The following is a 143,857-nucleotide window of genomic DNA, read 5'->3' as shown; positions in this document are numbered from 1 at the left end:
TTTCTTGCTCTTCTTGGCAGTGGAACTTTTGTATCACTTAGAAAACCAAAAGGCAAGAGGAAAAGAAAAAACATGAGGATATACAATTGCACTGGGGAGAAAAACATGATAACATTAAAATCCTAAGGGATCTAAGGACAACTTCCAAAAGCTATCATAATAATTAAATTAATAAGCCAAGGCAGATGCTGATTACCAAATACTGGCCTTTATTGTCAATAGCCATAAAAGAATCTTGTAGTAGCAATGCCAGTGTGAAATAGCTGAAGATCTTCCTGCACTATGACAATGCCCTAGGATTTTGGACGGGAGAGTTTCTACAGAAAATGGAGGACAGAATGCAGCCCCATACATCCCTCTCTGGGAATTAAGGGAATCACATTTATCAAAATGCACTCAGTGATGAAGCTAAGCAACTCCTGTTAGATTTGCTCAAGATTTCCTGTTAGGAACAAAAGGTGTAAGGCAGAATGAAGAATAGCCATGTGGAGGATTCCTAGTTTTGCTCTATTAGGTTATATACGACTATTCATGTAGTCAATTAATTTTCCCCAAAATAACACTCTATCTGAGACTAAGGACTGAAATTTTGTTCTATTATTTCCTATGAGAACTTATATTCCTGAGGCAATTCCTTAAAATCGGGTTTTCTTTTAGTCTTTAGCAAAGTGCTTCCTTTCCAGAGAGACCACCCAGAAGAAAACAGGAAGTTCCATAGTTTCATATTCTTTAAGGAGGAGAATATTGCGTTCCAGCCCCACACTTACCCAGTCACCAAGGAGTTAATGTGTTGAGCAGCTACTTCATGTTCTGCAGATATGTATGCACTGATTAGCAGTGGTTGGAATAAAAGACTACAGCTCAAGGAAGGCGGAGCATTCTCAGAAACAGCAGTCTGTCAAGAAGCTGTCAAGGGAATAGATCCAGAACTCCCAAGAAGAATGAGACAGACTGACTGGGAGCAATTAAGGAAAATAATTTCATTCTCTATAAAGGAGAGAACAGAGCAACTTTCTGAAGCTGTGGAGTCCCTGGAAATTCCCATTAACACAGGATGCAGAAGAGAGTAAAAGACTGCACTTCATAACCTCTTGGAGGATACCAGTAAAACCTCTCACGAGGAGAGTGGAAAGTCTTGCTTGGCATTATCTCCCTATCAGACATGCTAATGATGGCAGCACTGCTTTTATAGCAGTTTTCATCCCAGTGCAAACGATGCAGCTGCTGGCTGCTTGTTTTGGGGGTCAGTCACACATTATTACCTGGCTACTCAGCGTTTCACAGAGCAAAGCTGAATGCACCAATGCCCACTCTCTCCACTCAAACTCTTATCTGACCAGAAGCTCTACCATGCTGCTACAGAAAGCCATTCAAAAGGCAAAAGAGTCCATCCTCAAGCCCATTAGTCCTTTGATTACTGACAGTGTTAATGATTAGCAGTAACTATTGAGGGGTTTAGGACTGAACTGGTGGATTGACTTACAATACCAGCTCCTTTTATGCAGACACTGGAACAACCAAACCTCCGTCCTACCCAAGACCTTTATCACCAAATCTTACCTAATTCCAGCTAGGGAAGCCGAGAATAGTAGTCATTTTGGAGAAAGATACAGGATGCTAGAAATAAACAATATTCCCTTCCCCATCCCTGTATTTGGACTTGACCTTTATTCCATCAGGTTTTGTATCTTATTCAAAAAAACACGTTGTGCATAATCTATTATGAAACTGTTTATCCTAAATAAGCAGAAAAAGAGAGTTTCTTCTCTCTGTCTCTTGCAAAGTTTTGGTCCCAATATAGTCTAGCAGCAATGAGTTTCATAGATTAATTCCACAGTATGAGGAGATGCATTTCCATGGGGCAGCTGGATCCTTTCTATGAATCAGCAGCTCTGAATTGTTTTGTTACAGTGAGCATCATCTCTGTGGTCCTCTCTGCTTCTTTCTTTCTTTCTTCTGTGTGACCTCAGAGGGCATGGGCCTGTTCCTGGCTGGGTATATTCCTGGATTGTCACAGGGTGACAATCACAATACAAAAATAGCCCCCTTGCAAATCTATGTATTGAAACTAATAAATGACCCCGAAGGTACAAGTCTCCTTAAAGATCAGAGACCCAACTGGACCCACATTTCCAGCTGGAATGATGGCGGGTTTACAGATCCATCTATCAGCACTCTCTTTCACAAAACAGGGGTGAATGGGGGGCTGAGTCATGGGAGTGTGAGGCAGAGATATGTGAAGGAGGGCACAACGTGCATGGACTCAAAGGTATGAGTCCCACTGCTGCTGCAAAGGATGTGCCAGCAGGTTGTATTCCATAGATGATGGAACAAGGAGAAAATCATCCTTCATCATTCCTACACTATTCCTTCTTTGGGGAACTTAAGCACATTCCATCTCCTTGATCCTCATAAGGCAAATTAATCTGTTCTATGGCAGTGACTCCCTTGTGGTCCATGGGGCCTGGAAAAAATTAACTCCTTTCATGACCTCAGCACTTTTGTCAAGTCCTCATGTGCCTCTGTGGCTCTCTGAGGATGAGACAGGAACAAAGCTTGTGACTTGCATCCTGTCAGTCCCAGGTATTCTCAAATTCCCCTGATGGCCACATGCCTGGAGAGATCACAAAGATAGCCATGTTCTCCCAGACTAACACTCTCAGCCCCAGAGTGGAAAAGGCAACCAAATCCATGGGCTGACTGTCAGAGGTGTCATGGAATCACACAATGGTTGAGGTGGCAAGGAACCTATGGAGTCAACTAGTCCAACCCTTCTGTTCAAGTAGGGTCACCTAGAGCAGGCTGCCCACGACCCTCAGCCTTGCTCTCACTGGTTTTGGTGGGAAGTACTGGTGCCTAGAGCGCCTTGCAGGACAGATCTCTTGCCTTAGGCATTCATTTTAATGTATTAAAAATATATAGATGAGGAAAGTAAGTGATAATATATCACAGGAAGCAGTGTTGTTTGGAATGGTGTTGGAGGTTGAATTGTTCCCTTTTCTTTCTGTGGAATTTTCTCCCATTGTTATGCTAAGTAATTGTGGCTACACCTTAAAACTACAGATAATGTTCTCTCGTAGGGGGGTGGCTGGAGGGGGAGGGGGGGGAACCGGAAAAGGAAAGGTGGGATGGGGGTCTGGAGCGGGGGACTCTCTCTCGCTTGGCTCGTGAGTGGGAAGACAGCCTGGGCTCCGGTCTGGCATCTCCCCCTGCCATCCCAGCACTGAGATCCACGCTCCCTGCCGTTGGACATCGCTCTGCTGCTCTCCCATCTCACCCTACTATCTCCGGACACCCTGCTGAGCACCACGACCGACACCGTGAGGGGGAGTCACTTTCCCATCCCCTCTCACCCCTGGGCCGCGGCCGCCATCACCCAGCCCTCTTCAACTGCACGGGACCTGCCCTGCCCCCACAGCACCGGTAACAGCACAGGGAGACGCCTGCGGCCAGAAGGGACTGGAGCGGAGCTAGACTGTTCTGTTGCCAATTTTTATACCTGTTGTTGTTATTGTTCTCTGCCTTGTTAGATACCAGTAAAGAACTGTTACCCTTATCCCCAAACCTCCTGCCTGAAGGCTTCTGATTTGGACCTAAAATAATTAACAGGGAGGGGGTTGCATTCCACATCTCAGGAAAGGGGCTCTTGCCTTTCCTTAGCAGATACCTGTCTTTCAAACCAAGACAAATGGGTATGGACTCTGATACAAAAGACCTCATAAAGCAACTATTTCTACATACACACACACACACAAAATGAAAAAAAAAAAAAAAAAAAAAAAAAAAAACAGAAACATTTAAAATATTTCTATTCAGGAGTAATTCATAGGCAGTAAAACTCTGTCTGCAATCCTACATCTGCATAAGTCATCTTCCTATTTATCCATCTTAGTAAACAAGAAACATACAAAATAGCAAACCACCTCCTCCTTTGAAAGAAAATAGATGTTACTATCTCAGCATTGAAGCAAAAAGAAAAGTAACCATCTTTGCAAATTAATTAATTAGTTAATTGGAATTCTTAAATAACCAGTAGAAGCAAATAAGGCTTCTTAGGCCGTAGAACAATTCAGTAAAGAGAAATCCTATTACTGCCTTTGAAAAGCCTTAAAGTGCTTTTTAAGGGAGTGCTATTAAAGTAATAGATGGGAAAGGCAAGGCCTTATAAGGTGGTAGGATTTATCCAAGTTCATTTTACAACCAAGTAGTCGAAAGAGGAATATAAACAAAATTTCTTAATCCTCAGACCACCTCCAGCTTTCGTTAGCCTTTTGTCTATCGCACACACAACTGGAACAGCAGTTGATAACTAATCTGTTTGCTCATGGGCCCTCACATTGTGGTTTTGTGAGAATCCATGTGGAAAAGTGGTCGGATGCAACAACACTTAGCAACACTCAGCCACAAATCACTCTTCCTCATGCAACTAAAGGCAGTAAGATGCAACTCTTGAAAAGCTAGGGCAATTTCATACTAGTCTTAAGTGAAATTACTCCCAGGATTCAGTATTGCTGTTCCTCAGCACTGGTGAGGTGACACATGAAGCCCTGTGTCCAGTTCTGGGCACCTCAATTCAGCAAATACATTGAGATGCTGGAAAGAAATAAGAAAAGGGCAAAGGAGCTGGTGAAGGATCTGAAAGGAAAAAAAAAAAAAAGTAAGTTCTAAGAGGACAAGCTGAAGAAACAGGGTTCATTTAGCCTGGAAAAAAAGAGGTTGAGAGGTAACCTTTACCCCCTCTACAACTCCCTGAAAGGAGACTCTAGTGAGGTAGGGGTTCATCTCTTCTGACACATCTCAAACGAGGGGATGAGAGGAAATTAAGTATTAGGAAAAAAAAAAAAAAAATCACTGAAAGAGTGATTTGGCATTGGAATAAGTTGCCCGGGGAGGTGGTGGGGATACAGTTTAGAGGTGATTATGGTGGTGCTGCCTTCGTGGTTGGACTTGACGATCTTGAAGGTCTCTTCCAACCTTGCGGCTCAGTGATTTCCGCCAGCGGCTCAGAGTTACCTGTGGGGAGTCTCTGCAGAAAACCCGCAGCCAGAGGCGAGGCGGGGGGAGCCAGGATGGCGGCCGGGCCCTCAGCCCGACCCGGAGCCGCCCCGACGGCCGCGCCACGCGCCACAAGATGTCGCCCTCCCCACAGGCGGGGCCGGGCCGAGCCGGGCCGGGGCCGTCACTGCGGCCGAGGCCGGAGACGAGAGGTCGGAGAGCACAGAGTGGAGAGCGGGGAGAGCCGAGAGCGGCGGCGGGCGGCTCTCCGTCATGGCCCGGGAGCCTGCGGCTGACGCGGGAAGGCGCCGCAGGGCCGCGGCTGCCATGTCGCGGAGCAGCTCCAGGGCCGCGGCCGCTTCTCTGCCCCGCAGATCCATGGCCCTATGGAATCATAGCGTCGTTTAGGTTGGAAAAGACCGCTAAGGTCATCAAGTCGAACCGTTAATGAAGTCCACCACTAAAGCATGTCCCCAAGCGTCACATCTACAGAACTCCTAGGGGTGGTGACTCCGCAACTTCCTTGGGCAGCCTGTACAAATGTTTGACAACCTTTTTGGTGAAGAAATGTTTCTTAATATCTAGTCTAAACCTCCACTGGGGCAAATGGAGGCCCTCTCCTCTCATCCTGTTACTTGTTACCTAGGAGAAGGGACCAACCCCCACCTTGCTAGAGCCTCCTTTCAGGTTGTCAATAAAAATACTAACTAAACATGACTGGCCCCAGAACTGAGCCCTGGAGAACACCTCACCACCCCCACAGCCAGATCATTCTGCTCCATTCCTGTCACACAAGTGTCCTTTAGCCCAACTTACTTTGCACTGTGTCTTCCGTGCAGTGGAAAAACTCCCAAATCCAGCAGCCTAAGAGGATATTTCCTAATATTTCCCGTTGCTAGGAGAATGCAGCAGCATCTTATGGTGACTCTAGGTAAAGTTACTATCTCTACTGAATTCCCCATATGGACCAGGCAATCCACCAAAAGTGACTAAATCACAGAAATCACAAAATATTTTTAATTGGAATGCACCCAGAAGGATCACCAAGTCCAACTCATAAGTGAATGGTCCATATAGACATCAAACCTGTGACCTCAACATTGCTGGCACCATGCTCTAACCAACTGAGAATGCAAACATTTCATCCTAAAACAGTATCTTGCAAGGCTCAGCAGCCCCTGCTCGTTTTCAATTGACGCTTGGATGACAGTTGCAAGTCAGGACTAAAAGACCTGACTGGGAAGGCAACAGCTGTTCCACTGGGAGATGTGTCCGCCTCCCACTTACTTGTCAGCTCCCATCTGCTCGAGGGTTACCAGGTTCCCGACTCTGTAGGTGGGATCACCTTATCTAAGCGCTGCCTATTCCACTTCAGGCACAATCAGACAGCACGGCCCAAGCAGTATGAACTGGGGACTGAGCTCAGTCAGTGGATGTTTCTTGAAGCCCTTTAATGGACAACTCCATTAAAGTAACAGCAGTATTATCTTTCCATAGATCCGACTGGGTGGATAAAAGAATGACTATCCTTCTAGGTTGTCACTCTCCAGTGGCTTCCCAAACTGAATGACCCTTTTCAAATGTACTACTAACCTTTCTCTAAAGATGTTTCAATGATCCTGGATGACATCTCCTGTCCCAGCCACATACAACATTTAGATCCAGCCCAGACCACACATACTGGTATTCAGGTTGTCAGACTGAGAGCTTACACACACATGACCATAAGTGTGCAGGAGATGGGAAGAAAGAGGTCACCCACAGCAGCCTCTGAGCAATCCTCAATGATGGCGCGTATGTAAATGACATAGGAGGGTTCAGAGCAGGAATCTGTTCTCATGAAAATATTTGCCCTCTGTGACATGAGGAGCCCTGCTGATGTCAATGAAACAGGAGTGGCAAGCCCTGGTCCTCAGTAAGGAGTCATATTACCCTATTTTTTATACTCACAGGATTATTATTAACATCTGGTAAACAAATTCTTTCTTAATGGTTGACAAGACTTTGACAATTTCCTTTTAGACAGCTGGCTTAGAACAGTAAGACACAGACTCTAGGGTTTAGAGTCACTCTTTTTTTCATAAGTAGCTTCTTGCACACAAGATATAAGCAAAGATTCTGCTTACACATGATTGTGTTCACCAGCAAATCATAACTGCTGAGGGGGAAAGTTTTCTCTAAGGATCTCTTTAAATCCATGAATCCCCCTTCCTTTACGAGACAGGCGCAATGATACTAACTTTGTACGTTCCAATATTTGTTTGATACCTCTGTAAAATAAGGTTTAACAACCCTAAACTCTGTGCAGGAAGTTAAAGAGTTGAGTTACATAGTGATTCAAGGCACAACAACGAGATAATTAAACTTGGCACACAGGAGAATTCTTTCTAATTGACTTCCTGGATCAGATTTTGCTGGCAAACATTGGAAGTGAAGATTAAAAGAGTTTAACAGCTTCCATCTTCAAAAGGTGATTTTTAAGGGGAAAATATCATACTTCATTAAGAATTTCATTGTAGCTGCTGTGAATATGTTCTAAACAAGACATACTTCAATCCTATTTTTGCTTACATTGGTTCTGTAGGTCCAAGTGCATCCTTAGGGGAGCTTATTTTTTGTTACCATGGTGAAAATTATTTTCACTATATGTGATCACCATTGCCCCCTCTGTTTGCTCATAATCTCTTCTACTCCTCCACTTTCCCCTTCCAAATATATAAGCATCAAGATTTTTTCCTTCTTCCTCTCACTCACAGGTAACCAGAAAAAGCATCTCTCAAGCAGCTATGACACCTGTTTATTTACTGATTTGGAGACAAACCATCTCTCTTTGTATTCAAGTATTGAAGACAAATCAAAGACATGCAATAACTAGAAGCTAAACTTTTTTTTTTTAGCCTGCTGAAATGAGGCTTATGTGATCCTTCTGTCTGTTTTCTTCTCCTTTCCCACCCTCCTCCTCCATTCAAATGCTTTTAAACCTCTTGGCCAACTCCAGCTAAATTTGGCAGAGAGGGAGGAAAGTAATATCTTTGCAACCTCACCAAGCCTAATGAGAATCAGAACTGAGCTGAGAAGAGATACCCAAATGATTGTCCTTGTTTTAGGAAAGACTCTAACTCCAGAGTCACCCATTTGGCTGATGGGGTGACCCAGTAGCAAGCACACACCAGCCAGCCTCCACACTGGTTACTGGAGCTTTTCCACTGCCAGTGTCTGCTGCCTGGCCAGCTGGTACTGTGGCACAGGAAAGCAGGTGGGACTCATATGATGAGGGAACAGAAGGTGCTGTGGGGCTGTGCAAGTCACTGCATGAAGCTGTATTTAAAGGGTTGTGTATATAGAGGCATGGGATAAAAATGCATAGGAAACAGCTTTCACTGCATCATCTGCTCCCAGAACAGCTACTCACAGTGACTGATACTACCCACTTGATAATAGCCACCTTCAAATAGCAAAGCAATCCAAATAGGCATGATTCTTCCCCCATGATACATTTTGCTGTTCTACATAAGCAATTTGGATAGGATACATACAAGAAGCCTTCCTGGATAAAGTACTGAACAGAGTATTCCTTATCATTCATAGCCACTGCCTCCAGCCAGCCTATATTATGCCCTTTGCATCCTGGGTGGGAGCCAGGACTGCTAGAGTGATGAATCAGTAACATCCATAAGGAAAATGAAATGGAGGAAGGTCTTATTCAGTAGATTTTGCTTTTGTTAATTGTTGCTGTGTTTCATTTCAGCCCCACATGCTTTCAAATGGCTGGGACTGTGATGCAGCTTCAGTGACTTACATCCTCAACAGAGAGAGGAATCACTCTCCCGGGGCTTATTTCACTATTGCTTCATGGCTCCATTGCTTGGCAGGTTTGTCCATCACACAGATCCTTTTGCAGATCTCACACGTCCCACATCCCACATCCCACATCCCTGTCTTGTCCCAGGTGGTAACCACAATGAGCAAGAAGAAGGACAGCTACAGCATCAGGGGCCAGCAAGATAATCCTGCTAGCAAGACTGCTGCATAGAGAAATGCTGGCTTTGCTCACTTGGTATCATTGTCTCACCCTCAGCAGATACACCATCTAAATGACAGAGCTTGAACTTGGTCTAAAGACAGAGAGGAGCAAGACCAGCCCTCCAACCCTGCCAGCATCTGATGGACAGGCAATCCAAATTAACAAGGGCAATTATTTCTTTGGCCGTGGCACTTAAATCCAGTAGATTTGGTTTGTCGGTCATGAGTCAGCTCTGAAGTAAGCTTGTGCCTTCAAGGTATGGTGTAGATGCTTCAGAGTTGACACCTCATAAGTCTCTCTATATGTATGGAGAGCTTAACATTGCTGTTCCACGGTAGCAATTACACTAGACAGCAGGTTGGGAGGAGAGGTTCACTGGCAACCAGAAAGAAGGAGTCAAAATAAAGTTAATGAGATTTCTTTTTAAGATAACTGATGTGTCCTGTTTAAAATAGATCAAGGCCTCTTAGGTGGAAAGTGACGGAAAAGCAAAATGAAAGCAAACTGAAAAAGCAATGAATAACAACAGAAAAATAAACTAGAAACATATGTAAAACAAAGACAAAGGCAAAACCAACAGGCCTTTCCAAGCCTCACCCTCTAAGCCCCAGGTCCTAGAACCAGGAGATTGCATGTGATCCCGTGTCATTAAAGAAAAGGATTTTCTCCTTCTTGCTATCCTCTCCAAAGAAGACTTCAAAAACCTGACATAAATATGCTTTAAGGAAAAATCCAGACAAGGCACCCAGATTTGGCCAGCAAGCATGAGGTCTTTAAAACCAGATCAATCTCATAATTCTTTGAGATTCGCCCCACAACTTTTAAACAGCAAGGAAGTGTTCAAAATGCTGGTAATACTGCTCTGATTGGATTAATTAATAGTTTGGGCCTTTGAAACGCTAAACAATTATGCTGCTTTCTAGACATAATGAGACTTTTAAAATTTTTTTTAAGTTCTTATAGAAGGTGTTTATGTGCAAACATGTAGCTTTCAGGTCAAATTAAAATCCAGCACCAGAAGGTAAACCACGAGGACTGAGATGTGGACAGGCACACCAAAGCTTGTAAGCTCTGTTTGTAAGCCCAGTGTTTCCCAGTACTTCTGGAGACAGTAGATTTATGTTGCTAACAGACCCAGCTCACACCACAATGACAATGGGACACTATAATGAGATTGGTGGGACACAATAATGATATTGGCAGCTGCCTGCAAGTCTTCTACTGCTAATGTTTTAGAATAGGTCAGACACCACAACCCATATTTAGAGCATGCTTTTCAGAGACATTGGCCACCTGCAATTCCTACAGGGCTGGGCACAGACACCAAGAGAGAGGCTGTAAAGTTCTTATTTCAAATGTTGTATCTCCAGTCAATACACAAAGCTTAGGTAGGGAACATATTGTCAGGAATGCCTTCTGGATTTGTCTTTTTTTTTTCTTTTTTTCAGCCTGTTTCCCACATAGTTTTACTGAGGAACAAGAAAATCAAATGACTTGCATGGAGGTCACAGAGTGAGTCATCAGCTCAGCCCAGTGACGGTCAAATAATGCTTATTTGTAAAACTACAATTTTATAGTGCTCTACTGCATAACTTTAAAAATGAATATATGGGAAAAATACACCCACGTATGACAAATGTACTTATACTCTCTCTGCTTTGGGTGGACGTTCTGTTAGTCACAGGGAAGCATCTGTGTAAAGCTTTTTTGTTGCTGCTTTTTGCTTCTCTAGACATTTCATCAAATGGTCCCTGAGTCAGAAGAAGTGGGTTTTGCTATTAAAGTCTGTGTGGAGGCTGCATTCCAAAGCTGTTGGAGGATTCAAAGTTAAATATTCCTACTTTGGGAAAAAAAAATTAAAAATAAAAACCTAACATCTTTGATTTAAAAACAACAACAGTCCAAACTGAATGTAATGTTTACAAAGACAGCAAAAAACCAATGATCCTTCCTGATAGTTTCTGGGACCAAAACCCAAGAAGAGTTTCATTAAAGCACAAGTTCCTTTAAAATTGTTTTCAATTGTATAGCATATGCGCCTACTGCGTTAAAAAAAAATTGTATTGATTCATATTGAAACTAATTCCAACAGCAACAAAGTATTAGCCAGCAACCTCACACAGCCACTGTGCAATGAACAAAGCTCTTTGGAACAGGAGCCATCTCTGTTCTGTGATTTGTATTTTGTGTGGTGAGGGTGGAAATGCAAGCCTGTAATAATCCGTCTCAAGAAAATATTTGGGGATGAGCATATATGCTATGGGTCTTTTGGACGGCTACTTTGGAACCCTCGTGTATCCTTGCAGATACACATCAAGAAAGTGAGGGAGATCTGTGCAGTGGAAGACGGTGGAATGACCCCATCCTGTTGAAAGTGTTTCCCATATACATATAAAAACAGCAGCTGCACAACACACAGGAGGTGTGTAACACAGGGAGGTCAGACTTCAACTTAAATCTAGGTACACTGCTCACAGTAGCACCCCTGCCTTAGTTCAGGGACGCTGCTGAGCAGTACCTTCAAACCCACAGACCTTCCTGCTCTGGTTTCCCATGAAGGGCAGAAATGACAAGGAAAGTCTGTGCTCTCTATACATAGTATCTGTTATCACCCCTTCCATGTGGCGCCTAAGCCTAGCGGGCTTGGGAAGATTTTTCCCTCCCACCTGAACATGTAGAAAGTGTTTTCTCTTTTGCCTGGTGTGTGCTGATGTGCAGGATGGAGGGGCTGACTTGTTCGAGGACAGAGAGGCCCACAGCAAAGCTGAGCACAAAGATTGAGTGCAGACTTGTCTTCTTACCCCATCCCACTTTGCCCATGTCCAGCAATACCCCAATATCTGTTCATATTAAATGAATGTTCTGGGTGATGGGGGGAGTTTAAGGAATTAATCCAACCTCCCTCGCTCCTGTAACTTTAAATCTTTCTTGCCTTTCTTGACTGACTGCAGAGCTTTGCCTCACTAGCTGATAAGGGTGGAGCTGGAGGAGATAATTCTTTAAAAGTGGGGCTCTGCATAAGGAAAGTTGTTGAGCAAGACTGCACAAGAAAAGAGAACAGTTTTGTTTGAGCTGGTCTGGTCCCAGCTTCACATTGCCACTGTGATCACAATCTAGGGAAAAACAGTGCTAAAGCGACATTGATCACAAAGTCACAGAATCACAGAATATCCTGAGTTGGAAGGGACCCACAAGGTTCATCAAATTTCAGATCCTTGCCCTGCACAGGACAGTCCCAAGAATCACACCCCATGCCTGAGAGAATCATCTAAATGCTTCTTGAACTCAGACAGGGTCAGTGCTGTGACCACTTCCCCAGAGAGCCTGTTAGAAAGCTCAGCCCTTTGGGTGAAGAACCTTTTTCTAATACCCACCCTAAACTTTGCCCAGCTCAGTTTCATACTGTTCCCCGGGGTCTTATCATTGGCATTGTCCCTCTGCTGCCCATCACAAGAAATTTGTAGATTGCAATGAGATTTCCTTTCAGACTCCTCCAGACCAAGTGACCTCAGCCACTTCTCATATGGAAGCCTCATATGGCTTCCCCTCCAGACCCTTCACTATTTTGAAGTAGCCCTCCTTTGGACACTCTTTCTTATATTGCAATGCCCAAAACTGTACCCAGGACTCGAGGTGAGGCTGCCCCAGTGCAGAGCAGAGCAGGACAATCCCCTCCCTTGCCTGGCTGGCAATGCTGTGCCTGATGCCCTCCCAGGACACAGGTTGCCCTCCTGGCTGCCAGGGCACTGCTGACTCATGTTCAACTTGCCATCGACCAGGATCCCAAGGTCTCTTTCCATGGCACTGCTCTCCAGCCTCTCATTCCCCAGTCTATAAACACAACATCCCAGGTGCAGAATTTGGCACTTTCCCTTGTTAAACTTCCTATGGTTGGTGATTGCCCAGTCCTCTCATTTGTTGAGGTCTCTCTGCAGCATCTCCCTGCCTCGGAGCTCCTCCCAGTTGTGTATTGTCTGTGAACTTGCTCAGTGTCCCTCCCAGTCCTGCATGCAAGTCATTTATGGAGACATTAAAGAGCACAGGGCCAAGAATGCAGCCCTGCAGAACCCCAGTAATGATAGGTCCCCAGTCTGAAGTCACCCCGTTCACTGTAACCCTTTGTGCCCCACCCGTGAGCTCACCCATCACAGGATGTGTTTATCCAGCTGGCAGATGGACATTTTGTCCAGAAGGACCCTATGAGAGACAGTATCAAAAGCTTTACTGAAATCCAAAATTGTAACATCAACTGGCTTCCCTTGATCAGCTGAGTGGAAATCAGGTTTGATCAGCAGGACTTCAGGCTGTGCTGGCTGTGACTAGTGACTGTCTTGTCCTTCAGGTGCTTTTCAATACCTCCCTCAAGAATCTTCTCCATAATTTACCAGTCACTGAAGTGAGTCTGACAGGCTTGCAATTTCCAGGGTCATCTTAATTTCACTTTTTGAAAATTGGGACAACATTAGCCAGCTCCCAGTCAACCAGGACCTCTCCAGCCTGGTTCATCTCATCTCCAATCACCAGACCACCAAGGCAATTATAGCTCACATCCAAGAAAAACTAAGAAGATGAATGAATAAAAATGTTGAAATATTAGATCATCATCAGAACAATGAAAACCCCAAACAGATACAAACAATGTTATTGACTTTTTTCTTTTTTTCTTTTTTTTCAGCTTCAAGCTGAAAACATGTTTGGGCCAGAATTCTTCGGAATCATGCTTCTGAATGTGCCTATAGTTAGGAGATAAAAAAGAGGCGTTAAAGCTGTTAGGAGATGTGATCATCACAATGAGGGACTGGTTGCAGCCTGCAGGAACCTGAAAAGAAACTGGTGAGTGCAGGAGTTAGAAGGCATTGCTATGACAACAAAGCAAACCACCCCTAAAGAGAATAGAAAATATGTACAGCCATGCCAAGATCATAAGCAAAGAAAAGTATATTCTAAGAGGAGGCAAATGAAACATTGACTTGGAAAACCAAATTATGCCTTTAGCATGATTTCTTCTTTATGCATGGCACCTCTTCAGGAAAAGCATGCTTTTAGCAGAAGGAAAGAAATTTTCGTTAAAGCACTTTTTTCCTAGTCCTTATGCTTTGAGGAGGTTAGCAGAGAGATCTGTTCTTTATGTTTACACTCTCACATTTTGGTTATCTATTGTTGTTTAAGTTATCCATAAGGAAGTCTCTATGCTTTTTCCTACCAACACTTACTGTACTTTTGAATAAATTTAATGCTAACTTTCTTACTTTTCCCTCCTAATAAAATTAATCACATTTACCAGAAGACGCTTTTTAATTCACATTCAAAGCTCAGGATACTCCATGGAGGGTTAAACCTAGAAATTCCTCTAGCATTCTGGCAGAGAAGGTTTCCATGTTCTTCTACAGCTGCACATAAGTCATTAGCAAGAGCGGTCCAAGCAGTTTTCTGGACCATACCTAGCAGAAAGCTCCCTGGTGACACTGATGCTTGATGACAGTCAGCTCTTGAAATCAGAACCAGCATGGATGTTGACAAAATCGTCCACACTTTGTGTGCTCAGCCAGAAGGGGAAAAATCCTCTGTTTCCCAAAGTGAAGGAGCAAATAAGCAAGCCAGAGGAATTCACTATAGCAAGAGCCTGCTGAAGAGGTGATGAGCAGCATCCAGGGTTTGTGGCAGGGAGCAGAGCTGGGCAGCTTTATGCACAGGATTCTTCTGCAGAGGGAATGTCCTACACTGAGGAATTGAACAGATACTGCTTGAAACAGAGCAGTATCAGGCGCTACCTGGACAATCTTATCATGACTTTTCAGACTTACCTTCTAATTTGGCTCTGGAGTGATAGGACAGAGGGTGTCTTATATATAGGCTCAAGTGAGCTCTCTGTCTCTACAAGAGCCTCATGATGCAGCCCCCTGCCCCCGCTCCTGAGCAGTTCTGCACCACTTTCTGGCATAAATACTTTCCTGCTTCAGCCTCAGAGACTTCATTCCCTAGTCAGAGCCTGAAACACAGAGCCCTACTGTTAAAAACATGTTCTGCACCCCGTAATACATCTAGAACATCAGCAAACCAACACATGAAAATGTTGTCCTGGGCTAGAAGGTATCTTGTACTAACAACAACAACAACAAAATAAGTGAAACTGTCCTCACTTGTACTGCTTCTGGGGAGGGGCGTGGGCTGAATCCCCTAACAGAGATATGGCCTGTGCCATTAAAGGGAATTTCAGCCTACAGCAACGCCACCAACGTACCCAGACATGCTAAACTGTCAGAAACACTCATCTGTCAGCACAGCTCTGTCTATACCAGCACCTTGCCAGCAGTGGGGGAGTTAATTTCTTTCCACACCCTAGAATTACACTGGCAAACTCTGTAGGTCACACTAAGCCACAGAGTGCAGGCCACATGTACATATACTTTATTTGCCTTCATTTGATCCTGTGCATTAAGGGCAGCTGGGCTTCCTCTCATTCCCACTAAATAATAATTACAACCATTGTTCCCAGTGGGCAAAGAGACCCTGTTCACACATATCCAGAAAGACAAGACATTTAATTAACACCTTGCTGGGATAGAGAGCTTTTGTTCAGATTAGTTATTACATATCTTGCAGCCTGAAAAAAGTGCTTCATACATTCATTTCAACTCGCTTCCTCCCTGCCTTAGAACTTACTCCTTGCTTCTTCCTAGGTCATTGTACATGCATGTGTACAGCAGCAGTACTTAGTAAGCTGAGGGCAACAGCTTCATCCCAGTATCCAGAGCAGGGAGTCCTGAATTGCCATGTGCATCCCATGTTCTGCACATTAGCAGCATTGCTGTGGCTGTTGCTGCTGCCACCAAACCCATTTGCAAAAAAATGGCAAAGCTTTCTGCCAAAGACACAAAGCAGAGGACGGGTCTCCTGCCTTGAGGCTTGGGCTACAGGAAGAAAGTGAGCTTAAATGCAATGGATGGGCTTAAATAACAGTTCATTGCTCTCCTCTTCCTCCTTCCTCCTGTTTATTTTCCTTATTCCATTTCCATTCTCACTCAACATCCCATTTTCACTCTGCATTCTTCCCATCCCTTGTACTAGACTCCACTCTCTTCTGACCAGTGTGGTCCAGAAATCTCCTTTTTGTGAGTGTGTGGATTTAGTATTTTCTTTTTCCCTTTAGGTTTCATTTTTATCAAGCCCTTGGTTCGGTGCTTTCAAGTGAAGGATCCCAAACGGGCTGAAGACTTGTACAAAGCGGGGAGCAAAATAGTCACAATTTAGAGCAGAAAGGGGATGCACAGAGCAAGAGCGGATATGCTCCCCTCTTCTAAGAGCAACCTGCCATTAGATCAGCTCAAGCTCTCTTCCATAACTTTGCCATTTGTTTTACAAACACAGGGATTTGGGTGCAGTGCTGTGAGGAGCTAGGGAAGTCTGAACTACAACATTTTGTCAGTAATAACGTTGCATAGGTACAATTACAGCAGCAAAGAATCCCTTCATTTTGGGGCCAAAATTGCATAGCTAAAAGCCAGAGCAGGGTCTGTCTTTATGCCATGAGCTTCTTAGGAACAGAGCAGGAGCTGAAGAGCAGAAGCTGCATTAAGGAACCAGAGCAAGAGCAGAAGCAAACAAATGTGTCACAATCAATACAGGTTTAGGCCACTGAGTGTCGAAGGAGCAGTTGTGGCTACTGCCTTACAGCAATAGGTTCCAGCAGCAGAGTAACCAACACCCAACCCACAGATATTTGCATGTAGCCAGCATTTCATCATTTCATTTCAAGCTCGGTCCAGCTGGTACCACCTGATTTGGCAAGGTCTTTGCAAGCCCAAGGTGATGTTTTGTCCAATGACAACTTTAACTATAAATACCCAAAGCACCATACCAGTACAACCTGAGTGAGAAGGAGCACTTAGATCACCTTAAAGACACCTAAATACCAAGTTCCTTTGAGGGTGCCAGTGTCTGCTGCCTGTCATCAACATGAAGCTAGAGGTCAGCTCTGTATCAGAGCACTCTGAAATCAGTTGGATTAACTTAAAACCCCTTTGTCAGCTCCATAAACTAACATGGTGTGCAGCTGAGTTGGTAGCATATAATATTTTCACTGCCTCAACACAGATAAAGCAGCACTGCTTCTTTGAGGAGAAAAGGTCTAAAAGAGACCATTTCACATCTGTGTTTTGTAAATGGAAAGTGCAGCCACATTCACACAAGCCTGGCAAACTAAAATCTCCTGTAGCACACAGTTCAATCTTCTCAGCCTCTAAATCTAATGGCATCTAGTTGCCTTGGGGTTTCAGCCCTTCCAATTAACTAATGAGTTTTATCTCCCACTGATGCAACTGAAAGGTGATTCTGTGATCACACAAAACATTAATTGCTCTTTTTTTCCCCATGCCCTAATTTAAATAACATCCAGTCCCACCCTACCAAAGAACCAGTGTAAGGAGCTTTACAGAGGTCTGTACTTAGCACAAGGAGATTGCAGCAGACAGGTAAGCAATCAGGCAAAATAAGCAGCAAGTTCTTCTAATACAAAGGCCACGCAAAGTTATTGCTCATTTTATGTGGCAACTGCAGCCTCTAGAGAGGCTAAAATATCACTACAGGAGTCAGGCACTGCCAGGGGAAGGACGGAGAGTACTGAAGATGCACTCTATAGTTCCCCCATTTCACGAGGAGATCCAGGGCAGCAGCTAAAGGAGTGCTATTTTGGATCCTTCTGTAGCAGCCAGTAAAGAAAGTTCAGCAGTGCCCAATGGGACAGACAGAGGCAGAAAGAATTTGTCCCGACTGCTCTGGACACTCCTTTCCTACTTTCTGAGGAAAGCATGGGAGGGCCCTTATCTGCTCTTGGCTGCTAATGGCTGGAAATAACAGTGGCTTTACTGCCTTAGGCATTTTCCTCTAGGGTCTCATCTGCTCCCTTGAGTAGGGACAGTGATGCACTTCCCTAGGCTCTGGGTTCATTCCATGGACAAAAAGTTATCTACTGTCCCAGTTAACTCAAAAGAACAGCTCTGGGAAGTGTAGCTTAACCCTGGAAAAGGCCCTCCTGTGAGGAGACAGGGAAAATAAAATTAAAGGCAAAAGCAGCAGCAAAGCTGGACCACAACATCTGATTGAAATCTCAGGTTTTACTCACAGTTTACTGAAACTTTCCCCCACTTCCAAATTTTCTCATGACAGAATGAACTGCTCTATCAACAAGTTTAAAAGGAAATTATTAATTTACCCCTCCCATCCAAACTGATTAGCAAGACTTCCATATCTTCAGGACATGTGTAATGAAAGAGCTTCCTGTGATTATAGCCAGGCACACCGAGAGGACCCTGGTGTTGGCATTCACACCCCTGGATCAAAAGCCGTGAGGAACACACAGAGTATCTGTGCTCATCAGAGACATCAGCAACTTCTTAGTATGGTGAATGGTAACCCCTGTAGTCTTTGACCTTGTAGACATTAGTAATCTGGACTAAAATACAATTTTAAAAATCCGTGTTTCACACCACATGATGCACTAGACTAATGGGAAAATGCTGGATTCCCTCATGCAGACCAGAGCAAGGGGAGCAATGCCAGCTTGGTCTTCCTTTACAAAATGTGAGGCACAGCTTGCTGGGAGAAACACAAGAGGAATCAGAAGCTTCTATCTCTCAAAAAGACAAAATGCTGCCAGCAATTAATGGATGATATCTTGCTTTCTTGCACAACAAGCCTCACTCCCAGTGAGACGGGAATTCAGCGTGAGCTGGAATCTGCAATTTCTGACAGCTCCTTCTCTTGTGGTGGCATGGTTCCCAGTTGCTGATCTTAGCATGTGCCAGGCAAAAATCTGTCCTCATGCTATCTTTGGCCTCCATGCTATCAAATGCTGACCTTGATTCAGACCTGCTCTGGTCTGAGTTAAGTGGCATCACTGCCAGACAGCAGGGCTTCTCTGCATTAATGTACTCCCTGTCGCTAACAAGAATGGGAAAACCAGGCTGGAGATCCAAGCAGGGACATGATGGTCATGATGGTCACCCTTCTCTGTTCTGTCCTTCAGATCAGATGTTGAGCCAAAGCCTCTTCTCCAGCTGCTTTTCAAGGTAGAAAATAGAAGCTGTCGCTGTCATAGTCAAAATAATAAAAAACAAAGCTCAGCCTTAACATGCAGGCCAACATCTCCCTTCCCCTGGAGGAAAATGGTTTCTGTGTTAAACTTTACAACTAAACCCGAAACCCAGAGATGTTTGTTTTAGGTTTTGTTACAAAGCTAGAACACAGGCCAAGTTTGGGAAAAAGAAAAAAATTCCGGGCAAAGTTTCAAGCATATCAAGACCGATCTATGGTTTTGAGTGAAAACCCTACTCAATTCACTACTTTCACAGAGGTTTGATCTGAAACCAGGCACAATCTGACAGCTTCAAGCTGACTTTTGCCTCAAGTTACAGTGAAAATCAAATGCAGCACATCTTCCCAAGTATCCAAGCCCATAGGGTCCTTATAAGAAGGAATAACTCCCAATCACCAATGCTCTAGAGATCACATAATTGCACAGCAGTACCTAGAGACTGGTGTCACTCCAGTCTCACATGAACAATGGATCTGTTATCAAAACAATACTGGAATATATGGTGAGGGCTTTTAGTATAAAATGTGTTATACAGTTCAAATTCTAGTTGGTAATTTTTAATTTCTTGGAGTTTTTCTCCCTCCATTTCCTTTAATTGTTTGTTTTGATTTTAATCTCTCTGCTGCTCTGGTACAGTTGGCTTTTTATCAGATTGCAGACCAAAATTCTGGTGGTCTGATGGTAAATTGTGGCAGTAATTGAGAACACTATTGTGGCACTAATAGTAATTCACAATGTTACTAAACTGTAAGGTGCGTGCCTTACTATGTGCACATACTGCATTATCTCTGAGCTTTCTCTTCTTCTGCCTAGCACTAATACTTGTGGATTTGTCAGACCTGCCTTCAAAATATTAAACAAAAATGGCCATTTGTAAAAAGTGGTGGCAGCTGTGCCATTTTTAGATGGACAGCACAGGAGTCAGCATTTCACAGAGGCAGAAGGAAGGCTGAAGTAAATAATAAACAACCAAATCCATTACTTAATGATCCTGTGCTTGGTTTCTACCATTACTCCACCTCATTAAATGTAACTTCTTGCCTATCTATTCCTGCACTCCATTTTCCAAGTCCGACTTAACACCTTGTAGATCCAGACAGTGAGGGTTCAGGCCTCCCTGAGTCTGAGGATATGCTCCAGACATGGGAACATTCACAACTGACAGCTCTAAGTCAGCACATCAGTGTTAGGGCCGTGCAGTCCGTGCCTTACACAGATAGATGTACATGTGTGCTTGAGTACAACTGGGAGTATACTTTCATGGGATTAGCCACTGGGAACACTAAGTGCATGCTTAAGTTTTTGTGGGACTGGAAGGCCTATCTATTAACAAAAGAAACAGATACATAAATACTACTTTGCACATATCTAGTCCCCCATCCTAATTCTTTGTATTTTAATCAGATTAAATTTTGGAGAAACATATCATTTCATGACAAAAACACCATAAGGAACAAACTTTTGTACAGGGTATCAAAGAACCATCTTGAGACATGGCTCCAGTTGAGTTGGCATGGAAACTCAATGGAAGCATCCTAGCCATGAATCCTCCCCAAGCTGGCAGGAAGCCACAGAGAAGTTTGCTTGCTGGAGCCAGGCTCCTGGAAATGTGCTACTCTCTGTAGTGGTTTCAACAACAAAAAAACAACAAAAAATATGGCAGCAAGTATGATGGGCTTAGCATATGAGTCGTTCTCCATGCTGCCTGCTTGTTTTGCTTCAATAGATGCAGGCAAATTGTTTCATAGCCCCCCCTTTTTCCCAGGTCCCTGCTGAGCTCGGCTTTGCCTCCCAAGCAGCCTTTTCCCAGCGGGAGGACAGGGGTGGAGCTGCACATCCTCCTCCAGCTGCAGCTGTGCTGCTCCAGTCACTCCCACCACCAGGCCCTACAGATCCCTTGACCTGCTCTCTTCAAAATCTGCTCTTTAAGCCACTTGTCCATTTTCACCTTACTGTGACAAGGAACTGGAGAGAGGCTGTGGTCAGCAAAATCCGCCTGCATCATCACAGGCACGTCTCCCGCTGGCCAGGGGAGCCAGATGCTTCGGCTTCCTTCTCTGGGACACCTTGAGCCATGACAGCCACCTCTAGGCAGTCTTCTGGCTGGTCCTCCAGCCAGTGGATTTTGCCTGCAATTCTTCACCTCTACATGGACTTTGTAGGGGGTTAAACTGAGTTAGTGAACACTCCAGCACTGCCAAGAAATCTGAGTAACCCCAGCCCTCGCCAGCCATAAGGCAGTCTGTGTTGCTAGTCCTTTATGTATGCTTCCCGAATTTACCAGTGTGTGTGATCTTTTCAAGTGCAAATCACCTGAGATGACTAAGGTTAGGAATGAGTTTCTAGATTTTAATAAAAACGGCCAGCTTGTGCACGGAGCTGCCAAGGAGCCGACCAAATTCCTCCCTAATATAACCCCAATGAAAGGAAGGTTATTCCAGCAGGGGTAATTCTTACTTCCTCATGCTAGGCACATGCCATTTCTTAAAACAAGTTTTCTATTTACATTTTAAGTATCCTCCTCAGAAGACAAGTGAGTCAGGCAGCCATGCTGTCTACTGTAAAGACTGACTGAAAAAATGAAAAAAGAAAAGTAGTCCAGCTGAAGCACAGCTGGACAACTTTTCTTGTTCTTATTATTTTATGCCCTTCAGGATATAAAGAAAGTCTGTGCTCCATTGTTCCAGTGACAGAATAAGGCCTGCTCAGACCCCACCACTTCATTACAAAGCATCTCATGACAGAGCAAACACAGAAGGCCACAGCTGGCCAGCTCTGGGAAAATCAGAAAAAGGGGGTTCTAACTTAAAATTACTTGAATTCAGAATGTCTGTCCCCTGCTAGTCAAAGCAGACAGCGTTATTTCTTGGTTGGGAAGGAAATGCCTGTCACCTAAGCTGCCAGTTAGCCTACATCTGGTTTTAAAGAGCTACTGCCTCCACAGTGGCTGTTACAGCTGGAAAGAGAAGGTCTAGGACTTGACTGTCCACTGGACATCATAGTGCAGTGCAGTACCCCTGGACCAACTCGCACCTGCCCCTGCCTCACAGTGCCAACAAGTCAGACAAACACTTGCCCTGCAAAACACATTCTGCTTCAGTCAGTTGCTTGGGCTGTTTCCCTCATGCCTATCAGCATCGCCTCTCTTATCTGGAGTGAGCACAAGGCATTTTTGCTCCTCCATACACCCTGAGCCTGCTTGGAGAGCAAGCAAGCCCACATCTAGAGAGTAGAGGGGTAGCAGCTCCAAAAGCACCTCCCTATCTCCACAGCCCTAACAGGGCAAACCTATCGAAGGAGAGAGCCCTGCAGATCCCCCATAGGGGATGGGGTGCACAAGAATAAAACTAGCCCCCAACATCCCTGGCATGACCTGACACATCTGCCTCTCTAGGGCTTGCCCAGCAAACTGAGAAAACCTGGAATGCAAGGCTTGTGACAGTGATCTGGCTAATGGAAAATCAGCCCTCCAGTAGCACAGCTACTTAAAACTGAGCACCATAAAGCTGCACACATCCATCCCCTGTTGCCTCAACTCTTTCCTCCCTGCTGTTTCTTCAGTAGCTTAGCTGGGAAATTAGAGAGCGCTGCTCATGCTTTTGCCTTCAGCCATACACTGGCCTCTGCCCCAGGTACTGTTGTGAGCCTTGTCCTGTTCCCTGAAATGTCCCATTGCTCAGGTTATACATCTCTCTTTCGTTGTTTCTGCAGAAGCAATTCCTTCAGCAGGAATCAAATAAGGCAAAAAAAAAAAAAACCAACCAAAACTAAAATATCTTGGGGGAAAAAAGCACAAAAAACCCAAACCATGCAATTTTGGAGTTTCCAAAATGAATGAAACATGGCAAACATGTTCAACTGTATCCAAAACTTTATGGAGGAAGTACATACATATCTACATTTCTTGAAAGAAATTGTTTTGAAAATGCCACAGCATTCTATTTCACTGCCTCTTAAACACAGCCCTCTGATTAGCTATTTTGAAGTGGCATTTTCCACTCAAGAGACATGAAATAAAAGGAAGTGTGAGAAACGAGAGAGGCAACTAACCTCAAAACAAAATGTTATATTCAAAATGCAATTTGGGCTGACCCAAACTAAAACATTGTGGTTTTTTCCCATTTCCCCCAAGCAAAAACAAGTTTTTAAAAATTTTTAGAAAGGAAAAATTACCATTTCTCTTGCTTTGACTTAATCTAGTTCTTTTACTGTCCATTTTCCAGCTCAGCCCCTGAACTGAGGCAGCTATTATTTCTCCAGGTCTTTCAGAGATTTTATTCTCTGCTTTGTGCCTTCTTGACACACAGTGTATGGACAGACATGGAGCGAGCAACAAATCTTTGCTCCTTTGGGCCAAACTGAGCCCTCAAGTACCCCATTTTACTCCATTCTTAACTTGTACAGAAGAAGTGAGTCAGTATTATCCAGGCCAGCTGATTTCAGAATTTCAAGAGCTTCTAAAATGCTCAATGCAGATTCTGTCTTTGCATGAGTGTGTGAAGCAGGCAGAGTAAGGGTAATCTGTTCATATTTAATCTTTCTACCTCTGTCACATTTACAGTGTAGCTTTGGTGAGTTGATTTGCTCCCATGGCTCAGTTTACCTAGCTCCAGAGCAGAAATGAGCTTTATCAGCACATGCCTCCTGATGGATGAACTCTCCTGAAAACATCACGTTAATCACTGCAATGGTGTGCAGCGAAGTTTCTTTCCCTCTACTTCATCATCAACAGAACTCCAAAAGGATTTAATGGTCTAAACCTGCCTCACCATGTGTCTCTTTTGTGATGTTACTCTGCTTGCAAGGGCAGCCAAGCTTTGAGAAAAACAGCTTCTCCCCTCCCCGCCTTTCCCCCTTTAATTTTTTTCTTTTTTTTCACCTTCCTCCGTGGGTTTCTGGCAGTTCCTTACAGCCCCACAACAGACAGCTGTTCTCACTGTACCTCTGTGTGTGTGTCTGACTTTTCCCCCCCAGGAGATTTGTCTACAAGATAAGCACCAGCTTGCGGAAATCCTGGTGTCACCGACCTTATGGCAGCTTTTCATAGTGGGGATCCCAGTGACATTTTGTCCTTCTGGAAGTCTTGCTGACAGACACATCCATGTATTTTGAAAATCTGAAGTAAAGATTTGGGTGCTTTACACCATCTCCACAAACACTGGGGGCTTCACCACTGCTCTGTGGTTTTGCTGTGGCCAAGCTTACTTCCATTTTCACATAGTGGAGGGGAAAGTGGTGTCTGGGTTTTGACCAGGGAATCCTGGACTGAGATTCTGTGTGATGTACCCTAAAGACACTGAACACACAAGAATGATCCCTCTGTGTGAAATTGGCAGGGAACTTATTCCTTGAGATCTGGGAGAGCAGGGATATAACTGAAGTTACACAGCTCTTAGTTGAGTGATGACTCTGAAGAGAGGAAGGAGTAGTGAAGGGAGGACCGGTTGGGGAGGGTGGTGAGGTGGGTGAGGCACAAGTCTCCTGCATGGGAGACTCCTGTCTTCTTGATGTGGAAGATCAGATCACTGCAGATGAAGAAGGACTTGCTGGGGGAAAAATTATATCCAGAAAAAAAAAAAAAGGGACAAAACAGTATCCAAAAGATGCTTGTTAGGACCTCAGAATGGGCCTGGGCCTTGGACATCTGGTTGTCCTGAGTTAGAATGAAGTGGGGTGCAAGAGTCCCTGTGGTTTTAGAGGAGTTCATGGGCATCTAAGAGCAGACAGTCACATTTCAGCCTTTCCAAATGAGCCACCTTAGTGCCTGGAATTGCAGCCTTCTCCTCAACATCACAGTAAAACTTCCCAAGACTCACTCCTAAATATTGATAACAAAGACACACAAATACACATAAGACAAAGCCAGCCTCTCTTTTTCCTCCATATGAGACAAAGATTTTCCAATTCCACTCCAACTGAACGGGTATACACGTGCATTTGTTTTCCTAGTTTAGAAAAGCAAAAAGTATTTCTTTGGATTTGTTTCAAAAATCACTATGCTGTGACATTTTTCAGCAAAATGTTTCAATTAGAGTTTTATTGTTCTTTCTTTACTTTTTTTTTCCAAGTAAGATGGATTTAGTATCTTGTTCCACAGACTCAGCAAAAGAGTAAATCAGAATTTCTAGGAAACTGGGAAGTCTCAAGTGAAAATACCTGAGTACAAAGCAAAGATGTAAGACTGGGGACATGGAAGTAAATACATTTCCTTTGGGAGGAGAAGCTCCTGTATTCATGGCTTCCAGTTCAAACAGAAATGTCTTCCCTCAGCAATTTTGCATTGCTTGTAACCTGGGAGAGATAGCGCAACTTAAAGAGGGAAATCCCTAGAAGTCAATGACAACATTAAGGAATTCCAGAGACCCTCCTACAGGAAACAAAAGTAAAAAAAATAAAAAGGAAAGAGGCCAACAACACCTTTCAGTTAAAAACTCTCTATAAGCCATTGCTTTACAGACAAAAATGGCAAGGGAGACAGTGTCTTCTGGTGGCATATATTCCCATATAGCTTGTGAGCTTGGCTAGGGCATTTGTGTCAAGCCCAGTAACTCTACAGGAGACTGAATAACATTTACTGCAATGTCTAGACACAGGAGAGCCTTGTGCCTCCCAAGTTAGCCCAGGATACTCTCCAACCATGGCACTCTAGGAGAGGGATTGCCAATACCTGATACTTGAAAGAGAGTGTAAAAAAAATCTTTCCCTTGAACAGTTACAAGTAAAACTGACATTAAATAGAGGCAGGAAGGGAAATCTCACTCAGGCTGAAGTTTGGGAGTTCCCTCTGTATAACCACGGGCTAATGAAGCTGATGCTTCTCTGATGCTGCTGTTTGGTTCCCGGGAGCCATGGATGTGGAGAAAGAATTTGGCATTAAACCCATGAACCCTGAAAGGAGGTCTCTGGTTCTGCAGGGGTGCACAGCCTGTGGGAAGGTTTCCATAGCTGCAGGAAGTGAAGTTAAAGACCAGCTGCTAGTCTCACCATGGTATATATGTCCAAAATAAAGGTGCGATACCATCATATCAGAGAGGAAATTTTTTTCTCCAATAACTTAATTAGGAGAAAGACATCTAGAGCTAATCAAATAATTTTTATGCAAGGCATGACCAGCCCTTCTCAGCCTGCAAGCCCACTAAGCAAAATTTGCATGTCATTGGGGAGTCACCAGATCCTGATCCCTGAGCCTGAATAACATGTGGAGGAGGAGCTGGGAGGCAGAAAGTGAGAACTGCCTACCCCTGAGTTCTGCATCTTCCTGGGTCACGCTGGGTGTTGGACTTACAGGGGTTCCTGCACAGGCTCACATCCACCAGGGCAGTCAGCCACCCCCAATCCAGCACTGGGCTTAATTTTCACAGCCACACACATTGTCATACATCTCTAATTCAGTGGGAATTAGAGACTTTAAGATCCGACTTCCATGATTCAGAGGCTTACAATTTTGCGGGATGTGGATGCACTTCCCTCACGTGGGACATGTGAAAGGCCAAGGCTTGCTCATCTTCAAAATTACACGCAGTGTTTGGATGTCTTTCATGTCGCAGTGCAATTTCCAGGATGAATGCATGTGCTGCACCCCTTTATGGTAAGTGTGTTTTAATTTAGGCCTCTGTGATGTAAGACCCTGAAAAGTGCATTTAAAATTGAAAAGGCAGCTGGTTCTCAACACTAAAGGCACAAAGACGATACCACAAAACATCTTCTGAAGGGTGTGCCTTCTTCAAACACACCTTCATTAGAAAGATTAAAATTCAGAAGAGAGACGGCACATGTCTTAGAGTCATCATTAAAAAAACAAAACCAAAAAAGTCAGTGGAAGCATTATAACTACAGATCTAAGTTTAGTTCTGTATCCAAGTTGCACGTTGGCACAAGTGCAAAGGAAAGGGCTCTTGTTTAGGCAGCATGTATTTGTAGGTGAAAACACTACTTTAAAGGGTGAAAACGTGTTTCATCTCTAGAGAGTTATTTTTGAACTTGGAAATCAGGGCATAAAGGATTTTCCTAGGGTGGAAATGCACTTTTACTCAGGCCACACAAGGCATATGACTGCAACCATGTTCTATTTGATGGGACATTTTCACAGCAGGAATTCATTGTAATCCATGATGATATAAACTATAAAAAAAATAATCAGCAGTGTGCTATTTAGGCTTGAAGCATTTAACTTTGCTCCAAAATTCTTCTAAGTTTGGAGTAATTCTGGTATGTCTCACAGATATGTTAGAATTTATTTCTGTCCTTTCCAACAGTAATGAGGAATGGAGGGTCTCAGGTGATTTATGTACCACTCACATCCAAGCAACTAGATACATACAAAAAAGCACAGGGAATTAAACTCGAGTGGATGTTGTCTTCCCGTCTTAAACGACTCCCAGATGCTCCTGTTTTCAAGTCTTCTTCCAGACATCCTGGTATCTCCTTGGGCTATAGTTCTTTCTGCTGTAATGGAAGACTCTCCTCCACCCCTACAAATGACTGTGAAGGATACAAATTAAAAGTAGCATATAAGATCAGATATGGTTACACAGATACTCTAAATCAAAAGTCACAATATATAATTTATTGTATTTTTTTTTCAAGATCTCATGTTTCTCAGTGATTATCTTCACCCCAATACTTGAAAAATCAATATAAGAAAATACTGTATAATGAAGCACCATTGTTAAAAGGTCAAAGCCCCTTTTGGGGTAGTTGTGTGCAGCAAAGTTCCTGCAGAGTTTCTGCAGTTTCCTGCAATAGGAGACGTTATGATCAAAGAAAGCTCTGCCTGTGATTTTGGTAACAGCTAAATGGTAGTGGCACAAAGTCCTTACCACTGCCTCCATTCTTTAGAAGGCAGAGGGCAACAGGCTCTGGTGACCTTTCTCAAAAGGTGCCGTGCTGACCCTGTTACTAGGGTAGGTCCATCTACAGAGGGGATATAATTGATCTTGCCACAGGAAGGTAGAAATCATCTCTGCTTTCTGCCCTCTCAGAATTTTAAAGAAGACAGCCATCCCCGTTTCTTTCAAGAAAATAAAGACTTGTCCCACTTTGCCTGCAAGCCAGAGAGGGCCCAAAATTTAGACTGCCATCTCACAATATTTTGACCAAGTCTTGTGGGAGAGCTTTCACGTTTGTAACTTTCTTAGAAAAACATCAAAAAGAAGACTCAAATCTCTTTAGAGCTGAGCAGGAACCAATTTATAGGAAGTATTTCAATGCCACAGCTATCAAGAGCGTTTTGTGCAGCAATAAACTAAATACTGGTAGTGTGGCAAAGTTTTTGGCACAAGGAGAAGCAATTATGTGCAAGGTATTGCATACAGACCATGTGGTTATAGAGTTCCTTCACTCCTCTATGAGTTTTGGACTACAATTCCTATTGTATAGATGTAGCAGATCAGGTGAGAGAGAAGAAGCAGAATGCAAAAAATAAAGGAAGAGTCCAAACTCTGTGATATGTTTGAAGATAAAAGTGATGGTATTAAAAAAATACCATCATTCACCAAAATGCCATCTTCATAAGCTCTCTAGCTCTCTGTTAGTTTGTTGTTGTTATCGTTTTTTTTTTAATGGTGACAAAATGCAGACATTCATGTCCACATTGAACACATGGCCCTGAAGATATGCATGATTCCAGCATACATGTGAATTCTCCAGCATGTGAAATCAGGAGACAGGAATTTACCATAAGTCACGGAAGGTCCATAATGGCTATTTAAAATAAAATATATCTTCTGGATCGTCTGATCCTGCTGCCACTGCCTTCAGTGGGGCTGAATCAGGCAGTTATCATCAGTGCTATGTAACTCCTTTTCAAACCATCCCTCCAGCCATATTTTGTAAGGCTGCAGTCAAATAATTATAATGTGTAAAAGTACCTGCAGGAGGGGGATGAAATTCTCTTCCTAAATGTAGCTTACAGCACATTCATTTAAGTGTAAATGCTGGGGTTTGTAAACTTGAAGAGAAAAACAGAATCAAAGGCAAATGTTTACCTGCCATGGATATGGAGGTTTCCTTCATAGTCTCTTCAACTTAATTCAAGTACTCCTGCTTAGGGAAGTGAAGCTTATTTTTCAGAATGTTGAACATTTGCTATTTTCTAAATAATAATTCTTGGTCACACTAAACCTTAAATTAACCCCCACTCCTACCTGCTTGCAATTTTAGCATGATGGCATTAACTGCAGAAGGAACAAAAAAAGCCCTTCAGCTGCCATTTCACACACCCCATATCTTGGATTGCTTTTCCTTTCAGCTTTTAAGGTCAGAACGGGCATCAGCAATAACCAGCCCTTTTTTTTTTCTCTAAGAGACTGGAGAGTCTGTTGTCTTAAACAAGGGAGTTCTGTGAGCAGGATCAAGCTTGTGTTTTTGGTCTTATAGGTGTGAAGTTCTCATAACTGGGCTTGCATTTCTGGGCTTTGTTAAGCCTGGCAGAAAACACTGCTAGGGATGCAGCTAGCAGTGGGCATCTGGAAGGCCTTGCATCCAGTCCGTGCAAATAGCAGCTTCTGTTAACAATCACACACAGAGCAGAGCTGTGATTCTTCATTCCCTTCTAGATGGAGCTGGCATCTATACTGGAGTATATGTACAGTCCCCAAAGGTTTTTGTGTGGAGTGCTTATTTTTTAAAATTATAATTACTTTTCTCCTTAGAACTGGGCAGGGAAGCATGATATGTGTGTGATCACCAGAACGTAAAAGGAGCATAGGATTATTTTTCATGGGAATCCTTGGGAACATCTTGGAGGGTGGCTGTCTAAGGAGGCATTCTCTGCAGGACCATTAAACTCTCCTCCCAGCTTCTTCATCATGTGCTGCAACTTATCCCAAAGCTATTCAGTGTTGCATGGGGTTACTCATGAGCCTTCTTTAGCTTTAACTCTGCACCTCTGAGTCCTTCCAGGACACTCATAAGCCATGTGCTATATTTGCCTAGCTGGAGTTGTTATGAGGATGTTGACACAAGGGAAAATATCTGCCTGTAGAAGAGGGTGGACTGGCACTCTTTGAAATTATATATGGCCAAGCATCTGCAAAGGACTCAGTGGGTCAGTGTCACTGAGCAGCCCTGAAGCCAAGGGCTGAGTAAATGAGGATACAAGCAGGGTACATACAACTCGTTTCCCGTGTACCATACACCATGAAACATCTGACCCAGCCATGTCAGCATTTCCATATTTCAAATGCTTAATTTAACTCCAGAAGCCTTTCCTGACTGATACCTGTGGGGGGTTTCTCCCACAGCCAGGTCTAGACTGGGTAAACCTGCAATTATAACTACTCAGACACTGAATAGGACCCTGTACTCACAGCAAGACACCGGGTGTGAAAAGGAGGTCAAGCCACAAAAACTGGTTTTGCCAAAGTAGTCAGTCAATTGTTCATCATGTCACCTGCTGAGGCTGATCAAAGAGCTTTGCAATAAAGGGGATGTGGGTATTCAGAGGGAATGGTCTCACAATAGCTGTGAGAGAAGGGGAGGAACACCCAAGCAAAGTTTGGCTATCAGAAAGCAGCTTTCTGAAATACACTTAAAGGTTCAAACCAAATTCAAATAACCCCCAAGGAGGGGAGGAAAAGGTGTGCACAACTTCAGTGTTTTTCCAATGTTTCTCCATCCACTTTTGTGCTCCCTGAAGTAAAACCAGATTATTTGACATCTGTTTGTTCAGTTCCCATGAGGCCCTGGAAACAACTGTATCAAAAATACAGAAACCTCTCAAGGGTGGAAAGGCATCTCAAGAGAAGAGCAGCCCTTCCCTCATGCCAAAAGTAGCCTGGCTTTAGGACTAATCCTGAGGTTGCAGTGACACTTGTAAAGTTCCTGCACACTTATTTTTCAATTTGATGGGCCAGGGCATGCTGAGTTGGGAATGCTCAGGAGCAAAGCACTGCTGCAGAACTGGCAGCAGTAAGTGAAGGTTTTGCAGCAGTTTTTCCTTCCAAGCATTCATCATGAAAAGGTATGCAAAAAAGTTCAAGAAGCAGCTGTGCACTCATCTCTTGTGGAGTCCATGCTAGGGACTTGATTCTAGTGGCATTCCCAAAACATCATCCTGCACCACTATGTGTGAAGGAATCACCCCCACCAACACTGCTGTCTCACTAAACCTGCTAATGCCATCCTCTCACCAGGGTGGAATTTGGGGGTGGGAAGGCTGAAGTGTTGAAATCAAGATTAGAGCATTTTCCTGCTATCTGCACCACAAAGACAATGTGTCATGTGCTTGTGAGACTACAATTTAGGTTTGTTATCATCCCTTTATATCAAAAGGAAGTTATGCACACAAAGGAAACACCAAACCACCATGTCAGGGGGGCTATAAATCACTTACTGCTGAATATTAAGAGGGCAACAGAGTGCCCAGTAGGAATGCAAGGGTTTTGAAAATACTGCTTTTCCTTGCCATCTCCCCGTTTCAATAAACTTTGCTTTTATTTTGGGAGAGGATGAAGGAGAGGAACACAGCTACGAATGACACCAGATTTGTCCCATAGGCATGACTCATGCCTGACTGCATGCACTTGTCAATGCCTTCCCAGCCATCAGCACATTTGTTGCTCTTGCCCAAGCTGATCCAATGGTGTCCAGAAAAGCCATACAGGCAACAGCACAGAGATTGCCTCGATGTCGCCACTTGCTATCCTAGTAAAATGCAGGTTTACAAAAACCAAAAAATGGAGAAGTGGGATAGTCAGCTCATCTGGCAGCTCATGCTTGCCTGCTCTGGTCTTAGCAGCCTTCAAAAGGACATCCTGGGAAGACTGCAAGGAGCTCGCCACATCCTCTTCCTTGTCACGTACCCAAAAGGATCCTGACAATTCTCCAAACCACATGCTAAATCCTACTCCTGCTGAAAAAAACCTCTGTATTTCCAAACTGTGACCTCCCAAAAAGTGTTAGCCCTGACTTTACTCTGACTGCAAATGTTGTAGATTGTTTCTGCAGCTCTTAAATTCTGAGCAATTATGATGGGGAAAAATACAGATGTAATATTTGCTTTTAAAATATGATTGCTGCTCAAAAGAATTATTGGGGATGAGGGAAATTGTCTGGAGGATGGCATGTCAGGACTGCTGACTTCCACTCCTCACTCATTCAAAGTGACCAAGTGAGTCAGTGGAAAAATCATTGAATTCAGCACAGCCAACAGGGTACCAACATTTATATGTAGGTTCCTAAATCAACAGCATGGAAGATTTCAGCTCAAGGGCTGAAAGGTTTTACAAGGGAGAGTAAGTGAAGGCAGGAGGCTATGTTGCAAGCCTGCACTAAATGCCATCCTAAACTCTGACACTTCAAATTCCAGTAGTTCTCACCCTAAATAAGTGCTAGCTAAAGGTATAACAGCATTCAGGGAAGTTTATTCCAATCCAGGCAGAAACAAGGTTCTCTGCAACAGCTAAAGTATTATTCTGCAAAATAAATGTTTCTTTTGAATATAGAACACGGGACAGTCATAGCATGCAAATCGTTAGTATGCAGGAGCTGCTGCCTTGAAGCTCTGCCACCAAAGGCTAATTAATTCTAGGTACCTTAACAATCGCATCACAGGGAAGCGCTATTCTGTGTCTGAGCAGAAGCTCTGTATACAAACAACACAATGCACAAACAGAAATCACACCTCTGAGAGAGAGCCTTTTCATTCACAAAAGTCAGTCAGCTCAATCACGCTACTTACGAGAACCAGCACAGTAACCTGAATATTAGAAAAATAAAATTCAATACTTCGGTGAAAGTAATAGTCAGAGGGTTGTGCAGTGAGTGAGAGAAATCATTAAGCGAATAAATCACTTAGCAGCTTTCAAGTTGGCAGGACAGTGAAAGCAGAGATCAAATAAGAGATCTTGCAAATCCACAGGAAATGACTCAAGAAGCTAGATCAAGTAAGACTTCAGCTTCCAAACCTCAGACACATTTGCTTCTCACCATCGGGGTAAATATATGCACACACAACATAAGCACATAAAAATACATCCAGATCACACAGACAAGCTCTCAAGTATTAATCAGACAGTGATTAATACCCAGTCCTCCTCAGAGGTATAACCATTATAATGGCCTTTTAATTACATGATTGTGCCCTGGGTTTTTCACATGGCTATAACTCTCCCCGCATTCTGCTTCTGTAGTAACCAACTGCTAAATGCCACGCTCCCCACTTCAGGCACATCAATGTTCCTGCTAATCATAGAAATTTTTGGCATGAAAGATTTTGAGGATGTTAGAGGTCTGTGCAATCTCAGCATCCTTTGAGGAAAAACAAAGACATAGGATGGGTGGAAATGTGTCAAATCATTACATCTGGTCTTTTATTGTACAGCAGCTGAAGATGTTCCTGCAATTTCCTTACCCCCAACCGCTTACTCCTGCCCTGACACTTCCTTTTGCAGCCAGCTCAGCTTTGCCAAGATGTTTATCATGCCATTCTGCAAGCTGGATCCTTGAATAACTTTCCAAAATAAAGAGGTATTGGGGGGGTACTATCCGCTGGCACCATTTAGCAGATCTAGCCGTGTCACTCCTCAGCAGGGGATGCATTAGCACAGCCGAGGGAGTGACAAACTGCTTTGAAAAGGAATGGGTGGGAAGGGGGTGGGGGGATAGGCAGCATTGCCACCCAAAAAGAGCACCCACAGTCTGCCAAAGGGAGGGCAGCAGGCTTGCACTCTCACACATTATCTGGTGTTATGGCCAAACCTCTAGCAGTGACAGGAGCATGACTGTAATATTGTGCCACAAAGCTGAAGATTCTGGTACTGCCTCCGAAGGACATGCTGCTTCTCCCTGAGGAGAAGACCTCAAATCTTTCATCAGCTCTTGCCTCCATCTCACTACTAGCAGTCCACAAATTTCTCTCCGTTTCCACTTCTGTTCCTGAAAAGAAAATTTACAGCACTTAAAAACTGAAACCCAGTAGAGCAGAAACACAATTTCCACATCAAAATCGGAAGGCCCCTTCAAGACTAAATCCCATAGACTAGACTTGAAAGTTAAATCAGTATGTGACTCCCTTAGGAACGGCAGCCATATCAAGACTGAATATCCCAATACAGTGAGAGCAGACGTAGCACATCTCTCTGCCTGCAGTGGGAAAAGGATGCTGCAGTGGAGGGGCCTGCAAAAGCTGGAGGGCAAGATGATGTCCTTATTTGGTACAGACACATTTTTTCTCCCAGGATTGCCCGATCACAGACAACCTGATGGAGGAAGCAAAACCAAAACTCATGGCTAGTTACTCAATTTCATTACACTATCTTTTAAATAGTCAGCTCCTGTTACCCCTCCTCTGTGGACAAAGCAAGTCCTGAGGGCAGATGTCATGCTGTAGGTATGAACACAACACAAGTTGGTAGAGTGTTTACAGTTCACCACGGCAAAAAACATTTGAACTGACCTACGAGAAAAGCTATCAGCAATGTTACCAGCAATGTTGCCAGCATGCACCCCACACTAATTCTGAATGTGGTGCCAAGGAGCGATTTGAGCTCTCCTAGAGGGCAAGGTGAGGTGGGAAGGACACAAGAGTGGTGAGAAAACAGCACCTGAACCTCGGGACATGCTGCTGTGGGGGCAACATTGGCTCCCTGGGCTTCTACCGACCAGCTGCCAGACCACTCACTGGGCGCACGGCATCACAGTACGGAAACGCTTCCTATGGGTCTCATCGGCCACGATGAGAAGCTGCACCGAGCCAGGCTGCCCTGGGCTGAACAGAACCAGGCTGAGCCAGGCTGGGCTGAACCTAGCCAGGCTGGCAGAACTCAGATTGAGGTGAGCCAAGATGTCCAGAGACGGGCAATAAAGTTGCTGAAGGGTCTGGAGCACAAGTCTCATGAGGAGTGGCTGAGGAAGCCGAGGTTTAGCCTGAGAAAAGGAGGCTCAGGGTGTGACTATCACTCTCTACGACTACCTGAAAGAAGCGTATGGCCAGGTTTGGGGTTGGCCTTTTCTCCAACTCAGCCAGTGACAGGACAAGAGGACACATTCTCAACGCCGCACCAGGAGAGGTTAAGTTTGGACCTTAGGCGGAATTTCTTCAAAGAAGGGGTGGTTTGACATTGGAATAGGCTGCCCAGGGAGGTGGTGGAGTCACCGTCCCTGGAAGTGGTGAAGGGAAGACCGGATGTGGAACTCAGTGCCACGGTCTGACTGACACGGTGTTTGGTCACAGGTTGGACTCGATGATCTCAGAGGTCTTTTCCAACCTAATCGATTCTGTGATTTTTTCAGCGCGGCCTGGCAGGACTGAGCCAGGTATTGCTGGATCCGGCTGCGCAGGGATAATTGGGGACGGGTGAGGATGAACAGCAGAAGCTGCAGCCGGGCGGGCCCCGCCGCTCCGGCCCGGCCGAGAGCAGCGTCGGGCGGGGCGCGGGGGCTGCGGCGCGGGGGGCGGCGCCAGCGGGCGGAGGCGAACGCGGCGGGACCGCACCCCGGGCGCTGCGCTGCGCCGCGGGGGCTCGGGGGGCCGGGCCGGGGCGGCGCCACTGCCGGCCGCGTCTCCTCCTTCCCAGCCGCCGCTGCTGCGACTCTCTCCCTTCTCCCTTCCCTCCTACCGCCCGAGTCCGGCATTGCCCTGCCCGCTCCCGGCGGCCGCGGCAGCGCCGCCGCTTCCTGCCGGGGCTCCCCGCTCCCTCCCTCCCTCCCTCCCTGCCCGCTCCGCCGCCCCCCCCGCGGCGCCCCGCCATGGCGTGATTGCGGCCATGGGGCTGGCCCGGCGCCGCCGCCTGCCCCCGGGCGCTGCGCTGCTCCTCCGGGCCCGGACCCCGCGCCGCCGCCGCCGCCGCCGCGCCCCGCCGCGCCTTCGCGGCGCGCTGACCGCCGCCTCTCCTCCTCCGCCCCCGGCCGCCGCCGCCCGGCGACGAGCGCGGCCGTAGTCCCCCCTTCTCCTCCCCCGCCGCCGCCCGCGCTCCCGCGCCGTCGGGCCCGGCGCGGCCTCCCTCGCCATGTGAAGCTCGGGAAGATGCGGAGGCGCAGCCCGGCCGCCCGCGGCGAGGGATGAGCCTAGACGGGGAGAAGATGACCGAGGAAGCCTACCCTGACGAGTGAGCGGGGCCGGGGGCGACGGGCGGATGGGGAGCACGGAACAGGGGACAGTCTTTGTTGCCCCGGCGAGAACCGGTGCGGGTCGCTCATCCCCATACCCCGTGCACGGAGGGACGGACGGACCGGCCGCGGGCGGACAGAGGGACGCGGACACGCGCGTTCGTGTGCGCGCCGCCCGCCCGAGCATCCGCCATTTCGTGCTCCCCCCGGGCCGCGCTCATTTGCATACGGGCCTTTCATTCATAAAAACCCCCGGAAGGGCGGTGCGGCCCTGCCGGGGTGCGGGGCCCCGGGGCACCGCAGGGAGGGGGCGCAGCCCCACGCCGCCGCCGCCGCTCTCCGCCCCGGCCGAGGGGCTCGGGGCGCCTGGCGGGGGCGGTCGGAGGCGGAAGGGAGGGGGAAGCGGTGCGCGCCCCCACCCCGCAGCCCCGGGCCTTGGGGGGGGCTGGGAAGCGGAGCCCGGGGGGGACACACGACGTCGTGGATCCCCGCCCCGGCCGCCGCCGTTTTGTGAATAGGAGAGCGGCCGCCGCCGCCGTCACATGACGCTGCATTCATAAACCCGGTCACCGGCGGCCTCCCCATTCACCGTCACCCCCCGCCGCCCACTCCCGCTCCGCAGCCCTCCCGCCGCCTCCCCGCTGATAAACCCCCCGAGAGGCCGCACCGAGGCTTTCAAAATGCCCGACGGTGCCCTTTTCCCTGTTTTAATGCTTTCTTCACAAAAATAAAACCTAAAGGTACTGCAGCGGAATGGCAGGAAGGGTTCTTTCACGCCGTGCTGGCCCAAGGGCTGTTCCTGGCTATCTCCTTCGGGGTTTTGACAGTCAAGAGGAATGACTCACTGGCGTGCAGGACTGGGCTGGTGCCAAGCGCCATAGGATGTACAGTACTTTAAAACGACTCTTTGCAGGGCTTATAAAACAGCGTCAAAATTGTGCAACTTTTTGGCTCGGTTTTGAGGTCCGAAAAAAATCATAATTGGTGGCATGTGCCACGCTTATACCTTCGTCGTGGTAAACTTATTTTAGGGCGATTTACTGGAAAAATATGAGTGGTGAAGCAAATGGCTTCTGGCCCTAATGTGAATGTTGAGAGGAATTGTTGTTTTGGCAGCTCTTAATGAAGAGACTATAAATACGCGTTTATATGTAGCTTCTAAAATCGTGGTTATTTTGAAGTTGGTAAGGTTCTTGCAACAAAAAAAGGAAAAAACAAACAGACAAACAAAAAACACAAAAAAACCCACCCCAAAAAGTAGTTACATGCAGATTGCCATGACCTAACAGGTTGGAAAAACTTGACCAACTCATTTCCAATAAAAACCTGATTCTTCATTTGTTTGGGGTTTTTTTTAAACTTTGTAAATTGGACAAGAGGAAGAGAAGTGGGTCCCTGTCTCTGAGTTTGAGAACACAGGGCCAAATCTAACCCAATTCAGTGGACAAAAATCTGGCGCTCACTAGCCTTCATCTGGAGACGAGATATTGCTCCAAAAGTGTTTTTCTGCAGGGCTCAGTGGAGAGGTGAGTGTTGGTGTAAAACACCAAGCACTTGGCTCTGATGGTTAGCTGGGCTGTTTTTCCCCTAACTGTAGGCTGCATTGCGATTTGGAGTGAATTCTTCCATATGCTGCTGCACTGCCATGCTGACAGAGGTTTCAGCTAGTGGTTTTTATGTGTGTGGAAGCTCTCCTGGGGTCACCTGTTGAGCCAGCAACACTGCTTTGGTCCCATGGAGGTGGGGAGTGACCACAGTGAGCTGGTACCAAACCCATTCCGGGGCCACTGATTTGTTGACTTTCAGGGTCAGTGATGCCTCGTGGTCCTTACCTCAGTGCACATCCCAAATGGTTCTCCTGGACGCCGTGGTTGGCCTCTTGTCAGAGTTTAGTGCGGGCCTTGGCTTTGTAGGGCACATCAAGGTGTTTTAGGTGTAAGCCATGGTTTTCTCTGTAAGCTGCTCTCTTCCAGCCTTACATTGAGTGATAGCGTTGCTGAAGTCGGTGACTCATGGGTTGTTTTTTCATTTCGGTGGTGGGTGAAGTGATTTGATTTTTTTTTTCTCCAATATATATGGTGTTAAAAGAAATAAGGACAGTCTTTCCTGATAAGTTTTCTCAAGCTGTCAGAACAATGGTAGTATAGCGCGCTATTTGCCCTAGATATCTGGCTTTAATTTGCATAGCTATTCTTGTTTCACTGAGTGCACTGTGAGCAAATGTTAACAGCCAGATTACAAAAAAAAGGACCACTGTCAGGATGCCTTTTAAAATAACCCACTTCAAGTAAATAACAAGGGTTCCCCCCCGCCTTTTTTGGCCTTTTTTTAGTAGTTTCTTGAGAACAACTCAATTAGACTTTGAGTTTTGAGGTAATTTATAAAACCGTGAAGGGAAACAAACGGCTTAGGATGCTGGAAACTCATCGGTCCCTTCAGAACTGCACCATTTCGGATCGATACTTAGAGGTCAGTTTGTCATTGCTGAGCGAGCACCTCTTTCTGCATCTCGGCCTTTATTTCTGCGTCCCCACTTGCCCCTCGCTCAGCCCGCGCTGCCTCGCACGTTGAAGGGCGGGCACAGAATGGGGATGCCAGGTAATAAATCAGAGGTTCGAAGCTGCGGTGCTGGACCTAAGCGGTGGGGGGATTTCGGGCAGCGCTGCACCCAGAAGATGGGCAGCCGTGGGAGACCCTCTCCGAAGCCATCCTGGATGGGCTGCCCGTGGCTTTCCTGTCTGTGAGGAGGAGAATGGAGCTGAACCCTTAAAGTGATTCGGTTATGCCCAGAGGCTGCCTCCTGCTCGTTCCGATGCATGGTTCCAAGAAAGTCACAGGAAGTAATTAAATGGAAAAGGTCAGAGAACGAGGAAGTGTTGGTCCGCAGCCTTTCGCTGCTTGGGACGGAGCCGCGATGCCCTGGGCCGGCTGTGTCCCGGGAGTGTCCCCGCCGCTCTAACGCACGCCTGATTTCTTCCAGTGAGCTGGGAGCACTCCTGCCAAGTGTTCGCAAGTGGGACTGGTCCCCTGGAGGTTTTTAACGAGCTGGGTTAAGTGGCATATATATAGGGTTGCTGTGGTGGTGTCCAGGACGGCAAAATGTATAATATAATACACTCATGTATTTTTCCAGTCTAAGGAAAAAATATTGTACTTGCTGTTTCTTTTACCAGTCCCAAAAATCTCACTGTCCTCCACCTCTGAGCAGACACCAGTGATGTTTGCTCTGAATACTGAGTCTGTCAGTATTGCAGTTTGCCCTTTGTGCTGAAAAAAAATTATTTTCTCTCAGTTTTCACTACGTTTTTGCCCCATTCTGATGACTTTTCTGTAGGTATCAAAGGCAGCTCATTCAGCTAAATTATTTTGCTGCAAGTTTCAGCCGGGGAGGAAGGCATGGGACACACTGTGTGTTATGACATTATCGCTTGTAAATAGGACAGGAAATGAAGGATTGCCAAAATATAACTGTTTATTTCTTGGCCTGAAAACATGCCTGTTTAAAATATGACCTGTAAGTAGCCGCTTTGTTCAGTCTCTGGGAGAAGTTGTTGTTTACAAGGGAATAATAGATCTGTCTCATGAAGAAAAGGGGAAAGAATGAAGGGATTTGCCCTTTCTACTCTTTCTACTTCTGTTTTGGAAATGGCTTGAAAAGAAGTTGTAGGTGGAAGATGTATGGAGAGGGTGCAGACAACTGGAAGGAAAACATATGGGAAGAGGGTTGCTGCAAGCAGAAGAGAGCTGGATATTTAATTTCTCAGCACATTAGACCATGTTATGGCCCCATGCAGCCCGTGGATAACCCAGATGCAGCACTAAAAAGGGGAAACCAAACCAACCTGCCTTTGGGCAAGAAAGTGAGGTTTTTTGGTGCAGCTCCCGTTCTTGAGGCATGCAGTGGGATGATGTTTGAGTGCGGCGCAAATGCTGCACCAGCAATGGAACCATCTTTGACCTGCTTTTGCAGCCGGTTTTTTATCTCACTGAGGCACACCCTGGAGCGTGGGTTAAAAGGTAGGTTTTATCTACCTGTTTAATTAAATCCTGAGGCTGCAAACAAAAGTGCCTTGTGTGGCAAGGCTCGCTCTTAACATGGGCTTGTTTTGCTGTTAGCCGGGTTTAAACCACAAAATTGTTTCCTGTCGGCCACCAAATTGCAGGGAGATGATGGTAGTTGTCCTCCTTCTTTGGACTGGGCTGGAAAATAGGAGCTCAGGAATGACACACAACTTAACCATTGGTTTCAGTCCCTCATTTTTCTTTCTTACACGCTCTGGCATGCTTGAGGAATGGATAAATTCAATTTCCTTCCCTCCAGCAGAATGGACATAGGAACTGCTCCCTACAACAAATTCACTGAAAAATGTGGCTGTTTTGTTTTTCCTTTTTTTTTCCCCTTTTTAACAGCATAAGGTGATCTTTCTTCAGAGCAAGAGCTGTGCAGGGGTGGAGAGGGCACAGAGATCAGTGAAACTAAAAGTACAACTCTGGAGACTGTGTTTTTTATATAGGCCCTGTTTGCTAAGTGGAGCATTTGATTTTTTGGGGACTTAGGCTTCTAAAGCAGTATAGAATTTAAAAAAGAAGTAAAAATAGAAAAGGTCAGTTGACTAAAAAAGGCACAGATAGACTGTGGAGTTGATTGACAGGAGATAGGAATTGCAGCAGGTCCCCATTTCTCTAGACTACCAAAAGGAAGCAAGAAGCTGTTGTCACGTAAATCTCAGAGAGGTCTGCTCCAAGCCTGGCAGCAAGCAGAGCAGGGCAGCATCTCCCAGCATCTTGCTTGCACTGGCCATTTCTTTCCACTTTGGCTGTGGTAAACTCAGCTGATAGTTTCTAATGATTTTTTTTTTCTTTTTCTTTTTTTAAAATTTCTTTTCTTACCTATTGGTTTTCTGCCAAGATCTTTTGAGTTTTCCTTCCTTCCCGTTTCTCTACCCACGTCCACCCCCTTTCCTTGTCAAACTTTCTTTAATCATTTATTTTTCTGGTACTTGCTCAGTGCTGTAAACCTGACCCTCTCAAGCTGCTAAGAAGTGCAGCTGGGCTGTGCTGGCCACCTTCTCTCTGCTTCTGACCCTCACCTTGGGTTTTTGCATCAGCTTTTGGGAGCAAAGGCTGGGTTTGCCCATGTGGTTTCTCAGGATTTGGTTCCTTGCAAGGCAAGGAAAACCATCTACTGGCTCCCACTGGAGGCCATGGGGCTGCAGGATGGAGCTGGGATGAGGGGCAAGCCCTGCTGATGCAGCAAGAATAGGAAAGCAATGCACTTCTACCCACCAGCACAGCAGTTCTGGGAGGTTATTACCATCAGTCTTGGTACCCACAAATGCTCCCAACCTCTTTTTTTCTGCTCCAGCTTGATGTCAGGCAAGTGTTGCATGGGCTGGTGGACATACCTCAAAGTCCAGGAGGATGTCTTTGCTCCATCTCATTTTCTGTCTCCATTTTGTTTTCTCTGCACTCTCGAGGATATTCTTTTGCTTCTTGCTTGTTTTATTTCTGTTCCTCCATGTGTCACGCTTGTCTGGAAGCAGGACTTCTACGACTCATGCTGCAGCCAAACCCTCGTGGCAGTATTTTCTCCTGACATCGGGGGAAGGTGATCCCTATAACATTCACCCAGTGTAGTCAGCGGAATAAAACACTGTCTACCCCATGCAGTAGAAGCTTCATCTTAGAGTGTTTTATCAAAAGCACTGTTACAAAGTCTGCTTTCAAGGCTGTTGGGAACCTTTCTACTAACAGCCAGCAAGTTCTACCTATTGCAGTGGGTCTAAAGTGAGTTTTAACCCAAATTACTCTTTTTGTCTCTAGCCTGCTTGTTCTTACAGTCTTTTAATAACTTTATTCTTTGACTTTCTTTGCTTGCGACTTGCTCTTCAAGGACTGTGTTTTGGGAATTTGTTGTATTTCCCCCCTCCACTTTGTTCTCAATTCCTAGGTGTAATCAGAGGAGAGATCTTGAGTCTTTCAGCTGAGTGCTGCTGATAGCCATTCCAGTTAGGAAGGACACTTCTTACTGGCAGGTGTGGGGAGGAGGGTTTATGGGACTTTCTAGCAAGATAAGTTGATTTCCTCATTTGTAATGTTTCCAAAAGTGAGATTGCAGTTGCCCAGAGTGCCTGGACTTCGACAGCAGTGTCTGGCAAGGAGAAGAGCATTCCATGACCTGAAGACTGCAGTGGTGAAGCTTTTTCCTTGCTAGCTAGAGCTTTTTGTCCAAGGTACTACAGAAATGACGAAAAATGCCTGCCAGAATTAGTGTCTTCAGGGAACTACTTGAAGGATAAATGGGCTTCCAGAAGTAACCAGACTTGTTACCTGTGTATATCTCTCCCTAGGAACAAAAGTGTTTGTCTCTTGTTGCGAGTAACCACTTCCCCCTCTTCTTTAATAGCTGGTCGCTGTTCCACCTCTGCTGCTGCTCTTTGCCAGACTCGCGCTGATGGCACTGGGAGATGTGTTGTAAAACCTGATAGCGTCTTTTGATCCTGTGTATGGGAAACACATCTTCCAGCTTGTAGGGACCTGCACTCCGTGCAAGGACAGGAGTGTGTTCTGCACATACACTCAAGTCCAGAGGAGGTCTGGAAACACTTAGGTTGTTGGGTTTTTTAACTGCGTTATACATACATCCTGTTTGAATAGTCACACTACTTCTTTTCTTGCTAACTAGAAATGGCCGGTTCCCTTCTGTACGTTAAAATACAGAACATCGCTTACCTGTTTGAGTAGTTGAGAGCAAGATTAGTTTTCATTGCAAGACTTGAAATACACTGAAGGCATTCGTACAGCAGTCAGAGTTTCAAAACACTGTGGGAAATCACAAAGCTTCTTGCCTAAACACTCGAGCCTGGTGCGGCACCACAGTTCGCCTACCACCTCCTTGCTGGTCCTCCCCTCACCTGCAGAAAAACATTTCTGAAATGATGTGGTTTCATAGGAATTAAGTCCATGTTTAGGATTAGTTGATGCCATTAGCTGCAATTGGTATTTGAGCTAAAGCACACCCGTGTAATTTACCTTTTTTGTGTGACCATTTATGCTTTTTACTTATTTATTAATTCCCATACTGGTGGTGGAAAGCATTTTTCTGGGGGACATACATGAGGTGAAAGGAGAGTCTCCTTACTATCTGGTTTTCTCCATTTAAATATTGGCAGCACTTCTTTTTCTGCAGCTGTAATGACTCCTAACCCATAGCACCTTGAGCAGGTCCCTGTTTCGAGGGGGATGCTGCCCAAAAAGATACCCATCATGTTCACCCCCTTCACTAAAAGCAGAGAGCTCATCTTACTTCCACTCACTGCATTTCTTCACTGACATGTCCCAACAATCCCACCTGGACTTCCAAGTGCTTGGAAGGTATGCTGGCTGTTTACCTGGTTTTACAAGTGGAAAGGTATGCCCCGGTGCTGAGAGAAGGTTGCTAACTAATGCTTCAAGTTGCAGCACAGAGGGAAGCATGTGCTTTTCCTCAAGTTGGAACACAATGAGGTGAGGGGAGGGTGAATAGTTGGGATCATGCCTTGGTAGCAGTTGACATTCTGAGCAGCTTGTCACCACATCCATCTTGGTAAAACCTTGAGGGCTGTGAAGAGGAAAAGTATCCAGGTTCTAATACAGGAGAGCTATTTCTTTTGTTTTCCAGTGATCCAAGGGATGCCATAAGAGAACTGCTGGAAGGCATCAGTAGAACTGGCGAATACAAGTCAGCCACTGCTGCAGGGATCTGGCTCTGGGGTTGCAATTATTTACAAACTGTCTTGTTCTTAAAAATGATGTAGAGATTTGAAAGTATTACCTGGGCTAATTTAAAGTATGCTTGGAGGTATATAGATGTGTAGCTTAGTTTTTGTTCAGTTGCTTACTTTTGTTTCATTTGTGTGATTACTGTGACACTTGGATCTTTACTCATCTCCATCATTCTTCTGTACTACGTGGGTGAGGAATTGAGGTCAGAAGTCCAGTGGTTCAGTGGGGTGATGAATGCCTAATTTTGCCTTAGATGCTCCATGCAGTGGGTCTTGATGATGTTGACAAGCTGGGAAATTCACCCTTCTCTGCTGGCACTTGACTGTGAAAGAGCTGCATGGGAGAGCATGTTGCTGAAGGTGGGGGCCAGACCTAGACCTGCCTTCTCCAATTTTCTGCACAATTTCAACAATGCAGCCACCTTACATGATCACATTTCCTAAAAATCAAGGTGTCTGATTCCTTACTGCTGATTTCTTTTTAAAGTTTTCATTTTCATTTTTGAAGTTGTATTAAAAGCACTGCTTGCCTTGGTGGCAATGGAGGGCCAGGATACAGACACATCTCTTAGATCTCAGTGTAAATCTCTGTATTTCAGGAGTTTGTTGTGCTCCATGTATTTAAAGTGCGTGTGTGTTTATAAATTATGGAAAAGCCACTGATACTTCAGTGGTGGGCTTTTTTAATTTTAAATACTGGTGAAATTACAGCAAAAACTTTATCACTACAGATTTATAATACTGCCAACGTAATTCATCCTTGACTGAAACTTGGCATGGGAGGTGTTAAGTTGGTTGCAGCCCGTCATTGCTTTACATGTTGTTACTGTATGTATGCAGTTTGGTGGCTGTAAAGATTAAAAGCATTAGGAAATGGTATAGAGTTTTATAAAATAGTAATTCCTATACTTGCATTACTTGAATGACCTTGCATTTTTAAAAAAGGCACTTGGTGTTTAGTTGAACTAGAAAGAGTGCAGAGCTTGTTTTGTGTGTTTAAAAGCAGGAATAAAAGGCTGCAGTACAAATAAGCCATTAGAGCTGCTCAAGGGAAAAATTTCCTTCTTTCTTTTCTGTGCAAGTATTTGGCATTTTGTTATAGTAATACTTCATGAGTGTATTGAATGGCTGGAAAACTACTAAGTGGTGCTGGAGATGAGCTTCTGCTTGGTATTTGAAGGAAGTGAAATGCAGAGTTAACCAGATTGGTTAAAAAAAAAAAAGAAATTATAAAATAAAGAGGTATTGATAGGAGAGGGGCAGGCTAGTGTGGGGGAGGGAACTGGAGGCACACAGAGAGCACGATCTCACAAATGCAGTCAGGAAGTTCTAGAAATACCCTTTTATAAACATTGCATCCTACAGGAAGAACCTTAAAGTCCAAATAAACCTTTTCCCCTTGTGCCTATGTATACATAAACTCCACTGATTTGGAAGATGTTATCAGGTCAGTGATGTGCTTTTTTACAGTAGTGCCTTTTTACTAGTTCCTAAAACAAGTTATATGATAAATACCAACTTTTTTTTTTTTTTTAGTCAGGTTTGTTTGTGCTTTTATCAGTTACTAAAGTTTTTGTCTCCCTCACTCTGTCTGTCTCACTCTCCCTCACTCTAGGTCTGTCTGTCTGGATAAGTGACTGTTTTTCGTTAGTGTCCTTAAAAACAGAGTTGTGCGGATGGGCAGAGTCAGGATGAAGGTGAGGGATTTTATCTGTTTGACTTCATGTGTACATGGGGGAGGATGATCTTTCTCCACCTCAAAGTTACAATTATATGAATGTGGTACGTGTAGAAATGCTTAGCAGACAGCAGATAAAGGGGAGACAGAAATAGGCTTATTTTGATGCCTTGGATTGAATGCCAAAAGAGTTCGTGCATCCTGGGATTGCCATGGCCATCTTGCATGACGCTGGGCTGGATGATGTTAAAATGTGTGCTCGCCTTAATATGATGTTTTTACCCAACTTCTCTCCTGTGCTTGCACATTAGAAATCTTGCTTCTCTCCCAGGCTTTTTACTGTGTCCTAGGAATAACTGTGCCCAGGGGCCAGGATCTAGCCAGGGTTTCCCAGTTTTTGGGTGTGGAGATAGCAATTGGTGTGCCAGTGACCTCAGCTGTGCTCATCTTCCCTCAGTGAGCAGTTGAGGAGCTCTTTAAAATCACAGCCTATGAATGAAAAAAATTACAGCTTAACAAAGGCTGCCACCAGCCATTCATTTGGTTTGGTTCTGCATGCGTGCCTTTAAACAAGAGTCCTGAAATAAACTTCCAGTGCATGCAGAACACCCCCTCTTCATTCAAAATCCCCATAATCAGAAAAACAGTTGCTCCCCAGAGTTAGTAGCCACATGGACTGTTTTAGAAATGGTGGTCCTGAAGATCCATGAATTGAAACACAAGAAGCCTCCATTTGATGCAGTTTTATCTTGGTTTGGCTATGGAGCACTGAAATTCTGCAGTGCTTAGTGCTTCTACGTCCGTGTACTCTGTATTTTCTAGTTCAGGAACTGTAGACTAGATTAATCGGTTGATAGAATTTGGTGTTCCATCTAAAAGTCATTAAATAATACAGCTCGCAGCTTTGTTGCTGGTGGGGTGTTTTGGTGTTGTTTTTTTTTCTCCTTCCCTTTACTATATCCCTAAGGAAGCGTGGGCTGCCTTTATCAGAGTATTGGTGGAATAGCTTCCCCAACCTTTCATAAGGTCAAATAAAAAAATAAACAGCCCTTCTTATGGGAAGGAAGGGATGGAGAAAGAAGAGTGTTTGTGTACACTTTCCCATTCATGTTTTAAAGAGAAAATATATAAACTTCTGAAGTCAGTGCTGCGTATCTCGTGCCATTACAGGAGTTGAGAGTTGCAAGCCTAATTTGCTTGCTCAGCGCTGACTTAAACAAAACCAAAGGGGAATAGCAGTGAGCAGGAGAGGACTTTGCTGCTTTGGGTTTGCCTCTGTTGGCCAAATGCACTTCACGTTCTGCAGTGATGGAAGCAATAAAATCACAGAGTGATTTTGCTAATCGATTCTCTTTGAATTGTGAATGTAACTAAAATTTCTATGTTGATTTGGGGTTGGGTGATACGGAGGACAAAATACATTCTTTTTTCCAGCACTTAAGTATTGAGATTTTAAAAGGCATACCTTTTGTGCAGATTTCATATAAAGAAAAAGGAAAGGCAGTTAAATATTATTAGACTGTTTCCCTCTTTGGCTTGCTCTCTGCTGCAGGAATGGGAGGAATAATTTCTCATAAGACCGTTTACCAGGTTTTGTGGCTCTACATGAGTCTGGTACCCTCCTGAACATAGTCAACTGCAAGTAGTGCTTGCTTCTACATATTTTAAGAAGGAAAAAATTGGTCTGATTTCTGTTCTTGGGGTATGAATGGCAGAGGTGGGTCTGAAAATGAGCATCCCTGGTTGGACATTATTCAGATCATCGTTCACCTTGGCTATACCTGCTTACAGTGTGGGTGTTTAAAACAGCCATGTGCTGCTTTTGTCCATTATAAAGAAAACCCTGTCCTGTAGGAAGCCAGGGCTGGAAAACCCAACTGCTTTGCAAGAGGCATCTGGATCTGTTGTCTCTGACCAGTTATCTATGGAACAGTTAGACACAGTATATAACATAAGCTATTTATTGTGAATAATGCTGTGAAGAACTCAGTGATGGGCTCCAAGGAGCTAGCTGAAAGCTGCTGCTGCTGGTTGCAGAGAACAGTCTTGCATTTGGAAGAGGTTGTCTCTTGAAATGGTGAACATTAACTGTTCTTCAGTTGAGAACCAAGCATCAAAGGCAGATCCTTTACATCCTCTCTCATCTTTATATGAAAGTGACTCTCCAAATCTTAGCATGCATTAAAAAATACTTGGTAGGTAACTACTAATGTTACTTCTGAATGTGGTTACCACTAGATTTATTTTACAGTGGATATTGCAGTAAACATCCCTGTGTGTAATGAGAGCAGTGGGGAGAGGAGGCAAGAATAGAATGGCAGAGAAATTAATCTTAATTGGTGATGGGTCAACAGAAAAAATACGAATTTTTTTGTACTAATTAATTTCAGCTCATGGTTTTATTAACTGCCATGATGTGAATTTTGGCCAGTTGGGTCACCCTTTGCTAGAGGGGACACAAAGAGGCGGTGACTATTTTTTTTTAGATCAGTAGAAGCAAATCTTCTTTATGTCTGCAGATGATGTCTTCCAGTGTTGGACAATGAGAATCTTCCTTAGCTTATCATTGAGGGGTGTGGTCCTTACCAGATACAGAGCACCTAGCTATTTCTTTACCTGTTAAGCCTTATCCTGTTTTACGTTCTGGATTCTGCACTTTTTTAAGCTCTCATTTCCTTAGGTGGATGAAATAAATGTTGAGCTCCTTTCTTCTACTTCCGTGTGTGACTTTTGTCAGCAAGAAACTTCTACCACTTCCTGAACTTCTGAGTGAAGCCAGCTCCTCAGAACAGAAAAGGGAAACTCCTTGAGAGCACTCTCCAGCATCAAAATGCCCCACATAAAAGCACGTTTGTACGTTTTGTTACGAAGGAATTCCTGGCCATACCCGGCCCTAAGTAAATAGCCAGGGAGAGGCAGCTGAAGCATGATGGATGGTGGTGGTTGGAGAGCAGGGACGTGAGGCGTGGAAGTCTGCAGTGCAAAGCAAACAAGAAAGGAGACTGCTGTATTTTACAGAAATGGTGTTGGGTTAGGACAAACCTGTCTGATGCCTAAACCTCTCCTCAAGATCTCATGCAGCAAGTACAGAAAATGCAGAAAAGCTTGTTGATTTTTTTTTTTTAACCCATAGATAAATTTTCCTGTTATGTCATGCATTTCAAGACATTTAAAAATTATAAGTATTGATCGATGAAAGAAATAACCCCTCTGGGATATTTTGCTGATTTGATGTTTTGCTTCAAATTCTGGGCAGCAGAAAACTTAGAAAGTTTATAATCTTTTTCTCAGAGATGTATTGTATAAGGTCCAGGGCAGTTCTACCTGTAAATTGACAAAATTGTCCTTAGAGCTCCCGAAGTTAGTGAGATGTCAGAAAACCAAGGAGGGTTTTTCTTGGATGGCTTCAATGGGATTGTCCTTAGTTGAGCGCCTGTTTCAGGCATTTCTTGCTGTATAATTCATGAAGTGGATTTAGAAACTCCCTTGACACCTAAAGGGAAATCTTCGAATCCCAGGAAAAAACATACAACTGGATGTCTTGGTTTGAAAGACAGGTATGGTCTAAGGAAAGGCAAGAGCCCCCTTCCTGAGATGCGGAATGCAACCCCCTCCCTTTTAATTATTTTAGGTCCAAATCAGAAGCCTTCAGGAAGGAGATGTGGGGATAAGGGTAACAGTTCTTTACTGATATCTAATAAGGCAGAAAAAAACCAACAACAGCTATAAAAATTGACAACAGAACAGAACAGTCTAGCTCCGCTCCAGTCCCTTCTGGCCGCAGGCCGTCTCCCTGCGCTCAGTTACCGGTGCTGTGGGGGCAGGGCAGGTCCCGCGCAGTTGAAGAGGGCTGGGTGATGGCGGCTGCGGCCCAGGGGTGAGCGGGATGGGAAAGTGACTCCCCCTCACGGTGTCGGTCGTGGTGCTCAGCAGGGTGTCCGGAGATAGTAGGGTGAGATGGGAGAGCAGCAGAGCGATGTCCAACGGCAGGGAGCGTGGATCTCAGTGCTGGGATGACAGGGGAGATGACAGATCGGAGCCCGGACTGTCCTTCCACTCCACGAGCCAAGCGAGAGAGAGTCCCCCGCTGGAAGGTGCTGCGTTACAGGGAATGTGAATGAGTTTCGTCAGTTAATTGAATGAAGAAAAGTTGAAAGGTTTGTGTGCTTGTTTACAGCTTATATATGTTCTTGCTATTTTATATGTAACTTACTCTGAAAAGTAGACCTTAAACAGGGGGGAAAGAAATACATAAAAGGCTAAAATCCAGTCCCTGTATATTAATTTTATTTTGGAAAATTTTAAATACAGAAACTTCTTTTGCAGCACTGTGGTTTTGTCATTCATGAGCTAATTAAGATGTTAAATATATTAGCCTCTTCTGTGCTTAAAAAAGATACTTGCTTCTGTATGTGATAACTTCCCCTTTGCAGGATAAGCCTAAGTTTTGTCGAGAGTGCCTTGCTGGCATCTCCAAGACTCGTGCAGGCTGTCCCCCAACTTTGCATAGCACAGCACTCTTTGCTTTTGTTGTCCATGGTTATACCTCTAAGTTTTGTGAGTGCTTTTTGACACTCAGCACTCCTCTGCCTTATGGATCATATTAATATACAAGTCAGTTCATGTCATGGAGCAGAGTTGTGGCAGAGTGGATTTTTGTTAATTTTGTTTGTTTCTTTAGCTAGGCAGTGTGCTGACTCTGTTCTTCCTTTTGGCTAAAATTAAACCTCCCCACCCCATGCTTCTCTCCCACCCTTGGACTTCTATTACATGAGGCATGAGAGACATGTAGAACAGACCATAGGTTGGCATGAAGTTTCAATTACCTATTAAGTTTTTTTAGCTAGGGATATGATCTAATTAAGCTTGAAGAGCATGCTTGCCCCAGGTGAATAGAAAGCCTGCCCGAACAAACGTTGTGGCACCATGCAAAAATTACTCCCTATCAAAGGAAAAGCTTAATTTTATCCCTACAAATCTAAATGGGATGTAGCATCTTCAGCAGCCCATGGGTGCAGGTTAAAATTGATAAAAACAGCTGTTTGGAGACAGTGTAAGCACCTCTGGGCTCACCAAAGCCCTCTGTGCCCATTCCACAGCAGCATTTCAGGAAAGCAAGTGAGGAGCCTCTTGGAGCTTTCAATGCCACATGCTTGGTAGAGGAAGTCCCAGGCGCTATCCAGGAGTGGGATTTTTGAAATAGAGCCTGTACCATCCTCCATACTGGCAATAGCTGGTCATTATAGGTATGATGGGTATCTGGAGTCCCTGGCACCAGAGCTCAGCCTTCCCCATCACTACCTTGGTTGGCAAGAGAGTCCAGAGTCTGTGCCGTGCAGATTTTTGAAGTGGCTTGAATTTCATTGTTGTTGTGAATTTATTTCTCGAGTCATTGGCATGCCCAGTACTTATGGACCTCAAACACTGGTTGATTAATGGATAAGGCAAAAAATGCCCCAAGCAGCCAGGACTGTGCAAAGTGAAGAAGCCATGAGATGTCCCAGGACAAAAGTCCAATGCTTTCAGCATCATCTGGCTTACAACTGTCCTGGACACTGTGCCCTATCACCAGAGCTCCCAGAGCTCAGAAATTGGATGAGGCACCTACCATTTTGTTGGGCTTTGCTGTTACTTTATACTATTTTTATATGCTTTGAAGAAAAGGACTTGAAGAGCCAGTCAGTGACTTCTGAAAATATCTCTTGAGTATTGAAAGACGATGGAGCAGCACACTGCTGTATTTTGCTAGTTGGCTCTCTACTGATGATCTGCCTCAATGGCAGGAGTCAAAGTTCAGTACTTTTGTGGAAGCATTGCACAGGGTTTTTTGTTGGCTCATTCCTTCGTCTGAAGCAAAGAAGGGCTGAAGTCAGGATATCTGGGTGTCATTTCAGAGTTGAGATGACTTTTCTGGGTGACACATCAGGGTGGAAAGCACAGGAAGCCTTGGTAAGCACTGTATATGGGTGCAGCTGCTTACCACTGCCTCAAGTATTTAATTAGCCAGAAAGCATGAACTTCAACAGTGTTTCTGACAGTGATTTCCTAGAAGCTGGTGTTCATGGGCTCCGTCTGTTGTTGTTGTCATTATTATTCTAGTTTCTGCTTGTAACTGATGTGAGTTGTTTAATTACCAATACCAGTACTTAACAGGAGGAGTTACAAGGTGGTGTAGAACATTTGGTCCCATAAAACCCTGGTACACAAGCATACGTAGGGCAGATAAACCCAGAAGGTAGCAAAGGTAAAAACTGATCTATTGAAATTGCAGTAGTTCAGCAGGATTTGAATGTAAGTAATCATGTGCAAAGGAAATGTGAATTGGAAAAAGGCGGACGGGTACCCACTGATGACCATACTGTTACAGTCACTGTTCTTAATACAAAAGCAGAAGGCATGTGGCTTGATGTAACGTGTGTCAGACAAATAACAACTGCTTAATATTTGATCCGGTATAGAGAAAGTTACATATTTGTGTGCAATAACCATACAAATACCATCTGCATCATTATTGCAGTTGTGATAGAGGTCAAATCCAAGTGGAAAGCAGGGGGCTGATGGTATTGCACTTGCATTTTCTTAATGTAGGTCATTTTCCCCCTGATAGTTAACTAACATCCACTAACTTGGAAATTTAATTTTATTTTCCTAAACAGTGAGTGCCCTATTCAAAGGGATGACTTTCAGTGGACAAAAATAATTCAGTTATAAATGGTACTGAAGAGTGAAGTGATTAGGACATATTAGGAGCATAAATATTTAAACCTTTTTTTCAGGTTAAGTTAAACTTCTTTTCTGCATTGATGGCTTTCTGTGCTCTGGGAATTCTGCAGACAGATTTGAATTCTGCTGTTGGGTTGGCATTGAGTACATGTGCATGGCATTGGTTGCAGTTGGAATTATCTAAATTACTTGCAGGCTTTTGCAAAAAGGCGGAGAAGTTGATTCAAAAAGATCCTGAGTGAAAACAATTTGATGTGGGGGTCCCTGTCTTCCACTCTTTCCGCCTCCTTTAACAGCAGAAGACCCCTGGACAGTGCTGTGCCTCAGCGTGACTCACTTAAGGAAGATGAGTTATGTATAACAGGAGTCTGAGGGCTCCTTGTGATGCTGTCATGAGTGAACTCTAGATGTTTCTGAGAGAAGCAAAGTTTGGTGTCTCCGAAGTGATGAGTTCTGTTCAAACGTTGGTGACTTGTGATGGTCTGAAAACAGCTGTTCCACCAGGTTGCTGCAGAAGTGGTGGTTGTCCCCAGCACATGCCAGCTGCATCCTTGTCGTTCACAGCAGTGATGGTTTTATTTTCATTTGAGCAAAAACTTAAGGCAAGAAAGTCCAGAACAACTTTTCTGTTTGTGGCCAAACCCTTCATTTCCAACAAGTACTACCTTAATATTGTTACAGTAAATATACCAAGATACATATCTGGAGGGAACGCCTAGTCCTATGTCTGTGGGGGAAATGCAACGTGAAAATAACTTGATTTATTGGTGTCAACTACAGAGTATTGTCCATGCATCAATTCATAATGGTTTTAGATGAGGTGAAAACTGAACAACTATGTTGGTTAGAGAAACAGCAGATCTGTAATGTGCAGAATGGTCTCCCCATCTGACAGCTCTGGGGACCTGGTTGAGGAAACTCGCTGCAACTGCTTTTGTATAGAGAATAGTATGAGCTGTAGATGGAGGCTTTGCTGGTATCTTAAGCTTCAGAAAAACAAATATTCCCTCAAAATAACATAAAAAAATAAACTTCCACTTCTTCCTGTTTTTATAGTTTGCTTGTTGCCTCAGTGTCATGGTTTTGTCTCCAGTACTGTAGATTGTTAATCTTCAGAGGATCAGGACCTTCATAGAAGTATTTCTTGTACATGTTTATCTGTCTTTTTAACAAATTAGTATCTACTTGTTCTCCTCTGAATTTTCCTGCAAATAATAAGAAACTCTCCTCTCAGTAATAAGGCTTTTTGCTAGAAAAAATATCTAGATGAATCATTGCCAAGGGTTAAAGTACCTTTTTTATTACTTCGTTGATGGCATCCTTTAGGACATCTGCAAGTAGCACCAAATTCTAGAGGTCACTGTCCTTGTGTTAGTTTTGGCAAAGCATTGTTTCAGCTAAACTTCATTTACTTAGTTGTGAATGCATCTGGAGGGCTCCTGTCTGAGTGTTAGCTGGAATTCCAGTAGAGAGATGCTGCTACGTCCTAGGCTTTCTCTTGTGACAGCCACAGACTTCCACCTAATCCTTTAGCAAGGTGAGCATTGGCCATTAGTCGACAGAAAAGTGCCTGTTTTCCACATCCAGATGTTGCATTGCCCTGTTATAATGGGATGGAAGCAATCTTTTCAGCTGCTACACTACTAACTTTTGTTTCTTATAGCTAATCTCAACACAGTTTGCGAGTATATGCATTAAATGTGGGAATATATTCCTCCTAAAACGTGTGTCTGTGCGCACCCATGTGTGTTGGAAGGGGACTTAACTCCCAAGTCCTCGCTGGATTCATTGCAGCCCAAGCACATCTGGGCAGGGTGAAGACAGGAGGAATGTGATTTCTCCCCCCTCATAATTGATGGTATGCATCATCCATGCATTTCCAAGGGAGAGCACTGGATTTGGATGAGTAACTGACCTTCCTGCTCAGCTATTTCGAAAGGAGCTGTCATCATCTGACTCTGTCACCGAATCTGCTGGAGCTGGGCCTGTAAGTCAGAGCTGATTCTGACACTGCCTCGGGTCTCCGTGGTAGAATGCACTGGGTGGTGTTGATATCCACAGCATCTTCTCAGCATTGGCCTGGTGGTTCCCAGGGCTGTCCCTGTGCTGGAGGCAGCACAGGTTGGGCAACAGCCTCCTCATGGTGCTAGCTTAATAAAAAGGCATCCCTGGACAAAGGATCAGCTTGTGGGCCTTTGCCCACCTTGCAGATTAATGTTGGAAATATCCCTTTATCACACTCAGAGAGACGTGGGGGAGTTTCCTTTGTTTTGGGTTTGGGGTTTTTTTCAGACAGCTTGTCAACTTGTGATTTCCCATTGCGGTGCAAACTGTTTAGCAAAGTCTGTACTCATCTTGCTGTTTTCTCTGAATATTAATTTCTAGTGGAAAAGAAGGCCTTGCAGCGCAGTCCTGACACATTGTTCTTCTGCTGCTATCTTGTCTGGGAGCCAAAACATCCCAGTGGAGTCCTGGGCATAGGGTTGCCCTCCCTTTGCACAAGTACAGCACAGACCCATCTTCAGACCAAGGCTCTTCCTTGCTATAATTTCTCTTGCTCCAAGATACTAGTGGGCAAAGTGGCAGAGACAGATAAGTCCTCAAGTCAGACTTGAAGCTGGATGAAGCTGCCTTAAGGAGAAAAACCCACGTTTGTAGGTGGAGCATAAAAGGCTAAGCATGCACCTTTTGTCTTTGGAATTAAAACCCTAGTTAAATCTGAGTTTAAGGGAGATGAAAAAAAAAATGAAGCCATTTTGGATTGAGATAAACACTTGCGGTTTCATTATCATCTGCTGAACATGCGTAGAGTGGTTGTTACACAGCTTGAGACAGAGAAAAACCAGTGTGAAGTTAAGAAAAAAATCAGAGTATATCTTCTTCCTCCCTTGTAGATACTTTAATAATTTATTGGAAATGGACAGTATATGGCATAGATGGGGCTTTGTCCAAACATAAAAGGTAGATGCTTTCTTCCCACAGATCTTCTGCAAGGAGATAATGCTGCTTCTCTTTGGGGTTCATTTTTTGATGCTTTTAAACATGCTGTGGCCATTTAAATTAATAGACTTGCATAAGCTGTTAGGATTTTTTTGGTCTGATGTTGTGGTATTCCCTAATGAATCCAGATTTGAGATGGCAGCTCCCAGCTAATAGTGAGTATACCAAAAACCTTGATGGGTCCAGTACAGGATGAGAAGTTGCTTCACTGTATTTGCTGCTAAAAGGAAAGACCGTGGAAGTCTTTGATCTCCTTCATATATATCAGGGGATTCCAGCTGTCCATATACTGAACCTTTTTGGAAGGAATTGGTGTGAGAGCATGAGCATGCAGCATTGTTGAACAGCTCATCCTTACCTGCCAGAATGAGACAATAGGATGACCCCAAGATGATTCCCCTGATTGATTTCTCTGCTGCATGCAAGCAAAATCCCTCTTGCCAGGGACACATTCAGCGGGCACTTGGCACCACCCTATCTTTCAGCATTTAAAAAATTCTGCCTGTTAAAGCAGAGCACAGGAAATACAAGTCATTAAATGCATGTGACAGTGTTTTGACCCGGCAAAGGACAGTGGTAGGGAGAGAGGCACAGGCATGCAACTGCCAGCATCTTGAGGAAACGCTTGTTTGTTTGTCGTTTTTCCAAAGCACTGGCTGTGCAAGGGAAGCGACAGCAGAGATGTAAACAGGAAAGCTGGCTGCAGGGAGAACGAAGTAGGGGTTAGGAGATGCACACAGTTGGCCAGAGGAAACCAAAGGTACTGGTGAGACATCTCTGCCTGCTATAGGACTTAAATAATAAAATCAGTAAGCTAAGAAAAAGAATCATAGAGCCATAAAATGGTTTGGGTTGAAAGCACCTTAGAATTCATCTTGCTCCAAAGCCCCTGCCATGGGCAGGGGACATGTCCCACAAGACCAGGTTGTTCAAAGCCCCATCCAACCTGACCTTGAACACTTCATCAGTGAGGCATCCACAGCTTCTCTGGGCAACCTGTGCCAGTGCCTCACCACCCTCTGAAAAAAGAATTTATTTTTAATATTTAACCTAAACCTGCTTTCTTCTTATAGCCATTCCTTCTTGTCCTACCACTGCATGTCCTTATGAAAATAGTTAATGCTGGATGTCCTGATCCAAGGCAGGCCTGGTGACACTTGGCGTACCCTTTACAGGAGGGGAAGCTTGTCTTGTTTTTTCTGTCCTCCGAAGGAGGCAGAATGTGAGGATCACTGTCATAAATGAGCAGTAAAATAATTCCCACATTACTAAAAATGAAAGTCGGATCATAAGTGTTAACCATCTGCCTTTAAGTCTATAAAATAGCAGCTTGTTCCCAAGAGTATTAAAACAAAGAGCTGAACAAGGTACATTTTAAGGGCAAGATAATGTTTTACTAACACTGACAGAGCAGCAGAGCTATCCTGAAAACTTCAGCTGGTTAGTTCAAGTCAGTCCCTGGCAAAACAGAGAACTGGCTGACAGGAAGCACAGTCAGCATCCAATTGGAGAGTATGAAGCTGGAACTGGTCGGCATGGTTTTATGGAGTTTTCACTGATTTTAGGAATGTAAGTGGATAAAGGTTATCCTGGTGTCTGCCTCTCGATCTGCAGGTGGTTTCACCATGGAATATTGAGCTGTGGTGTGGGGCTTTCCAGCATATAGTGCCAGCCCTCAGAGGGCAGGGAAGGTGATTTGAAATCTAGAGGGAAGAAACTGGAGAGCACACAAAATGATATCTCTGGTTTAGGATGTGCATAATTAGTCTGAGAGTACTTACACAGTAAAAAAAATTATGCTAAAAAAAGAGAAAGCAAAGATGCAGTGGTTAAAAGACTCATACTTAAGTACCTCTACTTTGAGCTAAGTATTAAAGTGGAAAATAAAAAGGGAGGAGCAAGGCCTTGGTTTTTCAGTAGCTTGTTTTTTAAACCAGTTTCCTATCAAGAAAATGAAAGTTTACAGTGTGCCCTGTGATGACTGAGGCCATGTCACACAAATAAGACAAAGTACAGGGTTAGATTTCCTGGAGTATATTACAGCTGTATGTCCAGGTATCAATTAGGAGCCATGGAGGAAGGGTTTAATTAGAAGAAAAGCACATGAGGCTTTTCCAGTGTAGAGGAGCTCAGTGCATGTCATTTGTGTAACCTCTTTTCTGGTCACGTATGTTTATTTGGAGTCAAGTAAGACGCTCTTGGCGCTTTCCTTTGATCTGTCTGCAGGAAAATGAAATCCATATGGCCTCCACCCAGATCCTGGCTGGAAATACCCATCTATGCTGGGGTCATTATTTGTTGTCATACATATGTAGAAAGGTCCATTCTAGGGAAAACATAGTAATGATATGTAGGGAGGAGCATTTTGGTGCTCCCGAAATGTTCAGCAGCGTAAAGCATATCATAAAATCTCTGAAGTCCTTCCGAGGAATCTACTTTCGTGCTCTTTTTCCTATTTTGCCATACTTCCTGCTCTTTCCTACGACACAGCTTAATGAACCTGGTATTCAAGAAAGCTTTGTGGACAGGGGACAGCATAAGTGCAATGAGTGTCTCAAGTGCTGGACATAAAACTACACTGACCGTGTCTATGAAGTCTTTTGTTAAGACTTGTTTGTTTGGAGGGCGTTTGATTGACTGGGGTTTTTTTGTTTGTTGTATTTTGAGTTTTGTTATTTTTTTTAATTTAAACAAAAATGGAGAAAAATTGCTTCCTTTACCTCCTACAAGGCACAGCAAGCTGTGTTTAGGCAATAATTGCTGTGGTTAATCTTGAATGCTACACTTCAGGTAGGTTGCCTGGTGTTCCCAGAGGGTGAGGCATAACAAGTTTCAGTATTCCCAGAATGGGCCTGGATCTGCAGATACACAGACACCTCACACTGGAATTGCATCCTGAGACATCTTTGTGCTCGGTTCACAGCTGCCAGACCCTGGTCCCGGGTGCTCTGTTAATGTTTTGCTGCAGAAGTTCAGCCCGTTGACATGACTGCTGTTAACAAGGTGACTGAATTTCATTCTCCTCAACACAAGTACTCCAGCAGCTGCAATGAAAATGGGCTCCTCTTGCTCCAGCCACTGTCTCAGCTCTTTGAGCTATGCTTGCAGTTGGCTGGCAGGCAGGAAAAGGCTGATCCACCACCTTGTTGGTTCTCTAGGTGCAGTATTTACTTTGGGTTTCTAACAGCAGAACCCTGTAGCAGCATGAATTTTGCTGGGAAATGGGGAAAATGTTCATATGTTGGCACAGTCACTCACCAGTCCACGCTAGGAATTGCAAGGAAACTTTGGAGGATATTTCACTGTAGCACCAAGCTAGTAGAGTTGAGTGTGCAATCTGTTGGACTGGGCAGTATTTAAGGGGAAAAATAATAATTATTTTAATAATAATTTTTTTAAAGGGCAGTGGCATTGCCAGTCTAGGAGCTGAGGTTTGTTAGCTTAGCCTTAAGGTTAAAGAACATGTGAAAAAGTGAGAACCCAGCCAGTGAGTAATTCAGTTGATGCTGATCCAGTGACTTGATATATGCTTCCCTTTAGAGAAAACCCTTTGGACCAGGGCTTGAAGCCAGCTGAATGAGTTGGTGGTTCTTCTTGACTGATGCAACTGCTTCTGGTGTAGACAAAAGGCAAGGGCATTATTTCCATTGCTATGGATTGAGCATGCTGTAACATTTTAACAGAGAGTATTTTTAGTCTTTCATTTTCACATGCAGTGTTTGTCCCCACCTGCTCGTGACTCTGGGCAGAGCAGCAGCTTTACAGAGATTACCCAGGTAATGGCTCAACCCAGCCCCATGAGCTGAGAGCTGCCCTGCAGCAGCTGTGAGATTGTGGTACCTGTACAGTACAGTGTGATGGCTTTTCTATGTAATTTATCATGCTGGACCTGTTTGTTGATGTTGCTTATCTGTAAGAACCTTCTGATGGTCCCAAGTTTCTCTGTGTGCTGAACCTTGAGTTTTTAGGAACCAGTGGCAGGATGGTCTGCAGACCAGTAGGAAGGCAAGAAAACAGGAAAGCTGTGGGAAGATGTAACTACTAAAGATGTTGTTCCAAAAACACGATTACAACACAGCTTATTCAAGGATAGTTTTGTCTTGCACAGAGAGACTAATTTCATCTTCCCCCATCCCTTGGGGGAAAAGCTTTAGAAACTGGACTTGCAGCAAAAAGTGCCAGGCAGCTTTCTTGAATTTTTCTGGTTGACATTGGGTTGGACTTGTGTGCTGAATTCTTGCTGGAGACAGATGAGGATTGAGCTGATGGGTGCTGCATTAAGCATTGGAAGGTAAAACCGGTGTTGCCACAGAGCTTGAAGAGGTAAATGAGGTGGCAGATTCTGGCACATCTGGATAGGATGAGATGTGGACTGGGGATATGCTAAATTTAAAATCTGAAATCGAAAAAAAATTCCCATGTATTATTTTTAATACTTGCGTAGCATGATACTCTGACTAATGATCTAATCCATTGGTTGCAAATGCACTTCTACCAACGCAGACTATCCTTTGGCCATTAAACTAAAGATCTTTTTATGTTGTATATTGAAATTCAGTAAATGCAGCTGTTTGTTGATACCACTGTAACAAACTTCGCATGCTTCCTGTTGTCTTCATCATGGCTTTGGACTGTAGCTTGATTCCATTGTCATTACAAATCCAGCCAAGCTGCAAATAGGTGCCTGCAGCTGCACCTGCACGTGTGCTTGCTGCGTGCTGGAGAGAAGCAGTGAACAAATGTCAGTATGTCATAGAATCAAAATGGTTTGGATGGGAAAGGACCTTTAAAGGCCATCTAGTCCAGCCCCTTCTCATGTCCCAACATCCTCCATGCAGCCTGATGTCTGCTCACTGAAGCTAGGTTCAAGCCTCGTTGGTCCTTAGCTCAGTATTTCCATGGTCCAAGCATGGAGTTTTCAGGAGCACCTGTGATTTTAGGTTATCTGTGTCTCTAAAGTGGGGATGCAGCTTTCCTCTGAAGGATGCTTGCAGGCAGTATCACCTCAGTCACCATTCTCCGCCTCGGGGAAAAAAGGATTTTTGTCCCAAATCAGGATCAAAACCTTTTGGATTTAAGGCAGACAGAAGCAGCTGAGCCTGGAAATGTTAGCTTTCTTCTCCCCTCCTGCCTAATCATCAGCATAGATTAGTCCAGAAACTGGGCAGGTATTTTTAGAAGCTGCTTTCAGTTTTTATTCTTGTTATGGGTGCTGAGATGTTTCTGCTTTAATGAAGAGGGCGTTAGGGATCATCTTAGAACTTGTGGCTAAGCGGGTTGTGAACGTTTCTGAGCATCAAGGAAGTGTTTGAGACACAGTGTCCAAAACCAGGCTCGTGTGCAGGGATGTCACTGTTGGCACTTGAGTTACATGGGCTGCCAGCAAGGATGGGGTATACGAGGATCTATAGCTGATACTTAGAGATACCAACTCTTTGCCCGCTGGAAGTATTTAAAACCCCATTAAAAATTGTGATGGAGGCAGACACATTGGAAGACTGAGTGCTTCCTCCAAGCCTTCCGAGTTGTTTGAACCCTTGGTCCCAGCGCTGCGTTGGCAGCATTTGGGAATAAAGTGCTGACGGACTATCAGAGGAATGGCACCTGCATTCATCTTTGGACCTGTTTGCAGCCCTGGGTGTATGGGTGACGCGCCTGCTGGGCTGGGGCAGCTTCTCCGCAGCACGTTTGCCCGGTCAGCTGCTGCTAAACACCCTCATCATGAGTTTATGGCAGTTGTATCGTCATTATTTTTTCCCAGCCTATAACCGGGGTGGGGAAACAAGGATCTTTGGTCGATGTTCTCTTCCGAGCCAGGAGGATATTGCGAATGAGTAATGGTCCGGCTGGGGCTGTAATGTGCAGAATACCTCTGGGATGAGTCACGCCGCACAATGAAGCACATCCCTCAAGGAGACTGAATCACGCATGGGGGGAAGCCGCCTGCCCGCCCGCCCGGCAGCAGCCAGCTGGGACACGGGGCAGCCAGCACAGACAGGGAGGCTGCTCGTAGCAATGGTGCTAAAACGGAGCAGTAAAGGTTTAAAATGCAGAGGAAATGGCATCCCCCAGCAGGTAAGCGTGCTCTGGCTGCGTATAATTCTATATTTTTTACTCTTGGGGGTTTTTTTCCATCTGCTGTCCCTCATCTGCCCCCACAGCCCTTCTGAATGTTGTCTAAATCAGCATATAATTTATCAGTGAATATGTATGAATTTTTCTGTGAAACACAGCCTTTCATTTATGGTTACATATCAATTTTTTATTCTCAGAACTAATGGTTTAACATTCACCCTTTCTTTAAATACCAGAAGGAAAAAGAGATGCTGCCTGGGAAGGTGCTTCCCTTGATGTCCCTCTCCATGGACATCTGATGGAGTAGGGGATTTATAAAAAAAGACTGAAGGTAAAAACAATGCTCATGCTGGTTTTGATATAGCCAAGAATGTCTTCTTTTGTTTTTCGTGTTTATTTATCTGGCAAAAGATAAAAACCCTTTAGATTTAGACTGCAGTTACCCTGCTTAGTCCCTCACCCCACCTCTGATACAGACCCAGCTGGAACTGAGTCACAGAATTTATTTTTTTTTTTTTTAATACTTGCAAAATATTAGCTATTCTTCGTAGTTATAACATACATGTCGTTGAGGATGTTTATAAAGGAATAAGTGTAGTTGTAGTCTCCACTACAAATGAAGGATCAAAATAAATGAGAGTGGGGGAAAATTCAGTTTCCTTTGGGTGAGCAGTTTTTTTTTTCCTTTGTAAACTTTGAATTTACAGGAATAGTCTGTATATGTTTGTCTGCAGACATAATCATTTTTATAGAATGCAGTTTCTGTGGTTGTCAGTTGGGGTTTTTTTTGCTAAGTATTGCTGTTCATTAGCTAACATAGGATAGCAGTAATGGAGTGCTTATGATCAGTTTATGTTAGGAAAAAAATAGGGTAGAACTTAGTTATGATTTTTTTTTGGGGTGGGGAATCAATTCAGGATGCAGATCTTATGAATCTACCTGTTTGGCTGTCTAAACTTTTATGTGATTTTTGCTTCTCTTACACGTGGTATAAAACAAATACCATCTGTCATGCAACAATTTATTACTCATTACTGTAAATGATAGTGCTAATTAGCTTCCTTGTAATCTGTTAATATTTTGTACTCTTGCACGAAAATAGAAGGACTAGAGGCTGCAATTCTTGCCTGTACTGCATAAGGTGCAGGATAATTTATTCAAATATATTATGCTGTCCCTTTTAACTTTTCGAGACGTCCCACCATGTGCACCTGTAACCTATAATTACGCATTTATTGCAAAATTGATCCATTCAGCAAATTTGAGGGAAAGTCTTTTTTAGGAGATGAATGGTTGCTCATTAAAAGTTTTGTCATTGGTATATATGTCCCAATGATGTCATGGCTGCCTTTTAGGAAAAAAAAAACCAAATATTGTGTAGGGTATTTTTGTAAGATTTGCTGTGGCTTTTTACTATTACAGAGTATCAACAATGTTACATAAATGCTTCATTACAGACACAAGTCATAAATTAATCTGCCCGAATGCTGTTAAAACGTCATTTTAATTCAATATTGTGTAATAAGCTAATTTCTGGGGAGAGACCTTAAATTCCACGTGCTTGAGCTACATCAGTGGATCTTTGCTTGCCTATCAGCATGCTCGTAAGCCAGCTTTTTTCCCTAAAAAGCTGCTTCCAGTTCACTTGAGGTTTTGCCGACGTGTACAGCACTTTGTGGGGATCACTGGGCAAGTCTGGTACAGGAAAGGATGTTATGCTGGCAAAAAAAAGTATTTAGTCCTTGCAGAACTACGTAATATGTATATTTTTGGATACATATAAATATGTTATGTATGTATGTGTTTCAGGAATTAATTTTCATGTGCTTCCCGGAACTATCTGAACTACTTACGAGATTATGAAATCCCATTTGAGCCAGTTAGGATAAAGCTGTTTCTCGTAAACTCAATAAAATCAGCCTTAAATGCTGAAGAAAGGTTTTGGTGAAAGGGTTCCTTTGTTCCTCACTGCCTCGGCATTTAAGGGAGATGTGGAGGCGGGCGGCTGGGTTGTTGCAGGTGTCTTGGTTTTTTGAGAAGTCCTTTTGGGGGAAAAAAACCCAACAAACCAAACAAAACTGCTATTAAGTTTTTCATGTGGAGGATTTTTAGATGCGCTGCAGCGCTGGAAGCAAACCCAGGCTTGTGAGCACTGGCTATGGAGACCTGACCCCTCTTCATTTTGCCTTTGGGGCTGCCCTAGGCTCTACCAGCATCTCTCTAGCAAGGAATGTGGAGACTGAATTGTTTGTATTTGCTCTGACTGTGTGGTAACTAAAATTTCCCAGGTGCCCTTTTATTCTGGTGGTATTTGATTTGAAAAAAACACAGGTTGCATACTAGTTATACATGAATTGGATTACAGGTATAGTGGTTCTTTGTTCCTGGTGTAATGCAGAGGTGAGGGCAAGGAAAACTTCTGGGAAGTTTTCCATGGTTTTCTTCAGATTCCATTCTAACATTTGATCTGGCCAGAGAGACACAGATGTCTTCTTTTCTTGGTGATACTTAACGAAAAAGTTTCAAACCTGCTGGAAATCTAAATGGTATGGAAATATCAACTTAGTTTGCTATAGCTGCATACACTCAGAAGTTTTCTTTCAAACAGGTTGGTAAGTTAGGATTTGAAGAAGAAAATGCTGGTTATAATCTGCAGCTATGTCACCCTTGCAAGTAGGTTCACAAACTGACCATCAGATCAAGGAAGTGGGACTCCAAAAACAGCAGCTTTTAGTGTCTTCCACCAAAATGTCCCTGCTTTCTGGCTGTGGGATGAACTGCAGAGAGCCTCACAATACAACTTGAAGCAATCACCTGGGTGGAATGTGATAGCCTTAACTCCAGCTCTTGGAGCTGCTGAAGCAGGGAAAACACCTGGCAGTGTGAAATACATCCAGGTCAGCCAGACACAGGTTATGCCCCAGTAATCGTAAAGTTATATTTGTATGGATCCAAATAGTTTAAATTGTGTTTATGTGCCTGGTTCAGCTGAACAGCCTGACCTCTGCTGCTGTTGCATTAGCAGCCTCCTGCTGTCCTTTCAGCTCTTCCCTGAAACCTGTGATCTGGGAATGTCGATGCATGGATTAAAAGACAGAAGTCCATAATGTTGAAACTCATTATATGCGAGTCCCATTTTTTATGAGACCTGGATCTCTCCTGGCATTGTAAGGTGTGGAGTTAGGAAGGGAGGAAGATACCTAAGTGCCTCATGGCAACAATGGTGTGGAAGTTTATAAGCTTGTATCTTGGTTAAGTAGCTTGGCTAGAGGGAAGAATATTACTGAGTTATGGAAGGTGTCTGGGAAGTGTTTTAGATGCTAAATGTGACTCAAAAAAACGTTGTAAATATGGTAGGTTGGACTACTTTTTCTCCCCTTGGGATTTTTAGACATCTGAGATGGTATTTGCAGTTGCTGCTTTGGAAGCAAAATGGGTAAGAAGAGCAGCTGGTGGAAGGGAGTTGTCTGCTTTGACCCACCCTCCTTTTACAAAGACAGTGGTGAAATTTACAGCTTAACTAAAGAGTGAATTGTTTGGTGTTCAGTCCTGGATGCAGGATTGCAGCCATAAGCTGTCACCAGCCATACAAAGGGTTCCTGGCTTTGTCCTCCGTTAGCGTTGCTGGCGGTGATGTGGTTTATGTCTGAGAGCACAGGATGATGGCAGCCCCATGTGTGCATGGTGGGGGACAGCACTTTTATCAGCCTCAAATGTTACCTGTCTCTTAGACACACAAATGCTTTGTCAGTCAGACTATAGATACCAAAACCAGGGTTCAGTGATGACAGAGGTAATATTCAATCACTTGTTTAGGAAGATTCTGTGTCCTCCAGAAGAGCAATTATACATGCACACACTGTTTTGTTTTTATAGATATATATGCATACCCACGAGCTATAAGTTTTAAAGAGTTCTCTTTTCCTTCCAGTAAAAACAACACATGCTTTTCAGCGCTACCTTTACTCCCCAAGTTCATTCTGTTTTTTTTTTTTTACTCAGGGTGGGGCAGGCAGACAACCTGGAACATGCTGGCTGGCTGCCATGCACCTGGGTAATCCCTTCAGCTACTTTCTTCCCAAGTTTTTAAGGCTGTTGAAGACAAATATGTAGGGTTAAGATAGCATTTAAGAGCATAATTAAGAATAGTTTGCATGAAATGCATAGCATATAGGCCATAAACCCAACAATTAGAGCAGTCCTAAAAGTTTCAAGGATCCAATAAAACATGGGGAACTAAGGCTACTGTGGGGTTTTCTCTAATTGTTTCATTTTTAGCTATCAATTCCTCATTAACTGTAATGGACCAAATATTTCATGTACCTCATTATGCATTTCTTGTGAAAAAGTCAGTTTGTAGTTACCATGATAAAAATGCAGATGTTCTGCTACTCCGGTTTACCAAGGTTTCATCAGTGGCACACACATGAGATTTGCAGATTGTTTCTTTGCTCCTCAGAACTTGGAACAAGCCAGAGCCTTGATGCAGTCGTGTAAAATTAAATAGCAAAGAAAATAAACAGCTTTTACACTAAGGAAGCAAGATCCATATATGGAACTCAAATATTTGAGTACCTCCCAAGTATTTATCAACACTGGCATGAGGGAAAGAAGCTTTGCCTATTCTAGGCTTGTAGATGGAAACAGCAGGCAAGATTTAGACATAGAAGACTGGAGGAAGCTGTATGTAGCCTTGAAAATTGAACATTCAGCTTCTGAGTCCTGATCCAGTGATTAAACCAAGATGTCAAGCCCTCAGAACCCTTAACTACCTCCTTTCCTTTTACCTTTTTTTTCTTTTTTTTCCAAGTCCCTTGGCACAGGTTGTGCTTTGGGAAACGTGCCTGTGGGTGGAGCAGAGTGGGAGTGGGGAAGGGGCTCTGCAGGGAGCCCAGCGTCACTGGTGACTTTTGATCGTGCAGGAAAGCATGCCAGGAGATTATGTTAATGGAGCCAGAGGTCTGCCTGCCCTACCAAAGGTGAATCCTTCTCCTGGACAATGCTCTTGCTTAACAGGGGAACAGAGGTCGTCTTGCAGGGGTAGGGGGATGGAAACTAGATTTTCTGGCTTAATATATTTAAGGAGGTTCGTCTTCAGGATGGGAAGAACACCGTTTAAATGGTGTTCTCTTGGCATGTGGTGGCAGAGTTTGTAAGATCCATAGGTCATGGGTAGATGTGGCTATGAAGAGGAAAACCCTGTGGCTCTGTGCCCCACCAGATTGTCATTATAATGGGCTGGGATAGTCATGGTACCTAAATTTAATGTATAGGTTTCCAGTAATTCTCAAATGTAATTACAAGCCTAGAGAATTCACTGATAGGTAATGGAAATGTGTAAATAACTGTCAGGAAGCACAAAGTACTGGGTAGCTGCTTCTTGCTTAATTTTTCTTCAAGTGAACAATTTATGCACCAAAGTAACTGAAGGCAACATTACTTTTGGGACAGCCAGAGGCTCCAGCTGCTGCCATAAAAGTGAATGGTAAATCCTGCAGGAAGCAGGATTGCCACTGGCAGTTTTCAAGCATGGAAGGAAAAGCAGCAGTTTCTGTGGATGACTTTTGTGGGAGGATAGGAGGAAGGTCATATTGAGCGGCTCTGACTTCAGAAAAGAGCTAAAAATAAGTCCAGAAAGGATCCTCAGGGAATAGTAGAAAGATATAGAAATGTATAGTTGGCTTTCTTTTTTCTTCATCTGCTGATTGCTAATCCTTATAGACCGACCATACGGGAAAGGTACAGAGAAAAAAAAACAAAAACTGTCTTGGATAGAATCAGCTCAATTTTTGCACAGTAGGAAATTAGCTGAAGTATTTTGCTTATTTCTGAGTATCAGGAAGTCAGGAGATTAAAGTTGCCACTGTAAAATCTAGAAATGGCTTTTCATTAAAAAATAAAAAGGTAACTGGATCCATTTATAGATACACTTGCCCCAGGAAGGTGCTTTAAGGACTCAAGCGAACTTATTCTTAAAAACATCATTTCTCAGTTCTGTGACTGCCTTGTGTGTGTCAGCTGTGGCCGTGTATCAGATTGGAAAGCTTTTTATCAGCCAGTGCAAAGTACTCAGGGCAGCAGGGGATGAACTTCTAGCATCTGTGCACTGCCGTCATTGTGTAGGTCCAGTGAGAAAGTTGGCATATCCATAGAATAAAGGCTGTGAAGAGAAAATTGCAGCATGTGTTTTGTGAGATCTGTGTAGCTGCAGAAGAGATAAGCTGGTCCCAGAAGATACTCACTGCTTCCCTCGGTTTGTCCTCAAACTGCCTTCAGATAGGGTGTGGGAGGCTGCTTGCCTAGATGTTAAATCTGGTTGTGTTAGAGAAAGAGAAGCTTGGAATTTAAGGGTTAGCATCTGAACTGCTGCAAAAATAGTCTGAAAGTGAGACAGTTTTACCTGGTGCAGGATGAAGAAAGCTACTATTGCTTGTCATGCTGTACAGGATGCTGGGAAAACATCTGGATACAGGGAGGAATTTCTTTCCATAAAGGATGGTACCTGTCATTTTGAAAGGCTGCCTCTTGGAGCCCTCTATGTGTTGGTCTTCCTTTCTCCTGAATTATACCTGGTGGCCTGGAGATGGATAGTCCCTGGGCACTTTGCTTTGCACGTCCCTTTTTCTCGCCCCTGTTGATACTCCCAGGTTTGAGTGCCCTGCAGCAGCTTCGTGGGCACCTTTGGGTGCCTCAGCAGCTCTGCAGCCGACAGCGCAGTGGTTTTACGTGGCTGCCATCCAAGCACTCCATGGTGACCTCCCTGCGAGGGCGTCACAGCCATCGGCACTGTCCTCCAGCATCCCTGTGTTAATCCATGTCCAGCGCCTGATGGGCGGCACCAGTGCAGCATCAGCACGAGGCCAGAGAAGCTAATTTGGTGTTTCCAGCAGTTTGTGCTGGCGACAGCCTGTTGTAGTTTGCAGTCTGTTGCATGTTCTATGAAAGGTGTGTGGCTTTTGCTTGTGTTCTCTAGGGGCTTTTTTGCTTCCAGATGACCCTGAGGTCCCCAGTAGATGATGGAGCAACTGCTTTGTGGAAAGGATACAGGAGGAGGCCTGGAGTCTCCCACTGTGGGAGCTCTTCTGAATCTTTGTGGTGGGCATCTGGATTATCCCCAGACCTTAGGTGCTTCCCGAATAGTTTCTTGTGAGGTTAGGATGCTCTGCCTTTCAAAGCCCTGTGAAATGCTGGTGAAACTGTTTTAGGGACGTGGTATGGTCCTGATGACCTGAGCTGAGCTGATTCCCATCTCCTTTCATCTGAGATACTAGCTGGAGCCACATCTGTACAGTTTTCCCATGATGTGGAGGAATGTGAGTGTCATCTTCCAAAGTCCACTTCACAAATTTGATCACAGAAACCTTGAAACACTTTGTTCTTGGGTTATTTGAGCTCTGTGTGTTCTTCCAGCACTTCGGAGACCTGATGCCCCAATGTGGGAGTTGGCCTTGGGGGTGGGGCCTGGGTTACCCCACTCTCTTGGTCCCTGTCCCTAGCCACAGGAGGCAAAGATTGTCAGAGACCACAGGTTGTTTGATGTGTGTGTTGACATCTAGAAACCTGGCAGGCTCATTCCTAGAGGTTTGGTGGGTCTCTTCTTCTGTGGTGGCTGGAGTGTTCCAGGCCATCCATGACAGAGGTGGACTTCCATCTCGGGCAGAAACTCTCCGTTGGGGTCAGCACAGCACTGTCTAAATATCACCCTCAAGAAGAACTGATGCAATGCGACTGTGATGCTCACAAAAGGTTCTGTTTTTGTTTTGTTGCCATTGCAGTGACAGCTATATTGTGCGAGTCAAAGCTGTGGTTATGACCCGAGATGACTCCAGTGGGGGATGGTTGCCACAAGAAGGAGGCGGTCTCAGTAGAGTTGGCGTCTGCAGGGTCACATACCCGGAGGGCAATGGAAGAAGTGGATTTCTAATCCATGGTGAAAGGCAGAAAGACAAACTGGTAATAGACCTTAATTCAACTTCTGTCTGTTATTATAATGAGAATTACCCAAAATCTATTGCTATTGTATTCTTGTGCAAGTTTTTTGGTGGTTTTTTTTTTAATATATAAAAAAGAGGCATGTGCAGATAATACCAGATTGGACAAAACAAACCTAATCCTCGTCTAGAATTGCCATCTTTTGCTACCTAGGCTGGCATGATGCCACCTGGAAGGAGCAGGTAAATTTTTGACATCCACGTGCACAGATCCCCTTTGAATTAAAGAGGGCCTGTGGTTTTTTCTTTTTTCTTAGACCTAGTGCGGGGGGGTAAGTGACAAGTGAATTGAAGTGTAAAGAGCCCATGAAGCCAGTCACATTGCACTGAGTAATGCAGTGCAAGCCTTTTAAAAGGGCTATGAATTATTTATGCTGCATACTGTTCAAGGTTTCAACAAGCTGAGTGAGAATATGAAGACAAGTTGTCTCTTATGAATTGACACACTCACTTTTTCCTGGTAGCTGTTTATCATCTAAAAAGGAGCTCTCTTCCATCCCTGCACAAATCAAATTAATAAAGCCTTTTCCTGATTTCCAGGGGCCACTTGAAGTGTTATAGTTTGTTATCTTGTTTTTATGTATTTGATTCTTCTGAAATGCACTCCTGTGAAGATATGTCAAGATACTTCCTCCACATGCTCAAAAATGCATTATTTGAGTCAGAAATAATCTTGCTTTCAAAAAGACTGGTGTTTTAAAGCTGTTTCAATTATGGCTTTTCTTTTGCAATGCTGTTTTGCTTAGGATTCTTTTTTTGACATTATTTGGGAGCCGTGGTTATGTTTTTGAGGGGTGGAGTAAGACATGGCGAGCAGTTCTTGTTGTCCCTGAACATCACCCTAAAGATGAGTTTTGGCACATCAGAACTTGAGATGAGTGGCTGGGGGTGAAGAATTTAAAAGCCAATGAGGGGAGTGTTGCAGCACTTCCTAAATCTGCTGCTGGTGGATAAAATTTCTGTTGAGCAGAATTATTGAGGGAAGAGGTTCTCCTTCCTCCTGAGCCCCCTGCATGCTTAACCTATGCCACACTGAGTCCAAAACATGCTCTTGGGGTAGGGTACCAGTGCCTACTCAAAGCACAAGCAAAAGATGAATGTGTAATGGTTTTGAGAACAATTACAGTGTCTGGTGTTTATTAGTCATAATTTGGTAGGGAAGGATGTTCCCCTATGCGAGACATTACTTGGCTTGCTTTTTGGGTCCAGCCTGAGATGGTGCTGGCTGTATCCTTGGGTTGGGAAAAGTGACTTTGCTCCTCTTTTGGGGCTCACGCCCTCCCAGGTGGTGCTGGAGTGCTTTGTGAAGAAGGACCTGGTATACACGAAGGCAAACCCCACCTTCCACCACTGGAAAGTTGACAACAGAAAGTTTGGGCTTACTTTTCAAAGCCCTGCTGATGCTCGAGCCTTCGACAGAGGAGTGAGGAAAGCCATCGAGGACCTCATTGAAGGTAGTGTGGGGATGGACAGAGACACTTCCACCGTTGGAAGAGTGGGCAGGGGGTTTGAGTCAGGGAGCTGGGAAGAAGAGGGGTGTGTCTAAAATAATTTCTTGGGCTTGGACGTTTCTTGTGCATGTGTGCAGCTGTGGCCCTTATCCTACAATGAGCAAGCCCCAGCTTTTAAGAATCAAGTTTTCTTGTTCCTTAGAGGAGATGAAGTATTTCAGTCAAGTCAGTCCTGTCTGTCCAGACTTTTCCCCGTTATTTATCATCAAGTTTGTTGTTACTGCTTTTTTTGATTTGGGTTTCACACTAGTGGTGGCAACTCAAACAGCCCAGGCTCTTTATTTGCAGTCAAATCTCATCTTATTTAGTCTTTGTTAAATCACAGGATTTAATTCCTGCCTGGAGTTGAATAAAACTTCAGTTTGTTTTTGGTTTTATTTTGCAGTAATTAATTTTGTCTGCATCCTCTTAGTTGAATGGTAGCTCTTGGAGACTTCGTTGTGTTTTGGGGTGTTGTTTTTTTAGTTCTGTAAAAAATGCGTTTGAATTGTCTGTGCTTTGAAGTTGTCATAAATTTTTCCTTTTCACATTTCATTGCAATCAGGCAATCACAATACAGCTATAATTCAATTGTACTTTATTATAATGAAATTTGATTCTTTGTGCATTTTTTCTTGATTTTTTTTAACCATACTACTTCATGTAGGGACTTAGTCCAAAGCCTTTTGCCTTCTCTTCCAGTGTGACCAGGATATTTTTATATACAGATGGTATATAAACCCTACTGAGGATGCTCAGATGTATGTACAGATGTGTATTCTTTTTGAGGACATTAGCTCCTAAGACCAGCCTAATGTTCTGGATGGCCTGTCCTTGCTTTAACATGAACATGGTAGATACTGGGAGAGAATTAATCTCCCAGGACTCCTTGCTGGTAAATACCTCATCAGTTAGAGGAAGGATGTTCTCAATTAATTTGCTTTTTTCTGTGCCGTTAACATTGAGAAGGTACAGGTAGACTTTCTTCTTTCCTCTTCTTGTTAAAACTGTGAAGCATTTTGGGTCATAGAAGTGATGTTTTGTGTAAGTGGCATGGGATTGTGCAAAGTTTCAAGGAGATAATAACTCAGCTGTATTGAGTAGTATTTTGGAGATGGCAATACTTGGCAACTCCTGTTTTGCTTTTGATCCATTTTACAGTGGAGATACTTAAAATCAAGTTCTACTGTATCTCAGATACTTCAAAATCAGCAAATCTATATTTATTCCATTAACAATACAGGCTGATCCTCATGAATGTGTTCCTCATTAACTTCCAAATAAGGCTTTCTGAACGAAAAACAATAACTTGCTCATGCACACACAGCATCGGGCAGCAGATTTCATTTATCATTCATTTTTTGTTCGCATACTTGATCAAATTCAGCAGGTAATATTAAACTCAACTAAGTGTGCATTCAGAAGTTCACTTCATTAAATCACTTCTTTATTGTGGATATTTAACTAGTAGTTCATTCCCTGTAGAAACAGAAGTTTGGGGCACAGGTACAACAACCCTATGCAGCTCTATAGAGCTTCAGCTTTTTTTAATTTTTAAATCTAATGTAGCAAATGGCACAAATGTTTCCACATTACTCAATGTTTTAAGTGGGCTTTCACACTTAGCTCTGCACATCTTCGTGATGATGCAACTGAGAGCAGCCAGGGCTGGTGCCAATAGCATTATATAAAACATGTTATTTTAACAAATTTCCAGAATAAAAGTGGTACAAGCCGTTCTACTGTGTTGGTCAGGGATGTGATGTGGCCATAATTCAGTCTAGCAGTGGGCTTCCATCAAAAAAATAAGACTTTTGACTTGAGGGTTCTCTCCCCAAACAAATCCTCTTGCTGCACCCACCCTCTTTGGCATCCTCAGGGTAGATGAAGCCAGCCAGGAAGGGGATCTGGGTTCTTGATTGGGTACAGGGAGAGAAGTCACGCATGTTTAGGTACAGCATAAATTTGGTGTCAAGCCCAGCAATGGTGAGTGCCCCCTTCCCTGAGGCCATTATGTGGCCCTCGAGCAGCTCTGCAGAAACACCTGTGGGGTGAGGAAAGTTTTTTGATACGCTTCCCTACTTTTCCAAAAGATTGCCTCTACTGTACCTAGTGAAAATTGCACCCCAGTATTTTTCTCATCTGTGGTTTTACACATATCAGCTCCTTTCAAATACTTAGTTTACGTGGGGTATGGTGATTCTCTGAGAAGTTGGTGATAACAGAGAAGACCTTTAGAGTATACAGCAACTTCAAAAATTAAAAGGAAAAAACCCAATCTAACTCTTCATTGTCAAAGTGAGATTCATTTTATTTTAAATTAAAGGTTATTTCCCCCTCAGATTTAGGGAGTATGTGAACACAAATTCATATGTGATTTCTTGACAGCTGAGAATCAGTCTGGAGCGCTGATTAATACATAGCTTTACCATTCTTCAGAAAATTAGTCTTCTGTAATTGGAAATGGTAACTGCTGTTTTTATCATTGTCAATTAGCATTGGCTGCCACACAGTTGCATTTCAAGAAATACTTTTTCAGATTTTACCTCTTCAACCCAGCTATCAGCAGATGGGTTGTTCTTCCTTAACTTGAGCCCCTCTTTCACACATCTGCAACGTACAACCTGAGAGAATCCAAATGTTTAACACCTCAAAAAAATAAAAAAAAATGTTTCATGGAAATGTCATGTGTTTAAAAAGTTGTTGGTTTGGTTTTTTCTAGGATCTACGACTTCCTCGTCCACCCTTCACAACGAGGCTGAGGTCGGCGATGATGACGTCTTCACTGTAAGTACATGTCACCCAAGGTCCTTCTCTTTTATGTTCAGGTTTACATGGTCAGATTAAAAAGGGTTTTCTTTTTATACCTCAGGATTGGCGTTCAGCCACCGTGTTTGGACACTGGGTGTGTTTTATTTGATGGAAGTATATCCTCTACAGAATGTGAGGCCTCCTGTTGGAAAAGCATGTCAGAGCAGGTGATGTCAGGGCCTAGAAGTGAAGAAATAATTGCCCTTGAATTTCTTTTGGCTTAGACTGAGGTGGTGCACACACCTACTAATACTTCTCTCTGTCCCTGAGAAGCTTGCTGCAAACGCAGGTAGTTAGTAATGGGACTGCTACTCAGGTACATGCTCAGGGAAGTAAGGTTTTGAATCACAGATGTAAACAAGCAAACTTTAAAGGTGTTTCACCTGTACATGGAGCATAGAAAGTCCAGACGGGTGATCTGCAGGTGGAGGAAGGCACAGGAGTGTGGCATCTGTCTAAGCAGCAGTGACTTAAACAGGAGTGGGCTGTTGGAGGTTGATTTGTGGTGTTGTCTAAAATGTATTACGGAGTTTTGCTGAAACTAAAGCTACTAACTTCAATGGGGAACTTTAAAAGTAAAAAAAAAAAAGCTTGTCAGGTGAAAATGTGACTGATAAGGGCTATTTCATGGGCTGGAAATAAGTTGTTCATCTTGTATACTTTTTTTTTAGTTTACATATGCCCTCCTTGTCCCATGGGGCCAGGATGGCAGGAAGGGGGAAGGTGGGGTATCCTCAGTGCAGCAACAGCAAACCCAAAATTGTCTTTGGGATACTTGCTTGGATTTTTAGGGTGAAGGAGGAAAAAAGCAGTACAAGCATCAAGCTGCTTGAAAATGAGTCTCAGGAAGCATCCAAAGCTAAAAAGTGTTTCTTGAGAGTGATGCTTTGCCAGCATGGGACCGCATCAGGTTCCCTGCTGAGTTTTGACCGGATCTTCCCAACAGAGGGCATGTTATCTGCATCTGTCCTTCTGTCACACTCAGGGAGACAAACAACAGCAGGCAGGGTTAAAAGGTGATTTCCTGCGCTCTGCAGCAAAACTGTCATTAGCAGCTGCTTCCCAACTACCTGCCAGAAGTGATTTATAGGCAATGGAACGAGACAGAAGGGGGGGAGGCACCAGTGGAGCCAGAGCTTTTTACCAGTACATGCTGCTTTGTTCCCAAATTCGCTGGACTCTTCTAGGGGTGGACAGTCACTCTTGACGTATGTGTGGCTCTTCTGTGCTCATCACAAAGCAGATGACTGTCAAAATGTGCCTTGGATGGGTGTGTACCAGCTCTCACTGGGTTAGATACTGGAGTACTCAATGTTTAGGCAGTCATGAGTGGCCGGTAGAAACAGGAGAGTATATTTTTGCTAAAATCCTACTGGCTAATGTTTAGGCACCTGGGAGAGCTCCTGAATTTCTCCACAAGCCCAGTCTTGTGGCTGAGTGTTGATTTTTAAACTGGAAGAATGATTTTTACAAGGAGGAAAATCTTGTTGCCTTTAAGTAGGTGTTGTTTTACATTGAAAAAGTTGGATGAATCCTGCTCCAGCTGCAACAAAATCACTCAAACTCCTGTGTTCAAAATGAAGAGCCAGAACTGCAGGAGATTTTTCCCACCTACTTGATCCTGGGGAGGTGACAGGTGACTCCCTGCTATGCAGACATTTATGGGTAGGATGCCTGACTGAGAAGGAGGAGCAAAGTACTCAATAGCATTAGCAAGGAGAAAAACCTCAGCGGTGTTGGCATCTTGTTGGGCCCTGGGGGAATGAGTTGTGTCCTGCCTGGCAGTGCTCTGCAGGGTTTCATGATCTCCAGACTGCAGGAGGGACCTCACTGGTGATGGGACCTTGGATGATGCTGTTTGTCGAGATGGCGCACCAGAGCGGATGTGTTGTCATACTCCAAAAATAAGGCTTTGGGGACGTCTCCTTCCTCAATATGTCTTTGTTTTTCTGGGATGAAGTCTTTCCTTTTCCTGCAGTCCTTAGGCTCTTCAAAGCTCTCGACTTCCTATTTATCTGGCAGGTTATGGTGAAGTATGAAGACTGCATAAGCCAGAAATAACATACTGAAGCATAGAGCAGTTTAAAACTGGAAGAAATTGATAGGGCTGTGAAATGTTTTATTTTTACCCTTCTGTTCCGTTCTTTCTTTGCACATATTTTTGACTTGTGTATGTTAGTCCATTTGGTCATCCTTCCACACAAAACTTCTTTGCAGCTTTCTGTGAACTCTTATCCAGCCTCAGCAGTGGATTTTTTGGGTTTGGTTGGGTTTTTTTCTCTGTTTTAAAGAGAAAGTACATTTGTTCTTTTTTATTTCCTAAGGTAGTTATTAAAATCTTCACAGTCCTCCCCCTCTCCCACACATGCATGAATAAACTTAACTGTGTGCGGCAGAATTTTCAAAAGCATCTGCATGATTGAGTCATTTAATCAGTCATTTACCCTCTCTGAAAATCTCAGCCATTGCTGCTGCACTGCTGCCTCAAATATTTGGCCCGAGGTCCTGCTCCTCTTGAAGATGTTTCAATCTGTTCAAGCACAGCAGTCCAAAACTTCACATTTCTGAGGTTGCTTAGTGACCAGCCACCCCGACTTCATCATGCACAGATGTTTGCACCAACATAATGCTCCCAGCTTTAGAACAACCCCCCTTCATTACATACAAGTCCTGACCCCAATACAGCTGTTGGCTATTGATTGACAAGGCTTCTATAAAGCCCCCAGTCCTGTTAGCTCCAGTATGGCTCCGTGGGATGTGCATAGTTTTATGTGTGAGACTGGTGCATCATCCATTCTGTTCATTCCTCAGCCAGCTTGCAGTCCTTCCAGGCATCCAGCAGGTTACTTCCATGGGGAAGGCAAGGTTTGCCCCAGAGGTAGAGCTCTCCTGCAGGCTATGACCTTGCATGGCTTAGTGGAGGATCATTTTCTTGTATCAGAAGGTGGGCTTTTTTTGGGTTTGGAATTATCTGCAGCTGTTGCTGAGGGAGCATTCACTTGGTGTCAGTAGTCTTGTTTCCTCCCATGACTGTAACTTGCAGAGCCGAGATGATAACTTGGGCAGCAATATCCTGCCCCATCTCTATGGCAAAGGCTTCCCATCCATCTTCCTGAAGCATGGGTTCTATCTTTAAAAACACGACTTTGCCAAGTAATACGTTTCTTGTGGCTTAGACCTACAGTAAACAACCTGTTCTGAAATTCATATCTGACAGGGCAAGAAACAACAGTATATAGAACTAAATATCACAATCTCGAGTTGAAAAATACTTATTTCTAAAATGAAATCTCCGTTTCAGAGTTTTAACAATACGTAGTTGTGTTTTCTGAGTTTCAGACCCTCTGAAGAGCCCATAAATGTTTTCCATATGTTAGCAAATAAATTTCTTCTGTCTTGTACATTATAAATCGTCCTCTCAAGAGATGCAGTCTGAGTAAGACTGGCCATCCGTTCTGTCTCCATTGGGGGAAACTGTCGCCGCAGCACGCTGATGTTCTGTTTGTCTTCATCCATCCAGCCTGCATCTTCAGCCTTATTTAATTAATATTCATTTCAGAAGTAGGGTTTAATACAGATTGAATGTATTCTGTAGTTCCTCAGCCATGGAATTTGCCATATAATTGAATTCTTGTGTAATTCTTTTTTCCCTAATCTACACTTCTACTTTCAGTTACAGATAATAATCCCACATGACCACGAAGTGAAAATTGTGAATTGATTCCAAGGAAAAAAGGTCAATGTCTTCCAGAGTCTGCCGAGTGACTGAAATGGCCTCTTTTAGCATCCCATCTGAAAATGCAGAGGTGTTTGTTATGAAACCTTATGTCCAGTTCAGCTGAAACACTCATGTGTTTTTTCAGATAAATCTACAGCCTTGTGCCTGCTTTAGTGCTAAAGAAAAGACACCCACTGACAGGAGGAGCAGCAGCTCTCATGTTTGTTCTGGTTTGTGACTCTAAAAATGACTGCAGTCTCCTTTTGCTTTAAGGGAGATGTAAGGGAGAACACAGCAAAACTCAACCTTATTATGTTTGATATGCATGTTAAAATCACATGTATTTTATATAATCTTTTTTTCTTTTTTAAATCCTGGTTTTTGTTCAATACAAGACCTGCAGAGTTTGGCTGATCGAGCAGGCATGATCTAGAGGTGCAGAGTTGCATTTCAAGGTGCACATACTCAATCCATTGCTCTCTTGTTGACTCCTCGCTATAAAAGCTTACTTGTCTTGATTTCCCAACTGCAAGATGGGGGAAATACTCTCCTGCTTCACTAAGGTGATATGGACAGATCTTACTTCTTCCAACAGAAGTCTTCAGGCTCATGTTTTCACTATCAAGTCGTGTGTTTGGAGCAATTCTGTGCCTCTTGTGCCTTTTTCTTCTCAGAACGTGGATTCCTGTGCTTGGAGATGTTGGAGTTAGGAAGTTTGTTATGTGCCTTGGACACTGCTGACAGTCATTTCAGAGACAGACACAATTACCTCTTCTCCACCAGAACGGTGCATATTGGGGTAGATGTTTGCATTGCAGTCCAATTTGCATCTCTTCTGCTTTCCTAATTAAAAGAACAGATTTATCCCTGCTGCTTTTCCTTGAAACCTTTGTCTACTTTCATCTCCCAGCTGGGCCTCAAGCATGTTACAGCCTCACCATGAAAATTTATAAGATAATATTAGTAGATAAGCACTAAATCTAATTTTTCTTGCAGTCTTGGTCGTTTCATATTCAGATGGTTCTTTTAAAGAACAACTGTGGCTTTTTTTTCTTTAAAGTAGACAGTAGAAACCCAGTCCAAATACTTTGGAATATATTCATAAGTTCTGTGGGATGCTGGAGCATCTCTCATCCCAGCCCTCTATGGAGAATGATGTCACTTAGAGTAGAACAACACTGAGTTGCAAGATGTGTTTCAGTCAGAAGTTGTGCTCAGAGACTGAGGAGCCACAAGAGCTCGCATTTTCCGTTTTCTTAACGCTGTCCTCGAGTAGGAGAAGGGGAAAATGCATTTTGGGGGTGCAGAGCTCTCTGTGGGAATGATGGGGTTGTCACCTCGAGTGAATCCACCTTGTTTGCTCTGTGAGGCTGAGCAGACTGACAAGGGGATTGTTACAGTGACAGGCTGACCATACTTCTGTTCTTCTTCCTGCCCGGCAGCCAGCTGTGCTCTGTGTGAACAGCCAAAGGGTTCATTGCTGCTAGCCACATCCTCTGATGTCTGCATTTTGGGCTTGCACTGTAAACCACAGCTATTCTAATTCAGATTTTAAAGGGAAAAAAAAGTACTTGCCAAGAAGAGATTCACACACAGAAAAACCAGCAGGCTCAAATCCTTCCCTCAAAAACCTGAAAATGTCCTGAGTATCCACCAGTTTTAAGGCTAGCTGCTTTTTATCTGTTTGGGTTTTTTTTCCTGCCTTCGGGTTAACTTTGCCCACACAAATTCACATCACTCAGTGGGAATGGATACCAATGCTGAAAGAGATTTTTCAGTAGGGAAGGTCAAATGGAAAGTTTTTTTCTCTGGCTGTCAGTTTTATTTTCTAGTGTTGTATTTCTCCATTTCTTTCAGGATCTCTTGTTTCTTTCAAATGGCGCTAGAAATTAACCCATTTATTTTCTTGCTCTTTCTGCCAATACGAGCAGACTGTACTCCCTGATAATTTAATACTATTGTCACTGAAACAGTGGTATCATCTGGAAAGGCAGCTGCTCTTTTCCTTAAGTCCTTCAAAAATGTAGGGGCAATTACTGTGTACTTCAGCCTGTAGATTGTCCTTGCTTACTCTTACTCATAACCTGTCATTTGGACAGAAGGATATATAAAAATTACTGTGGTGTAGAGGTACACAGAACATAAACTGTTTATTCTTGTGTCTGTAACAGATTCATAAAATGTAAGTGAAGAGCTCAGGGGAGCAGATAGGAGGAAGTTTGCTTCCTTTAAAAGAAAGGAGGGGGAGTAAGGGTCTTGCGTGATTTATGTATTGCTTTATTATATTTATCATTAAGGTTTTTTTCCTTCTGTGTCACTCTGATAGGTAAAGCATGTTTTTCTTACTGCAGATCAGGAATTGGCATTTTAACACAATCCCCAAATGGACTGAATTTCAGTTGCTTTGGTGCTGTTTCACTCTAAGTGAATTACAAATAAGAACAAATTATTAAACAAAGTATCTACTTTGCTATCAGATATTCTAAAGCACGCTGCTGTGTAGTTTTTATGGAGCTAATTATAGCAGTGACTGGGATGTGTTGAGCTACTTTGCTGAGGGTAAGCAATTTCTCTTGTCACAATTCTTCCTCTCAAGACCATTTTCTGTAGTGTATTTTTTGGCTCTGTACCATTCCCATATACCAACACAGTTGATTGTGCAATGGGATTGGGATATGTCCTGCAGGAAGCAGAAATTTGATCTTTTGCTGTGGTGGAAGTTTCCTTATAGCTGCATATCGCCAGAACTTGTGCTGTAATTAGTGCACCAGTTAAGTATTCCGTTTTGTTCAGTTTGCCCCAGCAGTACAAAAGAGATTCCCTTCTCTCCTAATTCTCTCCTTCTCTCCTTCTCAACACCCATTTTTGCCCTTTCCTTGTGCTCGAATGATGATAGTGTCATTTTTCAGTGTACCAGCTCTTTACATTTTGTACTCTATTGTTATGTATAATCAGACTTGAATTAATTTAAGTCCTCTTCAGATGACTGAAGGCCTTGTTTTCTTGCAGGATGAGCCTTTAAGATAAAAAGGGTCATCAGCAGACCTGCCTGTAGGATTCCTTTTACAAAGGTGACTTGACTGGTGCCTCTCTAGCTGTAGCTTCTAGCTGGTGAATTTGTGATCAGAGTGTGTTGTAGCACCATTTCACACTTGCAATCAACGAGCTACATGATTGTCTTCTGAAAAATTAATTTGACTGTGTAGTAATGTACTTAAACTATATGATGAGTTAAAGTGTGAAGCTGTTTATGAGCGTGTTCCCTTTTAATTCATCTGGAACTGAATGCTGTAGTGCATTTGTGTATTAAAGGCACAAATGTGTCAGAAATAAAATACAACCAAGAGTAAATTGCCCTTTCTTAACATACAGTGAAACACAGGGGGAGAGGATTATTTTTTTTAACTTTTTTTTTCACTTTTGCTTTCATTCAGCCATGGTTTCCAGGGCATTTCTTGGGTATTGTGTAAGGGGGACCTGATTTGAGTCAAGATGCCTGTGAAAAGCAAGTTATTTTCCAGCCAGCTCGGTTCCCCCACCTTGCTTTTGCAGCACAGTTGTGCCAAGAGTGAAGTTGATGTGGGGGAGCAGGATTTATTTCAGCACCTATATGAAACCACAGCTGAGGGATGCAACTTGACTGATGCATCTTAGGCCTCAGCAGAGCAGAGACTGGCTCCTCCACCCCCCTTTTCCTAGCACAGCTGACTCTGCGCTGAGCCAAACCAGGGAAGCGAACCAAAAACTAGCCCTATAAAAGAAAGCAAATACTTTTCCGGTGGTTTAGCTCCTGGAGCCAGCCTGCTGTAGGGCTGGAAAAGCAGAAGTGCTGGCTCAAGGGAAACTCTAGCTAATGTGCTGAGCAGGAGGCAAAAAACCTCTGCCACCCCACCAATGTTCATGGTGCCACCTGAAATTCATTGCATACCCCTGGCCCCGGATACATCGCCTTCTGCAAGACCTCTGCTGTGCTGGTGATACAAGTAAGGTGGTTCTTGCCCTTGTGTCTGGTTTAGGATTTATGGCAATTTCTTCCTTCATGTTTCTACTGTGAAGTACATCCTTCAGTTGAGACAAGAAGGAGATGCCAGGATAGCTGAGACAGTGTTGATGGGGGTGTGTTATGGCCAAATGTATGTTTTTACCTTGAAAATACATGGTTGACATGACTGCAGCTTTCCAGTAAATTCCCTCTTTAATCTGGGCTATGCAGTCAGCCTTTGAAGTCGTATAGGCCTTTCTTTCGGCTTTAGGGTGCTTGAAAATCTGACAAAGGCAGAAAATGGCCTTTTCCACTACTTGCATATCCAACCTGAGGAAGTGGCTTTCAGCAGACAGCTGTATTTGTAAGCTGCAGTCTCGCTGGCTGCTGTGTTGGAACAAAACACCTTGTCCCAGGGCACTCGCTGGAGGCAACAGAGACAGCTGGATTTGGGGTGTCTTGGCTGGCCCCTGGCACTGCCTTTGCAGGTGACAGGCAGAGCAGATCCAGCACGGGGTGTAAACTCTGTTGGAAGGAGGCAGTCTTGGCCGGGGGCAGAACGATGATTGACAACTTCCTGTAGTGCAGCAGAAAGGATCAGGGAACGGCTGCCTGGCACATAACCCGGCAGTGCCGGTGGGACCGCAGGGACGCAGGTCTGGAGTGAGCCGGCAAAGCTTGGCCTTGGCCTCTGCACAACTGAGAGAGGGAAAACCATTTGGCTCCTGGTGCTGAGCTGGAGCATCCATCTGGGCAGTGATGGGAAGGGAGCTGAGTGGGAACTATGGGGCAAATTAGTGTGTTGCTCTCCTCTTCGTGAAGGAGCCTGTAATTCCCACCTGCTGTGTAAACACTGGCAAATCTGATTTGAATCTGACCTCTTGTGTAACAGGTAGAAAAGAAGAACCCAAAATAAACAGCTGCCTGGAGTGAGTCCTTGAATTTTGGATCCTCTCAAATGATTGGAGCTGGGGGGGGTTGTTTGTTTGTTTACTTGGGCTCTCTTTTTTTGGAGAATTTGGAAAAGAAAAGGAGTAGTTTGGTAAAGCTTAGCAATGAAACATGCTTTTATATGAGGCTTCAAGATTTTTCTTTACGTTGACAGATTCCCCCTCCCACCCCTAGAAAGAAAAAAGAAAGCAAGAAGGAGCAAAAGAAAATCCATAAAGAAACCCTACAACTTTCTGACTGAGAAAACGTTGTAAGGTGGTGTCCCCTCTGACCCTGGTATGTGTTTGGTAGTAACTAAGGATGAACAACAGAATACAAGAGTATGGGGAGCTCAGAGTGGACCTCTGCCCAGTACAGAAATGTATTATAAAGAACTGCATCTACTAAATAGGCCTGTTTCCTTCCCTCACCTGTCTAATGTGTTTTGTTAAGGGTCTGCTTGCCCTCTATGTTGTAAATACTTTATGAAAATTAAATCAGAAGTGATTATAGGAAGCATTTCATATGTCTCTGGCTCCTTCTGCAAAAGGAGAAGGAAAGACAGAAGTAAATAAGTATCATTGCATTTTTAAGCAGAGCCTGACATATTTGCAGTTCATATGAAGAGGGTATTTTAAAAGTTTGCATCAGCACTTGGATTCTATTTTGGTGATAAATTCCAGCTAAAATATCATCGATGTTCATAACTGTGTGAATAAATGACCCGTAACTGACTTCCTAAAATATCATGTCAGTCTGCTGTGGGAAGTTTGCATTTATCTTAGTTTTTTCTCCCTCTGTTTATAACCTATTGTATTATATAGGAGGAGCACTGCTGAATTTAGTGTACATAACAAAGACATTAATGATGGATTAGGTGCATCAGTTCTTTTAGCTTGGCTAATTTCATTTTCTTTAGTGTTTTTTTTCCCCCCTTAATATTATTTCCTTCCCCCCTCCTTGAAAGTTTCTGTATAGAAAAGCTGAGATTCATGGTGAGTTTTGTGGAGCCATCTGTTCCCAGCTGTGCTCAGCTGTCCAGTGTTTCACACCCCCTTATGAACTTTCTCCCTTTATTTCCTACCATCCTTACCCATCTTGGAAAAGGAATGCTTTTTTGGCGGTGTTGGATGTGCTAAGTTCCCTGTCAGCACCTGAAAATTAGGAGCTCCCTTCCAGCCTCGCCTATCTGTGCTCTCTCTACCTCCATGCCACCACATGGATGGTCAGCTGAGGTCAGGGATCTGATGCAAAAGTGATTTTGGACTGCATTCCTGTGGTCCTGCACCCACACAGGCCCACAGAGCAGGTGATGGGACTCGGGGAGGGAGGAGAAGCAATGGCCATCACCTCCCCTCAGCAGTTCAGGCCATGGTGGCCATTCTTTTGCCTTAGCAGAGGACAGCTGTTGTAACGTGGATAATATTGTTAGAGAAGGAGGCTCTGCTAATCTTTGCAGAGCTGTGCAAGCACAAATGTTGGATGCTGGAGCATCCAACAATGCTGTAGTCCACAGTAGGATGTCATTTTCAAGGTATAAACAGATTAACAGAGCCTCTGAAAAAGGGAAAGGCCAGCCTCTATCCCTAGATGGTTTTAAGCAATTGGTTAGTTTAAACAGTTCCCAGGTTTAAGTAAAAAGATCCTGTTGAAGCAATGTAGCTTGTCTCAGCATGAATAAATCCAATCAGGCCACAGCACGGAGGAGTTGCAGGAATGAAGAAGCAAGTGTGGGAGTCCTGGTAAGGAGAGGCTCTCCACATGGGTGACGACACAAGCGCTTTGTGGGTAGACAGAGCCACCCTGCTCTCACCAGTGTACTGTGAGATTGCTGATTGCTGTTCTGCCTGGGGGAGCAGTCCCAGAAGCTGGGATTGTGATTTGGGGTTTTTTTCCCCCTTAAAACATTCCGGTTTTCCCTTACAAGTACCTGATGCAAAGATTTTCCATCGAAGCAGTGCTCTAGCCCAGTGGTGCTGTAAGGGGGGAGGGGAATCCTGGGAAGGAAATGCTGAATACACCTGCTCAGGGCCTCTGGTCCAGGTCTGAGTCCGAGCAAAATGGGGTGCTGACTTACTTCAGCCCTCCTCCACATCTGTGGACCATGTAGAGCTGCCCAAGGATGCCAGTCGGGTTTAGCATGAGTTTAATGGAGATCATCTTGTGCGCTGAATTCTTGTAAATGTTCCTCAAGTTTTGCTGACTTCAGCCAGCACAGCCATCAGCATCTTTCTGACACAGAAAGCTATAACCACAAAAACTTAAAATAAGGAAAGGCAGTGGTAAAAAAATAGCTAGCCTTCTGCACTTTATACTGGTATTTGTAGAAAACAGTCCAAACATTTGAGAGTATTGAACAAGTCTGAATCCATGGTTATTGTAATGGTTGTGTGCAGCCAGTTCGTCTCTGAACTGAACTGGAATATGATCTAACATGAAGCTTTTCCTTCAGACTTTCAGCAGAGTAGAACTACATTCAGCACCAGCCTTCCCCAGTGGATGAGAGTGGCAAGTTGTTTCAAAAATGTGCGGAAGCAATTTTCTGCAATACAGTTTTTTATCTTGTCTTCAGTGATGGGAAACAAACAGAAATTTGACAAAAGCATTTTCTTCCATGGCTTTGTCTTGCCATGACAAATTAAAAGCTTGTGCTTAGGAGACAGGCGTCTAAAATCTTGAAAGATTTTTCACACTGAATGTTTTTCTTAATACTTGGATAATTTAAGCTCTCTTTGAAATGGGCTGTCTTGAGTATACTGGGCACACTTACAGGTTGATGGAAAATGTTCCCTTTTCTAAATTTCTTGAATAGAGAGAAAAAGGTGTTTTGAGACAAAATTAAGGATTTGTGCTGTTCAGCTATCTGTGAAACTCAGAAGTGCTGTATCTCTTTAGGCTTTAAAAATAAAAGAAAAAGCTGGAGGAGAACGGAAGGACTTGTTCTGGTCTGGCAAGATTAAGCTGAGGGAGTTCTGGGAGACTATATTTTATCTTAATTTCTTTGGAAAGGTGGAAGTTTCTCTGCCTTGCATCCGAAATAACTCTCATACTTCTCTTCGTTAAGTTCCTAAACAGCGGCTCAGTAGATAAAGGCCCAGGCCAGCGCAGAGCTCGGTATCACTCACTTGCTGCACTGTTTTGCTGGCTTTATCATTCTTCCTTTCCGTACTGATAGCACAGCTGTGCCTCCCCATATTCCACTGAAAGGAAAGGGTCAAGTGAAAATGTGCCAGGGATCCCAAGGGGGATTGCACCTGGGCAGAGCACACCAAGGGCTCTGGCAAAGGGCCGGTGGGGGGCCCATTGCAGAGGTCTCAGCCAGAGGTGGTTGGGCTGTGGCACGAGAGGATGCAGCTCTCTGGCTGTCACTTTTCCATGCTCATCTTCAGCCCGAGCAGAGCTGGGTTTCTTGTCCTGGGAATGGTGGGGATGCCTTCTCAAAAGACAAAGGTGGTGCTGGGCTCTTCTTCAACATGTTCAGGCTTCCGCAGGTAAGCCCAGGAATTGCTGCAAGGAGCTTTGGCTGTTGTAGAAGGATGCTTTCAGTAAAGATGAGACCATGAGCCCTTCCAAGTTTTGCTTTTCCGTTCTGCATGTCAAGAGGCCCCCTTAGATCTGGATGTTGTGGCGTATGGGCTTACATGGCACTGGGAGATGGGAGAAGTGGAGCAAGGCAGTAGAGAGCGGGTTGGTTTGTGCTTTGCAAAGCCCAGGCTGGAATGGGGTTTTGATTCCTTCAGGACTATTATTTGCAAAGCTAATTGTTCAACATCATGATACACCTGTTCCCCCCTGCTTCATGCAACCATTAACATTCTAGAGAGGAAAAAAATACCTTGTCTTGCTTGACCCACAATTATTTTTGACAGCAAACTTGCAAATCCTTTAGCTGGCAGAGAGCACTTAAAAGCAGAAGTTTTAAGTGACAGAACTCTATAATTTCACTCTGACAACCAATTTCTGACAAGCTGACACAGATTGTATTGCTTCATAATTCTGAGGGGAATCTTTCTTCTTTTTTGTAGTCAGCCTTGCATGTTGCATGACACAGAGTGGACCTATTCAGTGAAGCCATTAGAGGCAAGGTGATGAGTCCAGTTCAGAAACAGGAGAAGGCTTCTTTTTCTCATATATTTTTCACAGATACTAAACTGTGCTTATTGCTTAGGTATCTGATTAGCCTTCTTGTGTAACAAATCCATTTCAATGAGAAATAAACTGCAGTAAATGATTAACATAATCTTCTTTACTAATGACTGAGGTTTTTTAATTTAATGAGTCACTTCTGAAAGTCCGAGGGGGAAACAAGGACATGCTTTTCTCTTTTTTAAATTACCACAGTGCCATCATTTGCCTGTAGAAGCCTGGTGTTTCTTTAAGCAGCCATACCACACATGTAGTACACGTGCTTGCTCAGATACATCCAGCTCGCTTGCAACAGGAAACGTGTTGCACAGGTTTTATAAAATTACTCTTATGGTCGTGATTAATAATTTCGTTATCCAAGCAGTGAAACCACAAGAGTTTGTGACCGCTATAGCAGTCACAAGGTTCTGGTACAAGCAACACAAATGTCTCGTAATTGAGCATTTGAGGGCATGTTGAAACAGAGTTTGTTATCAGGCTGTTCCAAGAACCTTAGTTTTGGGTTCTTTTCTCAGGCATGTTTTCAGTAGTTTCCCCTCAAAGCCAAATGCTGGAGATGGATTGATTTTAACAGGTTTGAGAAGATGATGTTTCGCTGAGAGACCAGTGGCTCAGTGGTCTGATCTGATAGCCTGGATCTGAAGGCCATCTGTAAGTGTGTTGTACTTGGAAGACTTACAGCAAACATCTCATGTCTCCACCCTTCACCACCCTCCCCAAAATTTTCCCTGCTATACTGATGGTAGATAATCCCAGCTAAGTCCCAGTCTTCTTGTGGGGGACCAAAGTTGTTCCCTGCTTCCCTCACTGACAAAGTCTTGCCATCATTTGTTCTTAGTTGCACTTGGCTGAAGATGAGTGTGCCTTTTCTTTGAGAATATGCCTTATTTTCACTAGTCACCAAGTCCAGGTTCAGTCCCAGCGGGGGGGCATTGAGAGAACAGTACACTTTCAGAGGCCTGAGGCATCATCATGCCTCTATTCCTTGGTCACTTACTTTCTTCTGAGGGTTTCCCTGTGGCTTCTTGAACCGAATTTTAGCTGTGGCCACCATCAGAAGTACCTCCTTCTGCCTGAACCTTGTTTGAGCCTATTCAATGAGTGCCTTTTGATCTTCCTTTCTGAAGGATAACAGAAGAATAATCCCTTCCTGATCACATTCCTATGGGATTCACAATTCAATAGACTTCCCATCTTCTTGGTCCCTTCCATGATCTCTTGCTCAGGCTGGAGAGACCCAGGCTATTTAGTTAGCTGTTGTTGAGAAGCCATCCTGTGTCCTCTGTGGTCCTGGCCATGGCTCTGTGAGGTTGCCATAGTGGAAATACCATTATTGGGCCAGGGTGGAAGAGGCCCAGCACCACAGGCAGCTTTGGAGCAGCACAGCAGATACATGCAGTGCCTTGGCAGTTGTCTTTGTTGCTGCTGGGTTTTTTTAACCTGTTGCTGAGCCACCAAGTGGACACTTGTCACAGAGCTGCCTATTTTAATCACAAGACCTCTTTCCTGAACAGCAGTAACTTGCTCAGGGCATCATTCTGTGTGTCAGATCACTGTGTTTGTGTCATGTTGCTCTTTAGGTTTGGGATTTTTTAACATCCAGCAAGCTAAAAGTCTCTCAGCATTATGAGTTTCTTAAGCAAGTTTTCAGGGTCAGCATTGATTTTGACTCTCATGAATAAAAAGTTTCATCTGGCAACTGTGTTATCATCTTGTTCATCTCTCTCCTCACATCCTTGATAAGTCACCACAGGTGAGGAGCTTGTGGGGTTCATTAGTGACATTCAGCTTGGGAGGCAGGAATTTTCTACCTCTTTTGTTTTCTTCCGTCCTCAGAGCACACATTCATGTTGAAGGGTGTTGAGAGCACCCTTTCCCTATGTCAATTTGAAACAGTGAGGGACCTTGGTGGAAAGTACCAGTGCTCATCCCAACTGATGGTCAGCAAGGTAACTCTGCAGATGCTGCATTTGTCACCCAGCTACTGCCTTTAGTGTCACCAACCAGGAGTCAGCATGAACTTCTTTATGGACAAGTGAGCAGGGACCCAGTCTTGGATAGCTTGATTTCCCCTTTCTGGGTGCTTACAGTAAGTATTTGTGTTGGCAAACTGCCCGTCTAATCTGAAGACATTGAATGTGGAAATACAGCAATTTTTAATGAGGTGAAAGCAGAGAGCAGCACCACAGCCTCTGGTATGCTGCAAATAGGTTTTGTAGCCATGTCAACATGTGTGGAGGAGAGGCTCAGTTGCCCTAACAGGTCTAAAGGGAGAAGAAGATTTGGAGAAAAGCAAAGGTAGATAAAATCAGGCAAGATAAAAATCACTACAAACTCTTTTCCAGTTGCCTATTGCAGAAATGCTGCCTTCTCAGAGAGGCAGCAGATAGCACAGTGCTTGGAGAGCTGGTTATAGCTCCCAGCTGCCCTGCTGAGATTATCGAGGAGTTATATCCAGTTTGGGTGGGATTTTTATTTTCATCCAGGACAGGGAGGCAGTTGCAGGACAGTATGTGCAATGACCTCCCACTGGGTTGTTTCCCCGGGCTGCATTGTTTGGACCATGAACGCCCATGAGGCTTTTGGAGCGTATCCACAAAAGGCTTGTCCCAGCAGGGCTCAGCTGTGGATCCACTGAAGGTGAAGGGTCCTGCTGGCTGCCATGGTATCATTTCAAGGCCCTGCCTCTTTTTTGCTTCATGTCAGTCAAAGTTTAGCTTTGAGAGCAAGCTGGGGCTGCCCAGGCCATGGGTTGTGTTGTGTGGCTTTCTGAGAAGCTTAAATCACAGCTTCTTGGTGTGCACCACGTAGAGCTCTGCAGGAAAGGTACTTGTGTGAGTACCGACATGGCTGTTGTAACTAAATCCTGACTCTTCTCAGGGTTTTCAAACGGGTTTTAAGCGTAATGTTACTGCAAAACATTTCTAGAAACTACTCTTTTTTTTTTTTTTTTTTTTTTAGTGTCCCCAAAATGTGCTAGATATTGTAGGGTCTGAAGTTAAGTGTACAAGAATTAGCTTTGAAGGATTTAAACCCCAGATTTGAAATGCCTTTGTCTAATAAGTTATGAAGACTGGGCTGATGAAACCTCTTTGTAAAAGAGCCTGAATATTGGTGCAGGTCCACTTTAGAGGCGTTGTTAACTACCTTAAGAGTTGATCTGTTTCTATGTATTTGTTTAAAAAAAAAAAACAAAGTAAAACACACATATTAGAAGTCTGTTCTTAATGGCAGTCAGTGATTCAAAACTCATTCTGCTTGTTGTACCTCTCAGATAACCCAGCCTTACATCACACTACAAACAACTGTGTATTTGCTTTCAACAAAATAAGTTGGTAGTTCAGTGCTTTTAAAGTGCTGTAAGAGTTAAAGAGAGCCAACATGTATTTTTGTGTTGTAATGCTTCAAGGTGTTCTCACCTTTGGACTGAGTCTTTCAGAGTGTTGTTTTCAGAATAAACAAATATTCACAATGAGGGTTCTTGTATTCTTGAAGCAAGAAATGCATCTGGTGTGATTCATTGGAAAATAGTATTTAGAGAGTGCATTCTTGACAAGGAGAGAAGGTTTTTCAGGTAAAACCAGTCTTCTGCTACTACTGATATGATTCTTCTCTGCTCTTGAAGTTGTGTCTCAGCTGCCTGCAGTGGCAATCAGGAGCCTTCTCCATGAACTTGCAGCTGCAGCACATCTTTTTAGTTTTGGGGGGGTGGGGTGGAGATTTCTTCTGTTTCAGGTACCAATGTTTCAGGCACGTGCAGTGCTACAGCTCTTCTGTTTGTTGTGCATGGAGGCTCTCTTTTTCCTGCTCTTGGTTTGCTGGTGCATTTAACAACTGTCCATTCATATTCATGGTAATGTGAAAAAGCCCAAAACTTATAAATAGAATTAATGGGCAAAATTCTGAATATTGTATGGCAACTGTTTTAACCAAGGAAGGGCTATAGAGAGATGATGGCTGACATTATTATCTCAGCGTATCTTTCTGCAGGAAGAGAAATGTGAATGTTAAGAAGCAGTAGGTATTGGCAACAGCATGTTACTGTGTGATTCTTCACCCTTTTGTGACCATTAAAAGTTAGTTACATTAGTTACGTAATGATGTAACTAATTAACCTAAAGAAAGTGCACACAGGGAACCAGGAATGTATGAAAATATAAATAGCATTCATTGCACATTAATTATGAGTGGCAAAAAAGTGCCAAAACAAGAAAAAAAATCCTGACGTTTTTAAAGGAAAGCTGATCATTCATGTGGTGGGTGATGAACTGGAATTCAGTGAGTGTTTGGAGAATGTTTAAAGGTTAACAAAATCGCCAGTATTTTTGTAGCCTGGGTAACTGGTGGGGTACAGCCTGGGCACACAGATGCTCTGTCTGAGCCCTCAGGACCTACAGGATTGTGTCGCTTGCTGAGGTTTGACTTTGCTCTTCAGAGGTAGCTCCTGGTGAGTACTCACTGTCCTGCCATGCCCAGGATAACAAATAACATGCCAAGTGAATACAAGTGGTGTTGGTGAATATGTCACGGGCAGGCTATAGCATATTTTTTTTCCATGTGTGTGGTGACAGCTTTTATGGTCTGGCAACAAATCTCCCTCTTTCAAGTATTTCAAGTATGAAGTGAAACTTCATGAAGCCTCCAGCAGTCAAGTGTTTCCAATATTGCAGGTGTGCGAGAAGTCAATGAGTGGCAAAACATCTCTTAATGCCCTGTGCGGTAAAAGCTGAATATATGACGATTTTTTCCCCCCTTTTCCATTTAAAACAGAATGCTACAGATAGCTCGTCCAACTCCTCTCAGAAAAGGGAACAGCCTGTGCGAACCATGGCTTCTCCTACATCCTGCGAACATCAAAGAATTTGCACTCGTGGACACCTTCACGATCATTACAGCTCTGACCACTACCGTCTAGAACAAGTAAGGTTTCTTCCCAGTGTTGCTGCCTCTGTGTCTGCAAGAGTTTGCTGGTGTTTGGTTTTCCTCCACATGCCTGAGAGACAGCTCCCTCCTTCTGCTCTCCCCATTTCCTTCTCAATTAGCTTTAAATGGCTTCCTGTTATTAAAAAAAGGGGGGCAGAGGGGGGATAACACTATGGTTCAACATGTTATATTGTACCACGTGCACGCAGGCCAGTGTAGGACTGTGACAGTTGTACTTCCTTTTGAGCCAAAGGTTGAAAGTCTTTTTTGATGGATCATGGTGAAGGGCATATAAAGCATGAAAGATACAGTTGTTAAATATTGACTCTTCAGGAGGCAAGGAGACAGTGATTACCAGTATTTATCTTTTCTCTCTCTTCATCTCCTTCCTACTTCCACAGTCAGTAGTACCACGATCTTACCGGCACGTCAGCTTTCCAGACGATGATGAGGAGATAGTGCGCATCAATCCTCGGGAAAAGATTTGGATGACTGGATATGAGGATTATCGCCATGCCCCAGCACGAGGAAAGAACTTTGATCCTGATGACATGGACTCCTACGTACGTTTTGCCAAAAGCGAGGCCTCAAAACACGAATACACTTATCCTTACGTAGACAACTCAGACTTTGACCTGGGTGAAGATACCAAGGGTGCTGTGATAAAGACTCAACCTGTCAAATTCAAGCCCAGGAGGAAGGAAGATGGTGAGAGGTCACGTTGTGTGTACTGCAGGGACATGTTCAACCACGAGGAGAACAAGCGGGGTCAATGCCAGGATGCTCCAGACCGTGTCAAGACTTGCATTCATCGAGTGAGCTGTATGTGGTGCGCAGACACTATGCTCTATCACTGTATGTCCGACCCAGAAGGAGACTATACAGATCCTTGCTCGTGCGACACCAGTGATGAAATGTTTTGCCTCCGGTGGATGGCCCTTATCGCCTTGTCTTTCATTGCTCCATGTATGTGCTGTTACTTGCCGCTTCGGGCTTGTTACCACTGTGGGGTCATGTGCAGGTGCTGTGGTGGAAAACACAAAGCTGCTGGATGACTACAGATGGATTCAAAGTGTTAGGTTTTTTCTGTAGTTCAAGGAACAAGTTGGTTATGGAGCACTGAGGTCACTCGCTTTAATGCAGCCACTGTGCCCGACAGCATCCGGAAACCACCAGTTTGGATCACTTCACATTGGGTCGTCTGGGGCTCACACTGCATTGATTTGCTCATCAACTGTTCTAACTAACTAACCTACAGCATAGACTTTTGTATTATTAATCTGTAATCAAAACAGACTGTCTTGTACATGTTTTTGTTTTTTTTTTTTCATTTAAGATGAGTTTGAGAGAAGAACTGCTTTAAATGGTGGTGGATTGTAGAACATCTCCAGGTTGTGTCTGTCTTGCCTCTGCTTGTGTGGTACCATCAGCGTGTTAGCAAGCTTTGGCATTTCTAGAAATGGGACGGTGTAGTGAATGAGATCTCACTTGGAAGATATTTTAACTTACCGTCAAGCTATTGTGTGTGTATAGAAGGTGTGCTAGTAACAAACTTGTACCACAACACGTTATTTCTGTCACTGGTTTTCTCTGGGTTTTTTGTTCTGTTTTCCAAAGCTAAAATAGCCATGTAAGCTGCAGTTTCTCTTCTAGGGTCCATCGTCATTTCCTTCAGCAAATATCTTAAATTATTTCTCTGTTCGTAAAGCTCTGTGAACAAAAAGTAAGGCTCAGTTACCATAGTCACATAACCATTGAGAATCCTTACCTGTAATCATTTCAGACCACTACTTGAAAGGGAAACTTAAATTTTAGGCTTTTCTCTTTTCCCTAAATAACATTGGAAAAATGTGTTTTCAGAGCTCTGCCCGAAAAGAAAGGGAGCTTCTTCATTAGCCAGCAACGTAGAGATCTGTGAATAAAACACTAAGATTCCAGATGAGGAAAATTGTTGATATGCAAAGAATTACTAACAATGCAATGTCAAAAGCACTATTACGGCAATTCTGGGGAAATGCTGCATTAAGTGGTGGATTATATGGAAAAACACATGTGTTTGTTTTCTGTATACATGAGCATGAGAACATTTGCGTCCACTGTAGTAACGACATTTAGCAATCTAAGTAGGTATTTAAAAATCCAAAGCCAGGATGTTAACTACCATTTCCAGTCTGTGACCTGCAGTCCCAATCCACCAGATATTCCCACATGTCTCAGCGTGTTGCTGTGAGCCTGCGTGTGGGATGGAGCATGTGAGTCTTTGCAGGAGCCAGACTGAGGCATCTGCCTGGCTTCCTCCCTCCCCAGTTCACCACCCAGGTTTATCAAGTGGATGCATAAGGTGCATACAGCAGGATAATATTCCTTTAAATTTTTTTTTTATTATTTTTTTTAATGTCATGTTGTCTTGTGTACAAGGCTTGTAATTAGCTTGGAAAAAGAGTATTTTTCTAATATATTACAAGGAATAGCCAAATAATTTTTATTAAAAAATAAAAAAAAAAGATTTAGCGCAGTGAGCTCTAACTAGCATAGTACAATCGGAATACTTTGAGGCAGCTAGGGATTGGCTTGTCAAAGCTGGCACTGCTGTTCCTGCCATAATTTCTTTCTGCAGTAAATTGCCAGTGGGCGCATGTCCTTTCCCTCCCTCTATTGCACATTGACATCAGTCTTAAAAGAGAGGATTTTTTTTTAAGAATTAATTTGCCAAATAAATGTAAAAGGAACACTTGCCATTCTTTCTTAGTGGAATGCCCCAACGGTTCCTCTGAGAGTTAATCACAGCTTTTTAGTCAACCATGAATTAAGTATGCAATGTGCTTATTATACACTATAGAGTCGGGTAGGTTTAATTCATAGCAGTTACTGGGGATTTTTTCGGTTGGAGAAAAAAAATTGAATGATAGTGGAAAAGGGACGGAGTGTTACACTCTGGGTGATGTGTCTGGGTTTGCTGAATGAAATACAAATATTTTGTGCCTAATAGCAGTTGACAAATCTTTCAATGGTGTCTAGTAAACATCAAGCCAGCCTCGTAAAAAAATAATTAATGAAACAACCTTTTCCTTTTATTTCTGTTCTCAAAAGTTGTTTCATGTAAACAAATATCTGTAAGATCTTCTCTCTTTAAAGCACAACACTACAAAAAGATCTTACAGTTTTGTGTCCAGTCTTGAAGTGCCCCTATTTATTTAAGTAAAGTAGACATACTCCAAGCCTTTCTGTATGTCTGAAAATAAAAGTTACTAAAAAAAAGTCCCTCTTTTTTTTTTCTTTTCCTCTTCCTTCCTCCCTCTTCTCTTGGGTTTTTGTAATACTTGTAGATTTTGCTGCGTACGTTATTTGGTTCATGATGGCAGTGGTGTAAGGGCACAAGGATAGAAATGGGTGGTTTTTTGTAAATATTTCTCCTTAATTTCCACACTGCTGCTGAACAGTGTGTAGCATTCTCCCAGTCAGCTTTGCAATACTGACATCAATCATTTGAGAGAAATTATTCAGATTTTATTTTTGTATCTGTGGTAACAAAAACATTAACCAATTTTTTTCCTGTTGTGGAAAGGTTTTGGGTTTTTGTTTGGTTTTATTTTTTCCAAGCTATTGCTCACGTTAACAAATTAAAGTGCCTGAAGCCTCATCATTATGTATCTATATACTAAAAGTTAAAACCCTGTTGTATTGATTTTTATAAGCCTTTTTACCTCTGTGTAAAAAAAAATATATATACCAAGTGTATGATGTACATTTTAGTTCTTAACTTCTTTTTTTATTGTTTCTAATATGTATGATCAGTGTAGCTATTGCTTTAAAATGTACCATGTAAATACAAATACATCATATCAAAATGATGCTGTTTACTGTCAAAATTATGCTGTTTGTTGTTGTTGAAGTGGCTGGGGAGTGAGAGGGAAACAGAATGGGGGCATCTTCAGAGCTCAGGGTTTCTAAGGAAAATAACTGCTTTATTATACAATTTTGGGTGGCAAAAGCTGCTGAGCCTTGAGCACAGGCCATTCTCGTCCAGATGCAGCAGGGGAGGATGAGGACGGGTGGGGTTTTTTTTGATGTTTTTCAGATATTTGGCAGGAGGCCGTGGCCTGGTGGTGCTGGGCCGTAGTAGGCCCTGGCAGCCATGGCAGCAGCCAAGGCTCCCTCTTGCTCTCCCTACTTTTCTCCCCTGAGGCCCCACAGGGCTTTGGGCTGAGTTAGAGACACTTTGGGCCTATTGTTATTTTACTTTGTTTCATCTCAGCAACACTCCGAGAAGAAGAGGGGAGCAGGGGAAGGCCGCAGATGTGGCTGCCAAGCCAGGGCCGTCCCAGTTGCCAGGAGGGCACATGGAGCGGGTTTGCAGCCACTGGCAAGGACAGATGCCTGAGGTGCCTGGCACTGCCACCCCTGCTTGGAGACATGTAGCATGGAAAGAGGATAACCCAGTTTAAATGGATACCAGGCTGCCACCAATCAACGGGGAAAACCAGGGAGAAACCAGTGAGTGTTTCTGAATTTTTATAATTATTTCCAACAGCTTCGTCGGGCTAGCACCGACCCCATCTGCAGAGCCCAGGTTTATTTTTCCATAGGTAAGTGATAACCAAGCGGTTTCTCCTTTTTTATGTGCTGCTGGTTGTTCTGCTGCTGAACAAAAAAGCTGCCTCAAGCAGAATGTAAGAGAGGAGGCAAAGAACACACTTCTTAGTCATTTATATTTGTTTACATATTTCTACAAACATGATATGCTCATATAAACAAAGATTTCTGTGTACATTTATTGTACAACTAATGGTATGTATATGTTACATGTTTTTAAACTTGCAGCCCTCATGAGAAATGCTCACTGTGAGTCAGGTGCTGTGTTCAGGGCTTGCACACAAAATAATTCAGTTTATGTTGGTGTTTGGCTCCATTGCAGCAAAGCTGCAAAGTGTTGCTCACAGTCCATCACGCTCTCTTAACTAAAAGGGACAGGAGCTCCAACCCTATTCCCTGGACCTTTGGATTTAGCTCATCCCACAAAATGCCTGGCTAAACCGTGTTTCTTGCAGCCTGCAGTGTCCTCTTGCTTTCATCCATGAATCAAAGGTGTTGCTTATGCCTGGAGATTTCTAAACTGAACCAGAAAACATTAAATTTGGGCACTGAATCTGTGGAAAATGCAAGTGTAATCAAGATAGGAGGCACCACGAACGTCAGCCAACTTTCTGCAGCACAATTTACTCCTGTTGTCCGTCTGTCCTCTTGGTAGGATGCAGTCACAGACTGAGATGGGAGAGGACACAGATACTGTAAGCTTGCGACCATATGAAACTATATGTTGGATATTTTACGTTTTAAAAAAAAAAAAACATAGTAAAAACCACTAGTAAATGTAATACAAAATACATTGTAGAAAAATGTCTTCACGCAGGCTGAGTTTTAGGGTCTGACAAATGCAGCTTGGCATTTTCTAGCAGGGACTTGACACCAAATGTGCAGCTACCATTGCCTGGGTCAGAGAGGCTCTCCAGGCATCTCTTTTCCCTACTTAAACAGCAGCTGTGCTGACCCAGTTCACACCCAGGCTTCTCAGTGGGGAGGCATCCTTGGTTTCAGACAAACACAGTTCCACCTGTGTGAATTGTTCTCCTCATAACCTGCGAAACTAAAGAGTCAAAGGATAAGAAGGGGATTTTTTTGACTGCTCCCTCAGGAAGCCTACAAATGCTTCTAAGAAGCCTCTCCTCATAGAAGCAGCATCAGGCCAGAGGTGCAGAGTGAGTGGAGGGCAACTGCAAGGGATAACCAGTGTGGGTCCCTCCAGCTCTGTTCTTCTCTAAGGGACCAAAGTAAGGAGCATTTCTCAGGAATGCAGCTGCCTGGCATTGCCTTCAGGGGCAGGATGCGTGAGGGGAGTTCACCTGGCTTCCTTTAATCACTGGGTAGGAAGTTTTTCTCACTCTGCTTGGAGAGCTTGTAATTTAAATGGGCAAAACAGACTTGCCCCTGTTGTGAAAACAAGTCCAAGAGTTTGAATGACTTCCATATAGCCATATGGGGGTTTTGTGACACAGTCTGGCCTGCAGTATTCTGAGCACAAGTCACCACCATCTCCATCCAAAGGTCATTTCTCCTATCATCCTGGAGATTTATCGGGAAGTTTGAGCTTTGTCAGGAGCCTCGCTGCATGGAGCAAAAACCAAGCTGCCAGCAAGGGGTGTGTAAATCTCCTTTCTCTGCTAATTCCACTTTAAAATGCAAATTTGAAGTAGCTGTCACAATGCCCGGAAATGAGGTATCATTGCATGTGTTCTCAGTACTTATTACTGACAGAACTTGTCTTCCTGCAATAAAAGAAATGCAGTCTTTTTCTGTGAGAGGAACAAGGAGATGCTTTCCTTTCTTCAGCACATGATGTTAGGTGAGTTAACATCCTCCTAACACCTTGTCTTTTTGCAGGATATATTTAGGCAATTAAATTCCTTAGAATCTTGATGACATACGTGGAAATAAATAGAAAAATGTTTGGCTCCCACCCAGAGACAAGATATTTAAATGGTGGAAAGTATGTGTGTATTTTTGGGGTCATATACTTAGATCCCCACAAATATTTTTATTTGCTTTTCTGCGGTAATGCACAACCCTCCCATGCCATTCATCTCATTCCCTCATTCCCCACTTGTAAATTCATTTAGAAAGAGTTGACAGACTTTGGTTTGGCTTCTGTTGGATTCCAAGCCTGCTGCCTAACATCATGTGAGACGGGATCTCACGGCTGTGTTCTGAGTGGTTGAAAGGAGAAAGGCTTTGAGAACTGTAACACCCCATCTCTCTGCATGAGCCATCACAGCTCAGTGCTCCGAGGTGGCAAGGAAAGTACAGAGTGATTTTCAGACTTAATGTAATTCATGTAATCACCTAAGGAGTCGCTGATGTTTTGAGTAAGTATCATTGCCTCGGGGTGTGAGAATTAATGCATACTTTGGGATGGATAAGACATTGCCAAGTCATACACAGCCTTAAAGTTAATTGGTATCTAGATTACTCAATTATTATTAGTTATATAGAAAATGTCACATGAACTGACACTCCTTTTTTTGCATTTTTTGAGCTTATGTCACAGTGAGCTACTGAATTGGCCAACATCTGTTTTAAGGCAACTGGCAGGACTACTATCAGGCTTAACTGCTTTGAGCAAGCACTCTGCTGATTTTAGCACTCTTAATTTCCCAACTTCAGTGTTGTGCCAGTGTTATCTTATTAACTGATAGAGCTCTTGATGTGACATTTCAGTCGTAAAAAAGAACAGAGATAGGGAACTTGTCAATACAGTGAGACCCTTGAAGTATTAAGTCGGATATGTTTCCAAATGTACCCTATCTTCAAATCTGAGATTTCCAGTATGCAGATTACATTTAGCTCTGACCTATTATTCAGAAACTAAAAGCTCAGATACTTCTAAAATTTGAAGCATTATCATCCTTTGCCCCAGAGAGTAATTTCCGACTTTAAAAGCCCAATTCCAGAATAACTGAACGCAAGTGATTTCACTTTAAAAGTGCTTACTCTTTACAACTTCCTGACAACAATGATAAAAGCCAGGTTACAAAGTATAACTTTGAACCACATTTTGCCAAAGTGCTGGCCACAACTTAGAGCAGAGAGTTATTTTGGTGTGGGCAGCCAAAAGAAGCAGTACTCTGCTGGTTTTGTTCAGGAGTCTGAACACTGCAAAATTCAAATCCCAATAAATCTGTTTCAGAAAACTCTGAACAGCTAAAACAAAAAAAGGAAATGGAAGTTAGGACTGAATGCAGATGCAGGAAATATGGTTCATCCCAGATATGAAATGTAAGAAGAAATACAATCTTCTTTTTTTTTTTTTCTTTTCTTTTGAGTGATACCTAAAAAAGCTCCCATTGTCACAGTAATATATAGGTACGGGGCCTGATGTTCAAGCTGAAATGTCCCCAGTAATTTCCATGTATTCCTGCCAGGAAGGGCAGATGGTCTGTGCCTCCAAGAGGAGCATTCAGACCAACACCATGGCTCAGGCTGTCAAATTGCAAGTGTGTATATTGATATATATATATATATATATGTATATATACACATATCCTTTTGGAACAGAAATCTGGTATTACCAACATGATCTAAAGGCCTAAGTGATAGCTACCCTTCAAATAACTAAATAAACAAGTAAAACTCCAGCTGTATGGCTGACCCTGGTGGCTTGGCAGCAATGAATAGGGTTTTCTCTGCAGTAACCCCAAGTCTTGGGGTGGCTGCAGGATTTCTCTTTTGGCTTAGTGAATAGTTCTCCGTGAACAACCTCATCTAGAGCAAAACCCCCAGAACCTTATTAAGTGGTTGAGCCATCCACAGAAATGAGAAGGCTTCCAAATGGCAAGCAAAATAGCAATAGGATGAAGCAGAGATGCATTCTGCTCAGAGGAGTTTTCTGCTTTGCTGTGGCTGGATGGTCAGTGACGCTGTTTCTCAGGGGCCATTGACTGGGCTCTGGGGAAAGCATGGGCATTTTGGCAAGCAGGAAAGCCTGTGCATTCATTCATCTGTCTGAAATTGAGGGGTTTGTGGCAAGCCATTTGGCCAGAGCAAGGCAGCCTTTGCAACAGTGCCAGTTCCACAGTTTAAGTGCAGTTTCTGTACAAGGCTGAGATATATTCGTACTTCCACATGTGGCCAGAAATGCCACAAGCCTGGAGAAGGCTGCAGGGTAGGCGGAGTCCTCACACTTACCCCTGTCTTTGCAGGGAGATCTTTGCAGAGATTTGAGGGGCTGCAATGTGCCAGAGAGATAGCAAAAATACCACATACATTTAATTTCAAAACTCTAGTAGCCATCACCAATGCAATGCTATTTGCTGCATTTGTGCTTCTCTAGGCTTTGAATAAATGGACTCCTTCCAGCAACAGGTAGGAGACAACTGGACACAGTTCTCCAGTTCCCTGAAGTAAAATACTAATTCCACTTAAGTCAGTGGTGAAAGACCCATATACTAAAGTGAAGTGAGGATTTCTCTCCTGGTATTTGAAGGATTTGGATGCCAGTATCTTAAGGTTTAGCACCCAAAGCACCTCCTCGACTGGCAGCTCTCTAAGGTGAACTTGCCATGCTCTTCTTGGTCAACCACAAGGGGACTGAGGGGAGGCTTCATTGCAGTTCCAACTTCCCCTGGAGGGGAAAAGGAGGGGGTAGGCACTGATCTCTTCTCCCTGGTGGCCAGTGACAGGACCCAGAGGGAATGGCCTGAAGCTGTGTCAGGGAAGGTTTAGGTTGGAAACCTAAGAAAAGTTTCTTCATACAGAGGGTGGTTTGGCACGGGAACAGGCTCCTGAGGAAAGTGATCATAGCACCAAGACAGAGAGTGCAAGAAGCATTTGGACAGCACTCTAAGGCACATGGTGTGATTGTTGGGGTGTTCTGTACAGGAGTTGGACGTTGGTGATCCCTGTGGGTCCCTTCCAGCTGAGGATATTCCATCATTCTCCTTCCCCCAGTCCTCCTCAGAGACTGAGTACAATAACAGACTACATCCATAAAAGGGGATTTCTTATATTAATTACACAGTGCACCAGCTCCCCAATTCTGTCTTCAAAAGACTGTTTGAAATGGGAGCCACTTTCTGCACCTGCAAACGAACAAGTATCTTAGTGACAGCTGAGGGTTTTGTGGGACCCTAGGATCACTGATTTTAAACTGAGCACCTTAACTTGTCACCCGTTTTTTTCCTGTGTCCAATTACATTTCATTTACTTGGACCTTCACAAAAGAAATATAGGTAGGTGGAGCAAACAGTTTTGGCTTAAAAGGTGACAAATTGGCAGGGAGGTTCCCTCAGCCACCTTTCACTCATTTTTGGCAGCTTGCAGGGTTTCCAGCTGGCAGCAATTATTTCTGATATTGGGTTGAAATTCCAATCAAATGGTTTTTTAAAAGGCTGAAAGGATGCCTATGTACTAACATTCATGACCAAAAGGTCCTGCAACAAAGAAGCACCTCTGAAAGGACTGTTTTCAAACCCACTCACATACATAACATTTTAAGAGCTGTCACCATCAGAACACTTTTTATGGCCAGTTCCTGAAGGAAGTGGTTGTAAAGATGTGGCATGAAGAGCAGCAAATCCAGGTGCTGAGCAGAGAGCTTTTGAACTTAGAGCAAATGCGTAATACTTTTTTCTAACCAGAACAACTGCTGTTTGTGACCATCTGAACTTTGAGCTACAAGAAAATGCCTTTGGAGTTCATCAGGCTGATATCCTGTCTCTAACCACAGCCTGTACCAGATACTTCAAAGGGAAAGAATACAAGAAACTCTGTATTGGAATCATCTTCTAGCACAGGAAATTTCTTCCCAACATCAGACACTTTGTCATTGATTTATCCCCTCAAACAGGAAAGTTTATGTGCCTCCAAAAAAAAAATTCAGTTGAATGTAGCAGTGATGTGAGTTTATTCATTAACCCTAACAAATTTTCATTTGAAATATATTTGATTTCTCTAAAATAACAACTCTTCTACCATTTTCTCTGGTGGTTTTCCTAGTGCTGAAATGACAATTTGAGGATTTTTTTTCAGCCACCTTTTTTATACAGCTTGCTCTTGAAATATGATGTTCAGGACCTGCAGCCCTATGGCAGCTGTTTTGCAAATTACAGTTACTCCAAATCCTTCTTCTGGCAAGACATTTAATCTTCTTTTATGGATCCTACAACCATCATTTCCTTATTGTTGGGATGATACTGTGTTCTTATTGTTGTACAGTTTCTCTGGAGCCTCCTCTAGGTCAAAGACCCAAAATAGATTGAGGGTATGAGGCAGGTAGTGAAAACACAGCAATTTATTAGTTTGCTTGTTTGTCAGATTGCTGACATTGAGCTGGATTTATAATATTTGTTTTCTAGAACTCAGATAAAGCACAGCTGCTTTGGAAAGTATCTAAGTTCTAGTAAGTATCTGTGAATGTAAACTAGGATGAACAGGGTGTCTGACAGGAAGGTATAAAGTCTGTATTTAGGCTCAATGGGCTTTGCTCTGAGAGGTGTTGAATGTACTTTTTTTCTGAAATCCATGAGCTTGGTAGGTGTAAAGCATTGGCCCTACTGAGGTCAATGGCAAACTTCCCACTGACTTTAGTAAAGTATAATTACCCCCAAAATACAGCATTAGGACACTAATTATTGGCAGCGATTTTTCTAAGAGCCTGGCTAATGCACAGAAAAACACCAGAATGCCTCTGTGGATTTTATTTCTTTGTGCAAAGGTCTATGCATTTTCCCAAAACCTATAATGAAATACAGGAAAATTCTGCAGCCTAAGTTGCCATCACAATCCATTTAAGGGTCATTTATTCGATCTTAGTACAAACAACACAAATACCTGCTTTGCTTAATACAAGGCCCGGCCAGTTGAGCAGTTCAGCCAAGTAGTAGAAACTTGGTGGTTCTGCTGCAGAAACTCACTGGTTGATGTTTGGCTCCTAATGTGAGACTTCTAATTTGGTTGTTCAGTGAATTTTAATAGCTTCAACATGAAGTACAGATGAGCAGCATCTCCGGAAACCAGGCCACAGATCACTGAAAATAGTAGGTACAGGGCTCTCTCTAAGATGTGGGTCCTAAGAGTCTGCACCTCGTTGAATTTAATTACAGCTTGGAGTAAAAAGACACACACAAATTCATCTTTGGCTTGGTTTCTTGCAGATTTGTATTTGCACCATTAATCTTCTGCTTGTCCTGTCCATTGCTCCAGTAATGCTTCTTGAGCCATATGTCCAGGGAAAACCAAACTGAGGTCTTGAAGACATTCATTTCCTACAGGCTTCATAAAAATAGGCAGCTGGGTAAAACAGAGAGCTCTTAGTACTCTGGTTGAGTTCATCCCTGATTAGACACTGGGCAAACAGTGTGGGAAAAGCCTTGTTTAAAGTGCCTTACCTGTGGATAAACAGCTGGCAGTCATGCCCTACTGGACACTAAACAGCCACCCCACAAGAGCAGCTTTGCTTTCACACCATACCTCTCACTTAAACAGCCAGTTATGCTCAGACACTTTAGAAACCAAGCCCTGTTCATTTCATCGCTTGTGGAATACTTGTTTTAACATATACCAGTAATATCTAGGAGGGAAGTGACATATTTTCCTAATCAGAGCAAAGAAATGTGTCAAGTAATGCCCTGGGTTTTTTCAGTCTAACTCTAGCTGCTAGAGGGTCTGCTTCACAATTTGTTAATTCAGCTGCGAGTGTTGGCTGAATCTTTAGAGGACTGTAGGTGGACGATTTGTTGTTGTTGTCAAATTGAAGTCTGCTTTCACATTTTCTACCGCTTTCTTGTGCATCAATATGAGTGTTTTTTCGGCTATGAAGCTAAATTACTGTAGCTGGAAAGTCACTAATTCTAAGAGATTTCTGTGGGCTTCAGGCTTCATGATGAGAGAGATTCCTCTGCTCCAAAAGGCTCAAAATGTCCAGGTCTTGCTAATAATAACAACCCAAAAGGGAATAGTCCAGCTGACTGTATGTAGGCCAGACTTAATCAATTAACACACTAAGATAATGACAGACCAGCCTATGAAGCCTTCTAAATATAAACGTGTGTGAAGAAGGCCACTGGCTACAGGATGACTTCACAAGTTAAATAGCACAGAATTGCCAGTATTTAGATCTGGGATTTCCAGAAGGCCATACAGAGACAGAGAGCAACAGCGACTTCTGAAGAAATGTGCACCTTTCCATGCTATATCTCTACTGAAACCATGGCTCAGGGGATACTGAGATCATAAATTTATTTCCACTGCCATCCTTAATGGCTGGTGGTTGCAAACTGATACCTGTTGGAGTTGTTCAGCCAATGGGGTTGTTCCCACGTACATCGTTGCACAGCACACAGAAACTTTGCTTGCCTTGAAAGTTTCAGTCGTATGCGCAGCGGTATTGCTCGAGCTCCTGTGAGCTGAAGTTTGCATAACAGCTCTTAAAAATGTGGGCCTCAAAATGTCAAAGGAAGCCCCCTTTCATGTAAAAGATGAAAGCCACATTGTCTTGGCTGAATTCCAGCATCTATCCTTGTGTGTTTGAGCGGATGATGGAGGATTTCTGGTGGTGGCTTCTGAACCAAGTGCCCTTTTACAGACAATAAAGCTGAGTCAATTTGCTTTGATTTTGCTGTGGGCTAATTTGGGTACAAAGGGGTTACAGCAAACTCTTAATTGGTGGCTGCTTGAATGTGTATGCGAGCCTCTAGTTCACCCATGTGTACAAGGAGGGCAAAAGAGGGGTGCCTTCCTTTTGGACCCTTTTGTCTAATCTGGTTTGATTGTAAGATCTTCCAGGCAGAGATTGTTACCACATGGTAGCACATTGTCTCCTGTGCTGGGGACCCTGATTCCAGTGGTAAATAACAGTCCTTACAACAGCAGTTACTCTTACATGAATAAAATATTACCAGAGGAGTGGTCTGAGTCATCTATCAAATAACCCTCAGCTCCACCCGTGTACAGCTCCTCCATATGAATCCTGAGGTTAATTAAAAGAATCTAAAGAACAGTAGGGTTAGACTGATTTTGGCTGAGCACCAAAGATTGATGTAACCTCACAAGCTCCCCATGCTGTTCCTCTAGCCTTGGGGTTTTGCGTCGTTGCTGGCTAGTTCCCAAAAGACCAGGGCTAGGTTTCTAGCTGCTCTGTGGAGGCTATGCCAAACTACAGGTTTAAATATTCATTACATTCTTCACATGCCAAATCATCTAAGTTGGAAAGCAAGGGTCTAAGATTTTGCAAAGCTGCTCTTGCACAAAAAGACCATTAAAAATTCATCGTGACAGAGAAAAAAACAACAACATTGCCAGTAGTAGGGAACTTTCTGTTGACTTGGCTAATGCTGTGTGGAGCTAACCCACATTAATCCACTTAAATGGAAGGGTGAGCCTGATCCAGTAAAAGCAGTAAATCCTCTTTAGGGCTGACCAGACTCCAGTTGCACTATAGGAGAACCAAGCTGAATGCCAAACAGTTGGCAGGAGGTAACTGGATGGGGCCTGAATTTCCAATGCACCAGGTAATTTAACCCACAGCATCCCCTTTCCCTTATATGCACAAACCAGTTGTGGGTAGGACCACATCCCAAAGTTCTTGGCACTGGAGGTGGAATGATAGACTGCAGAATGGGGAAACTCCCTGCCAATACAGAACTGGAAAGATTGAAGTAGCTCTCTGTCCTCACAGGGAACGGGTACCTGACATGCCTGTGTTGGAAGAGCTGTCCCAGGCAGCTCAAGCAAAAGGGGTGAAATACAGGGAGTAAAGGTGGACAGAGAAACACCTGACGTGGAGCTGGTGGGGCTCTGCTTTGCCTTGGAGGCAGCTTGCAGATGTTAAGAGAGAATGGTCAGCTGCTGCTGCCTTGCTATGGGTGAGAGACTAAGTGGGTTGCTGTTAAACTCCACAGAATTGCATCTGAAGCTGGACTGGCTTGGGAGCAAGTGGATCTTGCCTGGGAAGTGGCTGTTACTATCAGAGAGCAATTTTCTCAAGGCTGACCTTAGACATGGAACTAAACCCAGACTGGGTGAATATCTCCGTTTCCTTATTCCTCTGAGAAACTGGGCCTGAATTTAAAAGGCTGTTTAACACTTTGAAGCCACCCACAGTTCTGTCTTTGCCTCCCACGCTAGCTCCAAGGAACTGACTCATTCCCACCGTATTTTCAGCTGTGCATAGATCCTGCTCACAGCTCGGGAAGTTCCCCATTCAGCCAAGCAAATCAAGTGCACATTGTGACTTGAGTTAGCTGAGCTTGAAAGGTTTTGTAACACCGACTCACAGCCGACAGTATCTGAAGACATCTGGCCTGCCTTTTAAAGTCGAGTAGGAGCCGTATTCTTGAGTTAGCTGCATAATTTATGCCTTATCTGCTGTTCTCTATTCATGATGCTTCCTTATGTTAAATAGCTGTTTGTGAAAATAAGTGTCACTGTCATCTGCTGTTAAATGAAAAGGGGTCTGGTCACAGGCGGGTATTCACCTCTCCTCTCCCCTTCCAAGTGGCAAACTCGTTTCTCTCACCATGGGGTCACTGCTTTGGGTTTTTCAGAACTTTCAAGGGTGTGAATGATACATACAGCTCTGGATGGCTTGTGACTCAGAAAAGCTTTTCTGCAAGGGGAGAAGTAGGGTTGTCCCTCTGTCTCTTGCCAATCTGGTGAGCTGAAATGTTCTTTCCAGTTTGGACTAAAGTCCTGACATCCCTGGATATCTAGCTCACTTATTCTTTCACTGCTGAGGAGAATAACTCACTTCTTGCTGACATCATGCGGTCCTCCCGCTATGCCAATCCACTGTGAGTCTTTAAAGCTTCATGCTATGCCTGAACAATTACACCCACATTTGGACTGGGAAACAGAGACAAATGAAGGCAGTTAGAAGAAGGACGTGGGAGCCTCCCCTTCTATTTTCCTGTTCTTCACACTGGGCTCATTACTGCCGTCTTTCCTCCTGCCTAGTAGTAAATTTCCAGCAAATGTATTGAGGTCACCACTCCCTGCTCCTCTGTAGAAAATAACTCTGGTCTATTTAGGCTCTGGACCACTTCTGCATGCCATTGCACCACAGCACAGTCATTACAGATAAACATTTGCAGGTTTGTAAGCACAGTCCTACTCACTACATCATTACAGAAGAGGAGGGGAGTAAACATCCTTTGCAGTACAAAGGAATTGTCAACAAATTCAGAGAGAAGGGGAGAAATATCCAAAGGCACTTTCCATTTTTGGCTTGTTGCATTTGCTTTCTTTCATGCTACTCAGTGAACATTTGCCCCCCTCTGCAAAAATCCAGGGCAAAGGCCTGGCTATTATCTGCACTATTAACTAATGAAGTCAGGAATTTACCTCTGTCACCTGGAAATTGAATAATATAAACCCCAGATCTTCCATCCTACTGGCTCTGGGCTGAGTTCCATCAGCTTCTGAGGACCCTTTTTGGAGTGCAGAATCCTGACCTGCTCACAGTGGCTAGTACGAGCTGAGGCTTGAATAAAAAATAAAGGGGATAAAGGAGAGGCTGGGTTGAAAGCAACAGCTGTTTCCTATGGACTCCTGAATAAACTCCAGCTCCTCTTGCTGATGGGCTGGGCTTTTGCCCTCGTGCAAAGAATGAAATGCTCTTGGAATTGCATTCTGATAGGAGAGCAGTGGTGTTTGTGTATCACTAAATATAATGGATCTGCTCAAAAACGTTTAAGAATAAAAAAATGTCTACTTAAAAATGTCTTTATTTCAGGTAGTTCCAAAGCTTTTAGCTGTGTTATCTCGCTTCAGCTGTGGTTCTAGAAGCAGAATTATACCAACACTTGCACATGTAGCTCTTATATGGCAAAGAGCAAAGTCCTTAGCCCAAGATAGCCTTTTGCTGACTCCAGATGTGCTCCTCTGCCATAAAACACTTTGGAGGCCCAGTGTTACGTTACATAAGCCACTCCGTGGTTTTAACATTCATTTCACCAGGAGCAATCCCTTCTCTGTGTAACTAAACAAAAGGTTTTGCTTGAACCTGTTGCCATAATGAATTTCTAAAGCTTGGCTTGTGGGAGTGACTCCATCAGTTAAGCACGAGCTTCTGCTCTGCTCTACCCCTAGGAGTTCACATCAAATTTCGGAGCTTTATACATCTATTCCTTATTCCACCAGTGGAGCAGAGAGACGAGCTTGGCCAGGAGAAGTGGATTTTCCTCGAACTTCTGTTGTGTAAGCTCATCACATTTGTTTGAAAATCAAGCATTTTTCTTTTATAGAGAGGCAGAGGTTTTGCTTATCTCAATAGTACAGCAAGAGGAAATTCTAATATCAGATCCAGGAAACAGATAAATGCAATATATCTTAATGCAACAATGTACTTTGCAGTTTACTACTACCAAGTTACTATATCTGAAAATCCTTCAGAAAGTCTTTTCACTCAAGTAATGTCTTACTTTGGGAAAGACCTGGTCACTTTTATTTATATGTATAAATTCTCCCACATATTGTTCCAGATTAGCGAGTCTCTGTCCTCCCTCTCTGTCTCCCAGCTGAAGAAGGGTGGCTGCAAACTGCCATTGACACTGTCACTGCAGCCACCTTCCCCACAAAAATAAAGATCTTGTAGGGTATTAATTTCAAGTAGCCCCATTTTTAATTTTTCAAGTAGAATTTCAAGTAGTCCCATTTTTGATTTTTCCTTTTTTCTTTTCTTTTTTTTTTTTTTTAAACATTGTGTATAACCTGTTTTAATGTGTGAATATGCAGAACCTTGGAGTGGGTCCACTGGTGTATCTCCCTCTTCAATACGAGGCATTTGGCTCCAGGTGTGGTGGGAATTGAGGGCAGTTGAGTCTAGTGGGCTCTGCTGTAGCCTCTTTGTGACTCTCTGGGATGGCTGCAGAGTACCTGGGCTGCTGGCAAACTGGCCACCTTAGGAGAACAGAGCACACCAGCCCCATCTCCTCAGTAAATAGCAAAATGGAGATGTGATTCCATCCAGATTGTCTATATCTTCCTTTTTTTTACAGGGGGAAGGGTAGGTAAAATCCCTGGGAAAGTGAAATCTAAGGGCAATCAAACCTTAAAACTTCCATTTGTATATTTGAAATGAGTGATACCTTGCCTTAGAGAAAACCTAAATATATAAAAATACAAACCTGCTAAATTTCTAATGCTGTTTTTTGAAGTCAGTTTGTTTTAAAGTTCAATGTAAGTTAGAATTCAAGTTAATCCCTTCAATATTTCTTTTTTAATTTCTCTTTTCTATTTTTCACCAAGTCTTGCCCATCTCAACTGTTTTCCTGAGGCTCTTTTTTGTTTATCCTACACAATTTCCTTCCTTCCTTCAAGTCCAGACCCCCTTTCTCCCCTGGGACTTTGTATGATAGCTAGGTACTAATCGTGTACTTCTGCCCCAGAAGCACAGATAGGGGCTTCCTCCCCCTGCTTCCAAGTCAAAGGAGGATGTAAGACATAATGGTAATTTTAAACAACACTGCTATTCATTGTTTGAGAGATCTGGGAAATATCCTTGAATTCAGCTTGCTAAATTAGCTGCTTCTTGAGTAACCCACAGCTGCTGCATATCTGTCCCATTACATTTTACAAAAATGCAGCACTTCTGATTACATATGATATTCTCTAAACATATGGACTTTCCACTAGTTTATGTCTCTGTGTAGCTCTGTTGCCATGAATGTACACACAGAAACATATTCTTTCGTACTTAAAGAAAAAAACCAACAACTAACCCAACAATTCTTGAAAATAGATTAAAGACAGGCATTTACAGTTACTCAGATGGAGCAAAGATGTTGGAGCGCTTCAGAACACAGCCTTTGTCAGGAGCCAATACTTAGATTAAAATGTTGCTTCTGGCAGTAAAAGTATAACTACCAGTGGTTTTAAGGCTTCATCCTGCCTGTTTTGCATATGAACATCTCCCTTGAAGTTGGCAGGCATCACCCTGTGCTTGCAGATATTGAAAGTTAGATGGACCATCAGTGTAAAGTGATGCTTAGCTGTCTATATGAAGCAATGATGTGGGATTTGGATTTGGTCTTGTGTATTTGCTCCTTCACATTGATTTACAGAGGAATTTGGTTTGAAAGAAAATTTATTTCTGCTGTTACTGTGTTTACACTCCCTACAGTTTAATAACTTCTCTTCATGAGCAGAGAACTTGAGCAAATCTTGAAGAGGAAGGTTTCTGTGTCTCCTCCCTCTTTGCAGTTTTCTAGACTTTGTCCTCCAAAATGGAGTGGCATCCTTGAGAAAACCCCAAACTTCCATCTTTACTGTGTTCCTTGTGTCATAGCTGGTTCCAACAGGGAGTAATTGAAGCATCAAGTACTTTAACTAATAATGCAGTACTGAACAAGCGAACATTTTCCTTGGACCCCTAGAGCTCTGTTCAATGCCTCTCTGATCCCATTCAGGGCTTATCTCATCAACTTCAGGAGGAGTCTGGCCAGGGATGAGCACCTCCTGTACTCTAAACGTTCGGAGAAGTACCACACATTTGCACACTGTTGTCACCTCACAAAAAATGAGGAGTGACAAACAACGTCCTCTGTAGTGCATCCTTGGGTTATGCTTGATTGGGTGGTCACCAGCAATGGACAGCAAGCATCTTGTCACAGCGGTCCTGATTCTGTTATTATGGTTAGTAAGCCAGTGGTATCCATCTCATTGCCTTCCCTCCCTCTGTTCCTGGTCATCTCTTGTCCCTCTTCTGTTTTACCCCTCTTTGCTCTTTCTATAACTAAAGATGTGTCCTCAAACACAGCCACCTAAGTACAGGCACAGCATGAATCACTTCTGTGTCTGAGCCTTCCTGCAACACACATTTACATCCAACCCCTGCTTAGCACTTTGGTGCTGCAGGAGGGGAGTATCATCTCTCCAGCAGGAGCTACAAAGCAACTGGAGATAGGAATCTATGCAAGGATGTGGCTTTCCTGCAGCTTGAGGGAGCTGCCAGTTCTAGGGGCTCTCAGCTTTCATGCTGGTGTATTTGGGAGGGTGTGTAATGTATCCCTAGGAGCTGTGGGCAAGGAGCTGCCAATCCCTGGCAAACCAGAGAGGTTGAAGACACAGCTGTGGGTTCTTGAAGCCAGCCAGGTGCTTCATCCTCTGTTACAAGGCAGGCAGGAACTCTGCAAGAGAGGCCCTTCTCGCGAAAGAGAGGAAGAGGGTTTGGGTTTCCTTTCAGTAGCCTCTAAATCATTTGTCCAGAACACAGAGCTGTCTCTTCCTGGAAATATTTAGGCTCATTCCTTCAGAAGTCATCTATGATTGTGTTAGTATTTGTGCATAAATGAATATTAATGGTGAATGTGGTCTGACTACTGGGCCCATTTCCTCCCACAGCTGTTTTTGTGAGAGACCTGATCCAAAAACATCTTGTGCACACATCTCCCAGCCTGGCTCCTCCACAGGCGAGCTTGATGGAGAATGCTTTGCTGGTTGTGGTTTAGGCATGGATGCAGCACATAGCTGCTCAGTGCTGTCAGAGTCTCAACAGATCTGCATTCACCTCACAGCAGACATTTAGGTACCAAGGGAATTTGTGTTTTAACTGGAAAAAAGCTTATGTGCCAAAGGCCTCCTGTTATACGGGAGGTTGCAGCTGAGCAGAGGTTTGGAGTGGCTTAATGCTGGAGTTGGCTGCTCCAGCTGGCAAGGAAAGCCCACCCACAGCTTAGGTGGGACCAGCACCTGAAATCAAGTGTTGAAACACCTGAATTATAGCACTTTTATTTTATTTGGATATGATTCTCTGCAGTTCTACATTTATCTTTTTTTGTGGATTAATCGCAAAGATAGTGCTGGGAGTGAGCCTGAGATTCCTGCAGAAAAAGATTGTCCCAGAGATAACAGAGACGAAATACTCCAAATGACCCATTTTTTAATCATTAAATTAGTATATCCTTACAGATGTAGATTGATTTAAGTAGGGAAAGGCATTTGCTGTATGACTCACATGTCTGAACTATTGCTACTCATTTTTTTATGTAAAACCCTCTCAACTGCTTGCAAATGATCTGCAAAGGATTTGTGTGCTCGAAACTCTTGAGCAAGTGATTTTGGCTTCGAACACTTGAAGAAGCTGTTTGTAGATGATGCACATTCTGACCACTTCTATTCAGAGTATACAGCAGGCAGCAAAAAGGTTCTCATTGCCCCAAATCAGTCACAAATAACTTGCCTGACTCTTGGTCTTAATCACATGATCCAATTACAACTTAATCCCATCAATACGAAATAAATGTTCCCCCCTTTGGTTTTTTTCTTGGTGTGGAAAGCTGCTCACAGCCTCGTGCCCAGCAATGAGTTTGTGTTTTGTGTTCCTGTTGCAGAAGAGGAAGGGGGACACAGGAAGGCTGGCTGGGAAACCAGCAACTTGAAAACGTTTCTTTCAGCCCGAAGTGGGAGCAGAGCAGTCCATGGAGATACTGTCACGGATCCAAGCAGGCTGGGGTTAAACTGTTTCCTCAGCTTTTCTTCCTAAATCAATTTGAATATTCTTGGCAAGCTCTGTTACTATGCATGGTGGGCAGCTGTGATTCAAGCAGGGAATTTTTTTCTCCTTTCTACTGTCCCAGTCTTCCTGTCTTGTGCAGATGTGATCCTTTCCGTCTGTCTGCCTAATAGCTAATTATTTTACCAGATGAGCCAATAGTCTGAAAACAGACCATGCATATTCTTGAAAGCAACAACTGTGTTACAATGTCAGGGGGATGGGTAATAAAAAAAATAAGGAGTCACTTCCTTCTGACACACTCTATTCCTTAAGAAAACCTCCAGAAATAGCAAGCATTCTGATTTACAAGGGACCAACCTACCTCCCGAGTTAGTACCCCCCGCATTTAACAGCAGAACTTTGCACTATGGTTTTTGGGAAAACAGGGGAAAAGCCAGTTGCCAGTTCGAATATGTAAGACATCCAGCTAACAGCTCTGCAATATATGGCAACCCAAAAAATGTACATGCCCCTGAAACTGGAAGAATGTGGACAAGAGCACATCAGCTGCTCCCAAGGAACTGCCTGGGTGTCACTGCACTCACTGAACCTTCATTCCTAATCCAAATTATGCTTTTCTGATTAAAATCATTAGTCTCAGGCTCTGGAAAGGGCAGAAATTCTGCTTCTCATGTTTGGTGGTTACACTAGAGGGGGCTTTTCTGGTGGGGTAGATCTGTGGGCTTTGTAGCTCGCTGCAAAGCCAACAGCTCTAAACCAGTGTCTGCCACTGTGTGCCAGGTGTGAGCTGTGAGCTACCAGAGAGCACCACAACCACACAGGTGTGTTTTACAGCCTACAGGCCGTGTTTTGAGAATGCCTGCAGTATTGGGTTACACAGGCAGGACAGGCAAGAGGACGCCGCATTTCCAAATGCCACAGAAGCTCAGCACCTGCTGCTTGCTGGAGTACTGCTGCAATAGAAGCTGAAGTGTGTGGTCCTGCTGAGCAGTGCCTGCTGTCTGCCTTCCTCTCACTCCAGCACCCCAGGAACAGCAGGTCAGCAGTGTTGGCCCTGGAAAGGCTGGCATGTCCCTTATGTTTGGGGGACCCTGGTTTAAGCAGTGAGGGGCTTCATGCTTTACCATGGCAGCAGTAGCATATGAATGCTGAGAAGCAGGAATGCGGGCTGCAAAGGAAAGCACGTGGCTTAAGATGAGGTAGGGGCTGTCAGGTACTTTTTGGAAAGTTAAATTAGGGCCTAAGGTGCTGTGATAGGTTGACTTAGGAAGAAGAAACTCAGAAGAGGTTCTTCCTAAGGGAATTTCCTCTGTGGGGGTTGGGATACCTGCAACAGCCAATTAGAGAATTGGCTTCTTCAATTAGTTCGCTCCGTGAACACACATTTTGAGGAAGGTAATCCGGAACTGAGCCTCTTGGTCTTTCCGGCGGCTGAGCAGGTAACATCAACCCAAGCTTCCCCCTCCCCCATGCGGGGGGGAGGCTCAGGAGGCCACTTGGGCCCTGTTTGCCAACGAGGGGGACCGGATAGCCGGGGGGGAGAAAAAGTTGTGTGATAAGACCTTCACGGCTTCCTCCTCCACGGGCCTGAGGCTCTGGCGTGGGAGGGAAGGCCAACTCTTGCTGCTGCCGGACAGGCCGGGCCTGCCCGGGTGGCCATGAGCAGTGTGGGGCTACAGCCCAGCCCCAGAAAGGCTGATTAACACCTCAGCTGCCCCCCCAGCGCGGCCTGAGCCTGGCCCAACTTTAGTAGTTGTGTTAAACTTTAACTCTTTAGTGTTCAGATAAGATTTGCAAAGCCTCCAGCCTTTCCTTTGAATATGAAAGGGAATAAGATTTCTGAAGTCGGTGATGTAAGAGCTAAGTTTTTAAGATGGAAGGAGAATGAGAAGATGGTGAAATGGCTGAAAATCTTTTTGTGAAATTGTAGGAATGAACTGATGTACTGAATATTCCTATAAACCATGGAAAGAGACATGGGGGGATGGAAATGTTCCATTTAATAGATGATTTGACTAAAAAGCACCTGTGTTGAGAATTTCTGCCCTGAGAAAAGAAGGGGATATTGGTTTTCTGAAGATGAAGCCTGAGCAGAGAGAAAGGAGACAGAGAGAATCTTTGCTGTTGAACATTTCATTCTTAAAAGTAATACCCCATGGGACAGACATGGCCCACATCTACAACTTTGGGACGGCTGTAGAGTTGGGAGGAGTGTCACGGTTGCAGGTTCCTGGGCGGATGAAAATCATGAAAGATAAAACCACAAGAGAACTGTCTTTTTCCTTCTTGTGGGAAAAATCCCTACAACTTCAACAAGAAGAGGCTTCTCTCTCCAGAAGTGAACTGAGAAAGACTAAATTGGGGACTGACCGAAGTATTTGTTATATGTTTGTTTTGTTGTTATGAAGATTAGAAGAGGGAGGGAAGGAGTGATCTGAAAAATCTTATTCTGAATTTTTTTCTCTCTTTTTGTTTGTGTAGTTAATAAATTTTCTTTTATACTCTCTCAAGTTTTAGGCCTGCCTTGCTCTTTTGCTCCTGGTTCTGTCTCACAACAGAAAAAAATAAGTTTATTTAAATTGGCAACTCAAACCAAAAACAGGTGCTAATCTGGCAGGATAAGGGTTTTTTTACAGAGGTCTACTACTGCCGGAGCAAAAGCTGCAGGGTCTTGAATCACAGGAAAACGCCACCACTTTTTTTTTTGACAGGCAGCTACTTTTCCTAGGCAGAAGGAGCAGGCTTCAATACCGGGTAAAATAAAGGCCTGCTCCTAGCACACTCCATCCACACCAACAGACCACATGGTTAGAGTATTTTAGCTCTAAAATTCTACACAACCAAACATTAAAGACTGTGGAGACTGAAAGCCCCGCAGCAATAGAATGTGCCTATCTCCCCTGGAGGTTATGCTCTTAGGCACTCCCATCGTAGTGGTTACAATAAGTTACTCCCAGCATGCCTCCCTGTCTCATGTAAATTGCCTGTACCCCATTGGCCCTTCCCCTTTTGTACCGCCCCTGAGCCCTCAGATGATTGGTTTAATGCTCTAACCCGCCCCCTGGCTTTCCTATATCAACCCTGTTCCCTCAGACCCCCTCAGAGCCAGTTCATCCCTGGACCCCTTCAAGGAAAGAAGAATAAAGCATTGTCTGGGACCACCACATGCGGCTCCCATCTCTTTCTCCTCTGCCGGAGCAGAGAGCTCACAAAAGAGCTGAAATCATCACTCTCTGCCTGGGAGAGAGCACGGAGGACATGCCTGTGCCTTGAGGATGTTCTCCCCAGGACGCTTCTTCAGAAAGTCACGGCACTCCACAACCACCCCAGGGCCCACCGTGACAAAACGTGACCCATACTGTTCCAAAGACCAGCATCGGCTGCCTTCCTGGATAACCTGGGTCAATGAATTCTCCTTCATTTTCAGCTGTAGCTTAAAAGTTGAGGTACTTTTGACTAAGCAGACTACTCTCCTAAAAGGAAGCTTCCTGCCTCAATCCCTGCAGCAGGATGGAGAGGAACTCTGTCGATCCTGGACTGCCTCATTCGCTTCTCAAGGAACACGTGACTTTGCTGACAGTAACACAACAAGAGCCAAAAGAATGAATTTTCCTCTTTTTTTGTTGCCATTTTAAGAGTGGATAACCATTTAATTAGTTTTCACCCTCTGGGCCTGTAAATTCTTGTATAATTTGATAATGAGCAATTATCATTACCACATTTTGTTCTCACGTGGCACTACATGGATTCCAGCAGTGACCACATTTCAAAGGCTTGTTTTCCAGGTTGCTATGAGAATCCCTAATACCTCTCTTACAAGAAGACTTCAGAGGAGACAAATCTACCAGTTATTACAGGTGTTAACATAAAGCCCACCTGCTCTTACTGGACTTGTCCTACATGATTCGTGCCAATACCCACTACAAGAGGAAAACTCTAAAATATTCCAGGGAGATTATGTGGTTGGGTGCTTCCTGAAATACTGCCTTCCATGTCCTTAATGCCACCTTGCTTTTCCTGCTTTGGTAGGGAAAGCCAAAGTCAGGGTTACACAGTGGTTTACTATAGAAAGTTACATGCCAACACAAAGGTTTCAATTTGGAGTAGCCCCCAGAAGCACTGCTGTGCTAAGAAAAGTGCCTGATGGGAGTCAGGACTTACAGGATCTACTTGCATTGAGGCCAACAAATGGCAATAAATTAATTGGTTAAAATACCTGGAGAGATTTAAAATGGGCACATGGTGAGAACACGTGTGCAAGAGGAGGATCTTGAAACCACTTAGGCTTTAGGGCAAACAAAAACCAGGTGGGAGATGGGTGCAGAGATTAAAAGGTGTTGGCAAGAGGCCCACATCTGTCATTATTCCTGTAGCTAGAGTTTAATTACTACTCTTAGGCATTGGGAACTGAGATTTTTTTTTAATAATATATTTTTTAAAAGGTATATGGAGGAACATGAGTTCTGTAGCTGAAGACGGCCCTTAGTACTATCCCAAGTATCTGCTAAGACTCCTAAAATGCTTTATTCATGACCCAGGATAGAAACCGTTTCCCTAATCTTCAATATTAAGGTTGCTTTCAAAAGGAAAAACAAAATTTTAAAAAACCCAAATAAACCAACTGAGAAACAAAGCTCCATGCTGCCTCTCCTCCCCAGACTTCTCCTTTTTCCAGCAGAATTCCAACAGAATTCTGCATGAGGCACAAAGAAGTCAAGGAGCTCTTCTCCAGCTGTTTGAGCAATAAGCAGATGTGCACAGAAATCTTGTTTTGTGCAGCTGTTAGTTGGTTCAATGGGCTGCAGCACCAGGTTATGGGAAAGTAAGCAATTTACATGGAGGATGTTATTAAAGAGCTACTTTAATGTTGTAATGCAATGCAGGTAAGAAGCAAAATTAGCAGCCTGTTCTGAATGGGTTTTTTTCTTGAGGCCTATAATGGCAAAGTTGCAGCAACTTACAGCACCAGGACAACAAACCAACCCATTAGGAAGGAACAAGCATGACATAGCAGGGCCAAAATACAGCAAAATTTTAGCTGAAATACTTGCTGAAAAAGTCCAAATCAATTTTCTCTAATACCATTCTTAGTTAGAATGTAGAAGCAGACATACCGGGATTTACAAACAAAACAAAACAAAAAAAACCAACCAAACAACAAAAAAACAACTACCAAGAACCTTCCCCAAAACCTCACACCGAACCAAACGCCCCCCCAGACAACCCCTTAAAACTAGATCTTCCACAGTTTTGGAACAGCTAATGACACTTGTTTGTGGAAAATAGCTGAAGTGCCCACAGGGAGGAATTCACTATTGAAAAAGTTGACTAGCAAATGTCGACTGAGCTGTATTTAGTCCTTTCCACACAAAAGCCGTGTCAGGCAAAGGGGAGGAGCAGGGACCATGAATTAGTACTGAGCAGAGGTATAGCCAGATGTATCCATTTTTTCCCAAGAATGCACAGTGATAAAACATAGCTTCCGGGTTAAGGGTTGCCTTACTTTTTTTCGATTAAAATCCTGTCTATCTGCATCTGTCCCCAAGATGACAAGTGTTTGACCCAGCCACTGAGACAGATGCACCCAGAGACAAACTGCACATAGTGGTTTCATCTAAGAAAAAAAACATCCTACCAGGAACAAGATGCCTGGGGAACATTCCTCCAGCACAGCATATGCAATGAGCTGGGGGAAGAAGCTGGTGGAGCTCATTTCAAAAGCCAAATAAATGCATTGTGAATAGTGGACCAGTCACTACACTCAAGTCCTTCTAAATGCTACAGGTCAACCCCACATGCACTTTTTCTATCAGTTAAAATCAAGGATGCAGGTGAAATAGCCCATGAAGTCACAATGCCAAGGTGACTTCCTAAACAGGGCATCAGAATGTGGCTTCTGAGCTTAGCCAAGGATGCTGAGGTCAACACAAATTGAGGGCTCTTCCCATTTTGCAGTATGGAGGTTGAACTAGAAAAAGATGCCTGTCCAAGGATAAAGATTTTTCTTTTTAAAGCAAAGGATTGAGGGAGTGGAGTATTGGCTAAATGATAGAGTATGACAGCAATCAGTAGACAAAGTGTTATTTTGTCATGTCAGATTTCCTCAGCAAAAGCAGCTCATGATGGTTTTGTGATGGAAGTTAAGTTAGAGAAAAACTGACAGAACTGTGATTTCCCAAAGGAAACAAAGAAACATAATCTACTTTGAAAAAAATCTGATTTTATTTTTGTATTGAAAAGACCTGTCAATTTAAATAGATGTTTATTTCCATTCATGGTCTCAACCAGTGCTGTGTGTTAACATTATTCAGAACTGTATAAAAAGCTATCTGTGTTACATTGGTTAACATCCTAGAACACTGGGGGAGGGGAGGGTTTGAAGCAGCTTAACATTAAAAATAGGATGTTCCCAAAAAACTTAAAACTGATGCAGCATCTTCTATTCTAATTTTATAGGAGCTGAAGCATTTTGCAAATACAATTCAAGTTATTTGGTCTTCAAAAAACTTTAAAACCAGATTGCTTTCATAGCACTACTGAAGCTGTCAGCTGAGAGAACACACACAACAATCTTGTGTGTGCAAACACATACGTGGAGAACCACATTGAGCACAACCGGAACACCCCATTCAATATCTGGATTACAAATGTGCTCCTCTGAATCCATGATCACAGTTAATTTAAAACGCTAGTTGCTTTTTTTAATATATACATGGTTTCCATGGAAACCCAAGATTCTGCACAATCAACTGACATTTATTACTCATGGTGCTGCGAAGTTCTCTAGTGAAGGGGCCAAATTCCAAAACCTTTACTCAAACATGCACGTACTTCACTGAAGCCAGTGGACAGGGGAGAAGATGGTTTAGAAAAGGGGTTGCAGGGTCAAGGTCTACATTTGAAAAACCACATGACAGATTGTCATTTTAAAAAAGGTTTTTTAAGTCATTCTTTGGTTTATTTCCATGATTCCCAACACTGTCTGAAAAGCCCAGAGACAGTCACATGAAAAATCATAGCTCTAAAGCAAGCCCACAGCATTTTTAAGTCTTGTGTATTAAATGTTTAGAAGACTATAGGAATTCGGAGTACCCCTTACATTCATGTCCCCAAAAATCTAGTAACTGCTTAAGTGCATGCACTGAGGCACGACCGGCATGCCTGTAAATTCATATTGTTCAAGTCAAGAGTAAATATAGCTGCAAAAAACCCCACACACCTATAATTAAATGGTCATTACTAGCAATACTATAGTGACTGTCTTGTTATTAAAGAAATGCAGACATAGTTTCTGCCCCTTTGGCTCACTCAGCCAAAGGAAGCTGTCTGCTCAATTTAGAAAGGAAGCACATTTTAAGAGTCCAAGGGAGTTTAATATTTCCATGTTTCTGGGGTCAAATATTAATGTAAAGATGTAGACAAATGGCAAGTATATGAAAGTATCTCTCATACATTCCAAGGTTTGGAAATCAAGAGCAGATCTTGACATCCTTATGCTTAAATGTTATGGTAGGCTTTGAAAACCAGTAAGAAGTAATATAATATTTCTGTGGAAAGCAAAGTAGAACTAAGTCTAGCTAGCATTTATATGCAAGCAGTTTTTGCCATGCTTAATGTAAGGCAGATTTTATTGCAATGATAGTTACCAGTCTGCTAGTAGGAAAAAAAAAAACAAAAAACCAGACAACTATAGTCAGAGAAGGTGGCTGATAATTACTAGTGACAACTTCTAGTTTTTAGAACAACTAAGCTTTAATGTACTTTCTGGAAACAGCATTTTCATAATTGGTTTTCACTTCCTTCCCCATCCCATGTTAAGTATCAAAAATCAAGACTGGATAAAATGAATTGTGGCTATTTACCAACCAACATCTCCTATTCCAATATTATTCTTAACTGGAACAAATATAAGTCATTCTTTATGACCTACTACCACTCTTTGTTTATAAATATCTGCTTGCTGCAATAAACACTGATCATTGAAATATTCATTTGCAGTAACTACTTGGCACTAGGTTAATATACTTGTAAAGTTTAATGAAAGTGCTTCTGATGTACATACAAGCACTTAAAACATCAGACTTTTTAAAACTTAGTTCTGGGGCTTTAAATATTTATAGTTACAGTTTTCACAAGCATTTCTGAAAGTATGAAATCTCTTCAATAAGTTTAGAGGGTCCTGTCTCAGCATATCTAAGTTTCTTCAGCAATTACAGAATAGCAAATTTAACATTCTTGCTTCCTTTGCTGAGACAACAGGGTACCAAAATGTAGTTATAAAAAGAGGCATTTTTGGTCAGGCTGACCCCCCCAGCTGTCCCTTAACAAAAAAGAAACACAGCTCAAACCTGTCTCCTCTCTCCAGAAAAAAGACACATAAGGCCACAAATGTACAACTGCCAGAACATCAGGTGTTTCTCCATTCGTGGCAACTCTACATTCCCACTTAGAGAAATCCAGTCTGAAGGCCCCACCACCACCTTTAAGGATAAACCACTCAGAAGCCAGTTTAGGCAGCACTGAATATGAAACCACATTACATCGAAACAGCGTATTAAAGTCATTCCAGCTACTTCAACTAGTTTTCAACAATGTTTAATCAAAATTCCTCATTGCAGGAAAGAAAAAAAAACAAACCAAACTTAATGTAGAGAGAGGCATAAAGATGCAAAGATAACCACCACAATGATCCAATAGCAAAAACTCTTGTTTAAAGATTTTCTTATGCTAAAAAAGGCACACAACCCCTTGTGAACTAGAGACAAAAGCTAGCAGGACTACAGCAATAAACCCAGAAGAAAAAGCCTACCAGAATTACCCAACTGCCTACTGGGAGGGAACAATGAAGTAGACAGGCTGCTCTTGCTCCGTTTTGTTTGCAGGGAAGTGGTCAAATTTAATAGTCAAATTTAGCCACATTAAGAAACATTTAACAAAAGCTACCCCAAGAAACCAGAACAAAACCTGACGTTTGGGTCAAAAGGCCACAGACAGGCCCTTCCATAGCATGTAGCTGAGCGAGTTCAGAGATTGGCAATGAAAGAAAAAAGCTTTAGACGTGATGGGAACAAGCTTTGGGATTTATCGAACAGTCACACCAAGCTTCTCCAGCACACGGACTCCCTTTTCTTGGTATTCTTGTCGGGTCATCCAGAAGTTGTCTTTGTCTTTCATGATGTCTGCTAGAACAGCACCCCCCAGAAACACCATGTGCTTCCGACGAGGGGGATCTTCAATTCGGATCTTAAATTTCTGAGAAAAAGAAAAGGAATTGTTACTATGATTTTTCAAACAAAGCCTTGAAAAATAAAATTGGGCTTTCCACCAGAACAATGAAGTGGAAACTGTCTAGTGAGAAAAATGCAACTAAAGAACTGAAATGTTAGCACAGGGCACTCTGTGCAAGCTTTGCATTGGAAATTATACACAGCTACTGACACTTGGCAAAAATTGTACTTTCAGTATATCAACAAAAAGCCCAGGATTCAGAATACTGACAGAAAACTAAAGACCTAATTTTTGCATTTCAGGAACACTATTTAAAGTGAAATAATTCCTAATCTTTGATGGCCAAAATTATCAGAAGTTACCAGATCATCAAATCACAAATATTTCAGAATTATACCAAATTCACACAATCTAAACTGTCCTAACTAATTAATCTTCCCTTAACGTCTTCAGTGCTAAAGCTCTAACTTCAAGAGCAAAAATGAATACAAAGCTATGACTAAAATACTGTCTCAGATGTAAAACATTCTGTACAATTGAGTCATTCCACAGAAGACCTTCAGAGAACACTGTATTAAGAACCAGGGAAGTTCAATTCAGTTCACCATTAGAAACAACACACTGTTGCCTGCTTATCATAGTAAAAAAAAAGGAAAAGGGAAACTTACTCCACCTGAAAGTGTGCTAGAACTCTAGCCTCTCTCATTTTTCAGTATTTCAATTATAGTACGAACCAAAACTTTTACAGATTAAAAAAAGTGGTTTTTTTCTCAATGACAACTTTAAGGCACAAGAACTCCTTAGCTTTGTTTAACCAACATTACAACTCATGTCCTGGTATTTATCAGCCTACTTTACATTCGAATCAACCCAAGACTTCAGGAATTACCGGTACTAGCAGAGTCCAGAAGGTAACTTTATTGCAAGTACGTACAAAGCAAAGGCAGAGTGTGAGGAAGGAGGGGCGGTAATTTTGCAAGCGGCACGGAGGGCCACCCACAGGCTCCGTCATTTCTGACCACTTGGTTCCCTCTAGCGGGGATCCAGAGGAAGCCTCTGCGCCCCCCGGGTGAAGCAGCCACGCGATACCCACCGAGAGTTTTTCCACATCTCCTTTCAGAACTCGTTCCAGGTAGAGCTGTTTCAGTTCCCGCTCCAGCCGTGAAGGCAGCCCAGGGTACATGGTAGACCCTCCAGACAGCACAATGTGCTTGTAGAATTCAGACCTGACCCAAAAAAAATAGTCTTTGTAGTTTTGTATAGTTTACTCTGTACTACAATAGGTACCTATACAGGCAGGGGAGTAAATACAAATCTAAAAAATGACTACTACTGCACAAAGAGAGACTGCACAATTTCAGCAGACTTGCTCATGCTTTCCCAGAAAGAAGAAATTAAAAAAGACTGTGTTTTCAAGATTTTATCTGCTCATTCTTACTCAAAGAGTTTCTAGACAACCCCAAAAGCTCAAACTGAGCCGCACTCCCAGCATACACCCTTCTCCCAGGAGCACACATTAGCGACTAAAGCAAAAGCTTTTACTTTGAAGACAGCTCTTGCATCACTCCTCCATCCAAACCAAGGATTTTAAATATTCTGCTCTTACCTGGTATCAATGTCAGCAGCTTGGATGGTGTTGAACAGCAATTCAGCTACACCAACCCCTTCGACATTGATTAAGTGAGGCTGGAAGAGAGCCTCTGGTGCCTCAAACCGTTCTCCACCAACTTTGATAATCCTGCCATCTGGGAGCTAGGGAAGAAACAACACCATTGAAAAGACTACTTTTAGCTACTTGAATGCTAAAAAAAAACCAAGAGGAAATGACCTACATTGCTCCCAAATGTTTTAACACAGGAAATTGTTGATAATTCTCAGCACTGCAAAAAGTCGTTCAGCAGTACTGAAAGAATATACAAATTCTTTAATCACTCTGCAATTCACTTGGAGACATCAGGGACCAGACACATCAATACTGACCTACCAAATATTTCTTTCCAATACCAACACCTAGTATTGATTTTAAAAATTATCTTACAGCAAGAATAATACTTTTTTGCAAATTTTTCCAATTGTGATCACAAAATTTCCACTAAGAGCGAGTTTACCTTTCCTGACACGAGACAGAAGTCTCATGTTTCACTGCTGCATGGATAAAGCTGAAACAATTTCATATGCTACAATAAGTCCACTTTCTCTACAAATTCCTTTACAATAATATTCAAATTTCAAAGATCTACAATGACAAAAATGAGTACAAAATCTTACAGAAAATCTGAAAAGGAAAAAAGCCTGTAGAAGACTTTCACCAATTAATTTGATTCAACAGGCTGAGGTGAGCTACGGCCAAGAAAAATTGTAAAGGAATCAAAGCTAAATGCCGCCTGAACTTAAACCTAGGAAGTTTAGGACAAGGAAAGTTGTCTCGAGACACTCACCGTGTAGGATTCAACTAGAACTGTTGTCTCTAGTGCCAGCTTCTGCTCCTGTTCAATGTTGTATCCCACATAACACAACTTCTCCTTGATCATGCGAACCGTCTCAAAATCAGCAGAATGGTTGAAAGCGTAACCTCGCAGCAAGAGGAGCTGGAGGGAGCACAGGAGGTTAGCAGGATCTCTCAGTAGAGGGGTATATTTAAACACCTATCTCTGTTCACCTCTCTTTTTTAGCTGCAAATTCGGGTATTAAGACAAATTAATTAAGTGTATCCATTATCCCCAGAAAAGCAGTAGCGTTATTCCAAATGGAATTTTCTTCATCATTTCAATTTCCAGCATAACCAGCACAAAGACAAATGAAAAAAACCCAAAATAATTCTTATCTTTAGAACTTCACTTCAGAACATTCCCATATTCCACTTTAAGATTTGTCAATCTAAGATGTTGTTTATATTTAAAACGCCCAAACAAATGAATTGTCTATCAAACATGCTCTCTTATTTAATAATGAGGGAAGAACCACTACACTATTTTCCACACTGTAAGAAAGTCTTTCGGAAAATAGATGAGTAGAACTGAGAGAATACAATTTAGCTTTCACTTTAGGCATTGAGAAAGCCAACTTTAGAGCTTTTCCTTCCCAAATAGGGAATAAATTCCCTTCCTACAAGATTGCCACAAAGAAAATGTGATGTCTCTGAATAACAATATAATCAATATAATCATGTGATTCAGATGGGGAAACAGTAAGAATAGACTGAAGTAACACAGAATACAGGAGTTCTTAATGTAATTAACATATGAATAATAAAGGGAAAATATATGTGGTTTCTTGCTATCAAGGGATTTTGACTTGAACCAATATACCACAGATACCAGCCTCCACCTTAAACCCTTTTCCCTCCCAGCTTACCTTAATGAGGTACCTAGTGATATCCCTCCCAGCGATATCTAACCGTCTCGTGAGGTGCGGGAGGGAGAAACCTTCATAAACTGGGCAAATGTGAGTCACACCATCTCCAGAGTCCACCACAACACCAGTCAACAAACCTAAAAGAATGGGGGGTAAGCACAACTTTCATTGCACTTTCATAAACGGAGCAAAACAGCAGCAAGTTTAAGACAGGATTTCTCATTGTAAGCTGATACAACCTCTCTTCCCTCAGTCATCAGTAGATATTAAACTTTAGGTTTTCATAGTAACAAATGCTTTCATACGTTTTTTAAAAAGTATTACTTTTACCTAGATGTTTAGAACTCTAGCAGTCACAATTTTATGTGGTGTTTTGGCATCTTAAATTGCACTCCAATTAAAGGGAGTATCTACGCTCATTAAATGCCTATTGGGGCACAAATTCCTCCACAGATTCAGTTGTGCAATCTTATATCAATTTCTGAAATATTAAGAAATCTAGAGATATTCAAGCTACAAGTTTACCTTGTTAAATTCTTAGGACTTGATTTTTACTAGCATTCAAAAAATCACTTCCGTAAGGCAGAGAATATTTGGACTATACAGCACATGCCTAATATTCCCTCACACAAGTGGTATTAGGCTGAATGAGATCCACATTCATAGTCTAAAAAAATCAACTCTCATGAAAAAAGTTTACCACAAACGATTAAATTCTAAGGTATACAAAACAGCTATCATGAACATGTAGAAACAAAAGTTTCTATACTTAAGAGGCAAAAATCAATGGTGAAAGTTGATCAGAAAACAGTTTTATAGTTTCTCACAAGCTACCTAAAGCAAGAAATCGTATTTTAAAGAGAGACCTTAGAAGTGTGGTACATTGAAATGAGGTACATCTTTATATAACTTTAGCAACTACTTTAATCTCTGAAGTAATATAAATAAGTAGGATGTTATAAAGAACTTTTTTTTTAATTTTCAAAAGCAAATGTTTGATTTCTATGACCGTTGATTTTTACATTTTAGAAGGTCTTCAGCTTTGTTTTAGATGAAGGTATGTAGAAACACTGCAAACTGCTCTAAGTTGTCTCACATTCTGTTACTCACAAAGTAATTGAGCACTACATAGTAAGGTACATATACAATACAGCAAACTTTAAGATGCAGATGTTAGTTAATTAAATATTTGTAAGGAATCAAACAAAAAAAAACCAAGGGGGAAAAAATGTAATAGCACAGATTGCAGCAAATGAAATTAATATTCAGGTTTGCAAAAGCAGTTTTGGTTCAAGTAGTTATATAGACTTGCATGGCAGAGCCACCCTTTCAGCACCCCATTGCTTCTTAATCCTGGACAGAGACACTATAGTGACATGTTAATGGATATAGATATTTATGTCCTGCTATGTGACAGCTAAATACTCCAAGTCACCAGCAAACACACACAAGGAGTCATGGTATTAGAACTGATGTGCGTGAGTAACTTCTTAAAATCCTAGATGGACTGAAGTCGATGGCAGAATTTCCATTGAATTCAGTCAATCGATTATTTTCTGCTCAGGCTGAGGACCACTTCAATTTAGTTTACCTACAGCAAAAGACTCAACTTCCCCCCCCCCCCCCCCCCGAAAATAGTGCAAAAGTCACATGATCACCTTCTTGAAATTACTCTTACTCATAGTAAAAAGTTCTTCCTTTTTCAGAAAATCCAAAGTATGCCACTTAGACTTGATGCCAAAGGCAAAACGATGACACCCTCAAACAGTAAGAGTTTTGAGGAACCAGGTTTTTGCACTTACCCATGAAAATAACACCAAGAAGTGGTACCTATCAATAGTTCCTCAAACAAAAAGCAAGCTGTCAGTCAGAGCTGAGCTTCCTTAGAGAACAGCATGGAATTAAGCCCAAGATCCAGCTAGTACTGGATATCACGTTAGTACTTTGGCTCAGCAATACATTTGGAAACTAAAGAAATTTTAGGTTAATTTTGCCTACCTTGAGCATACAGAGTAAGAACAGCCTGGATGGCTACATACACCCCAGAAAACTGGTACGTCTCAAACATAACCTGTAAGATGAAGGCAAAAATCAGCTTCCAAAACAGGCCAAATACCTCAAAGAAATTTCATTGGTGTTTGAAAACTGTATTTCCAGAGTTTTGTATTTTTACTAATCAAAAACACTTCCAAGAATTTTCATCACACAAATTCTGCACGAGCATTACAGACCTATGTGCTCTGAGACAGCAACAAGTACATTCAGTTCTGTACCTTACCTGTTCACAACAGACAAGCCAGATGAAATATTCCACATCCGTTAAGCAACAAAAGCAAATACTGACAAGAAACCCACACATCCATTTTTGCAGCTTTACAGAAATTTTCACTTTTCCAAAGTGCCTAATGAGTGGAAGGCAGTAGTTGTAGACCAGCCAAACATTTCATTACTGAAGTGTGACTTGGGAATAAAATGTTTGTTTAAGATGCTTTAAAACAGAGTTCGGGCATTTTTCATTCTTTATATTAAGCCATACAGACTTTGTACAACTGCACACTATGTCAAATAAAGACCAGATTCCTTCATATCCTAGTCTAGAAAAAACCCAGTATCACAGGTTGTTCTCTGGATCTGGACCACCTTCCTCTCTTTTTCAAAGGGCAACCAATGACAAACTTTTAAATTTAGTGTAAAATCTACTATAGAGAGAAAACTGCAGGTTTGCAAAATTCATACTAGAACAGGAAAAGTAACTCCTTGTCTTGTACACTAAGTTTCCCTAATCACTGAACTAGTTTCAGTTAAGAAGCAGGCCAAGATTAAAAGATGTAGAGTTTATAGGATTTGTTTTCTTCCTAAACACAAGAAAAGGCCAAGTAAACAAATGCTGTAGAGCACTTTTCCCCTCAATAAACTTCACCAGGAAAAATGGATAAACTCTGATTATTCCCAACACATACAGAAGTATTGCTTTTGCTACCCTACAGCCTTCTGAACCCTCCTGCAACTTCTAGGATTAGAAGCTGAATCCTAAATGCTTTCACAGCTCAAGTAAAAGATATCTAAATATTTTTGAAGAAAAAAGCTGATGCCTGACAATTTTAGAATTCTGAACTATTTAAAAAACCTCCTCCATTAGAACAGTGTGAAAAGGAACAGAAAGGGAACAGTTGAAAGGGCAGCAACTCAAAATAGATCCCCTTTGATTATCGTTGTCTAAACCCAACACTACTTCAATGGATATTTTCAAACAACCTGAGTGCTTATTAAATGAAAAAATAATACAAGAAAAATCTAAATTATCACCTTCATAAAACAAAGTCAATATTCAAATGGCACTACTTACTGCCTTCATATGTACCGAACTCTGAAGACCTCTACAAAACCTTTTATAACCTTTGGGGGTGTTGTCATTCTTTCTTTCAAGAAAAAAGAAATGCTTTCTCCTCTGCATTACTTTCTTTGACATGGAAAATGCCTCAACACAGGGCATGTATCTTAGCAGATCCTAAGATATAAATACTGAGCAATATGTTTCCCTAAAAAGATTCTTCTTCACATAACAGATTTTTGATTATCTACAAAGTGATGTTCTAACTGGGTACAGAAAGGAAGAATTAAAAACTGGAAAAAAATATAAGGAATCTAGGTTGGATTAGATAAAGTGACTGTGCTTGAGTGTCTCTACAGCTTCTTGATTTGCCACTTCAGTGTGGCTGCTTCTGAAGGTGTTACGCAATGAGAGCGCAGCAGATAAAGACAAACAGCAAACACTCCATTAAGCTGAGGAGCAACTCGGGTTTTGTACATGCTGTTAAAGGAAAAGCACTTTTTAAACATATATTTTACAATATAGCTGACATGTGAACATTTGCTGCCTTATTATTGCAGGTGGATCTGACAAAGTGATGAAATGAGGAGAGAAAATTACTGGAAACAGAATGAAGGACAGCATACATAATAATCTATCATCTTTATATGGTCTAGATGACCAAGCTTTTCTTCTAAAATGCTGCTGCACTGTATCCCAGAAGGCAGAGACATTATGATATTTACTGCAGGGTTTAGGAAATATCTTCATTCAGTCCTCTGCCTCATACTGGGCTCTCCTCTCCGGAAAGGAGGAGAGCATGTCAAAAATGGAAGGAGCAAAAATACATTGCAGTTAAACTAAATATTCCAAGTTCTCATAACACTGTGTTCCATTCAAAACATTAATAGAAATAATGAACTTATGTGTAACTCAAATTTAAATTTGCAAAAATGGATTCTAGTTCTCACTAATCTTCTGCATCATGATTAAGCATCTGTGGTCTCTCGAGTGGTGTTAAAAAGGCAAATGGAGCAATGTAAATATTCCATCAGAATTCAGAAGCCATATTAGACTCTTGAATTTTTGGTATAAAATTACTTGGCATGATAATAACTAAAATCAGTCCTTCTGTATTTATCAGGAAAACAGAAAAAAGAACACTATTGTTGACAACTGAAAACCAAAGAAACAGGAAATAGAGCCATTCCTGCTACACGGAGGCCACCCAGAATAACCTGCTCTGCCTATCACGCTACAGCTGGCTGATACACAGTACATGATATTACTAGTGTTGCATTACCTGATACTTAGGTCTCAGGACCCTAATGTCCACAATTGCTAAAAAAAAAAGCTGAACTTAGATTGCACAGTCTGATTATTTTCACTTTAGTTTTCCCAACTTTGCTAGACTTCATTTGCTCGCTTGTCACTGAAAGAAAGGATTAGTGCAAATGTATTCCCTGCCAAGTTGCAGGAAGCAATATTGTACCTGTGAGATCAAAAGGATTTCAAAGGAAAGGTCATGATAAATGTAAATTCTTAACAGACTAAGCAACGAATTCAGGGAAATATATATATACAGGCTTTGATATTGAAACTTATATTAATTGAAAATACCTATGATGCTTATGAGAAAAAATTCAACAAAACAGAAAACTAAACATTTTTTTCCCATCAAGCATTACTGCTCTTCAAACCTGAGTCTGTGATATGTACAGGAGCTAAACAATATGTATCTGACAACCTACACTGGATACAAGGTTCAGCTGGAGCTTAGATCACCCAGGGCAGTACTCTGAGACTGAGAATGTAAGAACCAAGCTCTCCTTCTTAGAAGGCTTTCATTGGTAATCCCTAGCACTAATTAAATATTAGTGCATTGGTTGTCATCACACCTTAGTCTCAACTACCTCCAACAACACTGCTCCATCTGGTAAGCATCATGTAGCTCCAATCTCCTCTGCATCACTGGCTTATACAAATCCAAGTCATTTAAAGTAATTAACATTCATCCAACAGCTAGTAATCAACGTATCCTGGGTATGTGAAAACAGACATGTATTTCCAATTCTGTGTTTTGATGCTGCTATTAATGCTTCAGACAAGAAGCCTGCTTATAGCTTGTGAATGAGATCAGCTGGTTTGAATTTAAGCACAGTAGCATTCATCCCTATGGCTGAGAATGGGTTTTGGTTAGAGAACAGAACTGCTTTGCTTCAGTCACTGCGTGTTACTGGAACAAGGAATCTCTTAGCAATGCTCCAAGGACTGTATATCAGGTCCTACTAGACAGACATACCTCCACAATCTTCTCCCGATTTTTAGTCGGATTCATGGGAGGCTCTGTGAGTAGTATTTTACAATTTTTTGTGTCAATATTAAGTTTTTCTGGTCCAAACGTGTAATCCCAAAGATGCTTCATATCATCCCAATTTCGAACTATGCCATTCTCCATTGGATAATTCACTTCCAGCATTGATCGCAATTCACTGGCTTCATCACCAACCATCAGATCCTGTAAAATTTTAATACAAAAACATGTCAGTGTTTACAAAGTTTACTAAACGCCAAACTCCTCAAGAATGACAGTGAACTGCTTCAGCCTGTGTCCAGATATGTTCTTAAACAATGCCCACATTTTTTAATCATTTGCAGGTACTTAAGAGAGAAGTAGAATAAATTTCATGTAATGTTTAAATTTGGCTCTTACCCATCCCACAGCTTTTCCAAAATAAACATTACTAATTTGATTTTTTCAATTTACCTTAAAGAAATCAATAAATCCTGTCAGAGCTAGAGACCAAAACCTTTGTAAGTACAGATGTTTCTCCACTGACACCTCCAAAATTATTTTATCAAATACTAATTTCTAAGAGCTGAGATGCAAAACAGCACATAAGGGTAGTAGGTGGGATTGGCAGAATATTTTTCCATGCATGTTGCAAATTTCTGTGCACAATACCAAAAAAGGAATAATGAGTGGTGAATAAGCATACCGAACAGGAGCAAAAGCAAATAAGAGATTATAAATTCCACACCAGACATTAAAAGAAACAATGGTTTACATATTGCCTGTGTCAATAGGGTGTGAAGAGACATCTGAATATAAAATGTAACCTCATCTGTTCTTTGCCAAAAGTCCCAAGCCAGAAACCCCAGTAATGCATTCTTGCACAAACACAACCAACTAATGCAATTTGTATAGTCATTTCACACTGATTAGGCAATCTGTTTATTAACGTTAGTTATGCAAACATTGCACATTCAAATTAGTAGCATCACATCTTCTCCTTTCCCACGGAAGTATGCACAGTAACATCTTTGCTCCTCATTACATCACATAATTTTTTACAGAAGCCTGAACTGACTCCCTTGTACTTAGGCTGTAAAAAACATATTTCTAGGTACCATTAGCTCTGTGTCCATAATAACATTAATTGCAAAAAAAAATAAAAAAAAAAAAAAGAAAAAGAAAAGCCAGCTGCTTCATTCAAACATATGCAGTTGCCGTGGCACAGTGGAAGTAAGGGTTACTCAACCTACTCTTCAATGCCAGGGAAAAAAAGATGCACGAGAAAAAAATCTGGCATCCAATTCATAATGCCTAATTTAGGAGTAACCTAAGCAGTTGCTGTTGACTATATAAAAAGGAAGTTAATTGAAATTAGTTTAAGTGAAACCATTCCTCTTTCACCCCTCTCCCTGACAAGCTGTTTTATTTGTTTTCCCCTGCACAGCAGATCATGCTTCAGCTCTCAACTGCACAGAAGACGAAAATCAAAACTCCAACACTTTCAATCAAAAGTATTCTGGTGAAACCATACTATGAGAACTGCACCATGTAGCCACATTACTCATGAGAATTTAAGACGACACGAACTCCATCAGTTAGAAGAATCAGAAGCCTTCTTTGTGCACTGTTCTCTGAGGCTCTAAGCCGCCCAACAGGACATAGCCCTGGAAAAGCCGCTATTCAAAGGTGCAAAGCGAAAGTTGCACAAAACTTTCACATCCTGTAAAACAAAGCTAAAGGGCAGAACAATTGTTCTCTCTTGAGAACATCAGCACTAGCACACTAACAAACATGTATACTTGGCAGTTGAAGAAAAGGAAGGACACACAACGAAATTTGCAGAGGAATCGGTATTGTGGCACCCAGTGTTTCCACCACTTCAGTACTCCATAGCATCTGTCTCACTGAAATCTGAACGTTTCTTCAAACTCTTGGTTTGTAATGTTAAATATAGCAATTTCTGCTGTTAAAGATGCTGAGTTCATGTTGATCTTTCAGTGTTATTCTTGCATCTTGCAAAACTACGGGTTACGTAGCATTTAAAAGCAATACATAAAATATTCTCATTAATTAGTTGCCAGTAAACCAAAGCAATGAACGATGTCCAAAATAAGTATGTATTCAAATGTAAAATGTAAGACAAGACAAAACAATGAATAGCATTTAAAAATAACATAACAGCTACTAGGTCTCATGAAGCAAAAACGGTAAACAAAAAGCACAGGGGCACCTCACTTACCATCATTTTGTTATTCTACTTCAACAGGTCAAGAAAGGTGAAGAAAAGGTAGAAGCAAGAAAGTCAGAAAAGGCCTAAATGAAATTCTCAAATTATTTTAAGTACACAATAGAATTAGGCTGAAAAGAGATGCATGTACAGCAGGAAACGATTTGAGTTAGTTTAGTTAGGGCCAAACTAACATTATCAGCACATCAGATTAAATCGTCTCTTAAAAGGAAGCTATTGCTACATGTCAGTGGGAAGTCATGTTTAGGCTTCCTAGACTGCAAACAAGATCACTGTATCTACCTATCTCTCATAAATAGGATTCTCTGTATAAATATATTATAATAGTGGAGTTTTACCCTGGGCTAGGTGTATAACTGAACTAGACAAGACTCTGCACATGGCAATTGACCATAACCAGCTCTGATAATTGCTAAATTTAAATTTTGTTTTAAAAATTCACTTTATATATCCAAGAATTGAAAGCCACTCCTTAGTACTGACTTAATACCCCCTCAAACATGCTGCAGACTAGTAAGTCAGTAAAAGCCAAGAGCAGCATCTATGCTCCTGGTTTTAGTTGCAATTTTAAGCAAAAATACTTCCAGTAATAACTGAATTCCTGAGTAGGAGAAAAAGCTATATCCCTGCTGCTAGGTGAAATGAGAATCCATAAGGAAAATATGGTCAAAGCAACTTGAAATTGGTATCTCAATGGATGATAACCACGGTTTTGATCAGCTTCCAGGCTCCTTTCACAGAATTTCTGGATTTCACAGGAGCACAGCTTTCCTGAATAGTTTGAAAAATTAAACTGATAATCTCCTTTCCAGCTTCCGTTACTCAGTTTTAAACTTATCCCATAAGAACTCACAGTGTATGCCTAGAATTAAATTTTAGCATAAAACTCATCTGCTAAAATGCATTTTTTTAGGAAATCTGCAAGATTCTCACAAAGAAAAACAGCACTCACACTTCACAAGTCTTTCTACTGTATTATCCTACTAGAATACCCAAAGTGTCTGTGGCAGGGATTTCTTCTCTTGATATACTGCTTCCTTAAGAAAGGGTGACAAGCTGTTATATGCAGATGATACAAAACTTGTAGAAAAAATCTAGACACAGTTTATGCTCTTTGAAATACACTCACACAACCCATACTCAAGCAGAAGACCAGCAATGCATGCGAGATGATCGTTTACAGATTCTTTTGCTGATCTCATAGCAATTACCCACTTCTATCTTTTCAATGCAGCACTGTTATCTGTAATAGTATTAAACTATCAGATAATCAGAGGATACAAACGCTGGCAGGATAGGCTGTATTGAATCAGCTGGAAAGAAAACACGACTTCAACAGTGAGATTTCATGCAAGAAAATTTTGGGGGAAGTTTAGACTCATAAATCACTGCATAATTTCATAAAACTTTACCACTACCTCCCTTAAGGAGGCTCCTCACATTAAGTTCAAGAAGACACCCAAAGAAATACCTCTCCCCAAATCTTACTAAAGAAAGAATTATGTTTTCTGTCTCCTTATTAAAAAATCCTCTCTACTGTGAAAGGGAAAGAGCTCTATCCTCTCAACCAACTTGTCTTAGCTGATACAAGGTAAAGCATTATTGAGATAGCTACAAGACAAAACCACATTTTGGGAAGCTCTAGCGTCTTTCAGCCTTTTGACTTCCTTGTATGGCCTTCTACTGATACTATAACCATTTTACAGAAGAAGAAGCAGAAACCCAACAACTTAAGTTCTCCTTGTCAACTGCAGGGTTCTGAAAATAAGGAACAAGACTGGACCGATTTCTTTCCTCTTCCTAAACTGCTGCTCAGAGCCAGTAAGGAAAGCAAAATTGAAATCCTATATATGTGTGGTCGTACTTAACCTTCACTGGCCTAAGTGGGCACTTCTACAGTTCTGCATTGCCACCTGCTTCTCCCTCTCCAACTGGAGTTTGCACGATGGTCTATTAAGGCAGTCATTACTTTACCTGACTGAGAAATCCCTCTTTTTCAGCTGGATCAGCTCACTAAAGCAGCTCACAACATGCCTGCACAAGCAGCATGACCAGCACAAGGTGAGAATTGTGTGGCTAGAAGCAAGAAGGGAGGATGTGACCACAGCAGGGCCAAGACATTTTCCGAAGCCTATACAGCAGAAGCAACTAATAACATTTGAAGTGTTACTCTCTAATTACAAAGTAAGTGAAAAATTATAGCTCCCCGGACTTCAGAAAATGAATTCTCCAACAGTGGCTCTCCCTCCACGTCTTGGAAAAATGCCCCAAGACAAAGCAGCCTGAACAGAGCCTCTCCATCTCTAACTGGTGTGGAGCACTTACGTCCATCAACAGCAAAAGGAAAACAAAAACCATAGAAACAATGAAACGCAAACACAACCAAGGTTAAACATCTCGTACATGATCACAGATGATCAACTCTGAGTAGAAAGCGAATCGAACAGAAAAACCTGGAAGCTCCAGCAGTTCTTCAGCAGTCTCAAAATCCCACAGTACAGCCTGGTGACAGTCAGTCACTTCTGTCTGATTTTTGCCTTCTAATCTTGACACCATTTGCATAGTGGCATTTGAGGCCCTTTTTTTCGAGAACCACTCGAGCCCTACCTGCTGCCTCCTCAGGTGTACTATCTGAAGGCCTTCATTACTTTAGATTACCCTCTTCTTAACGTTATAGTTTGTGACAGGCTAAAATCCAATACAGAAATGAATCAAGCGATACTGAAACAGCATAAAATGGAGCTAAGGAAAAAACATTTCCAAACATCACACAAGTCAAAAGCTGCCCTAAATATATTTATCTGTCAGAAAGAAATAACAATCAAAAAATTTACCTTGATTTCAATGTTTCCTACTTTAGCAGTTGATCTTATAATGGGTCTTCCAACCAAAGCTGGAAAAATGTGCTCTGGAAAATTCGAGCCTGCATAGCCACATTTCACAAACTGAAAAGGAAGAAATAATTTTATTAGAATATGCATTACTTTTGTTTACAAATAGAAACCTGGTTTGGGGTAAAAAATTAAGAGTTCAAATTTAAGAGCATGAGCCCCAATGGAAACCAAACTGATTTATACTTTCAAACCAATTTTACACATTTTAGATGATGCATAGATTTTTAAAACTGAATAAAAGTATTTACCGGAATGTCTGATGAATCAAGACTATCAGATTTTCGAGAAGCAGTTTAAAATGAATAAGTACATTGCAAGGTGTAAAAGGGTCCAGTGTCCGCCACTCTGTAAAAAAGTCCGCTAGCAACCCGAAATCTCTAATTTTGTAAGGGATCACCTTATAATGAGTACCCAATGAAACCTAATTACATCACCTCTCCAATTACAGCACACAGTAGCATAATGAATTACACACCAGAAAAAGCCCCAAAATCTTGTGAATTCAAGTTTTACACTCTTATAAAAACTGCTCAAATGTGAACTAGCAATTCAGATGGATTTCTCAAAGCTTCATAATTTTGAGGGTTTAGTTTAAGGATAAAGTCTGCAGTAAGCACTTCTAAAACCAACAGCCAAAACCTCAGATAGTGGCAGTTCACCAAACAGCATGCTCTGAAAGTTTGTTACCCAAATATATACAAAAGGAAGCTTTATATCACCAGGTCCTAAGATAGTATACACACTAAGAAAACAATGACAATTTACTGAACAAAAAAAAAAAAATACATAGTTACTAGCGGAAGTTCAATTGCAAAATGTGAACTTTAAATATGCCAGCAAGAAGTTACAAGTTTAGTTCATGGCGATCAGCAAGTTATGCTCTTCAGCTATCCTATTTTGATAGGGTATTTTCACGTATCGTACTCTGATGATCCACAAGCAGCTCATACAGAGAAGACTCCTCTTTTATTCTGATGCACAGTTTGCATGCTGGACTATATTAGAACAAAGACATTTTCATCTGCAAAATTACTCAACCGTTGAGGTGCAGCAGCAGTAACCCCACACCATGGGATCCCTCGGGTTGGAGGGAACCTCAGGAGCTGTTTCATCCAACGCTGGGCTCAAACCAGTCACCACTGAATTCTGAGCAGGTTGTTCAGGGCTTGGAGCAGCTGGGTGCTGGGAGCCTCCAAGAACAGGCAATTCACAGACTCCTTGGGATTCTGTCCCAAAATGTAATTATCCACTGCAGGTTGTCTTAAAAGACATCTGCTAGAATTTTCCAAATATTCGCCGAGTTTTCTGAAGCAAGATCTGAAGACTGCCACTGGAACAATTATCCCAGCAAAGAGTACAGCTAATTGCAGCTGAAAGGAATTCTGTCATTACACTAATGGCAACGTGAAAAGTCACTTGTGCTGTTGCTCATGTATTTATTCACCTTACTGCAGTAAAAAAGGGCACTTGCTGTGGAAAGAAATATAGAGCCAGTTACAGAAAAAAACAAGAGATATTTTAATTAAAGCTAGGGTAATAGAGGGGAGAAAGGATTTTTATTTTGCTTTTTTGTGACCCTAGTTTCTTAATTCCTTCAGTGCTTGCCCTCCAAAGGCAGAGCTGTTTGGAATACCTGAAGAATGACACTGTGTACACAACTCATTACACTCTTTCTACTTCAAACCCAGAATATTCTGAAAAGGCAATTATTTACCAATTCTTTTGGTTATACTAAGCCCAAGGTGCCTAGGAGATGTATAGATCTTATCTGTGCATTCAATAATGCAGTGCTGCTATGAGAAAGCAAAGAGCAGCCACAAGCACTTCTGGATCACATACCTGAATACACCAGTGTATCAGAAGTAACCAGATAAGTAATATCTAAATAAATCTTTACAACTTAAACTCCTGGAACACCCCCTCAAGAAGCTCCACTACACAAACTTTTAAATCCTGCTAAATGCCCAGTATTTATACAGCAACCCTGATGTATGTAACCAAAACAATTACTGCACAAAAATCAGCACCTCTTGGCTTACACCTCTCAGAATCACATACAACTATACTGACCTAAAAACTGCTGACCTACAAAACCACAAAAATTCTTACTATTTGATATGAATAGTAACTTCCAGCCTCTTTTTGCATTAAGACCTTGACGCATCTTCCTGGGAAATTAACTACTTTGGCAATTAACAAATCCTAGATTTTAAAAATAGATTTTCATTTCTTCAATCAGCCTAAACCACAATAAAAACCAGATTTAATCAATGCGAACTACAATGAGCGAGATAAAGCTTCACAGTCTGTACCCCATCTCTTTCTGTCCAGAATAGAGAGCCTTAAAAAATACATTTTACAAAGTCTGATAGACTCCACCATAGACAGAAAGGATAGAATTTTAACTTGCCTTCAAATTTAAAATTTCCCCTTCCAGTCTACATAAAAAAATTGGTGAAGATAAGAATAAGAACAAGTGAGCCTTCTCTGTCAGCTTCCCCATCAATGGGGGCATCCCCATTGTAGTATTCTCCCTGACAACATCCTGGATATTCAGCTGGTTCAGTAGTTTTGTGATGACCTAACATTGCCTATCATGGCTTAAGAAACAGGCTCAGTAAAACTATCAAGAGGTAGATGCACAGATTTAATTTTGGACTCTTTTAGATTTTTTGAAGGGGTACAGAAAACAAAATACCACTCTCTCCTGTCCCTTAAAGGAAATACTTCAAAATTTTCAAGTACACGTTATGAACTGCAGTAATCTGGAACAGCTTATTTTTTCTAGGGCCCAAAATTAAACACTCACTGTTCTGCCACTCTCAGTTTGAAACTCTCCAATTTAAGAACAGTGCACTTGTTTCCCATCCACCTCTTGCCATGCACATCCCTCACAGCAATTATTGAACAATTTCAGTAAAATGCTCATGTTTCCAACAATAACACAAGCACTCCATGAATTTACCAATTTCTGCAAGGACTTCATCATCATTTGTTTTTGCACATATTTGCTATACTTTCAGAATGTTCTAAGAACAGCTATTTAGCCTGCCTGTGTGCAAGACCACGTATGTAAGAATTTTTACCATATATAGTTTCTTCTCCATTTCACTGTGGTTTATACCGAGTCTTTCACTTCCTACTGAGTCATCAAACACTAAGAACTTGCATGTATAAGTGTTCTTTCAAACTAAAAGAATGAGGAAGCTTGCAAACAGGTCACATGACTGGTTTTAAAATAAATACTAATATTCTTATCAGATCTCCGTGCTTGATCCTTTCCACTGATGCAACTCTCAAACAAAAACCCTAAATACAGTTACAGTAATTTTACAGGCCAATAAGTAACTTCCCATTTGGCCTCTAAAAAAAAGAACATCCACCTCTAATGCCTTACACCTTTGAGGTGCCATTGCCTGCCTCCCATACTACATGTTGCAAGAACTTCCTTCAAGAACTTCCTTCAAGTCACTCACCTCTTCCTCAAAGATTGGCTGCAGCCTGATACAACAGAAGTCCTACTGCAGGCTAACAAGAACAGTAATATCAAATACAAAGCCTAATGTTAAAAATTAATCTGATTTTTCCAAATATATTCTCCATTTTTTATCTCTAAGATTTCTAACATCTGGAAAGAGCTTTAATTTCAATCATGCTTTAAAATGTGAGATATCAAAAATAACTCTAAAATAAAACCTCTCTTGTCATACAGGAAAAATATTATTATCAAAATACTGATTTGACAATATAGAACTACTTGATATCCCATATGCAGTTGCGACTCAAAAGTTTTACGGAATGGAATTTTTGTCCAGCTTAGTTATCCCAATCCTGGTTCAATTATCCCAAATCAATCTAAACATTTTGAGCTGACTGACTTAACAATTACTTCTGACATCCTGCTCTCCCACCCAAGGAGCTCTGTGGCTTCCAGACACACATTGTTCTGCCCAAAGGCCGAGCACAACCCAAAACCACACAAGCTGAAGTGACACAGGCCTCTCCTCTTGCACCATAAAGACACCTTCCACTCCTACAGTTATTTATATCCTGCTGGTACAACTCACGGAGGGAAAAAATGTATCGATCCAAGATGTCTCTGGAATTAAAAGCACACACAGATACCCTAGGTTGTAAAGAAATCTGTGTGGCACACCCAGCTTGGGAAATCTCATTGGGATCAATCGCTTTTACCCCGTGTCACCTGACCGTGGTCACCTGAGACCAGCCAAGGCACAACTGCTGTCACCACCAATACACTAAACATTTTACAACTCAGTGATTATTGACATATAAAGGACCACACCAATGGTGAAACGCTGAGTTGTTGTTTTTTTTTTTTTTAATTTGGGCCTCACAATAGGAATATTAAAGAAAAAAGAGCAACAAAAAAAATCAAACCAAAAACAAACCATAAAGCATCTTCAATATCCCTTTATAACAAGAAAAAATAAACATTCCCCTTTTCTAAATGATAGTGTAAAAAGCACCCAATGGCTCTGAACCCTATCCATTAAAGATAATTTTTGCTATATGAGGGTTAACGAAGACATCAAAACTGTCAAATCCCTGAACTGTCAAATATGATGCTCTTCTTCCTGAAGCAATTTAACAATTTCAGATGTTAACTGAAAAACCCTCTAATTTAGGATGCTGAATCTCTAATAACAGCATCCTTTGTCTCAACTATTCTTTCCTAGGCTTATTAAAAAAAAACCCAAAAACCACTTCTTCATTGCAAATGTCCATATAATGGTCTTTTTTGCCATTCAAGAGATCTTAATGTACCCCCAGTTAAGGTAACCCTCCACATAATACTGCTTTACTAGAGAAAATCCTAGATTGCTAAAAAAAAAAAATACCAAGGGGAAATATCCACCGATAGCATCTGATCTCTTTCTGCTTTAAAATGGTATCTTTTTCACTTCTGCCAAGGTGTCTCACAGCCTGACAAAAGGATGGACTTCCAGGGGGTGCCTGCATGTTTATGGAGGCCAGAAAGGGTGAAAAGGATGGGGAGAAAACCTTTAATTAAAAAAATGACAATTTGGAGGTACATGGCAGATCAGAGAAGTATTATGGAAAGGATGATGCTCTATTTTGAACAGCAGCTGCCAAAAAAAAGCCAAACAAAAAAACCCCCACAAAACCTCAACAACAAAACCCCCAAGCATTTCCCTAAACTAATAATCCTGCAGACACAGGACACATCCTGATGGCTCAACGCATAATGCGATCATTCAGAATTTTAAAAAATCTGTATTTTTGTCTAAAGGCTCGTTGCTACAGCGAGACTCGCTCAGGTGACGTAGAGAAATCGGGATATTGACGATAAAAATCAGAACGCCGAGGGGATGCGGGCGGGCACAGCAGACCCAGCAGCGCGGAGCCCCGGCGGTCCGCCCCGGTTCGAGAACACGGGGACACCCGGCCGAGGGCCGCCAGTCCCCCCCGCCCATTCATTCAGCGGGCCCGCACGAGCGCCGGGATGGCGGCCGGGCCCGGTGGCGGCAGCAGGGCCGGGCGGGCGCGGCCCGCGGGCGGTGCCGGCAGGAAGCCGGGCCGGGGCCAGGGGGAGTCGCCCGGCTTCCCCTTCCCCTCCGCCCCGGCAGCAGGGCGGGTCCCGACGCCGCCCGCAGAGACTCACCCCGGTGCCGTTGTCGCACACCACCACCTTCCTGCCCAGCGTGTCCATCGCTGCGACACCGACACAGCTCCACACCGGGACCGACACCGACCGCAACACCAGCACCGCCCCGACCTCCGCCGGGCCCCCCGAGCGCGCCGCCCGCCGCGCGCGCACGCCGGAAGCCGTCAGCGCGCGCTACCGCCCCGCCCCCGTTGCCATGGCGGCGGCGGCGGCGGCGGCTGGGGGGGGACACGGGCGGCAAAGCGGCCCCGAAACCGAGTCCAAGAGGCGCCCCAAGCCTCCCCGAGTCACCCCAGCTTGCCAGGTCTGCTCCCTGTGTTCGTCTCCTACCAATGCCGAGGTGGGGACGGGTCACCTGAAGGCCGCTCGCCTTCCCCCCACACGCCTTCCCCTCCCCGCGGGGATCTTTCTGCTCTCTCTCCTCCCACTGAGAGAAATCAGGCAGCTCTTAAAAAAGCTTCTGTTTGCCATGAATGTTGTATTATTCCATAGCTCGACATCCTGGAAGAACTTCTACTCCTTCCAGAAGGCCTTGCCCAGGTCTGCCTGGCGAACAGTTTGCATTTGTGTGATGGGTTCTGTGATCTGACTCCTCTCTGGAGCGGCCCAGTATTTGTAAAGGATAAGTATGACCTGCTGAATTGTTTCTGGCAGCACGGTATTTGTTTATTGTGCTGCCTCAAATTCCAGGACATTTCAGGAACAAACCCCGGGTTTTCCCCTCGATGCCATGAGCTATGTCGGTCCACTGTGATCAGCAGCCTGTTACAATTAGGTATCACACAGTATAACCATGATGGGGGGGTTGTATAGTTAAGAGAATTACATATTGGGTGGGAAATCACGCTGTGAAAGGCTACTGTCAACAACGGAGACAGAGGAATCCTGCAAAAATCAACTTTTTTGGAATAAAGGGAGAGTGCCCACTGGGCCATATCCCTGTAGGGTTTCTCTCGACTTTTCGGAGGACACATGTTGCCCTCCTCCTTTCCCCAGGTACAGCCTTCCCAAACCATCTACTTCATATCCCCCCTTGAACATGTATCTCCCCCTCATCATGCTTTGCCAGCTCATTAAAAAAGCCATTAGCCCGCCCTGGGTGGAGAAGTTAATACCCATAAGTCTATTAGGTGTGTGCATTTTTCCCCAAAGTTGAGAATTTCAGGCTGTGCTTTGCTCTGCAACAAACTTGCTCAGCTTGATGTTGGTAAAGACCCCCACATCCATTCTTCCAGAACCTGGCAGATACTTTCAGATCCAGTCTTCTGTAAAGACTAAGCCCATTTCTCCTATCACATATGGATAGATGTATATGTTTATGGTTGTGAATTTTTCTACCTTTAATTTTACAGAATAGTGAGATCAGAAATTTTTTAAAGACCAGAATATAGGCCATAATATTTGACTTTTTAAAACTTTAATCACCTCCAGATATTGAGAATGAGGAAATAGTTGTGCCTAGTAGGATGAAGAGGCTATGGAAACAAACATGGAATAATCCAGTGGCATGCAGCTGTGTTGGAAGGATATTCTGCACAGCTTTACCTGGGTATGGATTGCTTTCTAATATAAATATGATTAATGATCTATTTTAATCTGCTTTTCAGAGCATGGCATGGTTTACATTGCTGGTTGAAGCCAGATGCATAAAGCAATTGCCTTAAAAGCCTGCTCTTTGTCCAGAAAAATTAATTACTTGTATGTTTTAAATCCCTCAGCTTGTTGAATCCAGCAGAGAGGGCTCATTAGGGGAACAACACCATTTCCTATTCTGCTGTTGGACTTTCTGGGTAATTCTAGACACAGCACTTAACCAGCCTGTGCCTTAGTCCCACAAAGCTGGATATGGTACCATGCCATCTCATACTAATGCTCATGGATAAAGCATCTCTGATACCTTAGTGACAAATGTTTCATTTTGGGTTCAAATTATTTGTCAGACAGAATGCTTTAGCTGTGCCTCCTCATGTACAGTGGTGGCAACATTTACTCTGCTCCAAGGCAAACTATATTTTAATACAGAAGCGATGAAGTAGAAAAGTAGCAAATTTTCTTCACTAACTTTTTTGAGGTTAGATATTCATTAGATCATTAAATAGGTCAAATATAAGACATAACTCCTTTTTAATAATGTTTTGTAACTTTTATCAGATGAGCCTTTTCCTGCCAGGAATTTAGGCTATCAGTTAAAGAAAATACTATATGACAAAGGGCTAGTTTGATAATTGCCATCAGAATTTACAGTCTAATCCAAGTCTCTCAATATATATTGATACTGAAGTCAGGCAAATATAAACGGTTAATTTGCTGTTTATAGCCCAGCATAAAGATTTCGTATCAGAGGAGTACAGATTCTGTACCAGAAGTAACAGAACTTACATCTGGCATGGTATAGTCAATAAATTCACCAGTGTTCCTACTACCAACTGTTGTTGCTGTTAGCTGCTCAATAGCCATAAAAGATTTTTGTATTTTATTAAAT

General features: G+C 42.8%; 3 protein-coding genes across 6 annotated transcripts; 1 reads left to right on the top strand and 2 right to left on the bottom strand.

The window, feature by feature from the left end:
* Positions 1-22,965: 22,965 nt before the first annotated feature.
* On the bottom strand, positions 22,966-36,733 carry LOC148224174 (uncharacterized). 2 transcript variants are annotated; one of them, XM_088160970.1, is made up of 3 exons: positions 36,153-36,733; positions 33,788-33,989; positions 22,966-27,593 (listed from the first exon to the last, which is right to left on the bottom strand). In XM_088160970.1, exons 1-3 carry the CDS (start codon positions 36,346-36,348, stop codon positions 27,584-27,586), a joined length of 408 nt encoding a protein of 135 aa, XP_088017096.1. In that variant the 5' UTR covers positions 36,349-36,733; the 3' UTR covers positions 22,966-27,583. The 2 variants fall into 2 exon arrangements, with proteins under 2 accessions (XP_088017096.1, XP_088017095.1); XM_088160969.1 differs by having other exon boundaries at positions 33,813-33,989; positions 36,153-36,723.
* On the top strand, positions 36,011-95,242 carry SPRED2 (sprouty related EVH1 domain containing 2). Of its 2 annotated transcripts, none has more exons than XM_014893153.2 (6): positions 36,011-36,160; positions 69,176-69,353; positions 70,677-70,845; positions 73,604-73,668; positions 91,239-91,388; positions 91,793-95,242. In XM_014893153.2, exons 1-6 carry the CDS (start codon positions 36,114-36,116, stop codon positions 92,444-92,446), a joined length of 1,263 nt encoding a protein of 420 aa, XP_014748639.1. In that variant the 5' UTR covers positions 36,011-36,113; the 3' UTR covers positions 92,447-95,242. The 2 variants fall into 2 exon arrangements, with proteins under 2 accessions (XP_014748639.1, XP_014748640.1); XM_014893154.2 differs by lacking the exon at positions 36,011-36,160 and adding an exon at positions 61,369-61,400.
* A 24,883-nt stretch (positions 95,243-120,125) lies between these two features.
* Positions 120,126-141,512, bottom strand: ACTR2 (actin related protein 2). 2 transcript variants are annotated; one of them, XM_088160968.1, is made up of 10 exons: positions 141,373-141,512; positions 135,666-135,776; positions 132,823-132,837; positions 130,590-130,805; positions 126,976-127,048; positions 124,978-125,114; positions 124,062-124,211; positions 123,230-123,375; positions 122,717-122,849; positions 120,126-121,647 (listed from the first exon to the last, which is right to left on the bottom strand). In XM_088160968.1, exons 1-10 carry the CDS (start codon positions 141,418-141,420, stop codon positions 121,477-121,479), a joined length of 1,200 nt encoding a protein of 399 aa, XP_088017094.1. In that variant the 5' UTR covers positions 141,421-141,512; the 3' UTR covers positions 120,126-121,476. The 2 variants fall into 2 exon arrangements, with proteins under 2 accessions (XP_088017094.1, XP_014748647.1); XM_014893161.2 differs by lacking the exon at positions 132,823-132,837.
* Positions 141,513-143,857: the final 2,345 nt, after the last annotated feature.

Source organism: Sturnus vulgaris, chromosome 3 (assembly GCF_052056855.1).
Source record: "Sturnus vulgaris isolate bStuVul1 chromosome 3, bStuVul1.hap1, whole genome shotgun sequence".
NCBI lineage: Eukaryota > Metazoa > Chordata > Aves > Passeriformes > Sturnidae > Sturnus > Sturnus vulgaris.
This window is presented reverse-complemented; position numbering and strand designations above follow the sequence as displayed.

Coding starts and splice junctions, on each gene's coding strand:
- SPRED2 (XM_014893153.2), top strand. CDS start 36,114: ATGAGCCTAGACGGGGAGAAGATGACCGAGGAAGCCTACCCTGACGA. Junction 69,354..70,676: donor AAAGGCAGAAAGACAAACTG/GTAATAGACCTT, acceptor ACGCCCTCCCAG/GTGGTGCTGGAGTGCTTTGT. Junction 73,669..91,238: donor GCGATGATGACGTCTTCACT/GTAAGTACATGT, acceptor CATTTAAAACAG/AATGCTACAGATAGCTCGTC.
- LOC148224174 (XM_088160969.1), bottom strand. CDS start 36,348: ATGCTCGGGCGGGCGGCGCGCACACGAACGCGCGTGTCCGCGTCCCTC. Junction 33,990..36,152: donor GGCCCCGCTCACTCGTCAGG/GTAGGCTTCCTC, acceptor TTTTCTTTTCAG/GAACAGAAGTGGAAACGGAG. Junction 27,594..33,812: donor TGCTCCTGTCACTGCTAGAG/GTTTGGCCATAA, acceptor TATCCTTCACAG/TCATTTGTAGGGGTGGAGGA.
- ACTR2 (XM_088160968.1), bottom strand. CDS start 141,420: ATGGACACGCTGGGCAGGAAGGTGGTGGTGTGCGACAACGGCACCGGG. Junction 127,049..130,589: donor ATCGGGAGAAGATTGTGGAG/GTATGTCTGTCT, acceptor TTCATCTTACAG/GTTATGTTTGAGACGTACCA. Junction 125,115..126,975: donor TCTTACTCTGTATGCTCAAG/GTAGGCAAAATT, acceptor CCATTCTTTTAG/GTTTGTTGACTGGTGTTGTG.